The sequence below is a fragment of the Callospermophilus lateralis genome, chromosome 4, assembly GCF_048772815.1.
Source record: "Callospermophilus lateralis isolate mCalLat2 chromosome 4, mCalLat2.hap1, whole genome shotgun sequence".
Classification (NCBI taxonomy): domain Eukaryota; kingdom Metazoa; phylum Chordata; class Mammalia; order Rodentia; family Sciuridae; genus Callospermophilus; species Callospermophilus lateralis.
Window position 1 is genome coordinate 79,104,377 of NC_135308.1, and position 139,385 is coordinate 79,243,761.

The 139,385-nt window shown below is 35.2% G+C and overlaps 3 protein-coding genes and 5 pseudogenes across 3 annotated transcripts; 4 read left to right on the forward strand and 4 right to left on the reverse strand.

Annotated features, from left to right (window-relative positions):
• The first annotated feature begins 24,325 nt into the window (after positions 1-24,325).
• On the forward strand, positions 24,326-25,156 carry LOC143396713 (SS18-like protein 2 pseudogene; annotated as a pseudogene).
• Positions 25,157-45,017: 19,861 nt separating this feature from the next.
• Positions 45,018-46,295, forward strand: LOC143398369 (zinc finger and BTB domain-containing protein 14 pseudogene; annotated as a pseudogene).
• A 10,489-nt stretch (positions 46,296-56,784) lies between these two features.
• On the reverse strand, positions 56,785-57,723 carry LOC143398370 (taste receptor type 2 member 7-like). The gene has a single exon (XM_076855331.1). The coding sequence runs from the start codon at positions 57,721-57,723 to the stop codon at positions 56,785-56,787; it is 939 nt and encodes a 312-aa protein (XP_076711446.1).
• Positions 57,724-61,359: 3,636 nt separating this feature from the next.
• Tas2r8 (taste 2 receptor member 8) lies at positions 61,360-62,277 on the reverse strand. The gene has a single exon (XM_076852666.1). It carries the CDS (start codon positions 62,275-62,277, stop codon positions 61,360-61,362), a length of 918 nt encoding a protein of 305 aa, XP_076708781.1.
• Positions 62,278-64,083: 1,806 nt separating this feature from the next.
• On the reverse strand, positions 64,084-79,592 carry LOC143398371 (taste receptor type 2 member 9-like; annotated as a pseudogene).
• Positions 79,593-80,516: 924 nt separating this feature from the next.
• LOC143396715 (transmembrane protein 126A pseudogene) lies at positions 80,517-80,891 on the forward strand (annotated as a pseudogene).
• A 10,628-nt stretch (positions 80,892-91,519) lies between these two features.
• Tas2r10 (taste 2 receptor member 10) lies at positions 91,520-92,616 on the reverse strand. Its single transcript, XM_076855332.1, is given in 2 exon segments — positions 91,520-92,332; positions 92,335-92,616. Coding segments are annotated over 2 exon segments (1,095 nt in total).
• Positions 92,617-92,752: 136 nt separating this feature from the next.
• LOC143398374 (small ribosomal subunit protein uS5 pseudogene) lies at positions 92,753-104,897 on the forward strand (annotated as a pseudogene).
• Positions 104,898-139,385: the final 34,488 nt, after the last annotated feature.

Consider the following 139,385-nt stretch of genomic DNA (forward strand, 5'->3'; position numbering starts at 1 on the left):
TTTTATTGTTCTCTCTTCGAACTGTTTGTTATTTAGCCTTGTTTTGACTTTGGAGAGAGAGAGTTTTTCGTGTGTTGACTTTGGATTCTTCTTACTTTTGTTTTTGTTTCTCTTACTAATACTTCTTTCCATTCTTCTCTCTCTAATAGCCAAATTTTTTTGTTCCCTCTTCCTCTCTTTTATTTTATTACTTGTAGTTATTTTTGTTTCTTTTTTTTTATAGCAATCACCTGCTACCTCTCTCTTGATTCCCCTCTGGTCACTTTTTAAATATTTCAAACTGTTTCTTGTCTTCCTACCACATTTTCTCTTTACTTAAGAAACTACAATTTTTTTTTGGGGGGGTACAGGGGATTGAACTCAGGGGCACCATTCAGATTGTTATGGTTATAAATATGGTGAATGATGTAGTTGACACTTGCTATTTCATGCTAGATCTAGTTCACAGCTATTTATTACTGTTGCTGTTGTGAAATGTTCACCCACCTTTACTTTTTGTGTGGCAATTGGTGTTATAGATGTCATGGCAGGAACTGGACATTTATTTTAAGGCTATGTATTGGTTTGGCAGTTATAACTATGGCTTGCTTTCCCTTTTTCTAAGAGGGACTGTAAAGTGACACTTGGGACACTACAAGTTCACACTTACAACTGAGCTGGGCTACACTAACAAACTCAGCCAAGTGATAGCAAACTTCACCCCATATATAAACTAGTCCCACTCAAGCCCCAACAATACTTTAACTCATAAAATAGGACAGAGAAAACCTCCAAACCGACAACCAGGCCCTAAGTCGGAACAGCTAGCGGGGATCTCAGGTCCCACTCCTGGACATCTACTTATATAGCAAAAACTGAAGTCTCAAGAGGATACCTCAGAGGAACCCAATGTATTTCAGCATATCTTCAAGAGTGAATTTAATCTGTAGTTCTACAGCAGCACACTGAGCAGTATTAGAGGTTGAAATTAACACTTGGATTACACACAGCTTAGGTAGTAAAGGTAAAAGATACCAAAAACACAGGACTCACTAAAAAAAAGATAACTGTACACCAAAGAACATACACATAAAAGAGGAAGAGGAATCAATTTCAATAGGTGTGCAAGTCCAAGTCCTCTGAAAACATGAGGAAACAGGCAAATAAGTCTCCTGCCCAAATCTATAATCCCCCAGCAAATTAATTTATGGATATGGACATGGATAGAATTAAAGAGAAAGACTATAAAATTAATTATTAGAATGTCAGTGAGCTAAAATAAGGAATGAATTAGGAGGGCAAATACAGGAGGTGAAAGACCATTTCAATAAAGGAATATATGTTTTGAAAAGAAACCAATCAGAACTCCCAGAAATGAAAGACACAATGAATCAAATTAAAAAATCACTTGCAAGTACACCAGTGTGTTAGATTACATAGAAAATAGAATGTCAGGTCTCAAAGACAGAACTTCAGGTCTTGAAGACAGGGTACGTGAACTTAAACACTCAGGATGCAACAAAGGAAAAATAAATAAAGACCATGATTGAATATATAAGAACTCTGGGACAATACCAAGAGGCCAAATTTAAGATTAATTACATTTATTTAATTGAATTTATAATGAATTAAATATAGGGAATAAACAAAATTGGCAGGAATAGCAAACATCTGTTCATAATAACACTGAATGAAATGGTTTCAACTCTCCAATTAAAAGACATAAATTGACCAAATAGATACAAAAACAAGATCCAAGTGTATGTTGTTTGCAAGAGACTCCTAGGCAAAAACATTCACAGGCTGAAAATATAAGGATGGAAAAAGACACTCTGTGCAAATGGAGTTTGAAAATAAGCAGAAGTAGCTGTTCTCACATCTAACAAAGTAAATTTCAAGCAAAAATTAATCATAAAAGACAAAAAAGCTCAGTACATACTGGTAAAGGGAATAATCCAACAAGAAGATATAATGAAATAAATATTTATGTTCCAAAAGTCAGTGGACCAAATTACATAAAACAAATGCTTGTGACATTAAATCCCAGATAGACCCCAATATAGTACAAAAATTTTGGGTGATTTCAACATTTCCTTCTCACCAATAGACAGTTATTTTGGCCATACATTAATAAGGATACATCTGACCTGAATAGTAGTATTAACCAAATGGTCCTAATAGACATCTACAGAATACTTCACCCAAAATTAGCTGGATTCATTTTCTTCTTAGCAGTTCTTTTTCCAAAATATACCATATTATTGATCACAATGCAAGTCTTAGTGAATACAAAAAAAGATATATTCCTGTTTATTTTATCAGATCATAATGGAATGAAAGTAGAAATCATCAGCAAGAAAAATGATAGAAACCACATAAACACATGGAGATTGATTAATAGTCTTTTAAATGAGAAATGGATCAGAGAACAAATGAAAGAAGAAATATAAATATTTTTAGAAACAAATGAGAACAGAGATACAACATATCAAAATCTCTGGGACAGCATGAAAGCAGTTCTAAGAGGAAAGCACTGAGTGCCCACATAACAAAAACAAAACAAAACGGAAAGATCCTAAATAAATAACTAACGTCACATCTCCAAGCCTTGAAAAGGAAGAACAACTCATTCTAAATCAGTACAAAACAAGAAATAATTAAGATTAGAACTGACATTAGTAAAACTGATAAAAATAAACCATGTAAAGCATCAATGCAGCAAAGAGTTAGTTCTTTGTAAAGATAGACAAAGTATTTACCAAAAGAACTTAGTCAAAGAACTTACAAAAGAACTTACCAAAGAACTTAGTCAAACTTACCAAAAGAAAGAGAGAAGACCCGAATCAAAAAAATCAGAGATAAAAAGGGAGACATCACTACAGACACCTCTGAAGTCCAAAGGCACATTAGTAACTATTTTGAGAATTTATACTCCAATAAAATGGAAATTCTAGAAGACATGGACAAATTTCTGGACAGACACATATGACCACCCAAACTGAAAGATGAGAATATATATATATAAAAAATAAATGGACCAATATCAAGCCATGAGATTGAAGTAACAATTAAAAGTGATCCAATAAAGAAAAGTCCAGGACCAGAAGAATTCTCATTAGAGTTTTAACATACCTTTAAAGAAGTAGTAATGCCAATTCTCCTCAAATTATACTATGAAAGAGAAAGGAAGGGAACACTCACAAATTAATCTATGAAACCAATATAACACTGAAACCAAAACCAGACAAAAACACATCAAGGAAAGAAAACTACAAACTGACATCCCTGATTAACATAGGTGCAAACATCCTTAATATTAGCAAACCTATTTAAAAACACATAAAGAGGATGGTACACCATGATCAAGTGGGTTTCATCTCAGGGATGCAAGGTTGTTTCAACATATAAAAATTAAAAAAAATGTAATTCACCATGTAAAAAGAATTAAGAACAAGAATTACATACTCATCTCAATCAATGCTGGAAAAGCCTTTGACAAAATCTAGCACCCATTCATGTTAAAAATCCTGGAGTAGCTAGGTATGGTGGTGTATGCCTGTAATCCCAGGAGCTCTGGAGGCTGAGACAGGAGGATCTCGAGTTCAAAGCCAGCTGCAGCAGAAGTGAGGCACTAAGCAACTCAAGTAAGACCCTGTCTCTAATAAAATACAAAATAGGGCTGGGGATGTGGCTGGGGTTGAGTGCCCCTGAGTTCAATCCCTGGTACCCACCTCTTCAAAAAAAATTCTGGAATAACTAGGGATAGAAGGAACTTATCTCAACATTATAAAGACATATACAACAAACTCAAAGCCAATATAATACTAAACACAGGACAACTACTCTAAAATCATGAACAAGACAAGATTGTTCATTCTCACTACTTCTATTCAATATAGTTCTTGAAACTCTAGCCAGAGCAATCAGGCAAGAAAAGAAAATTAAAGGAATACAAATAGGAAAAGAAAAAGTAAAATCATCTCTGTTTGCTGATCCTATATCTAGAAAACCTGAAGAAGTCCACCTGAAGATTTCTAAAGCCGATAAACAAATTCAGCAAATTAACAGGATACACAATCAGCATTCAAGAATTATTAATTGTTCTATGCTCCAGAAATAAATCTGCTGAGAAAGAAATCAGAAAAAACTATTCTGTTCACAATAACCTAAAAAAAAAAAATACTTGAGAATAAAAGGATAAAATTACAACCAATATCCCTGATTAACACAGGTACAAACATCCTTAATAAAATATTAGCAAATCTATTAAAAAACCCATAAAGAAGATGGTACACCGTAATCAAGTGGGTTTCATCTGAGAGATGCAAGTTTTGTTTCAACATATAAAAATAGGGCTGGGGATGTGGCTCAAGCGGTAGCGCACTTGCCTGGCATATGTGCGGCCTGGGTTTGATCCTCAGCACCACATACAAACAAAGATGTTTTGTCCACCGAAAACTAAAATAAATAAATAAATAAATAAATAAATAAATATTAAACAAACAAACAAACAAAAAACACATAAAAATTAAAAAAAAATGTAATTCACCACATAAATAGAATTAAGGACAAGAATCACATGCTCATCTCAATCAGTGCAGGAAAAGCATTTGACAAAATATAGCACTCATTAATGTCAAAAACCTCTACTGATGGAAGTTTAAGAACACTGAAGAAATAAATTAAAGACTTAAAAGATGGAAAGACTTTCCACATTCTTGGATAAGCAGAATTAATACTGTCAAAATAGCCATAGTACCAAATGTATTATATGATTCAATGCAATTTTAATCAAAACACCAATGAAATTCTTCATAGGACTACACAAAAAATTATAAAATTCATTTGAAAAGCCCACTTGAATCAAATGTATGAACTATGTCAAGAGCTTTATAATGTTTTGAACAATAAAAAATCTAAAAAAAAATTTCAAAACAAAAATTCATTTGAAAAATTAAAGACCCAGAATAGCCAAAGCAATACTGAGCAAGAAGAGCAAAGCCAGAGGCATCACAACACCTGATTTCAAATTACACTGGAGCTTTGGTACCAAAAAAGGCATGGAATTGGCTTGAAAACAGACATGAAGACCATTGGAATAGAATAGAAGACACAGAGAAGAATCCACATAGATACAGTCCTCAGATACTCAACAAGGTGCCAAAAACATATTGGAGAAAAGAGAGCCTTTTAAATAAATGCCATTGGGAAAACTGGATTTCCATATGTAGAAGAATAAAACTTGATCCTTATCTCTTACCCTGCACAAAACTCAACCCAAAATGGATAAAAGAAATAAAAATTAGACAAGAAAAGTTGCAACTGCTAGAAGAAAATGTGGTTGAGTTATTATTATTATTATTATTATTATTATTATTTGGTGCTAAACTTTTTGAGTTCTTTCTATACCCTAGAGATTAGTGCTCTATCTGATGTGTGAGGGGTGAAAATTTGTTCCCAAGATGTAGGCTCTCTGTTCACTTCACAGATTGTTTCTTTTGCTGAGAAGAAACTTTTTAGTTTGAATCCATCCCATTTATTGATACTTGATTTTAATTCTTGCGCCAAAGAAGTCTGATTAAGGAAATTGGGGCCTAATCCCACACGATGGAGATTAGGGCTTACTTTTTCTTCTAATAGATGCAGAGCATCTGGTTTAATTCCTAGGTCCTTGATCCATTTTGAGTTGAGTTTTGTGCATGGTGAGATATAGGGGTCTAATTTCATTTTGTTGCATATGGATTTCCAGTTTTCCCAGCATCATTTGTTGAAGAGGCTATCTTTTCTCCAATGTGTGCTTTTGGCACCTTTGTCTAATATAAGATAATTGTAATTTTGTGGTTTAGTCTCTGTGTTCTCTGCTCTGTACCATTGGTCTACCAGTCTGTTTTGGTGCCAGTACTCCAAGGACCTGAACAGACACCTCTCAGAAGTTGATATACAATCAATCAACAAATATATGAAAAAAAAATGTTCATCATCGCTAGCAATTACAGAAATGCAAATCAAAACTCCTCTAAGATTTCATCTTACTTCAGTCAGAAATGGCAGCTATTATGAAGACAAACACAATAAGTGTTGACAGGGATGTGGGGGAAAAGGTACACTCATACACTCCTGGTGGGACTGAAAATTGGTATAGCCAATATGGAAAGCAGTATGGAGATTCCTTGGAAAACTGGGAATGCAACCACCATTTGACCCAGCTGTCCCTCTCCTCAGTCTATACCCAAAGGACTTAAAAACAGCATCCAACAGGGACACAGCCACATCAATGTTTATAGCAGCACAATTCACAATAGCTAAATACAATGTCCACCATCATTCATTAATTACTTGCAATATTTACTTGCATTTCAAAAGGTATCAATAACCTACATGACCTAATGGAGAGCTTGAGCACTGCTCCTGTTAGTTAGGGTGAAAGTTTGACCATGGCTTCTTGAATGGCAGTCAGCATGAACTGGTAAGACATATGGTGTGCAAAAACTTCTGAGAACAACCAGTTTATATAGATTTGTTCTTATAGGCCAGGGTTAAAGAATTGAGGCCTTTATGATTGCCAGGGATTTTTAGGCATTCCTTTAATTATCTTTATCTAATACACTACATATTTTACTAATTTATCTATTTTGTTCACTCCAGGAAAAGACTTTTTGTTTTGTTCTATTTGCCTCTGCATTTCCAATGCTGACAATTCAATAAATATTTGTAAGAAATTAAAGGACGAATTAAATGTACCTAAATCTTGATTATACACAATTTAAATTTCCTATAGTATATTTCAATTAAGCCTATATTTAAACACTTTTGGTGATAGAAAAATATATATGCATACAGAAATATTTTATTAATCTTATGTAGAACTATAATAGGAGTCTATTAAAGTACATAAACCTGAGTTGAAACACTTTTCATTATCTGAATAATTTTCCCCCAGCTTATTTCAAATGTATGTAGCATAAATATACAACATTGTTGAATTTATAATATTCATTATATATATCCAAATTTGTATATAAACATTCAAGATTTATATATTTTAAATATATATGTGCCATACATATAATTCCATATACATGTGTGTTTCATATATATAATTCCATATATATATATATCACAGTAGCCAGATTGAGCCTGGTCTAACAGCAGGCTTATAAATATACCTTAGAATATACTTAGTCATATTTTATAGTGCTTTAAAGACATGATTTAAGGAAAGAAATCTACTAGCAGAAAAGCATAATTAAGGAGAAAATGGACACATCTTTGAAAGGAATTATGCTCCTTATAGAGTTAGAGAAAAGGTTAAAAGTCTAACAGTTCCCTTTTCTCTTATAGATGAGGGAAGGCAGAGTATATGTCCTGCATTTATAAACAATTTTGAGTAAAAGCAACACTGTGGCAGTCAAGGCTTAAGCCAAACCAATTTTAGACTGTCCTGGAAAACAGGCTCAATATGGCAAATAAGCAAAAAACTAAGTTTTCCATACATTGTTTTAAGGATCCTTGCAAAAAAATTGATTTGACTGCAAAATTGCTATGAAATACTACAGGTGTGGTCTAAGTTTACACATCTTCTTTGGGTTGGCCTTGCCATTTTTAAACTATTACCACAAGCCAGGATAAGTAAACTGCAGGCAAGATGACCCCTTCTCCATTATCCCAGTGCCAGGCACTGAGAGATGGGTAGAACAGAAAAACACCACTTTACCCATGCATTTGACAGTATCTAAGGGAACTGGAAATAACTAGAATTGCAAAGCACCTGGTCTCTGTTGTCCTCATGGGATACCAGTAAGGGATTCACAGAGTTTCTTTTAAATATGGAACCTACTGGATTCTGAGGCATCTCTATGTGAAATTCAATTTGATCACCTAGGTGCCTGCAAGATAATTCTTGAAGTTCACATGCTGTACAGTATTTTTTTTTGTCTTGTGATATAATTGGTGTTATTTTAATATTTCATTTTATGTTTGTCTAATCTTTTAGTATTTATTTTGGGGAAATATATGGAAGAAACCTGAGCCACTGACATTTACTAATGGGCCTAAGCCAAAGCACTTGAGATTAGTAGATGCACAGGAGCTGTTCTTTGTCATGTCAACCTCAGTGTGATGAATTTTTCCATTTGGGTAATTTGAAATTCATTAATTTAGGAAATATTTAATGAAGCCTACCTTTGGTACAGACAGGCTACATAATATGGTATGAAAAATATGAATCATATAGATAGTAACTTGAATAAATCCGAAGAACTAAGAGATGGCTGGTGTAAGCTATTGCTGACTATTGTGGAAAATGTTCCAATTTGTTCTTATGATGGGGAAGAAGGAACTCCGGAGAAATTTCACTTAAAAATCTATTCGTGTGTTTTTCTTACACTTTATCAAATAAATCTTAGAATTTTAAAATAATTCTCCATGGTATAAGATATGCATAGCCACATTTTCCAGAAGAGAAAGCAGGAAGCGGGGTGGGAGGGGAAGGAAGAAGAAAATTGTGTTTACTAAAAGTTGGTCACCAAATTTTACCTATAACTCAGCATTGTACTATGTTGCTCAAGACCTGAATTCAGTGTACTTTTCTACACAATTGCAATTCTGATTTTATTCACCATGTCCATTTGGAAAGGGATCATTTTCTTCCTCTAACATTGACATAAAAGTGAGTTTAGAGCTGGGGTGAGGAGATCTTGCTAATTGTAGTTTTGCATTAAGTTAAACTACTTTTTATCAATTTGAGTTATGTAATTTAGTTATCAACTTTTAAAAATTCATAGTTATTTATATTTTTGTGGTGCTGGGGTTCAAACCTAGGGCCTTGTATATGCTGGACACTGAGAGATGACTCAACCCAGCCCTTATTTAATTTTTTTTTTTTTTAAGGTACTAAGGTTTGGAAGCCCCAATCATCTTTATTTGAGACAGGATATCACTACGTTGCCAAGGCTAACCTAAAACTAATTTTTTTTTAAATTGTAGCCTCAAATTTTTGATCCTCCCATCTCAGCCTCTCAGGTATCTGGGATTACCAGTGTGCACCATAAAATCTGGCTATTTTAAACTTAACAAAAAGTATATATCTTCATTTTTAATATAAACATATTTTTGAAAACCATAAATGAAGGAAATATCTCTCCTGAATTACCTGGAACTAAGCACTAAGATCTGTTCAGTTTATTATCAAAATAGGTCCTTTTATATGTACATTCAGTTTCTTATCAAAATAGGTCCTTTTATATGTATATCCATAAACATATTCCATTGTTTTGTAGACTTACTGTGTGTTTCATAGTATCTCTATTGTTTTCCAGCTTCAGTTTCTTACTTAACAATATGTCTTGGAGCTAATACCATGTTAATTATAAGAAATTGCTTAATTACTTTTAACTGCTATTTAAGATTTCATACCATAGACATATTATAATTAATTCAAGCATTCTTCTACCAAAGAAATTGCTATAATTTCTTTGCTATTATAAATAATTTTTAGTGAATAATCTTGCATATACCTATTTTAACTTTTTTACCCCCTGAAGTGCTGGGGATGGAACCCAGACACACATGCATGCTAGACAAACACTCTAGGACCGAGCCACATTCCCTTCCTGTACACCTGCTTTAATATAGACATTATTATTATTATTATTATCTTGGTATCAGGGATTGAACCCAGGGGAGTTTAGATACTGAATCACATTCCTAGACCTTTATATTTTTTATTTTGAGATGGGGTTTGCTAAGTTGCTTAGGGCCTTGCTAAATTGGTGAGACTGGCTTTGAACTCAGGATCCTCTTACCTCAGCCTCCTGAGTTGCTGTGATTATAGGCATGCACCACCCCACTTGGCTTAATATAAGTTTTATTAATTATTTAAGGTAAGGCCAACAGATCAGAAGAAGACAGACACCGTAATGACAAGCTTGTTACTTATGATCCCCAGAGAATGGGGCATACTGTGTCATGCCATAGGGGGCCATACCTGGAAGTATTGGTGACAGGAGGCAGAGAGAGAAGGGGAGGACTGTGGGTGAGAATTCTTAGTGTTTTTGTAGGAATGAAGTGTTGGTGCAGGGTAAACTGGTTAAGGATTGGCTTGCTTGTTTCAATGGGCTCTGAGGTACAGACAATCCCTCCTTGTCTAACACCTGACTAGCAACTGATGTAGGCAGTCAGTAGACTAGAATGTGAGAGCCTGATAAAGGAGCTGGTTGTCTCCACTGTCATGTGTATTTAAAAAGAACAAGGAAAAAAAATCTGATTGAGGATTCTGGGGCCTTGGTTAATTGATTAATTGGTTTGCATTTGAAAATGTGCTCAATGAATGAGCTAAGTTATTTACTATCTCTAGGGAGTTTGCTAATCCTGAAAGAGATAGAAAAACCCCAGATGTTAAATCATCATAACACAGAAAATGAAAGACATTTGCTATTTAACTATCCTTTCATTTTTATCTCTCCATGCAGCTTCTAGTGGGATTATACAATAAGACACAAGTCAAAGCTATTCTATGGTAATCATATTAAACAAATACCTAATAATGATTTTGAAATTTTTAGATATAGGATTAGTTTACCAAAGGAATTGTGTGATCTCCATATTTCAAAATGTTTGAAAATAGGATGCATCTAAAGAATGAATAAAATGGGACTTTGTCCCCAGAGCAAAGGGACTAAATGTGATTTCTCAAAGTGCTGCTAAAAGTTTAGTGTCTCTCTGATTCTTACCAATAAAACAGAAAAGAGTGTCTTGCAGAAAGCAAGTCTGTAGAGGCAATGTGGAAGATTAATTTTGGCCAAATAAGTAACAGAATCAGATATTTTCAGACACATGATTCAAGAAAAATATGGCTTGAAATTGTAAATCATTCACTGAATCAGTTGGAATGACTTTAAAATGTACTTTTTCTCTGCAGTACTGGTGGTTTCAATAGAGGCTGGGGAAGGCCTGCGGCTCAGGTGGAACCATTTTCACAGGTTTTCCACAGTAGTTAACTGCTTAGCTAATTCCCCTATTTTCAGACCTCATTTTCTTCCCTTCTCTGCACATCTGCTTACTTTTGTTAATTGTTTGAGAAGAGTAGCTTCTATATCCTCCAAGACAGCATCCCATTCAACTTATTTATTTATTTACCCATTTATTTTTTTATTTATTTTTATGCCTTTATACATGTACTTTTTTTTGCATTACAATTCTTAATACACATATATACCACAACTTTTGTATCTCTATTTGTATATAAAGTATGTTGACACCCAATTCAAGTCTTCACACATGTAGTTTGTATGATATCCATCACATTCCACCCTCCTTGCTAATCCTCTGCTTCTGATTTTCCTCCCACCCTTCTTCCCTATCTAGAATTCATCTATTCCTCCCATGCTCCCCCTTCCTACCCTGCTATGAGTCAGCCTCCTTATATCAGAGAAAACATCCAGCATTTATTTTTTTGGGATTGGCTAACTTCACTTAGCATTATCTTCTCCAATCCCATCCATTTACCGCCAAGTGTCATGATTTTGTTCTTTTTTATTGCTGAGTAAAATTCCATTGTGTATATATGCCACTTTTTTTTTTTTAATACATTCATCCACTGAAGGACATCTAGGTTGGCTCCACAGTTTAGCTATTATGAATTGTGCTGCTATAAACATTGATGTGGTTGTGTCCCTGTAATATGCTGTTTTTAAATCCTTTGGGTATAGTCCAAGGAGAGGAATAGCTGGGTCAAATGGTGGTTCCATTTCCATTTTTCCAAGGAATCTCCATACTGCATTCCATATTGGCTGCACCACTTTGCAGTCCCACCAGCAATGTATGAGTGTGCCTTTTCCCCATATCCTCACCAACATTTTTTTTTTCACCTACAGTTTCTTATGGCTATTTCAGGAGTTAACCTATCACTACTCACTCAATAGCTTTTGGACATATTGTTCTTTTATCAATCTATCAGTGGACATTTGGACTGCTTTCACTTCTTGGCTATTGTGAAATTTGCTGCAATGAATGTGAACTGCAGATACTTTTCCAAGATTCTTATTTTAATTCTTTTGGATATATTCCCAGAAGTGGGATTGTGGGATCATATGGTAGATTTATTTTTAATTTTTTTTTTGGGGGGGAACCTCCATACTGGTTTTCATGGTTGCTACACCAATTTATATTTCCACAGCAGGACACAAACTACATCAAACTAAAAAGCTTCTGCAAAGCAAGAAACAACAAAAAGAGAAGGAAGCCTCCTGAATGGAAGAAAATATTTTCAAATCATGTATCTGTTAAAGGGTTAGTATCCTAAATATGTAAGGTGCTCTTATAACTCAATATAATAAATAACCCAATTTAAAATGTACAAAGAAGCTAGATAAACATTTCTCAAAAGAAGACATAGGAATGGCAAATAGGCATATGAAAATGTGCTCAAAATAATTGATTACCAGGAAAATGCAAATCAAACCAACATAAGACATCATCTCATATCTGTTAGGCTATTATCAAAAAGACAAAACCACAAGTGCTGAACAGCATTCAGAAATAAAGAAACCCTTTGTACTGTTAGGGGATAGACAATGAGGATCGTGGGACCATGAGGTTAAGAGAATAATTCTATAAAATGGGCCCACTGTGCTGTCCTCCATATGCTTTCTTTTCTAAAACACAATTTACTTGTAGGCCTGCCTGGCTTCAGTGTTCAGGATATGTCACATTCCTTAGCAAACAACCTGTTCACTGCAGGAAAAATGTAGGCTTCAAATAATGTTGATAAGAGGAACCCAAATTACCCTGAAGCAGGAGACTTCTGGACCAGATTCTGAAACTCTGGAGATAAGGATAGTTCCTCTTAGTCATAAAATCTGTAAGAATTTATGATTAAGAATTCAGTTAGAACCGGTCAGCATGGGACAAAGTGACCTAGAGTTGCTATGACAGTGGAGTCCTGAAAGTCTGAAGTCATCCTGATGTCAGTCAAAAGTCAGGAGGTGGAACTGAGCAAGAGTCTCTGGAAGCATCTCTGGGGTCTCCAGTAAAACGGGAGTGCAGGAGAGGCACATTGTTCCTCTCCTCTCTGAGAGGACCCACTCTCTTCCTTGAGAGTGTTCCCTTCAATAAACTCATTCCTGTTACTCTGAGCAACGTGCCTGAAATCTTTATGACTTGATCTCAAAGAATCAGGGTTTGAGTCAGGGGTCTTCACAGCTGCCTCAGTTTCTTGGAAGGCCCTAACTCCATAACAGTACAATGGCAGACTTTTTAACTTTTGCCAATCTGGTGGTTATTTGGGAACTAGAATTTCCCTGATTATTAATTAGGTTGAACACCTTCTCATGTTTATCTGCCAGCTGAATACCTCTTTTGTGAAATTCCTGTAATATATTTTCTCTTTTTAATTTTTTTTTAGTTGTAGATGAACAATATATCTTTTATTTATTTATTTATTTATTTATTTATTTATTTATTTTTTATGTGGTGCTGAGGATCAAACCCAGTGCCTCATGTGTGGGAGACAAGCGCTCAGTCACTGAGTCACAACCTCAGTCCTCCTGCAATATATTTTCTACCCATTTTTTCATTGGGTTGCTTTCCTTTTCTTTATTGATTTGTGGGAGTTAATAAACAAATTCAGAATGCTAAATGTTAAATATATGTTGCCAATATTACTACCACTTTGTGTCTTCTTTTTTTCACTGTCTTTGTGGTATCTTGGTGAATCCAAATCTTCTTTTTTCCCCAAGCTTTATTGAGGCCTAATTGAAAAAAAATTACATATTAAGATATATAACTTAAAGCTTTGTTAAACAAATAAATACTGAAAGCACTACTACAATCAAGCTAATTAGCTTTAGCTTTATTTTTAATTTTATTAAAATTTTATTAAAATTAAAAATATCTGTCACCTCACAGAGTTGCTCAGATGGTTTGTTTTTATGGGACGAACACTTGCAATTTAATTTCTCAGCACATTTCAAGTATACATGCAGTGTTATTATCTATCCCATTAGATCTCCAGAACTTATTTGTATAACTGAAAATTTTCTCCTTGGACCATCATTTCCCCATTTCTTTTCCTATTTGCACTCTACAATTTTTGAGTTCAATTTTTTCAGATCTACACATAAGTGAGATCATGCAGCATTTGTCTTTTGGTATCTGACATATTTCACTTATCATAATGTCCTTCAGAATTATCACTGCTGTTTCAAACAACATTTTTTAAAAAATTCATTTACAGTTGATTTTTATATATGGTGTGAGATAAATGTCCAATTTTATTTTTCAACATGTGGTTCTCCAGTTTTCCCAACACAACTGTTTAAGGAGATATTCTTTTCCCCTTTGTGTGTTCTTAGAAAAGTTGTCAAAGATGCAAAGATCTATTGAATATAAATGCATGGATTTATTTTTTCCAGGCTTTTTTTTTTTTTTTTTTTTTTGTATCAGGGATTGAACCCAGAGGTGCTTAGCCATTGAGCCATATTTCCAGCCCTTTTTTTTTAAAAAAAAAAAATTAAGACAGGATCTCGCTAAGTTGCTTAGGGCCTGGCTAAATTGTTGAGGCTGGCCTTGTTCTTGCTTTAGCCTTCTGAGTCTCTGGGATTACAGGTATGGTCCACCATGCCTGGCTTTAGGCTCTCTATTCTATTTCCATTGGTCTATATACCTGTTATGATGATGCTTTGGTGAGATATTTTGTCATATGCTTTGAAATTAGAAGGTGTGATGTTTTCAGCTTTGTTCTTGTTTTGGCCATTTGAATTCTTTTGTGGTGGCTAAGGAATTTTAAGATTTTTTTAAAAATTAAAACATTTTTAACTGACACTTTTTTTGAGGAGAGGTACAGGGGATTGAACCCAGAGAAGCTTAACTACTGTGCCACATCCCCAGCCCTTTTTCGTATTTTATTTAGAAACAGGGTCTCCCTGAGTCACTCAGGTCCTTGCTAAGTTGTGAGGCTGTCTTTGAACTTGTGATCCTCCTGCCTCAGTCTCCTGAGCCGCTGGGATTACAGGCATGCACCACCACACCCGGCCTTAACTGACTCTTAACATAAAAACTGTGTGTTTTGGGGGTACTAAGTGATATTTTGAAATATGTACACATTGTACAAAGGGTAAATGCCCATTTTCTTTTAACATTTTGTCATTTCTTTATTGTGAAATGTTCAAAATCCTTTTTTTTTTTCTAAAGTTTTGAAATATATAGTACTCTATTTCTGAGAAAAATGCCTTTGGAATTTTGATAGGGAATGCACTGAATCTGTAGATGGCTTTGGGAACTACTGATTTTTAAAAATATATATTTTCCTCTATTAAGTATGAAAACATTTTCTCAAATGTGAAAATACAATTCTGAAAGGCTCCTGCTAGTGGCCACTGCCATTGTATAAACACATCTTATTGTTATGTAAACACAATGGTTGTGAAGTGTCCCCCTCTGGGTTCTGGAGGATTCCAACCTTATCAGCCTCCTTTCCTCCACTTAAGCCCTCTCAGTCATCCCCTGCAGACAGGAAGCTGAGACAGGGCGTTCTTATTTGAAAACAGGAGGAAAAGTCTCCAACCGATTAGAACACTGAATGTGCTCATTGTGAGACTCCCTCTGCTTGGCCCTGCCTGAGGGCCATGGCCTGTTCCAGCTGCCCTGGTTTTTCAACTTTCTGGCTCCAGGTTCAAGCCAGGTAGCTGCTAGAAGTGCAGGAATTCTATTTTTTTTTTTAAACATTATTATTATGACTTTAGTGAATTTATTGATAACCAGTATATAAAAAACAAAGTTTTTTTTCCTAAAATCAAATATAGCTTTAAATAACATACAAATTCAAATACAAATATAGCTTTAAATAAAATTTTATTGTAGTTTTTAAAATGACTTCTGTTTTTCTCTTTTTTTAAGCATCATTTCTTTTTTAAAATTATTTATTTATTCTAATTTGTTATACATGATGGCAGAAGGCAATTCATTTCATATTACACATATAGAGCACAAGAATGATATTTGTAAAGGAGCCTTGTTTCTTTGTTCTCAGGCAATATCTAAGGTGGGGTCATGATCCCTTTGAGAGACCTCAGGCTTAGACATCAGCCCGGAACTCTAGGAAGAGGTTGGCTCTGGCTGTAGTAGAGGTAGGGGGCATCCTCTAGAGGCATGGCTGAGCCTTCCAGGCACAGGTGAAAATGCTAGTTTGAGTTGCAAGTCTAACACCTGGAGGACAGTGGTTCCTTCTTCTCACCCCCCAAAAAACATCCAGGCCCTGGGCAGTTGTAGGAATAGCAGCCTTCAAATCCAAACCTGAGAAGTGTAGCACAGACTCTTCTATCAGTGTCTTGACATAATTAAAAATAAGGCTACAGCAAAAAGGTGAGCTACAATGAAGGCCACTCAGAAACCCAGTCACACAGCACCAGAGACTTGCAAAGAGATACACAGTGGGCTCTTGGCATGTGTGGCTCAGGTGAGGGCACAGAATTGGTTATAGGATTCTCCAATAAATGGATGCAAAGCAGCTCTTGAATGCAAACTGTGAAGTGTTTCTACATAAGGGTTATTTTATGTTTTCTCTTTTGGCACATGAAAAAAAAATATGTCCTTTTTACTTATGATTTTGACTTAAGGATCAAATGAGATAAATTTTTTGAATTGTGTTTGGTTTAAAGATGTAAAGGAATTTGAATTCTATTCTATAATAAAGGTCACTGGCATAAATCCAACAGCTGATTGGGTAAAGGAAGCAGAACAAAAGAGCAAGTGTCATGTCCCATCTTCTCTACCATAGATGCTTAAGGCTTTTCCTGGGACCTGAGATGGGCACCTGGGAAGGCAGGCTGCTAGTATTGTTGCAACAAGTGGAAGAATGGTTGGTGTTTTCCTGGTGGTGGTTCCTATACCAAATGGGAAGGCACCTCCATTTTGGAGGTCTGGGCAGGTGACAGGGTGAGGTTGGGGGGAGATGTGTAGAAATTTTAACAATACTAATTTTTCCAATCCATAACCATGAGATATTTTTGCAATCATTTGCACATTCTTTTTTTTTTCATTTTAGTTTTCAATGTGTAGATCTTTCAGCTTGATTAATTTTATTCCTAAGTATTTATTGTTTTTGATGTTCTTATAAATAGGATTATTTTCTGGAGTTCTTTTTTGAATAGTTAATTGTTAGGGCATGAAAATGAAACTGATATTGGTATGTTGTTCCTGTAAATGCATTGGATTTGTGTTTTTAGTTCTCATATGTGTTTGTGTGTGTGTGTGCACGCATGATCATAGTTCTCTACATAGCATGTTAAACAGAGGCATTTTAACTTTTTGCCTCCAGATTAGATGGCTTTTATTTCTTTTTCTTGTCTAATTGCTCTTTCTAGTGCTATGCTCACTGGAAGTAACAAAGACTACCCTTTGAAGGGGAAGCAAGGAATAAAAAATGGGTGAAAAGTGAAAGACAGAGACTAGGCAGAGATACACAGGAGAGTTTATTTGTCAGAGCTGACAAATAAAAGGCATCTCTTTATAGTGGAGAGGGAGCAAAACAAGCTTGGGTTCCAGGACTTTTATAGGGTGGGCTCAGGAATCAGAGCTAGGTGGGTCCTAATGCAAGCCATTAGAGGTGGTATTGGTATGAGGGAGTGGTTAACCTTTCTCAGAAACACCCTCGCCTTCTACCAAAAAGCAAACTTTTTCCTTAAAATGGTGGCTGTCACTTAAGATGGCTGTCCAGATGCTAAGCAAGGACCTTCTACCCTTGCCTTGCCCCTCGTCTTAGAAGAAAAGCTTCAGTTTTTCACTATTGAGTATGATGTTAAATGTGGGCTTGTCACATATGGTTTTCATTATGTGGAGGTACATTCTCTTGTTTATTGTAATTATAAAAAAATGTTGAATTTTGTCAAATGCTTTTTTTTGTGTCTACTGAGATAATAATTTTTTTTCTTTATTTTGTTTGAAAGCAAAAATAACCGAAACAGGGACAGACCTTGATGGATCCGTGATGCCTTTTATTAAGGGACAGAGTTAAGCATTGGAGGGGCACATTTTTGGAAGAGAAAATAGTAACTAGTTACAATAGGGGTCTGATTTTTATAGGGTTTAAGTGAGACTTGAGTCATAGCAGAATGCTTGTCTTGGGCAGTCAGGGGGAACTGAATTCAAAGTTCATTGTTGTTGGAAAATGGCAAAAATCCAGAGACCATAGTTTGCTTTCCCTCTCCTGGGGCCCATCGTCTTCTTTCTCCCTGGGAGTATTTATTTCCTTTTTTCTTGGGTATTGGTGTTTTCCATATTCTTCACTGTTAACCTGTTATATTACATTAATAGATTCGTATATGTTGCAGTGTTCTTTTATCCCAGGGATAAATTCCACATGGTTATATTGCATGATTCTTTAAGGTGTAGCTGAGTTCAGTTTACTAGTATTTGTTGAAGATTTTTGAGTATGTGTTCATCAGGGATATTTGCTTATAATTTTCTTGTGTCTTTGATTGTATCAGAGTAATGCTGGCTTTAAATGAGTTTGGAAGCTCTTAAATTCTTGAAAAAGTTTGAGAAAGATTGATATTATTTATTTTAAAAATTTTTTAGTAGAAGTCAGCAGTGAAGCCATCTATTTCTGGACTTTTCTTTGTTGAGAGATTTTTGATTATGAATTTGATCTCCCTACCATTATAGATTAGTACTGATCTCTATTTTGTCATGATTCAGTCTTGGTAGATGGTATTGAGAAACTGATGTGACTCCATTTTTGAAAACAGCTTCTACCTCAAAGCCTGTCCAAGGAAGGGAGCATGACCCTTGTCATTGGAAAAACCCACAGAGCACTCCTAGGCACATACCCATCCTGCTGAGTTGTTTGTCTGCAAATAACAGGAGAGATCTGCAGCGCCAGGTGTCCCTGACTCAGTTAGGCTAGGTGAAGACTCATAGCAACCCCCTAACAACCACCAATTAACAGGAGACAGGGAAAATACCTGGGATGCCAGATGACCCCCCCAGTAGTTTATGGTGGTTGATAACATGTTGGGAAATCATGTAGTTTAGCACATACATCCCTCATGGCTTAAACCAATCAGTTCAAAGGAATCCCCCTCTTGTACTAACCAATCACCCCTATCCAACTTGTTCCCGCCAGTGAATGTGCTAATCAATGTTAAGAGTTGTTGATTGATTTTCCCACGGTATGGAATGATTTGCTGTGTGATGTTGTGTGCATAGAGTATCCCCCCAAAACCTATAAAATCTCATTGGACAAAGGACTGGGACTCCCTGGGACCACTGTGTTGGAAACGGTTGCAAGCTAGATCTTGCAATAAAGACTCTTATGTGATTGCATCGGATTCAACTCCTGGAGGTCTATTGGGGTCCCACGAATCTGGCATTACAGTATGTTTCTAGGAATTTTAAAATTTCTTCTAGGTTAACCCCAGTTTGTTGGTGTATAATTGGTGTATAATTTGTTGGCATATAATTCATAATAGTCTCTTTCTATACATTGGTTTCATTTTTGTTACTGAAAGCTCAATTCTGGTCCCAATGCCAAATTAATAAGGAGGACATGGTTTCCAGAAAAAGGATAAAGAAGCTTTATTGTTTTCCTAGCAAAGGAGAAGCATAGGGGAGTCCTGTTCAAAGGTTGTGATTCTGCCCATCAGGGAGAACAGAGAACTTTTAAAGAAGTTCTTTAAAGGTTCCATTCCTGATGTGCCCTGATGGGAGTGTGCCCTGACCTTGTGTTGAAATTCACTTGTGAATTTGGGAGATGTTACTCCCTAGATTTTCAGGTGACACCTTCTTCCTGTGGTGGGAGAGTCTTCAAGGACAGATAACTCAAACTTGGAAAAGGTAATATTGTTTCTGTCTCCAGGTTAGGGAGGAAAAGAGGGAGAAGAAGAAAAGAAAAACAAGTCCCTTTAAAAATATGCCTCTGGAGATGGGCCCACACAAGCCTGTGTGGGACCCAGGCTCAAGTTGGCCAGGGTCCATCCCTCCATCGACATAACTTCCATCTTGGGGCACCTCAGCTATTATCTGGAGTTACCTCAGCTATTGCCACCACCCCCCTTAGTAGCAGTAGTATACATTGGAGGGACACCAGCAGGGTCTGGAAGTCCAACATCAAAGTGAGGTACAGACAATCTGCATGGGTACTGCAAGAGTATAGGGTAGAAACTGTTAATATCTCAGATCCACACTACAAGAAAGGAAGACACGTAGACAACAAGAAAAAACAAGGAAGAAAAGTGCCCCAAACAAACCAGGACACTATAATAACAGAACCTATGGACAGCAAAGTTGATGAAATGTTAGAGAAGGAGTTCAGAAGTTTTATAATTAAAATAATCTGTGAATTAAAGAATTGCCTAAATTAGCAAATACAGGCAAAAATTGATCAGTCCAACTAAGAGATAAGAGAACAAATACAGGTAGCAAAAGATTACTTCAAAAAACAGAGACTACGGAAAAAAAAAACAACAACCAGAAATCCTTGAAATGAAGGATACAATAAACCAAATAAAAAACTCATTTGAAAGCATAACCAACAGACTAGATTATTTGAAATAAAGAACATCAGATAATGAAGACAAAGTATACAATCTGGAAAATAAAGCTTGTCACATAGTGACAATAGTAAGAAACCATGAACAAAACATCCAAGAATTATGGGACAACATCAAAAGACCAAATCTAAGAGTTATTGGGATAGAGGAAAGCACAGTTTCAAATGAAAGAAATGCACAATCTCTTCAATGAGATAATATCAGAAAACTTCCCAAGCATGAAGAACAAATTGGAAAACCAAACACAAGAGGCTTACAGGACACCAAATGTACAAAATTACAACAGATCTACACCAAGGCACATTATAATGAAATTGCCTATCATACAGAATAGGATAGAATCTTAAAAGCCACAAGAAAGAGGAATCAGATCACACATAGGGGGAGACTAATTTGTTTCTCAGCACATTTTTTAACCCAGACCCTCAAAGTCAGGAGATCATGGAACAACATATACCAAGCTCTGAAAGAAAATGGATGCTAACCAAGAATCTTATATCCAGCAAAATTAAGCTTTAGATTTAATGATGAAATAAAAGCTTTCCATGATAAAGAAAAGTTAAAAGAATTTATAAATAGAAAGCCCGCACTATAGAACTTCCTCAGCAAAATATTCCATGAAGAGGAAATAAAAAACAATGATGAAAATCAGCAGAGGGAGGTATTACACTAAAGGAAAAAATCTAATCATAGGAGAAACCAAATCATGTTAAATACAAAAAAATAAACAAAATGGCTGGGAATACAAATCATGTCTCAATAATAACTCTGAATGTTAATGGCCTAAACTCACCAATCAAAAGACATAGACTAGGAGATTGGATTAAAAAAAAAGATCCAATAATATGCTGCCTCCAAGAGACTCATAGGAAAAGACATCCACAGACTGAAGAAGAAGGGTTGGGAAAAATCATACCACTAAGATGGACTGTGGAAGCAAGCAGGGGTTTCCATCCTCATATCAAATAAAGTAGACTTTAAGCTAAAGTCAATCAAAGGGATAAAGAAGGACACTACATACTGCTCAAGGGAACCATACACCAAAAAGACTTAACAATTATAAATATATATGCCCCCCAAATGGAGCATCTACTTTCATCAAACAAACTCTTCTCAAGTTCAAGAGTCAAATAGACCACAACACAATAATTTTGGTTGATTTTAACACAACTCTTTTGCCACTGTATAGATCTTCAAACAAAAGCCAAACAAAGAAACTGTAGTACTCTATAACATAATCAATAACTTAGACTTAAATGACATATATAAAATATTTCATTCTTAAACAAGCAAATAAACTTTCTTGTCAGCAGCACATGGATCCTTCTCTAAAATAGACCATATACTAGGCCACAAATCAACTCTTAGCAAATATAAAAAAGTAGAGATACTACACTGCATTCTATCAGATCACAATGGAATGAAATTAGAAATCAATGATAAAATTAGAAATAAAAGCTAATCCAAATAATATGCTACTTAATGAACAATGGATTACAGAAGGCATCAAGGAGGAGACTAAAAAAATTTTTAGAGGTGAATGAGAACACAAATACAACATATTGGAATCTCTTGGAACACTATGAAAACAATTATAAGAAAAAGTTCATTGCATGGAGTTCATTCCTTCAAAGAAGAAAAAGTTAACAAATAAATGACTTAACATTACATCTCAAAGCCCTAGAAAAATAACAAATCAACACCAAAAGCAGTAGAATACAATAAATAATTAAAATCAGAGCTGAAATCAATGAAATTGAAACAAAAGAAATGATTGAAAAATTGATAGAACAAAAAATTGGTTTTTTGAAAAAATAAATAAAATTGACAGGCCCTTAGCTATACTAACAAGGAGAAGGAGAGAGAAAACTCAAATTACTAACATATGTGATAAAAAAGGAAATATCATGACAGACACTACAGAAATACAGAAGATAATTATAAATTATTTTGAAAATTGTACTCCAATAAAATAGAAAACATTGAAGGCATTGATAAATTTCTAGAGTTATAAAATTTGCCAAAATTGAATCAGAATGATGTACACAATTTATACAGATCAATTTCAAGTGACGAAGTAGAAAACGCCATCAGAAGTCTACCAATTAAGAAAAGCCCAGGACTGGATAGATACACAGTCGAGTTCTATAAGACCTTTAAAGAAGAACTAATACCAACACTCTTCAATTTATTTCAAGAAATAGAAAAAGAGGCAGCACTTCCAAACTCATTCTATGAGGCCAATAGCACCCTGATTCCAAAACCAGGCAAAGCCACATCAAAAAAAAGAAAACTTCAGACCAATATCTCTAATGAACAAAAATTCTTAATAAAATTCTGGCAAATCAAATACAAAAATATATCAAAAAGATCATGTGCCCCAATCAAGTGGGATTCATCCCAGGGATGCAAGTTTGGTTCAATATACAAAAATCAGTAAATGTAATTCATCACATCAATAGACTTAAAGATAAGAATCATATGATCAGAAAAAGGATTTGACAAAATACAGCACCCCTTCATGTTCAAAACACTAGAAAAAATTAGGGATAACAGGAACATACTTCAACATCATAAAGATTATCTATGCTAAGCCCCAGACTAACATCATTTTAAATGGAGAAAAATTGAAGGCATTCTCTCTAAAAAATTGGAAAAAGACAGGGATGCCCTCTTTCATCACTTCTATTTAACATAGTTCTTGAAACATTGGCCAGAGCAATTAGACAGAAAAAAGAAATTAAAGGGATACAGATAGGAAAAGAAAAACTCAAATTGGCACTACTTGCTGATGATATGATTCTATACCTAGAAGACCCTAAAAGTTCCACCAGAAAACTTCTAGAATTTGTAAATGAATTCAGCAAACTAGCAGGATATAAAATCAACACATATAAATCAAATGCATTTCTGTATATCAGTGACAAATTCTCAGAAAGGGAAATGTGGAAATCTACCCCATTTACATTAGCCTCATAAAAAATAAAATACTTGGGAATTATCTTAATAAAAAAGCTGAAAGATCTATATAATGAAAATTACAGAACCTTAAGGAAAGAAATCAAAGAAAACCTTAGAAGATGGAAAGATCTAACTTGCTCTTGGATAGGCAGAATTAATATTATCAAAATGACCATACTACCAAAAGCACTATACAGAGTTAATGAAATTCATTCAAAATCCCAATGGCATTCCTCACAGCAATAGAAAAAGCATTCATGAAATTCATCTAGAAAAATAAGAGACCCAGAATAGCTAAAGCAATCCTTAACAGGAAGAGTGAAGCAGGTGGCATTGCTATACCAGACTTTAAACTATACTACAGAGCAATAGTAACAAAAACAGCATGGTATTGGCACCAAAACAGACTGGTAGATCAATGTTACATAATAGAGGACACAGAGACTAACCCACAAAATTACAATTATCTTATATTAGACAAAGGTGCTAAAAACATGCACTGGAGAAAAGATAGCATCTTCAACAAATGTGCTGTGAAAACTGGAAATTCATATGTAACAAAATGAAATTAAACCCAGATCTCTCACCTTGCACAAAACCCAACTCAAAATGGATCAAGGACTTAGGAATACAACTAGAGACTCTGTATCTAATAGAAGAAAAAGTAGGCCCTAATCTTCATCATGTGGGATTAGACCCCCACTTCCTTAATAAGACTCTTTTGATGCAAGAATTAAAACCAAGAATCAATAAATGGCACTTCTGCGCCGAGATAGCATCTATCTGGCCGCACGGTGGGCGTCTTTTTCTGAGGTGGGGTGCCGACCCGGCCCCCAGCGATGTCGGTGGCCTTTGTACCTGACTGGATGAGGGGCAAGGCTTCTAGAGGAGAATGACCAGCTGATCCACTGTATGGTGGAGTATCAGAACAAGGGTCGAGCGAATGAGTGTGTCCAGTACCAGCATGTGTTACATAGAAATCTCATTTATTTAGCTACCATCGCAGATGCCAGCCCATCCAGTACTTCAAAAGCAATGGAATGATCTTTCAGTTGTAAGGAGTAATTGAATGTAATCCATCTCCTATAAAATGGAGACAGGATCTTTACCAATCAACTGCTTAAAACATGAAACCTCTAGTTCTTTTTAAAATGTGAAAATGTGAAGGAAGCTACTAGTTTAACTATATTCTCAATGTAAATATTTATTTTTAATAATTAATCAGATCCCCCAGAAAGTAGACCCCAGGTGTCCTCTTTCCTGAAATGGGAGTGTGTTTGGATAACAAAGACATCATGGGCATCTTCAAGACTACTCTTTAGTTTCAGCCTGAAGAGGAAACTGAGTAGGTGTTGGAGGATCAGCAGGAATTGCTGAGACTTCTGACTGAGCCTTTGCCAAATGGATACAGTATCTGTGTGCTCCCATCCAGTTTGTAAATGTGTTCCCCCTGACCCCTCTTCTCTTCTTGGGTTACTTTGAAATAAAGCTTGCTTTTCCACAAAAGAACGATATGAAGGTATAGATATTTCCATGTAGAGTGTTGTATTTGGTTCCCTCAAAAATTGTAAGGATTTAATAACCATAAGGTATGTAACAGTACTACTGTTATATTACTACTGTTATGTGTTGCCAACAAAATTAATAGTGATTCTTTAGTATTATCTAGTATCATCTGATAATAAAAAAATAATAATAAAAAATAATTTTCTTTATCTCAAAATGTCTTCACATTCATTTGTCTGAATTGGGATCCAGTAAGATTCACACTTTGCACTTTGTTGATGTCACTTTAAACATACTTAATAGTGGGGCTGGGACTGTAGCTCAGTGGTAAAGTGCTTGCCTCGAATGTGTGAGGCACTGGGTTCAATCCTCAGCAACACATAAAAATAAATAAATAAAGATACTGTATGTTCATCTACAACTAAATAAATATTAAAAAAAAGAATCAATAAATGGGATGGAATTAAACTAAAAAGTTCTTCTCAGCAAAAGAAACAATCTGTGAGGTGAATAGAGAGCCCACATCCTGGGAGCAAATTTTTGCCCCTCACACATCAGCTAGAACACTAATCTCTAGGGTATATAAAGAACTCAAAAAGCTAAGCACCAATAGAACAAATAATCCAATCAACAAATGGGCCAAGGACCTGAACAGACACTTCTCAGAAGAGGATATACAATCAATCAACAAATATATGAAAAAACGCTCATCATCCCTAGCAATCAGAGAAATGTAAATCAAAACTACTCTAAGAATCATTTCATTTCAGTCAGAATGGAAGCTATTATGAAGACAAACACAAATAAGTGTTGGGGAGGATGTGGGGGAAAAGGCACACTCATACATTGCTGGTGGGACTGAAAATTGGTGCAGCCAATATCGAAAGCAGTATGGAGATTCCTTGGAAATCTGGGAATGGAACCACCATTTGACCCAACTATCTCTCTCCTCAGTCTATACCCAAAGAACTTAAAAACAGCATATTACAGGGTCACAGCCACATCAATGTTTATAGCAGCACAATTCACAATAGTTAAACTGTGGAACCAACCTAGATGCCCTTCAATAGATGAAGGGATAAAAAAAATTTGGCATATATACACAATGGAAAATTACTCAGCAATAAAAGAGAATAAAATCATGGCATTTGCAGGCAAATGGATGGAGTTAGAGAAGATAATGCTAAGTGAAGTTAACCAGTTCCCCAATACCAAATGCCCAATGTTTTCTCTGATATAAGGAGGCTGATTCATAGTGGGGTAGGGAGGGGGATCATGAAAGGAATATATAAACTCTAGACAGGATAGAGAGAGGGGTGGGAGGGGAAGGGAGGGGGCATGGGGTAATAAATGATAGTGTAATGTGATGATCTTTATTATACAAAGTACATGTATGAAGACATGAATTGGTGTGAATATACTTTATAAGCAACCAGAGATATGAAATAAATTGTGCTCTATATGTGTTGTAATAAGAATTTTAATGCATTATGCTGTCATATATAAGTAAAATAATAATAATAATAATAATAAAATAAGATATTCAAATTGTTTAAAAAAAATAAGCCTCTGAGCAGCAAAGGCTATATTCAAAAACTGAAGTGGACCACTGTTAACTGTGGCATCAATTATAATTTCTCCTTGATCTTTTCTGTTTTTTTCTTAGCCTAGCAAGAATTTTCATTTTTATTTACTTGTTTTTTAAACTGTTTTATTAACTTTTATTGTGTTTTCATTCTCTATCTTTTAAATCTTTTGCATTTTTATTACTTTCTTCCTTTTGTAATTTTGTGCTTATTTTGTCCTTTTTTTTCTAGTTTCTTGAGATGTAAAGTTAGGTTGCTTATTTGAACCTTTTTTCTTTTTAGATATAGGTGTTTATCACTTAATATTTCTTCTTAGTACTGCTTTTGCTGTGTCAAGATATTTTCTAAGATTTTTTTTACCTATTCATTGTTCAAATGTGTGTTAATTTCTACATATCTGTAAATCTCCCCAATTTTCCTAGTGACTATATTTATCCTAGTATAGTTGAAAAAAAATCTGATCTGATATCAGTCTTCTCAGATTTGCTAAGACTTTTTTCTGATCTAAGATGTGATTATTGTCTAATAAGTTCTAAAGATAAGACTTGATTTAGGTTTATTTAACCCAATCAATTCAGGTTTATTTAATCCAATCAACAAATGGGCCAAAGACCTGAACAGACACTTCTCAGAAGAGGATATACAATCAATCAACATGCCTTTAACCACTACATTATACTATATAATATTCCTCTTTGATATCTTATTTTTTCTGCCTCATTTTAATTTGTGTTATATTCCTTACTTGCTCATACAATTTCTCAAATGGACTAGCAATATTTGGTCAGTCTGTGTATGCTTGAGAAGAATGTGTATTCTACTGGCACAGAGCAGAATGTTCTGCATGTATCTGTTAAGGCAACTTTGCCTGAGTGTTCAAGTCCTCTCTTTCTTTGCTAATTTTCTGTCTGGTTGATCTGTCCATTAGTATTATTGTATTTCTCTCATATTCTCCTTCAGTTCTGCCAATGTTTTCTTTGTACATTTAGGTTCTCAGCTGTTGGGTACATACATATTTATAGTTGTTATGTCTTCATGTTGAATGACTGTTTTATCACTATGTAATGTCATTCTAGGTGTCTTGTGACAGTTTTGAACTTAAAGTCTATTTTATCTGATATTAGTCTAGCCACACATGTCTCTTTTGACTAAAATTTGAAAAAAAAAACACAGCTTTTTCCATTCCTTCTCTTTCAATATGTGTGTTGTGAAGTTTTTTTTTTTTCAAAAAAAGAAAAAAATATATATAAAATCTATTCGGCCATACAATATCTTTTTCTCTGTGTATTTCTGATGAGAAACATTTATTCTTTTTTATTTATTTTTTTTAGATAGATATATATGACACTAGAGTGCATTTTGATATATTATACATTCATACAGTATAACTTCTTTTAATTAGAATCTCATTTTTGTGGTTGTATATGGTGTAAAATTATACTAATGGTGTACTTGTATGTGAACATAGGGAAGTTATATCTGATTCATACCTACTGTCTTTCCTATTCCCATCCCCCTTTCCTTCCCTTCACTCCCGTCTAGTCCAATGAATTTTTATTCTTCACAACCCTACCCCTTATTGTGTGTTAGCATCTGCATATCATAGAGAAATCCAGCCTTTGGTTTTGGTGATCCTGCAATCTGAAGAAGCTTTTTTAATGGGGAGTCTGATAGATTCACATTGAAAATGTGGATTGGGGAGGTTTTACGAGTGCTATTTTGTTCATTGTTTTCTGTTTGTCTTGTAGATCTTTTGTCCCTCTTCTTTTGCTGTCTTCCTTCATGTTGATTTTTTTACCGTAATATGTTTTTGACTATTTTCCTTTTGTGAAACTTACATGGTATTGCTTTTGTGGTTATAATAGGATTAACATAAACTATTGTATAGATATAATCGTGCTTTTTAAGTTGATAATAACAGACATTATTTACTTCTCTTACACTTCATGTTATTCCTGATGTTTGTTTCTATTTGTGTTTTATATTTATTAATGTATTTTTATTTATTTTTTATATATTTGTGGTACTGGGGATTGAGCCTAGAAGTATTTTACCAGTGAGCCACATCTCTAACCCTCCCCCCCCCTTTTTTTTTATCATTTTGAGACAGGATCTTGCTAAATAACCCAGGCTTTCCTAGAACTTCCTTCTGCTTCAGCCTCCTTAGTAGATGGAATTACAGTTGTGCATCACTGTACCTGCTGAAACTAATATATTTTTAGTTAAAGTTATTTTAATACATTTTCTTTCAAACTTATTTACTCACCAAGTATTCAAACTTATTTTCACACCATCTTTACAATAGTGCAAAACAGGATTGTGCCACCGTGCCCAGAAGGTCAGATGTTCTTTAGTATGTAGGAAGAAAAAGAAAAAACAATATAGAAGATACTAAAGAAGAAAATAAATTTGTAGACATTTTGGATATACCCAAGAAAATTGGAAATTCTCTGGAGATAAATTATTAAGTATTCTAGTGCTCTCTCTTTTCTTCTTTCCTTCTTATTATCTCTCTCATAATGATCACAGATGACCAATATGGAAAAATGTTATCACTATGAAATTTTTGATCAAAATAGTGAATAGGAATGGGTAGACCCTTGAAAAGAAAGATATATCAATAATATGTGTAGATATTTTGCAATAATTAGAATTCTACAGGAGCTGGTGATTCAACCTATACCTTCCCTTTGAGATCCAGGCCTTTTGCCTTTATTGTTAGCATGCATTGACTCTGATTTCTACTCCTCCAGATTTTCTACCAAGATCTGATATTTGATTTATGAGGCCTTATCATAATGTTTGATCTGACTGTAAGAGTATCTGTAAGCAAATGTTGATTGGATTTTTTTTTTTTTGGAGAGAGAGAGAGAGAATTTTAATATTTTTCAGTTTTTCAGCGGACACAACATCTTTGTTTGTATGTGGTGCTGAGGATCGAACCCGGGCTGCACGCATGCCAGGCGAGCGCGCTACCGCTTGAGCCACATCCCAGCCCCTGATTGGATTTGTAATATATATTTTTTAAAATCAAGCATAAAAGCTAAAAGGAAGTTAGGACCCCCAAATAAAGAATAAATTCAAGAAAAATGTCCCTTGACTTGTATGATCTGTTCCAATAAGACTGATCAAATATTGCTAGTCCATTTGAGAAATTGTATGAGCTAGTAAGGAATATAACACAAATTAAAATGAGGCAGAAGAAATAAGATATTAAAGAGGAATAGTATATAGCATAATGTAGTGGTTAAAGGCATGCATTCTGCCGGAGTTAAATAAACCTAAATCAAGTCTTTAGAACTTATTAGACAATTATGATCTACACCCCTATTTATTTATAACATCGGAATGTGAATAGCACCTATTTTTCAAGGTTGTTAGAATAAGATTAAATAACAGAATGCCTAAAGGCACTTACCCAATACTTTGGGCATATAATCAATCTGGGATAACTAAGAGTTAATCATAAAATATTAATGATCGGTTTCAAGGTTGCGCATAAAGAACTTGGAAACCAAGGTCATGGTTTCTATTAATTGTAAAGGGCAGGTGGTGAAACACGATTACATTTGGAAGGAAGCTCTGTAATTTAGGAGTTATAGTAAAGGTCAGTTACTACGTGAAAGCAAGTAAATGTTATAGCTTTGCAGGGCCAAGTAGAGTTAAGAAGTGAAGCAAGTTAATTACTGGATGATGGAAAGGAATGTGCCATTCCTGGAGCAAATACCCGACTTAAGGTTATGGTTAAAGGCCAAGATCTGAACCTGGCAGAAACAATGAGGAAGCAGGAAGTTGAGGCTAAAGGCAAATTGCAGGGTGGTCCTCTAGTTCCGTCAGACTACAGCTTGATGATGAGGCACTTCATTTTTATTAGTATATTTAAATATTAAAAAGTCATCATTATCAAAAGCTTAAACAATATAGAAGGATTACAAAGTCAAACTCAGCTCCACAATTTTATTTCTAGAAAAAAAATCACCAATATAATTTTTGTCTACAACTTCAAGGTATTTTCTGAACACTAATCTCTTTCTCCATCTCTATAAAATGAACATACTACATTCATAACCATATTGATAGACTTTTTTAATATACAAATGGGAGAATACTGTTTATATTGAACAATAGCATTTTGATACTTTCTATATTCATAACATTTATGTCTACTGATTTTTTTTTAAAGTGCTGGGGATTGAACCCAGAGGCTCAATTATGTCAGGCAAGTGCTATACCACTGAGTCACATCTTCAGTCCTGAATTCTTTTTAATGACTGAATTATATTCTGTGGAATTGGTGCCCCATAGATTATTTAAACAATCAGTTTTTATGGAAGCTGTATCTCCTAGGATCATTTCCAAGAGAATGTGAAGAATGCAAAATAAATACCTACATTCTTGACCTTAGCCATGATAGCTCTTTGAGGGATTTTGTTGAGAGACAGAGTCTATACCAGATTTGTTCCACAAATTTCAAAGTAGCTGCTCATAACCAAACACAGATCCAAAACTGAAGTGTGTCTTCCAGTATGTTCTCTGCAAACTCACATCTTGAAAACCACTCTATTGACACTTCCTGTTATAGACTTAGGGAAGTGACTACTTTCTCCTTCCCTTTCTAAACTCATTGGCCCCACAGTCTTTCCCACTGGGCCACAGAGGCAGATGCCTCATTTTCTGTGGCAAGACTCCCCAGCGGCAAATCTCAGAGAGAGGATATCTTACATTCTTTCCTTACAGAAGGATTCCTCAGCTCCTAGCACACATCATTTTGAAATCATATCCCCAGAATTTTGAAAAACGAGTGTATGCTAGTTTGTGAGGGATTGTTCAACTCCTTCTGTAATAACTGATTAATGATTATCTCGTGCTTACCTAATTGAGAAAGGCCTTCCTAATTTCAAAAGGTCATTCTAGTGACTAGTCCTATAAAATAAAAGGTCATGCCTCCAGTTCTTATTTCTTCAACATCTAATCAGCTAAGCAGTTGGCATAAATGTTTATGTTCTACTCCAACAATCAGCTCATTTCATAAGTGATCGCATCGCTATAGATGTGACAGTTGAAATGATGGAAATGATTGACATTGACAAGGTCAAAGTTACAAGTTTAACAGATTAGTTAGAAATGAATTCATTCTGCTGCATTTCTAATTATTAGCAATTTAACCAATTTTTGTTCTAATTACAGGTATATCCCGAGACCAGTGCTTTTCTTTTTCTTTTCTTTTTTTTTAACCTTCTTTTTTTGTGGGTACTGAGGATTGAACCCAAAGGCACTTCACCATTGAGCTATATCCCCAGTCCTTTTTATTTCATCTTTCTTTAAAAATATTTTTTAATTGTCAATGGGCCTTTATTTTATTTATTTATATGTGGTGCTGAGAATCGAACCCAGTGCCTTACACATGCTAGGCAAGTGCTCTACCACTGGGCCAAATCCAAGCCCCTCTTTTTATTTTATCTTGACACAGGGTCTCACTAAGTTGCTAAGTGTCCTGCTAAATGAGGCTGGCCTCAAGCTTGGGATCCTCCTGCCTCGGCTTTCTAAGTTGCTGGGATTACAAATATATGCCACCATGCCCAGCTTCTACCTTCATTTCTACCATACTAACCCTGTAGATATTTATCCTCGTGTTGTGGTCTCATATTGCAAGATGGCTCTTATGGTGTGAGCATTGCATTTGCCTTTCAGGCAATAAAAAGCTGAAGTAAAAATTGTCAATGGCAAAATATTATGCCTTATGTTTCTGCTCTTCTTTTCCTTACCCCGCCTGTGAAGTCTTCTCAGAAACACTACACAGTAGACTTGAAATAACCTATTTATCTGAAGTTATGCTCTTGGCCATCCTCAGTAACAAGAGCTGCTGAAAATGCATGTTTTAAGCCAGCCACATTGCTACCCTAATTAGCATTGTGTCTCTGAAAGGAAAATAATAAAAATGGACATTGGGCAAGTAGTTAGTGGTCTTCCCTTTTAGATAGTCACATGACATGAATAAATGAAGCAGATAAAAAATAAAAAGGATCCATAACAAATCAAGAGATTTCAGTGTCAGAGTCAAAAGAAATAAGATTTAAGAGGGAAGGAATACATAGTAATGTATCAAATTTTGAAGGAGGTGAGGACAAAAAGACTAAGGCAATATTACTAGGCTTGATGGTCAGAAATAAACTGAGATCTGTAGAGGTAATGATCTCAGGATGTTTTTATTTTATTTTTTAAAGTTTTTTTTCTTATTATATAGACTTTATTTTTAGAGCCACTTTAGATTCACATTAAACTGATTGGCAGGAGAACAGCTCCTACTCACCGTTTCCAGTCCAAGGCTCCTTTATTAACAGTGCATGAATCTGTATCATCAGGATGGTTTTAAAGTGAGTGAGAGTTGCAATAAGAACATCAAATGGAACCTGATAGGTTAGAAAAGTTTATGGAATATTCCTTTTTTAGGCTAAGGAAGACTTTAGAATTTTTTGACTTTGGGTAGGGGAGTTAGTGAAGACTGTATATGCAAAGAAGTAGAAAAAAATTATAAAGACAAAATGCGGGAGAATGCAGGGGAGAATATCGAAACCACAATTGACTAGTTTAGCTTACATCAGGAGAGGATATATATCTTTTTTAAAATGATTTTAAAAATATCTTTATATATATATATTTTTAAGGTAGTGCTGGGGAATGAACCCAGGACCTCATGTGTGCGAGACAAGCATTCTACCACTGAGCTATAACTCCAGCCGGATATATATATTTTTCAGGTGAGAAAAGGAGAAAAGATAATTATAAAGTGTTCACAATCAATTTTTTGGGGGGGAATTGAACCCAGGGTGCTTAACCACTGAGTCATATCCGCAGCCCTTTTTATATTTTTATCTTGAGATAGGGTCTTGCTAAGTTGCTTAGGGCCTTGCTAAGTTGCTGATGTTGGCTTTGAACTTTCGATTCTCCTGCCTCAACCGCCCAAGCCACTGGGATTACAGGCATGTGCCAACATACCCGACAATGTTCATAATATTTAAAATTGGACAGTTTAATTCAGCAATTATCTTTTGAGTACTTCTCAGGTACCAGGTGCGTGTGGAGTGCTGGAGATAACAAGATGAAGGAGACAAATTTCCTACTGTGAAAGACACTGAAATACAGCATCCATAAACACATATAGTGAAGTCTAACTGTACTGAGATGTATGTGACAATATCAATACCTTGCAAAATTCTTAATTAAAATCTTCCTGATGGGGATCAGGGAAGACTTCTCAGAAAAGTATGATGATGTTTAAGAATACCTTTGGCTTACTTCTCCAGGAAGAAAAAGAAAGGCATGCTTGCAGAGTTTCAAGAGAAAGGGCATGAAGATAAGATAACATATGTCATTTTTCAGGGAATGATGAGGAGGTTATTTTGTTATTATGTGTGATTACTGTTGGACAGGGTAGTTGGCATATGAAGCTATGAGTTCAAATAAGGCCATATTGCTAAGTGGTTTATATATCATGTTCAGATCCAATTACACCTAGTAATGTTAGAGACTGAATTACTCTCTTAGAAAAGTTAAAATAATAACTTTGATGGAAGCACACAGATTGGAGTTACGGGTGGCAGAGGGAAGTTGAAAGTTGTACTAATCCAAAAAAGGAGGTGATGAAATTCTGAATGGTATTGTAACAATTGTAACAGTAAGTGGGGCCATAGAATTAATAGGGACAAAGTTGGCAAGTAGGAGAAGGAAGAGAATGAAAGAGTTGAGAATAGATTCTAGATTTCTTATTTAGTCATTTGAAAGAAGCATCCACTTTAATAAAAATCAGAAATATAGGGACTGGAGTTGTAGCTCAATGGTAGAGCGCTTGTCTAGCACATGAGGCCCTGGGTTTGATCCTCAGCATGACATAAAAATAAATAAATAAAACAAAGGTATTGTGTTCATTTACAACTAAGAAAAAAATTTTTTTAAAAAAGATCAGAAATACAGAAGGCAGAGAATAAGAGCAATATGCATACAGAGTGCAATTACATTTGTGTTTATCATGTTTAATGAGTCTTAAGATCTTGGTGGACATCAGTCAGTGATATTTATTAAAAAGGTACGGCTCAAAGTTCAGGAAACAAATTAGGGTGGTGAATTTAGATACAGGATTATTGTCCCATAAACCATTATTGAAGCTGTCTCAGAATAAACAGTTGAGTAAAGAATTAAAGATGAAACCTGGGAGAATAGGAGGCTTTTTAAAATTTTTAGTGGTATTTTAATTTGGACATATATTGTTAGAAAAGTTAGATTAATAACTTCATAAAATTGCATTTCAAGTTACATTTTATGTTCTATGAAGACAATAACAGTGTTTATTAATACCCAGTATCTAACATTGACAGAAGCCTAAGTAAGTACCCATTAAATATTAGTGAATGTGTGAATGATTCAGTGGAAGAAGAAGCCAGTAAATAAATCTTAAGAGGAGAATATTAAAATAGGAAAAGAACCTATTGCAAAAAAAAATTTTTTTTGGTAGAAATCATCAAAGGAAACAAAATCAGAACGTATGTGTCACTGAAAAGTGCTGTTAGTCAGCTTCCCATCACTGTAATGAATGCCTGAGATATCCAACTTATCAGGAAAAAAAGGTTTATTTTGGGTCCCAGTTTTGGAGGTGCTCATTCACGATCAGTTGGTCCTCTAGCCGTGGGGGCTGTGGCAAGACAGCACATCATGGTAAGAGCACACAATGGAGCAAAACCGTTCACCTCATGGCCAGGGAACTAAAGAATGGGAGGTGCTGGGTCCCACAGTACCTTTAAGGGCATGTCCCAGTGACCTCCACTAGACTCACCTCTTAAAACTTTCATCATCTCTCAATAACTTCTCCTTGGAAACCAAATCTCCAATACATGGGCCTTTTAGGGACATTTAAGACTGAACTAGTGCAAATGTTAACAAAATCAACTACTGCAAATGTCAATAGAATCTGTATTTTATTATTAAGATATTGATAGATTTTATAGAGACGTACTGGAAGACTGGAAGGGGTGAAAACTAAATTTCAAAAAGTAAATGTAAATGAGGATCAAGTGTCTTTATAAATAAAATTAAATAACACATAAAGATACTACATAAGTTAAATATTTCATGATCTTGGGAATTGAACCCAGGACTTTGCATATGCTAGAAAAGCACTGAGCTATATCCCTAGCCCTTTTAAAAAATTTATATAGATAGAGTTCAGCTAAGTTGCTCCAGCTGGCCTCAAACTTACGATTATCCTGCCTCAGTCCCTGGAATAGCTGGGGTTACAGGTGTGTGCCACTCTTCATGGCTAGCATATTATATATATTTTAATACCAGGGATTGAAACCAGGGTTATTAACCATGGAGCCACACTTCAACTCTTTAATTTTTTTTTTTTGTTGTTGTTTTGAGACAGGGTCTTGCTAAGTTGCTGAGGCTGGATTTGAACTTGCAATCCCCCTGCCTCAAAATTAAAGTCATGTTAATATTAAATGAATTGATGCATGTTGAAAACTTAGAATAATGTCTGGCACATATTAGTGCAATAAACACATTACAATTTATCTGATCTGTGTATCTATCTACCCATCCATCCATCCATCCACATCAATCCATTCATCTACTCATCTATGCTTCTATCTCTATTGTGTATTTCATGAATGAAAAAAGCAGGGATAAAAGAACCAAGAGTGTACTATTTTTTTCCTTTTTATTGGTTCTTTTAGTTACATGTAACATTGGGAATCATTTTGAAATAAGAATAAAAGGCGCAGAGCTGGGCTCGGTGGTGCATGCCTTTAATTCCTGTGACTGGAGAGGCTGAGGCAAGAAGATTGGAAGTTTGAAGCCAGCCTCAGCAAGTTAGTGAGGCCCTGAGCAACTTAGTGAGACCAGATCTTTAAATAAAAAATAAAATTAAGAAAAGGCTTTGGATGTAAATTAGTGTTTGCACCTATAAAAACAAAGACAGAAATAATAATAAAGGCATGGAATATAATTTGCTTTAAATCAGTGCTAGTATTTCTCTTTTACCTTCTCTTTATTCTACAGATCTTTGTGCTATTTACTTTTTTTAAAAATTAGTGTCTTGTAGATATACATAATGGTGAGATTCACAGTGGTATATTCATATATGTAGGTAAGTTAGGCTAGATTAATTCCACTCTTCTTTCCTTATCCCATCCCATCTCCCTCCCTTGAGTCCCCTTCCTCTAATCCATTGATCTTTCTTCTATTTTGATGGAATTTCCCTTTCTCTTTTTTTCTCTCTCCCTTCTTCCTTTTATTTTGTTTTCTTCCTTTATTTTAGTTTCTACATATCAGAAAACATTTAACCTATGACTTTCTGAGTCTGGTTTATTTTACTTAGCATGATACTCTCCAGTTTCATTTATTTACCAGCAAATGCCATAATTTTATTCTTCTTTATGACTGAGTAATGCTCCATTGTGCATATCTATGTATATCTATCTATCTATCTATCTATATATCGCATTTTCTTTGTCCATTCATCTGTTGGTTACCTAGCTTGGCTATTGTGAATTTTGCTGCTGTCAACATTGAGGTGGCTGTATTCCTATAATATGTCTTTTTTAGATGTTTTGGATGTATACTGAAGAATGGGATAGCTGAGTCATATGGTGGTTTCATTCCTAGTTTTTGAGGAATCTCCATATTGATTTCCATAGTAGTTGTATTAATTTGAAGTCCCACCAATAATGTATGAATGTACCTTTTCCCTGACATTCTTGCCAACATTTATTATTATTTATGTTCTTGAAAATTGCTATTCTGACTGAAGTAAAATGAAATCTCAATGTAGTTTTGATTTGCATTTCCTTAATTGCTAGAGATGTTGAACATTATTTTATATATTTGTTGGCTATTTGTATATATATATATATATATATATATATATATATATATATATATATTTCAAGAATACTGTTTTGTTCTTTTGGCAATTTATTATTTAAAAAATTTTTTTGGTGCTAAGCATTTATGAGTTCTTTATATATTCTGGACAAAATTGTCCTCAAATATGAGCTTTTAAAATTAAGTTTGACAATTCAATGAAAGAAAAAATAAGAAATATCTTGAAAGTTAGTCAATCCCAAAAAACCAAATACCAAATGTTTTCTCTGATATAAGGAGGCTGATTCATAGTGGGGTAGGGAGAGGGAGCATGGGAGGAATAGATGAACTCTAGATAGGGCAGAGGGGTGGGAGGGGAAGGGAGGGAGCATGGAGGTAGAAAAGATGGTGGAATGAGGTGAACATCAATACCCTAAGTACATGTATGAAGACACGAATTGAATTGGTGTGAATATACTTTGTCTACAACCAGAGATATGAAAAATTGTGCTTTATATGTGTAATAAGAATTATAATGCATTCCACTGTCATATAAAAATTAAAAAATGTAAAAAATCTTGAACAATAAGCAAAATTAAAATAATATATTTGAAGTCATGTGGACAAAACTTGACATCTCTTTGGAAGAAAGAGCCAGAGGAGAAAGCATATTTTCTTGGAATATGAATAGATGAGTAAAGGATAAATAAAACTTGAATCAGGAGCTAAGGCCTACAGAAGGTAAAAAAGAGTAATCTTGGAAGGTACTCTTGTGGAATTATAAAAGGCCTACAGAAGGCCTTAGATGGGTGGAAAAATAACTGTGACTTTAACTGAATATCAAACCTATGATCATTACATGGAATTGAATACTTTAATGTATTGAATTGACAGTATTTTGTGATAAACTGATTCTTCATTTTTTTATCATTTAAGAGTGATCAGAGGGGCCGGGCATGATGGCCCATGCCTGTAAGTAATCTCAGAAGCTTGGGAGGCTGAGGTAGGAGGATTGCAGGTTAAAAGTTAGCCTTAGCAACTTCAAGAGGCCCTAAGAAACTTAGTGAGACACTGTCTCTAAATAAAACATTTAAAAGGATGTGCCTCCGTGGTTAAGCACCTCTGGGTTCAATCCCATATACTGAAGAAAAAAAAAGTAATCAGAGAAGTCATGCAACACTTTGGATTTTCATCTAGAGAAAATGGAAGACTTCCATGGATAGCATTTTAGAGAGAGCTGATCACAAACGATTCTACTTCCATTAGTCTCAATTTTTACATGCTAGTTATAGATTCCTTAGTGCCTGAGCACATTCAGGAATAAGTAGTTAATTTTCCCTGGAGAATTCAATCTATTATTTCAAATTTTAATATTAAAAAATTAGTTGTAGATGAACACAATATCTTTATTTTATTTATTTATTTTTATGTGGTGTTGAGGATTGAACCCAGTACCTCACATGTGCTAGGAGAGTTCTACTACTGAGCTACAACCCCAGCCCCAAATTTTAATAATTCTAAGAAATTCATTTCCATATGATTATAAGAAAACTTAAGACAATTTAAAATTAAATAAAATCATCTAAGACAATTTAAATACTTCTAAGAAATTATTTTATATATAGTTATCTATTTTGTATATAATTTTCTTTCCCCTCCCTCTCTCCCTCCCTCCCTTCCTTCCTTCCTTCCTTTCTTCCTCCTTCCTTCCTTCCTTCCCTTCTTTCCTTCTCTTTCTTCTTTCCTCCTCCTCCTCCTTCTCTTCCTCCTCCTCCTTCTTTTTTTTTTTTTTGGTACTGGAGTTTGAACCCAGGGGTACTTCATCCCTGAGGCACACCCCTAGTCCTTTTTATTTTTTATTCTGAGACAGGGTATGGCTAAATTGCTAAGGGCCTTGCTAAGTTGCTGAGGCTGGCCTCGAACTTTCCATGTTCGCTGCCTCCCAAGTCACCCAGATGTCTTTCTTTTATAAATCAATAACTCCTTTGGCATTTTCCAGGGCTATACAAATGAGATTTCTCTGCATTTTGTGCAACTTCAGAACAATATTCTTATTCATACTCTTCTCTTTCTCAGCTGAACACCTTTAATTAACTCAGTGAGTCTTACAGGATATTATTTTCCAACTCACTCATTATTCTGACAATTTTTTGTTATAAAATTTCTTGGTCTATTCAATTTATGAATTCAAGCATATTCTGAACAATTATAGTCTTCAGAGTCTGAAGTTGGGTTCAGTCTCTTATTGGCAACTGCTTTCATTTTTTTCCAGCCATGCAAGATAACTTAACCTAGACTTTCTTTACCCTTTGTTGTTTTTTCATCTTGTGATTATATTTCTGTTATTTTAGCCTTTCATTTAATGAGGATTCTGTTAGCTCATTCTATAGGAAAGGGGCCTGAAGGAATTGGCATATGGACAGCTTGAACAATGTTAGATCTAGTAACAGAACATGAAATCATGGTCCTGGATGGAATATTAAAATATGGAAGACAACTATTAATACTTGTAATTAGAACTAATTGTTGGGGAGAATGACCAATTGTTTGTTTTAAATTACCCAAGGAAATTGATGGTTTTCTCTTGAGAAACCTGTTTAGCCCTTTAACTCAACTCTGCAAGTCTGGAAATTTAGATATGGGTGAGAAGTGTCCAATACACAAGCTTCAAAAGTGACATTGTTCTTCTGGGTCTTATAAAGAAGTTTCTCCAGTATCAAGGGAGAGAGACGCCATGGCTACCATCAGGATGCTGCTGGTCCTGCTCTCAATGGCCCTGCTGGTCCTGAGCTCAGCTCACAGGGCAAATGATGGTAAGAAGAAGTAGGAGTCTTACAACAGAAAAGGGGGTAAAAATGTGTGGAGAAGAGTTGAGTTTAATTGACTCTTTTCAGAAATTCAGTAGTTTATATTCAGAGAGTAGGTTACTAAAAGTGGAGGCAACATTAGTTTCTATATTATTTTTCACTGATAGCACGTATCTCTCTGAAAATCTTTGCCTATGCCTACATCTTAAAACAGCATCTTAATGGTATAGATTTTATGATCATAACATATGGATCTTCAGATATTCACTTGTGTATAACAGGGCCTCTATATTGAGTAAAATTTCTATAATTCATTTAGAAATCTTGTTTCTTTGACATCAACCACTTGAAAACCTGTATTGGAAATTTTGATTAAATTTTTATTTATTTAATCAAAATTTTAATGTTATACAGGAATTATTAAACTTTTCATTTATATCACTAATCCTTTTAACACACAAATCTAGTCATGCAACTCTCAGATAAGAATTCAGAGTAAACATATGGATTTCTAGAAATGGGTCATTTTAGGTAATAATGAAAGAATTTATATATAATAAAAGTAAAGGCTAATTACGAATCTGTGACTCTTTCACATACAGAAGATGGATGGCATCAAATATGAAGATGGATGGTATCAAATATGCAGATGCAGATAAAAAATTCACATTATTTTTTAAATGATTGACAATATCCAAATACCAAACCCCTTATAAGATAAACAATGAAAAGCTAGAATCATATTTTTTTCTTATCAAATGTTGTCACATTATAAAGAAACAGCCTGAGTTAAGAAAATGGTCATATTAAAAATATTAACTTATTTACTGCTCACAATATTAAACAATGAATGTAATTATAATAGGCTATTTGAGTTTTAAATCGGTTGCCATATTCTGAGACAAATTTGTTGCTTATGGAAAAAGATTTCCAAATCAGATATCTTTCAAAGTCTATATTAACATGCTCTGAGCCTCAACTTCTGTTGTGATAGTTTGGGTATTAGATGGCAAGCAACAATAAAATTCTGAGGAAAGATATTTCAAAAGAAGTATGTGCTATGAATTGTTGTGTTTTTTTTTTAACATAGAGTATGTCATTAATTATTCACTGTAACCATTTGAGATAGATATTATTATCTAAATTTTACATTTGTTCCCTAACTTTTTAAGTACTTTTCAGAGCTTATGTAACTAGCATGTGGCATATCTATATTATAGACACAACTCTAGTGGTTTTCAAAGCCATGATCTTTTTTTCACTCTGTGACCACTATTTTAGCTTTCACTTTATTTGAAATGACTTGGCTTTGTCCTAAGTACAGTGAATATTTTCAAGTTAATCTCCCTATCCAACACAGAAATTCCTTTGTTCCTATCTCTTTTTGGTGATGAATTATTTCTTACCTTTCTTCCCAAAGTCACCCATGTCCCCAAGACATTTCACAGTGCAATATAGTGCAGGGTTGTGTCTAAGTATCTCTTTGAACAATTGGTTTGCCAAAATGTAAGGAACCTTCAAACGAAAGTGTAGCTTAAAAGGTGATCAAATGTTCGATACCTCAAAATACCACCAAAACAACATTTTGATGAGCAAAAGGAAGTTTATTCTTAACAAGATGAGGGAGAGTGCTACTTTGCCTTAATAGTGTCTTGGAGGGGAAGAACAAAGATGGAATATTTAAAAATGAAAGTTTGAGTTTGGTTTCATGAAGACTTTGTTTGGAGTGGATGAAATTTATAAGATTCTGAGACAAGGGTCCTGAGGTTATATGAAGAGTCTGGGAGAATAAGCAATCAATGGCATGGAAGAGTTGAACAGACTTATGCTTGTTTAAATGAGTTTTGGGCAAGTTCTTGAAGTAATCAATAATTATTTGAACAGTTTGTCTGCTGGGTAAGAGTGTTCTGCATAGCAAAGTAATGTGAATGTAGACAGTGAGCTGTATGGCTATAGATGGCTCTGATTCTCAAATTTTCTCTGTTCAGCATCTTTATTTTGTCTACAAGTATTGTGGCTCCCCTTCCATTACTTCTAATGCAAATTCGTCAAATATTTGACTTTCTCTTCATCTCTTGTTCAGAATCAATGTTCAGGATTAGGGCTCTACTTGGCAAGGGTTTATTCATTGTATCCAAATCGTTTATAGTTTTTTTCATAGAGTTCTCTTAGGCATTTTCTTAACTTTTATGTAAATCTACTTGTCTTTTTACAAATGCATAGCTGGATTCCATTAAATCATATTTTAAATTTGTCTTATTTATTTTTCTCTTTCTAAAATCCTAGATACACTTCGTGAATCTCTTCAAAAAACAGGTAAATTCTTATTTAAGCATGTCTTTCTTTTCTTTTCTTTTCTTTTTTTGGTACTGGGGATTGAGCCCAAGGGCATGTAAGCACTGAGCCACATCCTCAGCCCTTTTTATTTTTTATTTTGAGACAGGGTCTGGCTAGGTTACTTACAGCCTTGTTAACTTGTTGAGGGTAGCTTTAAACCTTCTATCTTCCTGCCTCAGCTTCCCGAGTCCCTGGGATTACACATGTGTGCCACCATGCCCAGCATGTTTCTTTTTTCTTCAGAACCTATCATACTTTTTTTCTTAATCTGTTGTTTCTTAAAAGTTTCTAAATATTGGAGCTGGGAGTGGTGACATATACCTGTGATCCCAGAGACTCAGGAGGCTGAGGCAGGAGGATCACGAGTTCAAAGCTAGACTCATAAATTTAGAGAGGCCCTGAGCAACCCTATCTCTGAATAAAATATAAAAAGGGCTGCAAATGTGGCTCAGTGATTAAGTGACCCTAGGTTCAATTACAAGTACAAAACAAAAATTGGTTTAGGGAATCCTAAAGGGCAAAAGGAATAACAAGACTATATGCTTCAGTAGTCCTCAGTGATGTGTTAAATATTCACCATCTCCTTTCTTTTCACACTGGGACCCCTTGTATCCTCTGATACAAACAGTGTATTCAAACAGTGTCTGGACATGAGCAGAGCATAGGCATGAATTTCTCCAAATCCTTCTGCAAACAACAGCTAGCAACTGAGTAAAGTAAGCCCTTTACATTTGCAAAGATTTCATCTCTATTGACATATAACTGAACTAACTAAAAGCATAAAGATATCCCATAATTTACCTAAGTAGTATAGTTTTTTCATGAGTGCATTTACCATTGCACTTTGTTATTCCACTCTGAACTTATAGCACTAATGACTCATTTTTTAATTCAAAAGCCCTGATATCTGCTTACATGCTGATTTTTCTGAATATATGAATTTTAAGGCCATTATTAATCATGCACACTTCAATTGAGGAATTTGAAGTCAGTTTAAATGATATGGGTGAAGGAGTGGGTGTAGTAGAAAGATATAAAATAAGAACCAGAGTACATGAGCAATAGCAGAATTGAATAAAAATGAATTAACAAACAATTTGATTGCTTAACAAAAGTCTTTATGCTTAGTGATTTTTTTCTAGTTCCTGACTTGTCAGTGATGCTTCCATTCAGTTTCTAACATCATTTCAAATTTCATCCTTCCTTTATTCTTTCTTTTCAGGAGCTGCTCAAAAGGAAGAAGAGCCCCAGCTGCCATGTGAGCTATTTTGAATTCAACTAAGTTATTGAGAATTTTTCTAAATGTAGTCTAGGAACCTCTGGGTTACTGAAATAATTTAAAATTCCTGTAATTCTTTTTTTTTTTTTCTTTTTCTTTTTTGGTACACGGAATGGAACCCAGGGATGCTTAACCACTGAGCCACATCCTAAGCCCTTTTTTATATTTTGTTTTGAGACAGGGTTTCTCTGAGTTGCTTAGGGCCTTGCTGAGTTGCTTAGGGCCTTGCTAAGTGGCTTTGAACTTGAGATCCTTCTACCTCACCCTCCCCAGTTGCTGGGATTATAGGCATGTGCCACCACACCTGGCTAAATTCCCATAGTTTTAAAGAATAAAAACATTATATTTAACCTTTAAAACTTACTTTCTCAATCAGTCTGCCATACAGTTTTAGTTCTACATCATAGAAGGAATATAAAATCTAAAACCAGAAACCAAGAAAATAGACCCAAACCAAAAACAAGAGAGGGAGAGAGGGAGGAAGGGAGGGAGAGAGAGATATTTGCTTTGGATTTAAGAGTGTTCTGAGGTTCAGTACGGGGTTGCTTGTTCTGAATTTTTTTCTTTTTAAGTTCCTGTCCTTGGCTTTCTTTGTGATGGCATGCCTATTTGGGAATTCCTGAAAGGTTTTATCTGCATTCTTCCACCACTAATTCAGTAAAATTTAATATTTAGCAATCACCTTGGCAGGGATCTTTGCTCAGCACTGGGAATGCAAAGGTGAATGAAGTATTGTTATTGGTCTTGAAGAACTCAAAATCTTTTGGAAGATGATGCTTGAATATCTTGTCAGAAAAAGGGGCAAAAGTGTTCACAGTTGGGAAGGCAGGTTGTGCACCTGCAGGAGAAAGGCTGCTACCATCACGGATGTGGACCCTTTGCACCTCAGCTCCTCCCCAAACTAAAAAAAAAAACAAAACATAAAGAAAAAAGCCAAAACACTGCCACCCAAGTGCTCCTGCACTGTGTGTCCATTCCAATCCAGCCTGCATGCTAGTAAATGCAGGGAGCGTGTGTGTGTGTGTGTGTGTGTGTGTGTGTGTGTGTGTGCAGTGTCCTTGACTGTGCCTGGCTACAAGTCTGGTGTGCCCATGATCAGACTTATTCTGATTTGAATATTTTGGTGCTTAAGGTATTAAAATAGTCAATTGAGTTGTTCATGGAGTTTTTCATCAGTATGTCTGAAACCACCCAACCAAATAACAACACTTCTAAAACTCTGTTCCTGAAAACACCAAACAATGCCTCGAAGAAGAATTTTGTGATATTATAATTGTGGTTGAAGATGTGAAATTCAGAGCATACAGATGTGTTCTCCCAGCCTGCAGCACTTATGTTAAAAAGCTTTTAAAAAAATGGGAGGTAAATAGCTCTTAGGAAACAGATAGTAAATTTTCTTTGTTCTGGTGTATTTGAAGAAGTCAAATCTGCATGTGTACAGCAAAGATTTCTCTGAAAAAGAGGGATGTTAATGATGTACTTGAGTCATATTCTTGGCATCTGATTTTTGGATAAACTCTGTTCTCAGAAGTGAGATGCATCTAATCCTAATAAAAATACCAGTCAGTCAAGGAGAAGTATTGTCTCAACATAAATTGCCCCACTGGAGAGACTGCTGCACTCAGGATGATGATGTGGAAGAAATTGGAGATCAGGATGACAGTCCTTCTGATGGCAAGTCAGGAGGACGGTAAGTGACCTACAACTTCAGTCAGGGTTCAGGAAGTGATTTTGAAAGAACAGGGGATCAAGGAAGTTGCAAAAGTCAATTGCTATGACCAGGAAGTAGAATCCATGAAAAACCCAGAGTCCAAAGATTAAGGGTTCCAGAACCCTCAGGCCTTAACATTTAAGGATGAAACACGTGACATGAAAGATGTACAGGTGCCAGGCTGGACAACAGCCGCCAGGGGCATGAAGTTTGAGTATTTCCTGTATGGTCACCACTGGGAACTGACTGTCTGCCAAGCAAGTTTTAAGATGTTTTCTGATGAAAGCAGATTGAGGAAGCAGGAAAAACTCCACACAATGGACAGGATGTTTGTTTGTGAAATATGTACAGAAGAAGGTCCACCTGGAAGAACACCTAAAAATCCACATGGAATTATAGGGCCTGTAGTTGTGAGTTGTGTGGAAAATCATTTATTTTGAAGAAACACTAGAGAGTTCACAGAAACAAAGGACAGTCATTCTGTCACAAGTGTGACAAAGCCTTCAAACGCAAGTCCCACCTCAAGGACCATGAAAAGAGACAGTCCTTTGTGTTGGTTCCTGCACCAAAACATTTGCCAAGGCATTTGATCTGAAGGGGCACCAGAACAATATGCACAGAGAGAGGTCACTGGTCATCCTTGGCGCCATCTAGAACAAGACCAAACAGGTGCAGGGACCTTTCTGGCTGCTGAGTGCAGCGGCAGTCCAAAGAGCCTGCAGCTAGAGGTGCAGGGCCGGAAGTCCTCCTGTGCTTAGGAAGCCAAGACTGAGACTGCATCCATCATAATCAGAGAACGCCAGCAATTATGCTTTTGTGGAAACGAACAGAACATTGTACATATTGTGCATAAGGCAGTGGTTGGTTTTAAAAACTTTTCAAGGAAACTGATATTCTTAAGTTCTAGTCAGTTTTTCTGTCCTCTCTGGTGTTTATTAGTGGTGTTGCCAATAAACTCCTTTCTCCCCTTGTTTTTATGATCTTAATTTGAGAACCCCTATGTCCAGTTTAGCAGTGAGAGACTGTTCCATTTTTGATTCCTCTACACTTACTATACTGGTGAGTGCACTGCACAGAGTAATAATTGAATACATTGATTTCTTCATCATCATAATTACATGTGAATTATTACTAATAATCAATATATTTCATATAAATGCAGACAGTGCTATTAGGTGCTTGATCAGGAACCCTATGCAAGTATGGACCCAAGTTCTGGAAATGCTGAATGGAATCAGGTTTATATTTGGTTTGTTAATTTTTTATATCACTGTTTTTAACTGTTTTTTGTAACAAGTAGTAGTTGTCTTGCTCAAGTGTTTCTTGATCCATTTTGATTGCTCTTTATCTACCCTAAAAACTGCAGCCACACATACCAGAGGCTGAGCAAGCTCACCAGGATGCTGGTGGTCTTGGGGCTGAGTTCCTACGTTCCTCTTTTTTGGAGCTTTGCTACCTTGCACCAGCAGGGATTTGTGGAGTAGATCAGTGCCAAGAGGAGATAAAGTTTTCACCTGTGCAACATTTCCAAGATTTGCTAGATCAAAACAGTTTTTTATTTTTATTATTTGTTTTTGTTTTCAGTGGTGGAAATTCTAGGCCTCACAAATGCCAGGCAAATATTCTACCACTGAGCTGCATCACCATTCCCACCTTTCTCTCTCCCTCCTCCCTCCCTCCCCCCCATCCTCCTTGTCTTCCTCCTTCTCTTTCATGCTAGAGATTGAACCGAGGGTGCTCTACTCATGAGCTACACACTCAGACCTTATTTTTAATTTTGAGGTAGGGTCTTAGAAAGTTACCCAAACTGGCCTGGAACTTGCTTTTCAGCCTCCTGAGTCACTAGGATTACAGGAGAGCACCACCATGCCCAGCTTCAAAACAATTCTTTTTTTTTTTTTTTTGGTACCAGGGATTGAACCTAGGGACACTTAACCACTGAGCCACATCCTCAGCTCCTTCTTCCCTTTTTTAAAATTTATATTTGAGGCAGGGTCTGCTAATTTGCTCTGTCTGGCTAAGTTAGTGAGGCTGGCCTTTAACTTGCAATACTCTTGCTTCAGCCTCTGGAGTCACTGGAATTACAGGTCTGTGCTACCAGACCAGATGCAAAACAATTAAAAAAAAAATCTTTGTTTATTTTTATGTGGTGCTGAGGATGGAACCCAGTGCTCACATATGCAAGGCAAGTGCTCTGCCACTGAGCCACAACCCCAGCCCACAAAACAATTTTTAATTTTAAAATTAGATTTGTATTTAGGATCAAAATTAGGACAAGAAACCAACTTGCACTTTCAGATACATTTGTGGAACTTAACAGAATGTCATCAAGCTTTTGTGTGCTGTACAGCACCTTATTTACCCATAAAGGATTTGCAGTGAGTTTACTTAATAAATTTAAAATCCTCAAAGTGTGTAATTGGTAATGTTGGTTTTATGTATTTTAAGGAAAAGCTGACAGTGGCACTTTTTTTTTTTTTTTTTTTTTTTTTTTGCACATTGGACTAAAGTAACTTCCAGGAGTAACAAATAGCAGAATGTTTTTAACTAATATTAAAGACTATCAGACCAAATGTTTATTTTTGAAGTATATTTCATAATTGGTTATAGTTTTAAATAGAAGTCAATTGCTTTTTCATAGCTGTGAGTCAGAATTGTAAACTTTGTTTCAGATATGATATACTAAATGTCCTTTAAACCATTGCCTTGGGAATATATGGAAATGGCAACAATAGTTTGAAGTATGCTCTGTAAAATAGGATTAGTCATTTATTTTAGAATATGTTTAATTATAGAAAATGCCAACTTTTAAAATTTATGTTTGGTTACTAGGATTTAAAAAAAATATTAAAGTAATTTCATTTGAGAACTCGTTTCATTAACACCTGTGATGATGATTTTGGGAAAATTTTGAAATTTTAAATTGGTATATATGTTATGCCCAAGATTATAGGATGAAGTGGTTACCTTTAATAAACAAACAAACGAAAAAACAAGCTATTTATTGGTAAAATGTTTGATTTAGTTTACAATTAGTTTCTTTTCTTGAAACTTGTTTATTCAGAAAGAAAAAATGGTGTTTACATGCTATGAGAAGGGGAATTGACTGCTGTCCTAAGACTGTTTCAACCAAAGCAAAGGAAAAATAATTTAACATCTTGTTGATAGCTACTTCAACAAACTGTATTTTGGGCCTTCATTTTTTTTTTCATATAAAAGAAAATATGCTTCTATGGAAAAAGAAAAGGGGCAAAAGAAGATATTATGAGATTTCAGAACAGGGGAAGAAAGGGAAGGCCTCATACAGGAAGTGGCGTGGGCGGTGGACCTTGGACAGTGGGAGGTGGCTAAAGCAGAAGAAACACACGGCTTAACCTGGGCATGTATTGCGGTGTTTTCAATCTTCTTGGAACTTTGAGTGTTGTAATAAGGGTGAAATAAACATAGAAGATAAGGTTGAAAAAATATGGGTCATGAAAGATGTTGTGACGAGCAAATTGATTTTGTTATTTATTATATAGGCAACAAAGAGTTTTTTTGTGTGTATATCTCTCTCTTCTAAAATTTTTATTTGTTCTTTTTAGTTATACATAAGAATAGAGTGTATCTTGACATATTATACATACGTTTTATAACTTATTCTGATTAGGATCCCATTCTTGTGGTTGTACATGATGTGGACCTTCACTGGTTGTGTATTCACATATGAATATAGGAAAGTTATGTTCAATTCATTCTACTGTCTGTCCCATTCCCATCCCCCTTCCCATACCTGCACCCCGTCCAATCCTGTCCCTCCACCCCTACCTATTGCAAGTCAGCATCCACATGTTGAGAGAGAGCATTTGGTTTTTGGGGATTGGCCTGTTTCACTTAGCACAATAATCTCTAGTTCCATCCATTTACTGGCAAATGCCATAATCTCATTATTCCTTATGGCTCAGTAATACTCCATCGTATACATGAACCAAGACAAAGAGATTTTTTTGATATATTTTTATTTGTTCTAATTAGTTTTGCTTGACAGTAGAATCCATTTTGACACATCATACATAAATGGAGTATAACTCTTCATTCATCTGGTTGTACATGATGTAGAGTTACACAGGTCATGTAATCATATATGCATGTAGGGTAATAATGACGATTCATTCTACTATCATTCCTACTCCCGTCCCTTCCCACTCCCTTCCCTTTACTCTCCTCTGTCTAGTCCAAAATACCTCTATTCTTCCCCCCTAACTAATTGTGAATTAAAATCCACATATCAGCAAAATGATTCAGTCTAAGAGATTTTTGAACAAGAGAGTGATAACGGGAATTTCTTTGGTTGATCTGACAACAATGAAAAAACAGTAGCTTGAGGGCACAGATTTTGTCTTTCAAGCTTTGAATTTTAGTGTGTGACATGTATAGAGCATGCAATTAAATATATGTTGAATCCACCAAAGGATGAATTGTAAGTAAGAGTGGTGGCCATAAGATCATAAAGAAATGATTGAAAGTTGATGCAAGAGATGATGAGGGCTGGAATGTAATTACAGAAACCAGAAATTTGCAAAAGGAGACAATGTAGGGTGTGGCCTATGGATGGTTTTCTTGTATATCATGCCAGGTTCAGAATGGACAGCAATATAGAATAGTAAAAGATACACCAAATGTGAGGGGAGAGTAATTGTGATGGACCAAACAAAAGGTGCTGAAGTACGTGCACTCTGGTCAGGATGTCTCTGCCCCTTTTCTAGCCCCTGGGCCCTGGTCAGTACCTAATACCATTTTAAAACAGCCAAATATCTTCTCACTAAGTATAGGCTATGGTGAATTCCATACTTGCCTTCATTAAGCTTACGGTTATTCTTTTTTTTTTTTCTTTTTTTATTCTTTTTCTTTTCGCATTTTTTTTCTGTATCTGGTTGCTCCTTCTAAGCAGATGATGAATTAACTGAAGAAACACCAGAGAAATCGCAAGTCAGACATCAAAGAGAACTCACAGGTCAGCGTGTCAAGAAGGGCAAAAGTGGGAAGAAAGGACAAGATCGTCAGCATGGCCCAGGAGGTCAAACTGTCCATGGAGGACAGGAGAGCTCAAATGGAAAGCAACATAGGGGAGATAGCCGAAGAGACCAGGGTCACCAGGGTAGGCAGAAAGGTCAGTCGGAAAGAAGTGGCCAGAAAGGTCAGCCTGGAAGAGGTGGCCAGGGTGGTCTTCATAGAAGAGGTGGCCAGGGTGGTCATCATGGAAGAAGTGACCACAATGATCAGAGCAATAGCTCTCCTGTCAGTGAATGATGTGGAAAACCAACTAAAGATGGTCTCCAGTGACGTCTCAGGTACTGACTGTATTTCATTCAGTAATTTAATTAATTTCTTTTTAAATTCTCCAATTCTCTCATTTCTACTCATGTCTCCCATTTTTAAATCTTGACTTTATTCTTTCTCAAACTCTTTCCCAGATGTGTCCATAACAATGTTGCTCTCTGACCAACCTTACACATGAACACACCCTCTGCTTTCACAAGAGCAAGTGTTCCTTCTACCTTGTCGGAGTTTCTGACTCTCTTCTTCTTCTGTTGGTTGGCAGGCTCTCCAAGCTCTCCCTTCCTCTTCTCTCCTTTTTTCTTTAATATCTTCCTTTCTTGTTCTATTCTCCCTGCCTTTTCCTCTGGCCCCCTCTCTTTCTTCCCCTCTTTCTCCTCCTTTTTCTCTTAATGTAAGGTATTTTAGTGAGACTACTTAATGGAAGAGATATCAGGTCATGCACAAGCCAATTTATTACTTTTACCTAAAATTCTTCTTTTTGTTTCAGAAATTGATGGAGATCAACAGGCAACTATAAACTTTTCAGGAGTGTAAACTTTGTGGCCTTTCTTTCTCTAACTTCAGAAAACCAATAAGCTGGGCAAAGTGGCACACATCTGTAATTCCAGTGACTCAGGAGGCTGAGGCAGAAGGATCTCAAGTTCAAAGTTAGCCTCAGCAACTTAGCAAGGCTCTGAGCAACTTAGACCCTGTCTCAAAATAAAAAATAAAATAAAATAAAAGGGACTGAGGATGTGGCTCAGTGGTTAAGTGCCCCTGGGTTCAATTCCTGGTACCCTAAAAACCAAAAACAAACAAAAAACAAAAAAATGAAAAATACCTACAAAAACTCCAATAAAGTCATCAGCATTAATGCCTTGGCTCTTGTTTTCTTTCTAGGGTGATAGAGCTCCATCAAGGAATAAGAATATGCAGGGAGATACAGGGTCTTGATTGAACTCCAACTCATTTGTATATTGGAGGTTTATGGAAAGCTCAGATTTTAATAATTAGACAAGGACTTAAGCACCACCAGTGTATTAAAGCAAAGGACTTTATTCTTGAAACCAGTAACCAGATTACCAATATACACACCTTTTTCTCAGTTCAAACAGAAATTTATCTTGTGTATTTCCTTGACCTCAGTCAGTATTTCAAAGCATATGTGCCATTTAGTTATATTTCTGTTTAGCTGGGATTTGAGAAAGCTTTGAAGAATACCAGAAGCTAGGGTAGAGGCAGAACAGATTGTTCCTCACAGCACTCAGGAAGAACCAGCTCTGCTCACCCCTGTCTTTAAACTTCCATCATCCAGAACCATAAGAAAAAAGGTTCTGAGAAAAAAAAGGTTCTGTTGATTAAGCTCCCACACCCTATCCCCCTAGTTTGTGGTGTTTTGTTATAGAAGCCCCCGGGTGTGTGTGTGGGGGGAGTGAGACAATTCACTTATGAGATTATTTTGGGTGTGCGAAGCATAGACAAATTATAACATTTATTCCATTGTATCTTCCAAGCTTCTGAGTGGAGATCAATAGAAAAAGACATCACAGGCATGCATCTCTCAGTTGCTGGCCTCAGTTCCTAGTCAAGCTAGGAATTCTGCTTAACCTAGAATTTCTCTTGTTTTACTAAGTGTTAAAATACCATTTTATCTATGGGTAATATACACATGTGAATGCAGGTAGTATAAGAAGATTGATATAAAATCAGATGAGGGTAAAAATGATGGCTTTAATGGCCAATTCCATCAAGGGTATGAGTAGTTTTCTTTTTGTACTAGTATTAATGAAGACATTACAGTTTAAGGTAACATACAGAGAAATTAAACATGTTTAATTCTATTTAATTGTATATTCACTATTATGTATTCTGAATCATATTTAGAACTAGCTTTTGTCTCAGAAGAGGAATTAATTTATTGTTTTTTTGTTTTTCTCTATGCCCTGATGGACTTTCTTTTTTTTTTTTTTAATTTTAATTAGTTACACACGACAGTACAATGACCTTGACATATTATACATTTGAATCAGATGGGATATAATTTCTCATTTCTATCCAGCTTCTGAAATAATATGACCACACTGTGGGTAGACCTGAGTAACAATCACAATGCAAAATATACGAAGATATATAAACCTAAGGGTAGAAATGTCTGAAAACTTATCATAGGTAAGGATGAAAGTGAAAGAAACTTTCTGTTTTTATCTTCATTTAAATCTTACGGTATTACTCAGTGTTCCTAAACCACTGAAAATACTGTGATAATGCATAGAGTTAGTCATGGTTTCATTATACCTTCCTCCACTCTCCAATGTCGATGGTCAAGATCCTATGTCATGCTGGGCATGGAGGCGCACACTTGTAATTTCAACAACTCAGGAGACTGAGGCTGGAGGATCACAAGTTCAAAGCCAACCTCAGCAACTTAGCAAGGCCCCAAGCAACTTATTGAGAAGCTGACTCAAAATTTAAAAATTTAAAAAAAAAAAAAGGGATGGGTAGGGATGTGGCTCAGTGGTTAAGTGTCCCTGGGTTCAATCTCTGGTATTAAACAAACAAACAAACAAACAAATCTCTTGTGACTTCCTTTATGAGAACTTTCCTTTCCTTCCCTGCTATGGGCTTTCAGAATATCTTCTTTTGCCCCCCTTCTGATAGTGACTATGGTTATGTCCAAGCATCATCAACCATTAGATTCTGAGCTCCTAAGGATGGTAAAAATGCTACATTCACCTTTGTATCTCCATTGCTGAGAATAGGGTCCTGCCAGAGGGATTATTTAAAAAGTGTACATTTCCCCAAAGAAAACAATTAGGAATCTATAGAATGCAAGAAGAATGCAGGACCTTCAGAATGCAAGAAACTCTTTGCTAGCTACTCTTTTTGACAGAGGATTAATGTCCAGAATATATAAAGAACTTAAAAAACTTTATATCAAAAACCAAAATAACTCAATTAAGAAATGGGCAAATGAATTAAACAGACAACTCTCAAATGAAAAAAAATACAAATGGGCAACAAATTTATAAAAAAATGTTCAACATCTTCAGCAATTAAGGAAATGCAAGTCAAAACTACACTGAAATTTTATCTCACACTAGTCAGAACAGCAGTCATCAAGAATACAAATAATGATAAATTCTGGAGAGGATATGGAGGAAAAGGAACACTTTTACACTATTGGTGGGACTGTAAATTAATTCAACCACTGTGGAAATCAGTATGGAAGTTCCTCAAAACACTAGGCATGGAACCACCATATGACCCTGCATGGGCTCTGTCTAGTCCAGCGAGGAGGTCCATGGAACAGGATAGATGAGAGTGTGGCTGCCCAGTCGCTAATCAAACCTCCAGGGACTAAGCAGGAAGCAGGTCTGATTTTATTGCACAGTTACCATGTATGCATACTCAGACAGTAGCTAAGCAGATTACAGGCAGCCACCAATACAATTTCTAGCCAACTGTTCCTGCAGCAACCAATCCAGGAGGGGGCCATGGAGCAAGCACAGGGACTATAACACATGCCAAGGCTGTGCCTACAGGGTGAGCAGTTTGCTGTTCACATGCCTAGCCCCGGGGAGTGGTTTGCCACTCAGATGCCCTTAAAGTATGCCATGTATGCAGTACTCCATGCACTTGTCTTCACATGACCCAGCTGTACCATTCCTTGGTATTTATCCTAAAGAATTAAAGTCATCATGCTACAGTGATACATGCATACACATATTTATTGCAGCACAATTCACAAAAGCCAAACTATGGAACCAAACTAGGTGTCCATCAATGGGTGAATGGATAAAGAAGATATGGTATACATACACAATGAAGTTTTATTCAGCTATAAAAAGATGAAACTAAGTCATTTGCAGACAAATGAATGAAACTTTGGAATATTGTATTAAATGGAAAAAGCCAGTCGGAAGGTCAAGGGTTGAATGTTTTCCCTTTATATGGGAACTAGATAAGAAAAAGGCAAAGACAGGTATATAGGGGGTATTTCATGAAAATCAAAGAGAGATCAGTAGAGGAAAGAGATGGGGGTGGGGGTGGGGTGAGAGGTAGAGAGGAAGTGGGGAAGTGCTGGGGAATGACATTGGCCAGATTACATTGCTGTATTATGTGCAATGTGTGGATATGTAACAAGAAGTCCCATTATTATGTACAACTATAATGCAACAGTCAAAACATGTGGAAAGTGGGGGAGTGTGCATTCCATGAATGTTACATTTTATCTGTGTGACACTCAGACATTCAATGTGTGAACAGGTATCTATTAAGCACAGGACAAAAACACAAAGAAAGGAAACAAGTTGCATTGTCTGTAGCTCCTTTACTACATTCTCATGGAGAAGACCTGAAAACTCTACCCCAAATATTAGGAGTAAGAGAAGCAGTATAAATACTTCTTTTAACTTTTCACTTTTGCATGATTTCTCAGAACTAACATAATCTCAGAAGAGAAACCATGAACCCTGGCTATGTTACTTTCATACAAGTAAGGAAAATTACATATTTAAACATACACGGGTCTCACTTTAGTTCCTCTTGACTGACACTGTTCACAGAGAAATAGAATAATGAGTTGCTGCATTCACGGCATAGGTGGCTGGTCACATTTCCAGGGCTCACAATATAAGAACATCAAAGCTGAAGCTTTCCACATTTTCATTAGCCCTCAGAGTTCTTTTGTTTTTGTGTATGTAAATCCATATAAACTAGGCCTTAGCTGTGTCGGGAGCAGGGACTGGTATTCTTTTAGGCATTATTTAAAGAAATACAAATTATAGGCTATGCATCTAACTTTCTATTTCTTTAACTTACAAGACACTCAATAAACCTTAAGAAATTTGTCAATTTAATTGAGCTATATCCTTTCTATTATACTCTATCCTTTCTGTTACATTTTCAGAAAAGATAAATGAATACCTGAATATAGTATAAAATTCATTTTGATTTTAAACAAATATATTGATGAGACTATTTAATGTCTTTATTTGTAAATATTTTCTTTTATGTACACAAAGCTCATGACTACTTTAGGCTGGCTATTAACAGAGTTGATCTCTCCACAATATCTTTGCCATATACAAATAATATGTTTTTGATGGACTGTCCCAAACAGATCTTATAAATGTATACAGTCCAGGTATATGGAGATGACTTGAATTGAATCAATGTTTTGTTGACAGTTTTAACATCTTGATATTTAAGGTTTTGATTGAAGCTTTCATCTTATCATGATATCTTGATAAAAGCAAACTTACACATGTCTTTTGTGGAGAAATTCTATTCAATAAGGAAACAATAGGCTCTTTGTTTTGCAGAGAATTTCTACACAAACTTTCTCTTGCTTCTACAATATCTTTTATTAATTAGTCTATGATCCTAAAATAATGCTATCAATAATACTGATTCTAATCAGTATTAATTACTACTATATTCATACAATTCCACAGAATTTATTAAAAATAGTTACTTGATTGAGTCTTTTCCAAAGGTGAAGCTTAATTCGATAATCTGAGAAGAATCATGACATTGGCTGCTTTTCATAAGGATGCAAACACAGCAAGATGCTATTACAGTTGTTTTGAATTGGTTATATATTTGCATCTGGAGAAATGATTTAGAACAAGCAATGAAAATGCCCTCCCCTTTCATGGTTTATGTTAGGATATTAATTATAATTTGCTTTAAAACATAGTTTAAAGAATCAACTATGAAAAGAGGAAGAGAGAGAAAGATATAGAGACAAAGTCAGTTTACATGAGATTTCCTAAGTTACAATTATAAATGTGCTAAATAAATTTTGAATACTTAACCACATGAAACTAAAATTAATACAAGAACTGAAGATAATTAAGAAACCTCTTCTAATTCTTTGTCCTGGAGAATTATAGCTTCTTCTCAGATCTGTTTGTTAAATTTTTCTTCTTTTTAGAATATACTTTACTTTCCAAAACACCCTTAAAAATGCTTGTCTTAATTTATTGTTGCCCAGGATCAGGATAAATGAATGGCCTGAGGGATAGATTAGAGCAATCAACTCACCAAAAATGACAGCTAATTCAGTCTCTGGCATAAAATAGCTGGAGGTGGCTATAAGAAAGGCCAAATAGTAGATGATGAAGAGGAGGAGGAAAGAGATGACTGCTTTCATGGCTCCCACGTGGGCTTCTGAGCTGGGATCTCTGTGCCCTGACGCATTGAGCTTCATCTGCCTGGTGTGTCTCCACAGGGAGAGGATCAAGAGGAGAAATGAGATCAAGGACACAAAAAAGGGAAATAGTGTTACCAGGTTGAGATATATCTTGGTAGAGGCATACGTGGTTTTCTTTATTCTGCATTTCAAAGTTAAGTTTCTTCTCCACTTTGCCTTCACACAGTGTCTGAAATCATCATTCAAATTCTTAGTGACTGGAAGACTAATAAACACAGAGAAGGCCAAGCACCCCAGTAGAGTCTTGAGAACCATCCTGTCAATTCTCCACTTCATCCAGAGGAAAAGGGGGTGGAAAAAGTTTGCTATCTTGAAGAAATAGAAAATGCTGAGGCAGGTGGCAAACCAGACACTTAAGTGGTTGGTTAGGGTCCAGAAGAAGTCAATGATTCTCATTTGTTTACCAGTGGCATAGATATCTGGATACAGCACCAATATAGAACAATCTAATAATATTATATACAATAGACAAATTCTGGATATGGCCAGACTTGTGAGGATTAAATCAATGGAAGCAATCTTCCTATTCTTGACCCAGTTCATGAAGTTTATCAAGGTGATGAAAGCATTCCCCAACAGCCCCACTGAAAACTCTCCAGCTGCTATGAGCAACAAAATTCTCTCCTTCATATACAGCATGCTTAGATAAATACCCAGTTACTTTCTAGTGGACCTGAAGCAGTTTGGTATCTACACCTGGTTCTTGGATTTTGCTGTAATCGTTACCTCTTTTATTGTGGTCTTGCCTTGAAGACTGGAACAAGACATGAAGACTGTAGCTATCTTCATTAAATCCTAATTAGTGCTGATGAACGTTGTGTGTGGCCATCTTTAGCCTAGATGCTGTATGTCCATTTACCTTCTCAGTAGCTATTGTTTTCCACATATAGTTAATTTAGGCTGAGCTAGTGTTTGCTAAGATGCAAATTGAGCCAGTACCCTTTCATAGTCCTGCACTGTCTTTCTGAGGCTAAGTTATATGAATTTTGGTTTCATTAATCCTTGATGCACACTAGTGCTCTCAAGAGGGTTGCCAGATTTAGCAAATAAAAATAGACGATTCCCATGGAGATTTGAGTTTTAGGTAATAAATGATGAAAAATTTTTTGGTGTATGTTACAAGTTGCATAAGATCAGAACTTTCAGGAAGTCCTGAAGTTAAATAAAATTTCTGTATATTATATTTTATCTGGCAAACCTAAACCTCAGATTTCGAAAATTAGAAAATTGACAAAAACGTAGATTTGTGGAAGTATCTCTGCCTTGTTGAATGAGCATGCTGATTATTAATAAAGAATCCCAAATTTGGGCACACAATGAGAATTATATATTTTCAGAAAATATAAAAGATGAACACTAAATATAGATTACTTGGACCTTCCAAATTTTAAGTTTATTTTCTTGGTTGTTCAGGTGAACAATTATATGGTACAGTGTCTTAATAATAATGTGTCATCTTAATTGATTAAGTGGCCTTTATTGGTCAAAATTTATGATGCTAGATATAATAAGGTACAGGAGCCATGATAAACATGACTATGATTGTATTTAGATTTTCCTTTTGATTTAAAATGTTTTCAAGGTAATGTTAGCAGATGTTGATTATGTCCATTATCTTGATTGTGGTGGTGGTGTTATGGTATTAGCATATGTCCAAATTCATCACATTGTATACACTAAAGATATGCAGTTTTTCAGTTGTACCTCAATAAAACTGTTAAAAAAAAATAAAGTGTGTTCAAAGGTCCTTGAGAAAGATGAGCAGTAAATCCTGCATTTTATCTTCTTCTCTACTCTCTCCACATCAAATTGCTTCTAAGTTTCCAGACCCTTATCCTTTCTAGCATAAGGATGAATATTAAATAAACCACTTCTCTATAGACTAACTCCTGTTTTAAAATAGTTTCTCTAATTTAGATTTACTGAAAAATTATAACTCTTGTGGAATTGTATGACTTCTCTCATCTTTCCTTAAAGGAGAAAACTTCATTCCTTAAATGCCACCTTGATTTGGGGGTAAATTGCAGATAATGTAGCCATGTTCATAGGCGAATGCTTTCTTTTATCTTGTGCCTGTTCCAGGCACATAATTTCTACTCCATAGTTATCCTGGTAAATAAGTGCTTTATTTAGTCAAATAATTTTTTTAATTACTCAAATAATTTTTTTTCTTTTTCATTAATTTTATTGATATAACTATACATAACTGTCAACCAAATAATTTTCAGAAAATTTCAATATTTGATTTTGTTTTTGCACATAAGTGTAGATTTTGTGCATGCCAGTTTCATACAGCATGAAAGTTAGGTTATGTTACAGTTAAGAGGAAAAAGAGAAAAAAAATTCCACAGGTGAGCATTTTGTCACATGCCTTCAAACCCCAATCATTGAGTCATTGGAGAAACTTGAAAACAGAGAGACAGAAAACAAAACATGGAAGAAGAAACTTCAGACTAATGAGATAAAACTTTCCCAGAAGCACTACTCCTATAAAACATTTATTTTATCTAAACCTACAGAAAAATATAATGTTCAAACCAGCATAGACTTCAAAGGTTTGTTCTAGAATATATTAATATATTGCAACAAAAACATGAATCTTCTTTTTAATTAATGTATATTTTTATTTATTCTAATTAGTTATACATGACAGTATAATGCATTTTGACACATCATACATATATGGACTATAACTTCTCATTTGTCTGGTTGCAAATGAATTACACAGGTTGTGTAATCATATATGTACATAGATAATAACGTCTAATTCATTCTACTATCACAATCACCCCTGATATTTTTATTTATTTATTTTTATGTAGTGCTAAGGATCGAACCCAGGGCCTCATGCGTATGAGGCAAGTGCTCTACCACTAAGCCACAACCCCAAACCCTACCCCCGATAAATCTTCTTGTCTTGTACAATAAAAGGCAATATAAGTGACTAACATATTATAAATACAATCAATAAAATGTATATACTATTAACAGCTATAATTAAGAGCATTTTACAAAGTGAATTTTACACAATCATAAGCAAAGCGATTAAAATTTAGCTAATTCATATTTTTAGCTATAATACAAGGAAATGGAGTAGACCAGGATTAGACAGAAAATGGTGGGAGTAAGCACAAAAATGAACAGCCAGATCAGAACAGAGCTGACTTCTCAAACATCCTAGTGAGGAAGGATTTCATCCTCACAGCAAAACCACGATTAGTAATCTCATTTTCCTACTTTTTTTTTTTTTTTGTAACTTGCCCTATATGTGTCATAGACAGATATTGATGAGAGAGAGAGAGAGTGAGTGAGAGAGAGAAAGAGAGAGAGAGAGAGAGAGAAAGAGAATGTATATGTATATTCCATGCTATATGTTAAATTTTTTACATTTTTTTCCTTAAGTCATAAGTGAAACTCCTTGCTTATCTTTTTTTTTTAAAAGGAACTTGAACAGAATAACATGACTGATATTAGTTATGCTCATTCTTTTATCCAGATTGTAAAGAGTACTTAGGAAACAGCTTTTGCATAGATTCTCTTCCTAAACAGGTGTTGTCTGAGAAGCAGATTCTTTGTGAAGAAACTTGATTTTAAGGGCAATGAATAGCAAGAGCTAGAATAAAGTCAACCAGAAATTACTGACACAGAGATGACCTAGAGCATCACTCAGGAAACTAAACCATAGACCAGGCAGGGGAGTTTTGAATTACTAGTTAATCAGTCAAATGGAAGTGGTGCAGCAGAGATGTGAATGGAGCACAATTAAGGGCCAGACTGAAAATGTATGACAGAAAGAAAGGGGAATCTGAAAAGTGTAGCCCAGATGCAGTTTATCATAGGCCAAAGTAAAATCTTAGAGAAGTTAACAAGGCAACACAGACCTAACATTTGTCTTCAGAGGATAAGAAGAGATGCATGAGCCCTGACATTCTTAGAGGAAAGGGAATGCAAAGATGAGAAACTCTGAACTATACATAGCAAAGGAAATCCTTTAGGATTAGGTCCTGGAGTGCCTAAAGATATGCATCCAAAATAAATGGCATAACTGGAAAAACAATAAGAATAGGCCCATTTTTTGTTTGTTTCCTTGTTGATTTTTGACACAGGGTCTCACTTGGTTGCCCAGGCTGTCTTCAAACTCCTGCGCTCAAATGATCCTCCTCAGCCTCCCAAGAAAAAAATTCTAATTCTTTTTAAATCAGAAAAGAAGGTTTGCTTTTTTTTTTATTGAGAAAATAAGATTTGCTTTTAAAGTCTATTTATAAATCCAATATTTCACATCATGCAGGCTATTTTTCTACATGTCAGCATCCTGACAGATGGCTGCCTCAGTTTGTTATTTCCAAAAATTAAAATAATTGAGTGTCCTGATGGATAGAGAATTGCTACAGCCTCTCCAACCATTATAGCTAACATTTGTTCTGTTATAAGATAGCTAAAGGTCACTAAAAGAGAAAACACACAGTAGATAAAAAAGAAGAAGAAGAATGAAGTTATAATTATCATGGCTTTCACATGAGCCTGTGTGTTGGGGTCTCTACAACTTTTAGAATTCATTTTCATTTGGTTAATATGTCTTCTTAGGGATATTATTAAAAGAAAAAATGAGATCAGTGAAAAAATGAATGGTACCAGAGCAAACAGGTTAAATAAAGTTATTGGCTCAAAGTATTGAATTTTACTCATTTCAGTGATGTTTCCTGTATCTTTTATAAGGTAATGAAGCTTATAACCATAAGTCACTGTTGGTGATACTATAATGCCAACCGAAAAGGAGATGGTGAAGCATCCCAGCAGGACCCAGTGAACCATTCTATCAGTTTTCCACTTCAGCCAGAGAAAAAATGGGTGGGAGAAATTGGCTATCTTGAGGCAATAGAAGACATTCAGACAGGTTGTAAACCACATACTTAAGTAGTTAAAGAATATCCAGAGGCTGTCAATAACTACACGTACTTTCTGATTTTCATACAAATCTAGGTATAGTGTTACCAAAATAGCATGTAGTACTATAATTGCAATCAAACACATTCTTGAGATAGCTAAATTGGCCAGGACATAGTCAATTGATGAGATCTTTCTCTTTTTAATCCAGTCAATCCAGTTGACTAGTCCAATGTATCCATTGCCTAACATTCCTATTATGAATTCCACAGTGATCACAATTGTAAAGATATGTTTAGTACTGAACATGTTTGTAGAGAGAATATTCTAATCTCCAATATCACTGCAAATGGTTTAGTTTACAGATGATGAGTTAAAACATGATTAATACATTCTTTAAAGCATGACATAATGTTTTCATCTGTCGTTATTTTGACATTGATCCCCTTCCTGGAGCACCAAGATCTCATCTGAGATAGGATCATTTTTACATTCATAAAGACTAAACCAACAGTTTGATCCGAACAAATGTCTTGTCTTTTTTCTTTCTTTCTTTTTTAGACTGGAAAGATTATAATTATTACCTTTAGTGAGTGATAACTGAAGCATTCGGTTGAAAGTGCTCTCGTGCAAATTCAGATAATTTATTTCATGAATTTGAAATAGGCTTCTTGAAGTAGGTTCTTTTAACTTGGATCTGTGAAGTTGAATTTTGAATTAGGAGTCATTAAAAAGCACAAAACCCATAAGTGTTAACTAAAAATAAAAATGTGTAAATGAAGCTTCATTTTCATCATCATAGTTAAAATTAGCCACAAGTCATGTCTACTCTGGAAACAGGATTTTGTTTCAGAAAATATTAGTACAATTAGATCATACAGAAATAATAGTCAGAGGATAATAAATTTTGTCTTCATTAGATGATCAATTAGGGAAGGTTATGATACAAGTCTCATTATAAATAACAAATTGTTACTAGTCAGACAGGCACCTGGCAATAGTTACTAAGAATTTGTTCTGTGCAGTTGTTTATTAGAAGTAAAACTGCCTGACAAAGATTTGTTGTCTATAGTTTTATTTAATGTTAGAAGTGCTCACAAAGATGGTTCACAACTTAAAACATTCTCTTTTGGATATTAAGCATTGTCCTCTAAAATTAAGGAAATTTACATTTTATTCTAGTTCCAATACATTTCTTTTGATAAGACTTACCATCTCATAGCACTCATTATAGTCATGTCTCTAGATAGGGCAATCAAATAAAAATATATATTTTTAAAATGAAGTAGTATTTTCAGGGAGTAGGACTAAATCTACCATTAAATTAGATTGATTCTCCTTTTTGGGAAACATGACTTATCCCACAAAATGTTTGAATGTGGGTAACACAAATCATAATAATCCAGGGTGCTTGGAAGATCAGGATTGTGAGATTGTCCTTAAGTTTTGTTTGTTTGTTTGTTTGTTTTTCAGGAGTGGAATGGGGATTGGGGATCGAGCTACATCTCCAGCCCTTTTTATTTGGGACAGGATCTGGCTGAGTTGCTTAGAGCCTGGCTAAATTGCTGAGGCTGGCCTTGAACTTGCAATCCTTCTGCTTCAGCCTTCTGATTTGCTGGGATTACAGGCATACACCACTGCACCCATCCTGTCTTTCAGCTTTAAGTGGGCAGGTTTTCACCAGCAGACTTTATAAGAAGGATTGATGAGCTCTAAAATCTTCCTCACAGCCTGTTTGACTGAAATTCTTCTACTTACTGAGTTTAAGGCCTTTGCCAGCATCTGGCAGAAAGAAGTAGAATTTTTTTTTTTTTTTTTTTATTTAGTCAGTGAGAGGACACGTTATTGTGGGATTTATGTTCATTTTCCTGTGAAGACAAAGAAAATGTGATTCAATGACAGCATCAGATTCAAAATGAAATGAGAAAAAAAATACAAAGGAAGACAAAAAGAAGCTTTAGAATAATGTTAGGTGTTAACAATTTCCAATAGCATGTAAGAAGAAATGAATGAAAACACTTAGGAGGTGGGAGAAAGTCTTTGGTTGATCTCTTTTTTTTTCTCTTGAATTAAATTCTCTAGGGCTCTCTAGGGAACAGAGGACTCTTTTCCTTTCTAGAAACCATCCAGGAACCTTAACACCTTTAGAAAGGCTTCCCTCAGTTCGTTTCCCATTTCCAGGAGGAATGAATGGTGTGATGGGAAATAACAGTGTGATTGAATCAGCACTGATTCTCCCCTGAGGAATCAGAGAGCCAGAGGTTGTTACCAGAGACCCCCACGACGCACAGTGAGGCGGAGTGTTGAGATGATTGCTGCCTTCATAGCCCTCGTGTGCACCATTTGCTGGGGTCTCTGGACCCTGTGGCATGAAGTGTCATCTGCTTGGTGTGTCTAAATAGGGAGAAGAGTACCAAGAAAAATGAATTCAGGCAAAGAATACATGGAATTATAGCACACAGGTTCACAGAACCCTGTAAGGATTCTGTGTTTGGGATTGAGGTCTTTGATAGCTTCATGACTGTGGCATGCTTGGTGACTAGGAAGTTTCTGTAAAAAGACACAGAATGCCTGGCTGTTAGGAAGTTTCTGTGCAAAGACACAGAATGCCTGACTGCTGGGAAATATCTGTGCAAAGACACAGGCTGCCTGGCTGCTGTAGCAATGTCCTTCATGAGGAGGCTGTATGTTAGAGTCTTATCAGCCTGGACTTTGATCTCAGGCACACAACATCTTGGAAAATAGGGACTCGGTAGTTAGAAAACCACAATGTTTCACTGACCCTAAAGCTGTTCACATAACAGTAACTTTATACAATGGACTTTCTTGAGAGCCACACAAAGCTCCTAACACTGCATATTGCAACTTATTCTGTAACTGAGGAATAAGCTGCATAATGTTGCTAAGTCTGTAACCTGCCTAACAATACAATGAACAATATGTACTAATGATGCCAATGACCTAAAGTCACTGTTGATATAAATAAAGTTTGGAAGCTTGGCCTCTCTGCCATTCTGCCATCTTTCCTGCCTCTGCATCTTATCAGTGTGTCTCGTTTTTATTTTCCTTACAGAAATCTGTTTCAAAGCATTTAGGATTTTACTCACTTTGAATTCACAAGTTATGTTTTTTTCAAGATTGACCTTGATGAAGTGACACCCTATGTCATCATGAGAAAGAATGCCTGAATCCCAAGGATGACACAGTTGATTTTAGCTTGATCCAGAGGAAAAATGGGTGAGATGTATAGGCCACCTTGAGTCAATAGAAGTTGCTGGGACCAAAAATAAACGAGGCACTTTTAATTATCCAGGAGGCTCGCTAGCTTATCTCTGACCTCCATGTCTGGAGACAGCAGCATAACAAAACCATTCAGAGGCATTAAACATAAGAAGCATATTCTAGAGAAGGCCAAGCGGATTGAGAAGATGTCATCCCAGGAGATAGCTCTCTTGAGCCAACCAATGCAGTTCACTAGGTTGGTGAATCCATTTCCTCAAATCCCTTTAGACAGTTCACCAGCAATCAGTCATAAATACTGTCTCTATGGCACTTGATATGTCAGCAGAGAGTTCTGATTTGGAATTCACTGATGATGAATTGTATGTGGTTGCTGCTCATGTCATGCTGCAGTTGTCTTTATTTGTCCCTGTTGTCAGCTGTGATTCAGGTCAAGTAGATAGCCAGCTCTGCTGTGGGCTAGGACTGCCTGAAGAGTTTCCTTACTGAGGCCAGTAACTTCCTATTTAAATAGTGGTGATTGCAAGGCTCTAAGATGCAAATGAGAATGGATCTGATTTCTTGGATTTGCACAGTCTTTCTCATTTTAAGCTCTTTACATCTTGTTTCTTGTTTTTAAATTATAGTTCTTTGTTTTTTCTAATTGACAGAAAGAATTGTATATATTTACTATATATATTTATTGCAACATGAAGTTTTGAATTCTATATACATTTTGGAAGGATGAACTCATTTAACATGAATTACTTCACATAGTTATTGCTTTTGTGGTGAGAATACTTAGCATCCACTCTTAACATTTTCAAGGTTATGATATATTATCATTACCTGAACTTATGTTGTCTGATAGATGTCTTGAATTATTCCTATTATCGAACTGTAATTTTTGTATTAATTGACCAAGAACTCCCTGATCAACTTCCTCTACTTCGTAACCACTCTTCTGTTCTTTACTTTATGAGATCAACCTTTTTATATATCACATTAAGTAAGATCATGCAATATTTGTCTTTCTGTGCCTAACTTAATTCACTTAACATCAATGTTCTCCTGTATGCCTTTCTTTTTATGAAGTAATACTATTCCAATTTGTATATATACCACATCTTGGGTATAGCACATAATGATGCTATAAACATGGGTGTGCAGATCTATTTTCAACATAGTGATTCCTTGTCTTTTAGATATATCCCAGCTGTATGGAAAGTTGAATAATATTTATTTTTCCTATTCATGAACACAGGATATCTTTCCACTTATTTGTGTCTTCTCCAGTTTCCTCCATTAATGTTTTACTGTTTTCAGTGTAAGGATCTTTCACCTCCCTGTATTTATTCTTACATATATTGTGTTGTATTATAAATGGCATTTTTTGATATTGCTGAATTATGTGATAGTTCTATTTTTTTATTTTTTTGGTATATTTACTGGCCACTTCTATGTCTTCTTTTGAAAACTGTTTACTCACGTCTTTTGCCTGTTTTTTTTTTTAGCTTGGTTATTTGTTTTCATGCTACTGAGTTTCTTATGTGTAGGGTATTAATTCCTTATCAGATGGATAGTTTGCACATACTTTCTCCCAATATGTAGTCTGTCTCTTCATCTTGTTAATTGTTTCCTTTGCTGAACAGATGTTTTTAATATGATGAAATTCCTTTCATCTACTTTTGCTTTCATTGCCTATATTGTCAAGGTCATATAAAAAAATATCATTGTCTAGACCAATGTTGTGGGGCTTCCCCTCTGTTTCTTTCTAATGATTTCATAGTTTTAGTCTTACATTAAAGCTTAATTTATTGTGAGTTCATTTTTGTATATGGTATGAGATAGAACCTAATTTCATTCTTCTGCATTAGGATATCCAATTTTCCCAGCACCACTAATTGGTGAGACTGTCACTTCCCCTTTGTGTGTTCTTGGTTCCCTTCCACTTATTTGCATCTTACTCTGTTTCTTCCATGTTTTATAGTTTTCATGTAAAGATATTTCACTTCCCTGGGTTTTTTCTTACATATTTTATGTAGTATTATAAATGGGATTTTTATATCTTTTTTTAACAGCTTATTCTTTGTGTATAGAAATCTTATTGATTTTTGTGTTAATTTTGTATGCTACAACTTCATTGAATTTGTTTATTGGTTATAACAGTTCTGGGTAAAATCTTAGGGTTTTCTAAATGTAAGATCATATAATCTGTAAACAGTGACAATTTAACTTTTTTCTTCAATCTACATGCCATTTATTTTATTCTTTTATCTAATTGCTCTGGCTAGGACTTCTAGCACTATGTTAAATAGAAGGGGTGAGAACAAGCATTCTTGGCTTATTCTAAATCTTAGAGGAAAAGCTTTCAGCTTTTTCCTTGGAGTGCAATATTGGTTGTGGTTTTGTGATTTATGGTACATTACTTCTGTGCTTAGTTTATTGAGAGTTTTCATTATGGAGGGATGTCAAATGTTGTCAATGCTTTTCCTGCATCTATTGAAATGGTCATATAGTCTTTATCCTTTATTCTGTTAATGTGAAATATCCCATTTATTGGTTTGCATATGTTGAGTTATCCGTATGTCCCTGGAATTAATCCCACTTCATCATCATTAATAATCTTTTGTATTGTTGAATTTTGTTTGTGAGTATTTCGTTATGAATTTTTGGCATCTATATCCATTGGAGTTATTGTACTATAATTTATTCTTCAAGATTCTGATTGGAAAATAGAGCTAAATTTAATTTAACAGTTTCAGTATCTTACCATTGCTAATAACTTGCACTGTCCCTCAAAAGTGTGGTCTACTTTGCTCAAATATAGACTTTGAAGCTTAAAAAGTGATTATGAATTTATAGTTTAAAAAGTTAACATTAATACTTCTGCCATCAAAGTAACCCATTGGCTTCATTAATTAGAAAATGCAGATACAGCAATAGTAGTTTTTCATTTTCTTGAAAAGACACCATTATTTGATGTCTAGCTCTTTCACTCTGTAATATGGGAAAAAATATTTTAGTTGTGGTAGTTATTCATATTTGCATTAAATTTATTATGGTTCATTAAAAAATGAGTATAATCTTTAGAAGCTTTTATAAGAATGGATACTCATTTCAAAAGAAAGACACATCTGATTAGATTTTTACTATTTGCATACTTTTTGTTTTTTATGATTAAGGCACACAGCATCTTAATCCTTAAAAAAAAAAACACCCAAATACAGCAAAATTATCTTGCATTGACTTCAATATTTTGCCAACTTAACATATAATTTGGAAACTTTCAGCCCTTATTATAATAGGAGACAATCTCTATCAGAGTGAAAGGACATTCAACAAATGCCCAGAATCATTTTGCATATTTATTTTGAGAATGTTGGTAGTAACCTAAACTATATATACAAATTGGAGACAAAGAACCCCACCCATCAGGTGGGGTGAGGACTCAAGTATCTTTTCATGAATTTATGAGCTATTAAAATTATCTTTTGTCAACTGTTTATATTCTGCTCATTTTAATCCTTTTTGTGGATTTCTAGGAGGTCTTTATACCTTTTTATGAATTAATAGGATGTTGATATATAGGCATGGAGGGAAATTAATTTTACTGTGGTAAAAATTTACAGTAATTTCTCAGTTTTTCATTTGTCTTTAGATTTTTCTTTTTCTTTTTAAATTAAGCAGAAGTTTACAAATTTTAAAAAGATATGTTTGCCAGTGATTTTCCTATGACTTTTGAATTTGGAATTATAACTTTTCCATTGAAATTTTCATGTCTCTCTGTGTGTATGTTTTTGTGTGTCTTAATGTCTTAGTTTTCTTTTGCTATCATAAATGCCTGATGCTGTGGATAGTTTTTAGAGAAAAAGGTTTATTTAGCTCAATGTCTTGGAGATTGAAAGTTCAAGATTAAATTGTCTATTTATTTGGCCTCTGGAGAAAGTTTCATGGCAGATGAAATTTCAATGGCAGGAGTACATGTAGAAGAAATCTCATAGTGAGGTAGGAAGCCAAAGAACAGGGATAGGGGTCAGGTTTGTTCTTTTATAATAACTTACTCCTGTTGGAACTAATTGGAACCCCACAAACACTACTTTATTTTTTTTTCTAAGGGCCATGCCCTCAATAAGCTAATCACTTCCCATCAGATCCCACTTTTTAAAAGATTCCATCAACTTAATGGTAGCACACTAACAACCAACAACCAAGTCTTCAAGTCATGAACCACTGGGGAACAAGAAGAATAAATGAGAGGAAGAGAGAGTTCCAATAATTCTGACTTAACAATTCACCTTCTCCCTTGCTTTAAGGTGCCAACATTGCTTAAATAATTTGCCTTTTAAATTTGTAGACCAAGTACTAGTAATATGACTGGTTATAATTATATAAGAGAACTTAAGAGCATTGAAGGTTTTAAATTTTTAACTGATGAAGATCATAAATTTTCTATCATCACCCTGAAAAATCCTCTTATACCATTAGTCAGACCTAATGGTTTATTGTGTATACAATAGAGTTACTACATGAGATGTATTCACAGATACACTAAGTCTCACAAATAAAATTTGGGTCAATAAGTGGGAAAGAATAGGATCTCAGAATGAAGATAAATAAAAAAATAATAAAACTTAGAAAGAGTGTATCTGTGTGGACTTGGATAGATAAAGGTAGGAATCCAGAACTCTCATTCTAGTTGAAGTAATCTTTCTTCCCTTGTTGGAAAGGATTACTCTCACTTTACTCCAATATTGAACAGTAGTCTTTCCTAGGAATGTTGCTGTGCAAAGGGATGCCTATCTTTCTTGAGATGCACATCAATCACCATTAATCAACTCTAAATCTGTAATCAATGTTATATTTTAGTATGCCTTCAGGTAATATGGGGAGGGAGACCACAATTTGGAGAATGATCACAATTTCTCACCAAAGATGAAAACACTTTACTCCAAAAGTGGACTAGAAACTTGAACAATACATAAGAAAATGGATTTTATAGTTTTTAGCTCAAGAAGAAAATATATCACTGGCTCCTGGGTGATGTAATTACCCCATCACAGACATAGGATTGAAAATGTTAGTTCATGTAACCAGTTTACTTGTTTGGTTGACCAAAGCTTGAAATAAGTTGTTACTTACATTAAATGAGATTTTAATGCCAAAACTGATAGAATGTACAAGAAAGAATTCTAAAGATGTAGGAAGATAGGTACATTAGTTTAATTTATTTTATGTTGCCTTTATCCTTACCCCATTATTATATCACTTGAGAGAGCCTGAAGGACACTCTTTTTACTTAAACATTGAGAAATAAATTATTGAATGAATTACCAGTATTCTTGAAAAACTCTGCAATGCTATCTCAATAGAAAGTGTTATGGTGATAGATACTTGATATGGCTTTCCTAATTTCATAGGAATGATGCGATCCTGAAGAGTCAGATCTTAACAGAAGCAAGATGGGCACAAATACTATACTTAACAGCAAGAACTTAGTGGTGATCAGAATGCTTTGATCCTCAGTTATATTCAATAGTATCTAATTGATCGTAATGTTTACAGAATGAAAGAGATGGGAAGCTGACCAAAATCCTACTAGTCTTTACAGCAGTAGCCATTTTACACTGGCACCAGAAAGCTGGCTTGAATTGCCAAAAACAGACATGGATTTCACTTGGTTTTCAATCATAAGTCACTGTACAAATTCAATGCTGTTTAACTGCAGATGAGGCCAGATTCTCCAGAGGAAAGGCCTTTAGCTCCCCTACAAGTATATGCCATCTGTCTGTCTATCTTCCTCTAACACATCCTCTGCTGCATTTATTGGGATGACTACACAATACTCAGAGCTTTGATTGAGTAGTGGACATGATTTCTAAGTTGACATTTATTCATGAGGACCCCAAACAACACTATAGTTAACTGATAAAAATAGAGAATTATATTTGTGGGTATGAAATTATACTGGGACCTAGAACTCATGCGCTGGTTTGTGGTTATTTTTACATTACTTAAATGTGTATTTGAAACAGGCATACCTAAAAACCAAGGAAAGGAGAGATCCAAGATGGTGGAACAGAGGAGATTGTGTTCCTGGCTGCTCCATGGCGTGAAACTAAGAAAGCAGACAGGCAGCTTCTTCACAAGATGGGTGAAAAAAAATAAAAAAAAAAGAGAGAGGGGGTACTTTACTGGAACCTAAAACAAGGCAGTCAAAGCATATTGGGACATAGGGGGTTGCATAGAATAAAATAAGAAAAAAATCCCCAGCTGCATGGCTGCTTCCACAGTTGGGCTGGGAGCTTCAGCCAGAGAAGTCCCTCTATGAGTGTAGTAGAGGGATAAAGAAATCCAAGAAACCCACATTTTTGGGAGGTCAGAAGTGTGACTGGGTACAGAGCCATTTAGAGACCAAAGACATTGCCCAACAGACCTGAAGAACTCCCTGCATAATATCCAAGTGTGGGGAAAGAACCCTCCATCACTCCAGGTGACGTGTGAAGGACAAAGGAAGGAACAATTTTGCAGCTGTGGCATGGGAGCTGGCAACTGAGGAAGGCTATTCCTGGCAAACCCATGTTTGGCTTGAAATACAGGCCCAATAAACACAATGCACAACATAGAGTGTGCTTAACTGACCAGAAGAAAATCAAATGTGGAGAGAGGTTTACATAGGGGACAACTGGTCACGGAAACCCACCTGGCTCTACCCCTACCCCTCCAATCTGATTGCTTGTAGGACCAGCTGGGAGAGATGCATCTGGTTGGGAACTTGGAAGGGCTGAGGTGGGAGATATTGTTTAGAGACTTAACCCGAGATCAGGAAAAGTAGGGTCTGTAGGTGACATAAGGGACTGAGAATTGGCTCCCTTACCAGAAGAATGGTACCCAGGGAAGCCCTGGGGTAAAGTCTTCCAGGGTGGACCAGAAAATGTTGGTCCCTGGAGGTGCACTGATATCAAATCTCCAGACCAATTAGCATTTAGGGAAGAGCCTGGAGCCAACCTAATCCTAAACTCTGCCTACAGGAATTCTGCCTATGGGATTACCTCCCTCACTCTAGCATCCAGAGGGTGGAGCATCACTCTCCAGAAGACCCCACCTAAAATTGCTGAGAAGAGAAGCTGAGACTATTTTGAACTCCAACAGAAATAATTCTTAAACTTTTTATCAAGATTTTAAAAATTATTTTTCACTGCTTAATTGTGACCTAATGGCACATGGACATTTATTCAGTTTCCTATTTTTTTCTTCTTCTCATCTCTAGCGTCTTTGAAGCCAGTTATTTCACATGGATTAGTTTTTTTGTGAACTAAGTTGTTATTTACATTAAATGAGATTTTAATGCCAAAACTGATAGAATGTACAAGAAAGAATTCTAAAGATGTAGGAAGATAGGTACATTAGTTGAATTCATTTTATGTTGCCTTAGTATATTTTATTTTATGCTGCCTTAGTATATTTTATTTTATTATTTATTTTATGTTTGATTAGTACATTTTAAGTTTTTAAATATTCTTTTGTTTTTATTTTTTATTTAAATTTTTGCTTTATATATTTTCCCCTACATGTTTCCCTTGATTCTCTCTTTTCTTCTGCTAATAGCAAATCTCTATTGTTCTTTCTCACTCTTCCTTTAATCTTTTATTTTTCTTTTCTCTCCTGTTTTGTGATCTTTCATCCTATATCACTTCTGTTCTCTCCATGTCCACCATTTGAAAATGTAAACCCTCTGCAAACTTGCTATTTTTATTATAGGCATAACTGATCATATCATTTATGTTTGCATTGGTTGTTGTTATTTGTCTCCCTCTAAACAGTGAGATGCTAGAAACTGGAAACCTTCAGGGACATGATAAGTCCACAAAGCAGAAACTCTACTGCCTCATATTCGTACAGTTAGATGGGTAGACACACAACATGAAAAAGCAAAGAAACAAATTGCCCCAAGAAAACCAAGATATTTCAATAACAGAATCCATTAATACCACAGTGGAAGAAATGTCAAAGAAGGAGTTTAGAATGTACATAGTTAAACTGATCTTTGAAGTAAAGGATGCTGCAGATACATGTAGCAAAAGATTACTTCAAAAAAGAGATGGAAGTTCTGAAAACAAAACAAAAACACAAAAATCCTCAAAATAAAGGAAACAATAAACCAAATTAAAAATTCAATACAAAACATTACCAAGAGACTAGACCACTTGAAAGACAGAACCTCAGGCAATCAAGACAAAATATATAATCTTGAAAATAGAGTTGGCTATGGAGAGAAGATGTTTAGAAACTATGAACAGAACTTCTAAGAATTATGAGATAATATGAAAAAAATCAAATTTAAGATTTATTGGAATTGATGAAGGCACAGATGCTAATCAAAGGAATTCACATTTTTTTCAATGAAATAATATCAGAAATTTCCCAGTTTTAAAGAATGAAGTGGAAAGTTAACTACAAGAGACTTACAGGACCCCAAATGTGCAAAATTACAACAGACCCACATCAAGTCACATTATAATGAAAATGCCTAGCATACAGAATAAGGATAAAAATTTAAAGGCTGCAAGAGGATAATATCAGATTACATATGAGGGGAAACCAACTCAGATCTCAGCTGATTTCTCAACCCAGACCTTCAAAGCTAGAGGGTCCTGGAATAACATATACCAAGCTCTGAAAGAAAATGGATGCCAACCAAGGATCCCATATCCATAAAAATTAAGCTTCAGACTTGCAGATTAAATAAAAACCTTCCATGATAAACAAAAACTAAAAGAATTTGCAACCACAAAGGCTGCACTTCAGAATATTTTCAACAAAATATTCCATAAAGATGAAATGAAAAAAAAAATGTGAAAACCAGTGAAGGGCTACTACACAAAAGGAATAAGTTATTCAAAGGAGAAACTAATTCAAATTAAAAACTAGAAATGAACCAAAATGACCAGGAACACAAATCATATCTCAATAATAACCTTGAACATTAATGGCATAAACTCATCAATCAAAAGACATAGACTGGCAGATGATTGAAAAACGATACCCAACAATATGCTGTCTGTAAGAGACTCACCTCATAGGCAAAGATATCCACAGACTAAAGACAAAAGGATGGGAAAAAAACACATAACAAGCAGGGATTTTTATCCTCTAAAAAAAACAAGTTGTATAAGCTATATAATTGTGATTATGCAATTATAATATTACCTTAATACATTTTTAGCATTTTTAAAGTTGTTTTGTTGGCTCCCTTTCCACTGCTGTTAATTTTTTTCTTGATTAGACTTGTTAGATTTTTATCAGCTTTTAGCTGTATTATTTCTTCTCTATATCACATATTTCTGCTCCTATTCTTATTTTTTTCTTTCTACTACCTAATTTGAAAATAATTTGATTGTTATAATTTAGCTTCTTTCTGATAATTACTTTAAGTTTTAAGTGTTCATCTGAGTACTATTTTGTTTCAGAGATTCTGATATTTTAATCTTTTATTATCACTTAGCTCAAAGCACTTATTATTTACTTTTCTTGTGCTTTCTTCTTTGATCTATGAGATATTAATAAGTGTGCTGTTTAATTTTGAAGTAGTTGAGACATGGGGATGGGGTTCTAGATATCTTAAGGTGATTGATTTCTAATGTAATAAATCACACAGGAAACACAGTCTGCATGATTTCAAATTTTTAAAATTTCTCAAAGCTTATTTTATGACAGAATATAGTCTTTTTTTAATTTTTATTTTTTATTAGTTGTTCAAAACATTACATAACTCTTGATATATCATATTTCATACATTTGATTCAAGTGGGTTATGAACTCCCATTTTTCCCCCCATATACAGATTGCAGAATCACATCGGTTACACATCCACGTTTTTACATACTAGTGTCTGTTGTATTCTGCTGACTTTCCTATCCTCTACTATCCCCCTCCCCTCTACTCCCCTCCCATCTTCTCTCTCTACCCCATCTACTGTACTTCATTTCTCTCCCTTGTTTTTTTTCCCCTTTCCTTTCAGCTCCTCTTATATGTAATTTTGTAAAATGAGGAAGGTCTCCTTCCATTTCCATGCAATTTCCCTTCTCTCTCCCTTTCCCTCCCACCTCTCATCCCTGTTTAATGTTAATCTTCTTCTCATGCTCTTCCTCCCTGCTCTGTTCTTAGTTGCTCTCCTTATATCAAAGATGACATTTGGCATTTATTTTTTAGGGATTGGCTAGCTTCACTTAGCATAATCTGCTCTAGTGCCATCCATTTCCCTGCAAATGCCATGAAATACCTGTTTATGTGTTTTGTTAATTTTTAACTGCATTATTTGCTGATTGTTGAGTTTTCCAGTCTTTTTGTATTGTGAAAGCAAGTATGTGTATTGCAAATGTTTTCTCATAATTAAAAAAACCGAAAACCAAAAACAACAACAAAGTCAGGCACAGAAGGACATATGCCACACATTCTGACTTATATGTGGGTGCTAATGGTGATCTTATAGGAGGAGAGAGCAGAAAGTGGTGACCAGAGCTTCAGAAGATATGGGATAAAGGGGAGGGTTAACAGGTACAGAGGTACAGTGGTATAGGATAAATGACTTCTAATGTTCTATAGCAACATATAATAACTATGGTTGACAACACTTGATAGTGTTTCAAAATGAGAAGATTCTGAATATTCCCATTGAAAAAAATTGGTAAATATTTGAAAACAAAATATTTGAGATGGTTGATATACGAATTGACCTGATCTGATTATGCATTGTATACATGTACTAACACACTGAAGCTCATAAAAATATGTAATTGCTATTTTACAAGAAAAATTATATGTAAATAATTATTTTATATTAATTAAAAAATAAAAATTAAAAATTAAAATACCCCCCAAAAGAAAAATCCCATGTTGGCTCTTATAATCATGGAGTGAGAGTTAATATAGTTAAAGTTCCATGAAGAACCATTCCCACAGAGAGAGCAAAGCTAAATTTTGTATTTGGCAGAATTGCCAACATTTGTTTTATTATTGAAGACTTGAAATATGCAGGAATGGTGAAATTTTATGATATGTCCATTAATAATGTATTAATTATCTATAAATTCTAGATAAAATTAATTTATTAGATATTGCTCTCAATAATGAGTGTTGCAATTATGAAATATCTTTTCTAAGTTTATGGGAATGATAAACTTAGAGGTCCCCTTTGGACCTCTATAACTATAGTTAATTATTTAGATAAATTTTCTAATATTAATTTATTTTTATATTCATAATGTAAATTCTACTTGGTCTTAGGGTACTATTATAAGAAAACTCTGCTATTTTTGCTTGTCAATGTTTATAACTTTATTTTGATATTCCCAAAATTAAAAAAAAAAAACAAAAACAAAACTAAGATTAGGTTGTAGTTTTTTTTTTTTTTTTTTTTTTTTTTTTAACTCACTCTGGGCAGGTTCTGATACCAACGGAATATTTCAGAAACAAATTTAGTTTTTCTTTTGTTACATGGTTAATGTTAGTCATCACTTCAGTGCTGTGACCTATATACCTGATTAGAACAACTGAGAGAAGGAAAAGTTTTTTTCAGACTCACAGTTTCAGAGCTTCAGTTCATCACTGGTTGATTCTATTGAATTAGGCCAGAGGTGAGGCAGCACATTGTCGTGAAGGAAAGCTTCTTAGGTCATGGCAGCCAGGAGAGAGAGAGAGAGAGAGAGAGAGAGAGAGAGAGAGAGAGAGAGAGAGAGAGAGAGAGAGAGAGAGAGCACACAAGAGCAAGGAATCTAATCCCCAAGGGCACTTTCTTAGTGACATATTTCCTCCAATCATGGTATACCTGCCTAAAGTTATCACCCAGTAATCCATTCAAATTGTTAATGCATCAAATGGATTAATGAAGTGATGTGATTACAGGTCTCATCATTGCCTAAAAGCCTCACATCTGCATCTACCTGAATTGGGGACCATGCTTCCAAAACATGAGCTTTTAGGGGGCCATTTCCAGATACAAATCATAACACTTGAACAGCTTAAATAATGTTAGAATAATCTGTTCTTTTAAAGTGCTGGTAATTTCCTCCTGAGAGCTCGGAGTTGTCATTTTTTTTGGTTGTAATTCCTTAACAAAATTCTCATATTTTTTTAAGAAAATCAAGATGTTTATGTTTAATATTTCTCCTAAAGTTTGGTTAAAGCTATGACACATTGTCCCATTTATTCCACAGAAGTTTAAAAATTTATTTTCAAAGAATTAGTTTGCATACTTGCACTTTGTCTCTTCCCACTATTTTTCTTGATTACACTATTTGCTAACTAGTATTAATTTTTTCATCTCAAAATAGTGTGCTAACTCACATATTTCAGCATTTAATTTTACCTTCATTCATTTTTCTTCTTATTATTAGAGTTTTATAGTTATACATACAGTAGTTGGCTTCATCCCGACACACTTCACTCATTTGTGCACAGAATTTGATTTCAGTTCATGATACCCTCTTATCCTTCCTGTTCTCCCTCCCCTGCCCTGTTCTTCTTCTACTCTAAGAGATGTCCTTTCATTTATTCATTTATATTTATTTGATTTCTTCTTTTTACTTATGCATAAAAGTGAATTTCCCTGTGATATATTTATATTTGTGCATAACATGATTTTTAAAGAATTCATTCTGCATTGCCTCCTCTTTTCCATCCCTCCCATCTGTCTTTGGATCTCCTTCTTCTAGATTACTGATCTCTAGTCATTCTTTCTGCTTTCTTATGGTATATTTTGTTTTTCTTTGTTTGATTTTCTGAGTTGGGTATTTTTTGGTATTTGCAATTAAATATGAGTTGTCCTGCAAGTGGTTTTAGATATAATCTGTGGCCTAAGACTGTTAGACTTAGAGAGTCCCACTTTTTAAATTGTTCCTTGGTTGGGATCTGGAAACTTAGATTTCTGGAGAGCTTCTTCCTTTCCCTGAAGAGAGTGGCTCATTATTCTTAAAACTCTGTGTATAAACAATGTGGATTTTGCTCAACACCTGGCTTTCTTCTTGGGAACCTGGAGTTTTAGTACATTCAAGATATACATGCATACACATATGCACACACATTATTGTATAAACAGCAAACTTATTCTAAGTATTTCTTTTCTTCTATCATACTCTTATAATTTTTTTCAATTGTATTATTATTACATTCTCTTGGCCCTTAAAATATAATTAATTTGTTTTAATGTTAGTTTTATAGTCAGATATTTTCAAGTGTTAATGCTAGTTCTTCCAATATAAATTGTTAATCATCTCTTGTTGAGATATAGCTCAAAATAATTTCCTTCAAAAAAGTTTTGAGTTCTTGCATTTCTTAAAAGATTGTGTGTGTGTGTGTGTGTGTGTGTGTGTGTGAGAGAGAGAGAGAGAGAGAGACAGAGAGAGAGAGAGAGAGAGAGAGAGAGAGACAGAGAACTTTGTGATGACAGTTTGGAGAAACAAAATTCTTGGGTTATGCTTTATTTTCTTGAACTTGTAAAAAAAATCTTAAAGTAGAATAATAATAAGCCATGCTTTTTACAATATATGTTTCTATAAAAAAATCTGAGTTTAGCCATATTTTTACTCCTTTATAAGATGACTCAACTTTTTATTCTGGCTTACCAATCAAAAATTGTTTAATTCATATGTCTAAATTTGGCTACTCAGGATCTGTTAAAACTGGTAATGTATGTGGTATCTTAAAACATATTCTGTTCAAGTTTTTATTACTTTAGGAATTATCTATTAAAGTATACATTTACATATGTATGATTTTCAATCATTTTTATTTTCTGCTTTTGGAATTCCATCTATCCATAACTTGTACCACTTTGACCTATTTTTGACATCCAATGTTTTTACCTGCATCTTTTGAACTTTTTTTTTCTTAATTTTGCTTCATTTCATTTGCTTGTTCTATTTAAAGCCTGTGCATGTTATTTGCTGTGTTTCCCATTGTATTTATGGACTCACTGAACAATAATTTTTTGTTTCTGAGATGTTTGTTTCTTTCCTTCCTGAGTTTTATTAGTTTAGGATGACTAATGGCTTTCTGATATTTCTTCATAGAGAGTATTGCTTTATTATTTAAAAAAAAGATCCACAGTAAATTTTGGTCATGATTTTCATCTACTCTGTGCTGGTATTTTTCTTGTATTTGACCCTTGTTAATTTTATAACTTTTATATTAATTTTCCTTCTTTTAATATTTATTTTTACTTATATGTTATGCCAGTGCAATAATTGAATGGGTTGGTTGCACGCTGTTGGAATAGCTATTTGCATCTTTTCTGTGTCGTTTTCATCATCTAGAGGCTCCCTTTTCCTCTGTTTCTTCAGGCACAGGCTGAGTCCTACTAATAGAATTGATTTAAATGATGTTTTGTATATCCTCACCTTCTCCATTACGCTTAACCAAACCAGGATTAGTAGAGTTTTTCTCATGAGCGCTACTTACATATTTCTTGCAGCTGGTGTTGCAAATAAGGGTTACAGGTTTTGCATTTCATTATGCATTCCTCACGCTCAGGATTCATATTTTGGCTGTTGCTTTCTGAGATTGCAGGCTTCTTATCAATCTCTGTGCTGGTTCTTTTCCTCTTTTTGTACTTGCTTTTTCACAAATTTTGTTCAATTGTAACTGCTTTTGGCAGCTCCCACATTTTATCTATTTATTTTATTTATTCACAGCACTGGGGATTGAACACCAGGACTTGTGCATGCTAGGCCAGCACTCTAACACTGAGTCAAATCCCCAGCCCTATAGTACCTTTACTTTAGAATCAATATATTATACATGCTTTCTGGTTTCATCCATAATTTTCTTTTCCTCTCTGACTTTCCCCGCTTTCTAGGATAAGAGGAAAAATAGTGATTTTTACTGTTACTGTAAATTGTACATATATTTACTTAACCTAAGAAACAAGGCAGAGGCAAGGGCTATTTTAGAACGTGGAAAAACAGCGATTTAGAATCCATTTTAGGGAGTCACATGTTAGCCTAAGACGGCTGCCTCTGGGTGCAGGAGTAAAAGTTGTAGCTTAAGTCCAGGCCTGTTAAAGGAAGAACTGGAGAGGCATGGGCTGTTGGGAGGAGAGCAACAGGGTCAAGATCGAAAACTATAAATCACATGATAGTATCAAGGAAAATTTAATTTTTGATATCATAAACAGAAAAATTGAACAACTACCAGAAGCAAAAAGGAATCTACTTGAACATGAATCCTCATATATTGGACTTAAGGCTGCTGTCTGTGGCCTAATAGCAAACAGTCTTTTTCCACACATTGTGCTTCTAACACAGGCCCCAATAGCTGCGGGCTTATCAAAAATGGCAGTGCTCCCATTTTTGACAGCAAATGAATCTTTCAAAGGTTTTGTAAGTTTACCTTTGAGTACCGGTGATTTGAATTGGGAAACCTGTACCATGACACAGAGTGGACTTGTTGGCTTTGTTTTAGGAGGTCTGTACCCTGTTTTCTTGGCTATTCTGTAAATAGTGGCCTAGCAGCCAGGTATCAGTCAGCCCTGTTACCAGAGAAAGGAAATAGTTAATTTACTGGATTAAAATTTCTTAAGCCTATCTTCAGAAAGATGTTCATTCCCATTTTTCTTCAGATTGTTTGTAGCATACCTTGCGTCTAGACAATAGAAAGTAATTGTAAAGGCTCTTCTGTTATCTGAACCTGGCTTCGAAATTCACTGATTTTAAGCAAATGTGTATACAAAAATACAATTGTGAAGATTAAAAAAAATTTAGAAAGCACATGTGAATGTAATTTTATTTTAGCAATGAGAAATTTTCATTAACATGTCACTAAAAAGAAATATGAGAGGAAGTAAATCTAAAAGAAAGTTTTAAAAGGCAAACATTGAATTGTAATGCTATTGGTAAAAAGCAATCAGAGATTTCTGGTTAGGATAGTAGAATTTCTTAGGGTGGTTTTGCTTTGTATCCTCATAGAGACATAGAGAGTATCCTCACTATGTAGAAAAAGCCCTCAAGTCTTAGTCTCTTTTAATTTAAGAGACAGGAAACAGATTTATCTGTGCTGTGGAGAAGAAAAAGGAAAGGTTAGAAAGTGATGTTTTGGAACTAACAAGCCTAAAAGACATGTAATTGTTCAATCTGAACTGAGTAATGAGAATACCTGCTTTGAATTTTCTTACCTATATATTTTGTAGACAGTGTGCTATCATATTAGTATGTAATTAAGGAAACAAACACATATTGTTTTATTGGGACATATTACAATATGTCATTGAACCAAATGGACAAATTGGAAATGATGGAAATAAATACACAGTGACAAAGTTTCCAAAATTTTAATTATTAATTTAACTTTTAAACTAATGCTAAATATTGCTATTACTAATAAATGAACTAAAATAATATCTGAAAATATGTAATGATATAATGTCTCATCTGCTCCACTGTTCATTGCAAATGACTGTGTTCTTCATACTTATACACCAATAACAACAGAATTCTGCCAGACTGATTCTATTTTATGATAACATATTTTGTATAGTTGCTGCCCTTATCACTCACTCCATTTCAAACTTTTCAGTGGATCCACTGAAACATTTTCTGTTTGAACTCAGGGGGACTTGAACTATTTTGAGCAAGACTATTTTGGCAGTTCAGTGCCTAGAAAGCTCTCCTTAGAATAATGTTTTCAACCACATAAAATAAATATCTAAGGACTTTCTAAGGACTCCAGACAGATTAAAACACACATTAATGTGATGCAGCAGTCTGTGTGCTTCTTAATTGACATCATAATAATATCTGTGAGAAAGAGCACTGATGACAGTAAATACCCGGTAACTGTGATAACAGTTATCTGTGGTTTCCAGAAGCAGGAAAATCACAGGTTCTGCGAATTTGAATGATTGTTACCTACATTCAAAATGGAAGGATTGCTAGATCTGTTAAAGATAGATTGCAAACAATGGGTAATTGGGTGCCCATGAACTTTTGTCGATCTCTGAATTCTCTCCATGCACCTCTTTGTTTTGATACCCTACAAAGACATCCTGCCTCTCTGAAGGTGCTACCTTCCCTAATTCCCTTTCATGCAGCAACTCTTTATTATCTTGCCCCCATACCACTAAGTCTAAAGCTGGGGACATTGTGTGCCTCCTTCTGGCTTTCAGATCACTCTTCCTACACTTCCTCATAGGGCACACAGGAACTTGGACTTTCCCATCATAAGTTTACACAAATTTTACACAAATATTACCTCTTTTTTGCCATCACTCACCAGCCCTCATCATTTATATGATTAAATACATTTTATTTCACCTTCATTATTTTTGCCCAAACTCTTGGAACCTCTATTGATTGGATGAAGTCTTTATTCTCTCTCTCCTACAGTGCTAGTGAATGCACTATTTCACAAGTTTTTACATATGAGAAACATTCCCTCACTGCCTGAATAGCTTTGATAGCTGAGACAGCATGTCTTAAGGAAAATGGTAGTGACTCACTTTTTGCACTGGCAGATTATTGATTTTTCTCTATTATTTTTTGTTAGGTATTATACTATTCTTATATATATGTATATATGTATATAGATAATATATGTATATATGTATATAGATAGATATGCATCTGAATAATCAGTTTTGGGTTGCAAAAGAGGACTTATTTATCTTTTGTCTTTCCATATTTTTTATTGGTGCATTTTCATTGCACATAAAACAATAGAGGATTTATCTTTTTGTACATGCTATAATTATTTTTCCATAAGCAAGTGATTTTCCCCCATTATTGCTATTGATCTTATTTACTTATTTTCCATACTTTTTATTAGTGCCTTATAGTCACACATGTACGATTTGTTTTATTTTCTATCAAAGTTAAAGCTGTAATGCAACACAAACATGTTTACTGTAACTGAAATTTCAAGTGTACAATGGACCCATTTTAAATTAGGTAACCATGTGGTCCAGAACAGGTGTCCAATCATATCTGGAGCCCTTTTCCGTGCCCTCCCCAATTTCAAATTAGCTAATCACATAGTCTGTACCATCAAAGTCTTTCTATCACAGTGAGGGGCATTGCATTGTTAAAAACTGGTGGACTGCCCACCCAGGTGTGTTATTCCCTGGATTCCCTTTAGGGGCGCATTCTTCTGCAGAAGTACAGATTTTGCCTTGCTGACCCACTTCTGAGGTTGATTTCTTGTGGCATCTCAGATGGGGTTTGGTGGGGTTTGTTTTTATATATTCAGATTTGGTCTTTTTGTCTATTGACTCAGAACCATTTTCTTTATATTTAGAGTCTTAGGTTATAACTAAGATCTGAGGTGACTTTTCTGAATCCAATTTTCTATGCACGCTATGTCATTCCATTATATAAAGTCAAGTAATTTATTTTAGAAAACCTTTTCTTTTTAGCATCCTTTTCAGTTTCAATACTTTGTTTTGTTCTTTTCAGAGATTTAGGTATTTCTTCATCTCAAATCTCCATATTTGTCTCTTTCTTTTTAGTATTATTATCCTTTTTTATTTTGAGCATTTTTTCTCTTGCTCATTTCTGTTCTTTATTGCTTTTATAGTATTTTATTGATCTTGTGTGTTCTTGTGCAAGTTAAAATTCTCTTTATTTCTAAGGTGATTATCTCTCTTTTTTCTTTTTTTTTATTTCTCTTTTTTTCTTGATTGCTATCTGCTTTTTGTTGTATCTGTCTGTGTATGAAGTAACTTTTATAATGTTCCTCACTTTTAACCCCTTTTAGTTCCCCAAAATACACCTGCTTTCTTCATGGTGAATTTTTAAATGTATGCAGATATTTTATTTTTGAAATTGTAATTCTTGGTGTGGTAGTTCTTCTTTAAATTTTATTGTTATTCCTATACCAACTACCAGCAAAAGGATCTGGTAGTTAAAGGGCTCTGGGTGTCTTTTTTGCTTATTTCTCAGTTCTTAGGGTCCTTTTGAATTGCTTCAGTCTTGCTGATTATGAGATGGTACTAATTTTTGGACTCACATCTTACTGTATTGTCTTCTCTCGTTTTCTTGATTTATATTGTTCCTTGAAGAAACAAAGCTTCAGCCCCCTGTGAAGCCTTTCTCCCCTTCTGAAAACTTGCTGCCTCCCTAAGTTTACTCACACTACAACCTATCTTTTCCTTAGGGTGTGAGTCTCGTGGATGGCATCTGGGGTCTTCCATTTCCAGAATCCCTGTAAAATTTCTGCTCCTGTGCATGGATCAGCTGGAATTTTCCTATCAGTATAAGCTCTGCTGCCAAATCTCCACCCATTTCAACATCAATTGTTATCCATAGGCCTTCCATGTGTTATGATTTTGCTGTGAATTTCAGTTGTGATTGTTATTTAATTTCTAAGAGGCTAGTCAACATCTTTCAATATGAAACAGCAATAAAGGTTTCAGAATGTATACAGAAACCCTTTCCCCAAAGTTTTGGATGATGTATCAGTAAAAGCTGAAATGAGGTTAGAATAAGCCTATATAACATATGGGGAATACAGTTTAGTAAAGAATTTTGCAAAGTTTATAGTGATTGATATTTTTGAAAAAAATCTTAAAAAAACATATCTGGATATCAGGTAAATAAAACTAAAATTTCAAGGTAGATCAACACACAAATATCTGTTGTTTTTCTACATACCAGTCATGAAAAATCTTTAAATTAAAAATATCCTATTTATAATAACATCCAAAAGAAGCAAATATTTCAATAAGGTAACAAAATATTAATGCCCTGAAAAATATAAAATATTGCTGAAAGAAATTTAAAAAGACACAAGTAAATGTTCATTAATAAGAAGATACTGTTGTTAAAATGTCAATATTACCCTATGTTAGCTACAGGTTAAGTGAAATACATTATTAAAATTCCCATAGGCATTTATGAGAACACATTAAATTGATTCTCAAATTCATGGAATTATAGACATCCTAAATTCCATTCCAAATTAAATATTAAAAAGAAAAAAGTTGGAGGACTCATACTTAATGATTTTAAGACTTACTACAAAGCTACAGTAATTAAGACTGTGGTACTGGCATAAGGACAGACATCGAGACCAAAGGTATAGAATTGAGTACTGAAATAAATTCTTAAATTGACTTATGGTCAATTGATTTTTGAAAAGGAAGCTAAAGAATTCATTAGGACACAATCTTTTTAACAAATGCTGCTGGGATAACTGGATATCTACACATGAGAATAAAGTTGGATCCTACGTTATACTATATACAGAACTGAACTCCATATGAGCCAATAGCATAAATAAGAGAGCCAAAGCGATAAAAATTAAAAGAGAAAAATCTATTGGTAAATCTTTATGAACCTGGGATTTGACAATGAATTATTAAATATGACATAAAAAGTATAAGCACAACAAAAAGTACATAAATTGGACTCAACTCAAAATGAAAACTTTTCTGCATCAAAAGCTGGTAAAATAAATTGAACAATTTACAGAATGGGAGAAAATATTTGCAGGTTTTATACCTGAAAAGGGTTTAATATTCAGAATGCATATAAAACTGCTACAACTCAGTTACAAAAAAGACAACCTACAGTGGTGGCACATGCTTGTAACTGCAGTGGCTTGGGAGGCCGAGGCAGGAGGATCCTGAATTCAAAGTCATCCTCAGCAAGAGCAAGGCGTTAAGCAACTCAGTGGGATCCTGTTGTAGTGCCACCCCCTTATTCACAGAAAATCTTAATTAAGCTTCTCCAGAGACCCTCAAAAATTCTGTTTAACATAATTGTACTTAGACTATCAGCAAGAATTTCTACAACAGAGTTTTCAGGCAGGAGATAATGTTTGCTGAAGCAGAGTGTAAAACTAATCCCAGGCCTTCACAGAGGCATTTACATTTTTAAAGGAGAGTGGAGAAATCCTTGAAAACCAGCTCTTCAAAGGAAAGAGGAGAACAACTCCCTTACCCAGACACTGATTTTCACAGAGAATGTCCTAGGCCTGAATTGGGTGCCCAGAACAGTGAAAAAACTACTTTTATGTGAATTTTCACAAATTGTGAGCCCCTGAGCCGCTCCCCTTACACACTGGGCATAAAGTTCTAAAACTTTCTAAACTCGGGATTCAAAGGGATGATTTGAAGGAGGTGAAAAGCCCCCCTTTTGAACATGGCTGCAGCCAATAAATCTGCTTCCTGCTATGCTTTGGTGTCCAACTTCAACTGTTCTACGTCACTGTCTCTAAATAAAATACAAAATAGGGCTGGGGATTGTGGCTCAGGGGTTGAGTGCCCTAAATTCAATCCCTGGTACTCCCGCAAAAAACAAAAACAAAAAACAACCAAACCTAATTTTGAAAAGAGAAATAAAAAAATAGACATTCCCTCTGAAGATTTACATGTCATTAGTCATTAGGGAATGCAAATCAAAATAGAAATACCACTTCAAATCAACTAGGAGAGTTACAAATAACAAAAACCTGGAAAAACAAGTGTGGCTCAGGATGTAGAGAATCTGGAACCCTTGTATCCTCGTTAGAAGGGAGGTAATATGGTTCAGTTACTGTGGAAAATACTTTGGTGTTTCCTCAAAACGCTAAACATTGGAGTTATGGTTTGGTCCAGTAATACCACTCAGTGTAGTGTTTTTATAGAATGGAATGCTATTCAGTCACACAAAAGAATGAGGATCTGATTAGTGAATCTTGAAAACAGTATGCTTAGTGAAATAATCCAGACACCAAATGACAAATTTTGTCTGATTCCACTTAAATGACATTTGTAGAATAGTCCAATTCATAAAACTAGAAAGTACACTACAGATTACTGGAAAAGGGTGGGGGAAGGGAAGATTATGGGTAATTATTGCTAATGTGCTCAAAATTTCTGTTTAGGATGATAAAAATGTATTGGAAATAGTGTAATGGCTGCACAACATTGTGAATATAATAAATGTCACATGATTATGCCCTTAAATGGTTAGAATGATAAATTTTGTTATACATATTTTATCACAGTTTTTTGAATAAATATATAAATAAAGATCATAAAACTCCAGACCATATTCACACACAAGATGAAGTATGAGATAAAACCAATTAAAATTCTTTACTTTATTTGGAGCGAAGAGAAAGTATTCATGTTTAACTCAGCATCTGAAATTCTGGTATCAGTAGAAACAGAAAAGAAGGAGAAAACAAAACAAGACAAAACAGAAAAAAAGCATAGAAAAGAAAAAACAGATGGGACAGTAGAAAGAAAAATAATATAATCACATTGCAATGAATACAAAAATAATTAGTCAATGATAATTAATTTTAACATCTTATTAAATAAAGTATCAAAACTCAAAATTTGTTTTCTACAAGAGACATTTTAAAAAAGAGAAATGTAGGGATGGAAGAAATGTTACCAAATACAAAGCAAGGTAACAAAATTAGCGAATATTAGCACAGATAAAATAAAACTTAAAGCAGAAGCATGCATAAGTTCTGGAGTATTGAAAGAAGGTTTTCAATATGAGTTAAAATAATTGTAAAAATGTAATGCTCATAACCAGGTTCTATAGAACATGCCTGTAATCCCACTGCTCAGGAGGCTGAGACATGAGGATCATGAGTTCAAAGAACCAGTCTCAGCAACTTAGTGAGACCCTGTATTAAAATAAAAAATAAAAAAGGATGGGATGTGACTCAGAGGTTAAGTGCCCATGGGTTCAATCTATGGTTAAAAAAAAAAAAAAAAAAGTAATGCCTCAAAATACAAATGCAATTATCAGTATTACTTCCAGTTCAAGGCCACTTTAATTGAAAAAAATAATGAACAAAAACAAACAAATCAATAATTAAAGTGTATGTTTACTAACTTTACTTTTCCAAGTTGGTATATATTATGTAAAGATAGAGGTAATATAAGTAATAGTGTTCACATAAATTTAACACTGGCACCATAAAACTCTTTTAAGAAAACTTGGTACATTCATAAAAGTAAATCTTTATTTGGCCAAATAAATATATCCTATGCCAAATATCATACAAACATGTTGTCTGACCCAACTTCAGTGAAATAGAAAATCATTACAAAAAAAGTTACCTAAAATAAATCTCATAGCTATAAAATTACTGTGTTAAATGACCTTGGCATTTAAAGGAAATTATAAAGAATATTTTTAAATTTTTGAATTATAATATAAAAACCATATGCCAACATTTGTAGAATGCATATGATATCCAAGCAGAAAACAGTTTTGAATACTTTTTAAAAATTTTTTAAATTTATTTTTAAAAAATAAATGACAATGGAATGCATTACAATTCTTATTACACATATACAGCACAATTTTTCATATCTCTGGTTGTATATAAAGTATGTTCACACCAATTTGTGTCTTCATACATGTACTTTGGATAAAGATGTCCATCACATTCCACCATCCTCAAAAAAAAAACAAAAAAAAAAACCCTCAAAGTTTTTAATACATTTATAAAAAAAGTAAAGATCGAAAAGGATAAAAGAAGGCCAATTTTTGCTTTTAAAAGTACAGTTAACCACATGTCTGCAGAAATGCTTTCAGTTCAGAAATATACAAATAAACTGAAAAACATATTTTCAGAAATATTTTAAGTGGGTGGTTCAACTGTCAGGAGTTAAGAAAAAAAATATTCACTGTATTTATATTTAAAAAAATGCACTGTAAAAATGGTGGGAAAGTGCAAATCCTGAAAAAGAGAGTTTTCCCTGGGGCATCACTAATTATCTTGAAACCAGAGTTTCAAGTTCCACAGACAATGTGCATGCAGGATAAGAAACCAGGCATGCATGGGCCTCTCCAAAGCTGGAAGTTAGACTGGACGCCATCAATGAGCCAGGATCTCTGGAAGGCAAGAAAGTAATGGGCAAACAACAATGGGCAAAAAAAACAAAAACAAAAACAAAACAACGACACCCAGCCAAAGATTAAAGCGGGGATGCTTACCTGTAAACAGAATGGAAGGGGAGGTAGTTCTGTTGTTTTGAGTTTCTACTGTAGCCTTGCATACATGTATATTTGGGACTATCATTTGCTCTAGAATTTGATTTGTCTAAAAATTTACAAAATGAAAATTCAGTTTAAAGAAGTCCAAAATTGATAGGGTTCTTAGTCAGTCTTTATGGACAAAGTCAAATCCTTCTTGGCAATATGCACTATGTCCATAAAGACACAAAATATGAAAAAACCAAGCTAACAAAATCAAAAGTCAGTGTAAACAACACAGTAAATTATCAGACCAACAAAGACAGCAGACATTTGAGTTGATACTTACATAGCTTATGGAAACACGGAGGAAGGCACTGCATTTATTTATTTATTTATATTTTTTTATATTGATTTTTTAGTTGTATTTGAACATAACAGCTTTATTTTATTTATTTATTTTTATGTGGTGCTGAGGATTGAATCCAGGGCCTTGCACATGCTAGGCAAGTGCTCTACCACTGAGCCACAACCCCAACCCTATTTATTTATTTATTTATTTTTATTTGTTTATTTATTTATTCATTCATTCACTCAATGAATTGAATATAGGGCCACTTAACCTCTGAGCCACAACCTCAGCCCTTTTTAAATTTTTTTTTATTTTCAGACAGGGTCTGACTAAATTGCTTAGGGCCTCACTAAGTTGGTGAGGCTGGCTTTCAACTTGCAATCCTCCTTTCTCAGCTTCCCAAACCACTGGGATTACATGCATGTGCCACTTTCCCATATGGCCTGGCTCTTTCTCTCATTTATTAAAGAACTTTAGCCAAGCAGACTTTTTTTTATGTCTTTTGTCTTTTATTTAACTATCTTTTCTGATTACATAAACTATTTCATAGAAAAGTGAGCAATTTATAAAGGATTAAGAAAATAAAAATAATCTATAATTCTACTACTCAGGCATAAGAAACCTATTTATTCAGTTTATATATATCAATTTATGAAACAGATTTCTAAGCAACAACCTATTATCTATCTACCTATCTTAAAATTTATTTAAAATATACTAATAATGGTTAAATATTGCAAACATGATTAATCAATTTCTCCTTCATGCTTTTCTGGGCTAATTATAGGTGCAATAAAATCATATTATTTTATAGTAAAAAATGGAACTATTGAAAAAGGGAAAATAATCTATAAAAGTAAATTAATATTGGCAAAAATAACACTAGAAGAAATCATGAATAAAACTTGTAAATTTTTATTTTATTTTTTTTCTAAATTACAAAGGCATTTCTATAAACACCACGAATTATTTGCTAAAGAGCTAATTAAGAGAAAAAAAATCCTAACATATAATAGTGCTAATGTATAATCACAAAATTGGTAAGAATAGCCAGAAGACTTGAAAAAATAAGAGAAAGTAATTCCTAAAATGTTTAAATCCTATAAAAATTTGTAAACACCCTAGTAATCAAATATATACAAATTCAAAAGTCTTTTTATAATCTAAGTAGCAACATTAAAAATAATAACCTTGAGTGATTTTGAGATTGGAATAAATGGACTTTTTTTTTTTTTTTTTTTTACTGTTAAAATATTGGTTCACTATTGCTGCAGAGTACTTACCAATTCTGCAAGGAATGTATCAAATTCATTTTCATTAGAATTTCTGTTAAAAATAATTTCAATATTCTCTATATGCTCTTCCAGTTCCTGGAACTGTGTGTGAATATGCCTATGCCCATGTGCCTGTGGAGCCCTGGGCCACAACGTTTTATTTTCCTGACCTTTTCCTTGGTCAGTCTTTTGTCCCTTGGTCAGAGATCATGTTGAGTCCTGTGGGTCTGTAGATGTGGCAGAATCCTTACTCAACTGATTGATTCATGACTTTTCATCTCAAATCACTTTACTGAGGAGTCTGAATTTCATCAGTATTTCATCAGTATTCTGATCCCCTCTCCCTCAGGCAGACTCTTTCTCTAACTAATTTTCACTTTCACCAATATGATTACTCGTACTTTAACAAACATACCCAAGTTTTTTTTTTTTTTTTTTTTTTAAAGCACATTAGGATTTTAATAGTGAATATAAAAGTAACTTTCTAAATTATTAAAATTGCACACACAAAAAAAGCATCCTTTTCTGTTCCTCAAGTCCATATCTTAACTGTCAAGATTGATCAAGATTTTCTGTCTTGGTTTCTTTTTCTGTAGATCTTCCTGAGGAATAAGATGGGGGTTGGTGCTTCAGGGCAGTTGGGCAAAGCACAATAAAGAGGCTTGTTTTAAATGTCTCTTCCCAACACAATAGTCTTTACCTAGAATAGTTCCAGGCTGACATTTTTCCTCTGGAAAGAGTATGAGAAGATGTTGAAGAGTCAGGAACTTGCACATGAGACTAAAATCTCATCAGAGAGAGATATTCTCTGAGACATAGTAGAACGTATCATGGAAAATTGAATGAAGTTCCATAACACAGTTATAGACCAATAAAGGAATTTGATGCAAAGGAAGGAGAAAGGTCTTTGAGGATTTTCTCAGTGGATTATTCTCCTGGAGCATACGTTTCTGTGCAAGCCTGTCTGAGGCTCTGAGATTTTTCCTTTCTGAGCACTTTAATTGCTGCAGTACCCTCCAGCAAGTTTGCTTTAGCTTGTTGTTTCCTAGAATTAGGATAAAGGAGTGACCCCAGGGATATATGGCTGTGGTTGTGAAACCAAAAGTAAATAGCAGTTTGTTTTCTGGTTTACTACCACATACTGCTTCTATGAGGATGCCTATCCCATGCAAGATAAAGAGGATGATAAAAGATATTAAAACTTCCATGGCTTTCACATGAGCTTCTGTATTGAGGTCTCCTGTGTTGTTCAGTTGCATATGACTTTTGTGTCTCCACAGGGAAACGATCAATAGGACACAGGTATTTAGGAATGCTGTAAAGAAGAGAGTGACTCCCAGATTGAGAAAAATCTGTTTAAGTAAGAAATCACTTCCCTGTAGGTGAAACAGCTATGATGTGTTTCTATGGTTCATTTTATCACCATTAATCACCTTCACAACTTGTAGAAAAGTAAGTAACCATGACACAAACAAGCATCCAATCAGAAAGGCAAAAACTTTATTGATTCTTCTCTTCAACCAGAGAAATATGTAGTGGGAAAAATTCACTGTCTTCAGGAAATAGAAGATGCTGAGGTTGGTAGCAAACCAGATATTCGAGTGATAGAGGAACTAAAACATTCAACTAAGTAACTAAAATATTCAGTTAGGTCAGTAGAAGTATGCATATCTGGAGAGAATGACTTTATGACTCCATCAAAACTTATGTACCATATTATAGAAACTCTGGAAATAGCCAAGCCTGTGAGAATAAAGCCAATAATAGAGAACTTCTTATTCTTGACACAGTCCATGCAGTTCACAAGTCCAATAAATTTATTCCCCAAAATCCCCAGTACTAACTGAGTAGTTGTGACAAAAAAGAGGATTTCTACCACGCTTGACATATCTTCAATATCCAAGGTCACTTCTGTTGCATCTGCTTTCAATTACCTGCTTCAAAAAGAAGCATATATTAGCGGCTTGATGGGAAGTGTGACTTTCTTCTCTTTCTTTAAATAAAGACTTTAAAGTGCCTCGGGAATGACTGGTGATCCTATCAGAAACGTCTTCACAGAAATTGATCCAGTTATTTCTATATAACTTAGCTAGTCTATGGAACATGTATCTAGACAGATGCCTACTTATAATTTGTTAATATGCAAATGAATGTTTCCATTTTATAGATTTTCCTTGTCCTTCTAAAACTCTTTTGCATTTAATAAACTGAATTATTGAGTAGAAGTGCCAAACTAGACCTACAGGATAAAAAACATATGAGAAACAAGCATTGGACTTCATCTTTTTCAATATTAAATCACCATCATTTTTATTGTCTATGATCACAGTTTAAATATATATAAAGGAAAAACTAGCATATAGAAGTAACAAATTAATGTAGTCATTGTAGATGCTTATCCTAAAAAATTAATTAAACTTTTAATTAAAATGTAAGTTCTAGCTAGGTATGGTGGTATATGCCTGTAATCCCAGCAGCTCAGGAGGCTGAGGCAGGAGGATCAAGTTCAAAGCCAGCCTCAGCAACTTAGTGAGGCCCTAAAAACTTAGTGAGACCCTGTCTCTAAATAAAACATAAAGAAAGAGCTGGAGATGTGGCTTAGTGGTTGAGCACCCCTGGGTTCAATTCCTGTTACAAAAAAAACGTTGTTTTGTTGGCATAGTAAGTTTCACAAATATTATCTCATAGAGTTGTTGCAATGATTTTTATGCAATACTCTTAGTTGTTGCATCCAGGAATTCAGAAGATAATGCTCACCACTTTTAACATGAAAGCATAGTTTCATTTGCTCACATCCATCCATCATTTATTCAATGTATATTTCCTGAGTGTCAAAGTATACTATGCTTGCTTCTGGTCACTGAGGGCAGATGGACTTTCAAAGGTTTTTTAACTCACGGATTTTGTGTTCTAATGTAAAAATCAGGAAACACTCAAGGAAACCATTATATTGATTTAAATGTTAAAAGTAAAATCTAATATTTAGCCCATATTATGTTCTTAGCGCTGTTAAATACTTCATTATTATTTTTTCATTTCAACTTCACAATAAGGCTTCAAGTCTTTAAGACAGGGACTATCTTTACCTTTGTCTTAAAAATGAATAAATGCAGCTTTAGTGAAGAGAAGAGCTTGTTGCCGTTAATACTGGCATGACTCCCAAGAGCGTAATCACAGAATGAGCTCACGATGAGGCTTGGGAATGTCCAGGAATGACATGTAGAAAAGAAAAAAGAAACAGACAAGCTTAATCTTCATATGGAGTACCCATATTAGAATTAACAAGAATTTGTGTGCTATATCAGCTATGAATGAAGTGTGTACAAATACAAGAGATGCAATTTCAGAAAGAAGCAGCAACAAGAGATACAGCAAAAGGTGCCATCTGGGAAGCGGATAATAGCCCTCACAACAACTCAGATTTGCTGATGCCTTGATTTTGGATTTCCCAGACTCTAGAACTATGAGGAAATAAATTTCTATTGTTTATTAATCACCCAATTTAAGGTGTTTTTTTATAGCACAAACAGACTAAGACACCCACTCATACTAATAGACGAAACAAATAGATAAAACACCAGTAAAGTTATAGAGAATTCCAAGAACGCTGTCAAGTAATTTTATTAAATCAACACTTACAGAGGATTACTTATAACTCCAGAATATACATTCTTTTCATACGCACATAGGATTCACCAAGATTAATTATACTTTGATTCATTTTTTTTTAATATTTATTTTTTAGTTTTCGGCAGATACAACATCTTTGTTTTTGTATGTGGTGCTGAGGATCGAACCCGGGCCGCACGCATGCCAGGCGAGTGTGCTACCGCTTGAGCCACATATCCAGCCCCTATACTTTGATTCATAAAACAATTTCCAATAAATGTCTAATGTTCAGAATGGATGTGGTGGTATTTTGTGAATTTCCACATTCAACTAGAAATGTAGTGAATCCATAGAAATTCTGCATTCATAAATTAAAGTGCTTTTCATCTTGAAAGAGAAAGACTAGGGGTGAGGAGGGAAAGAGGGAAGAAAACCAAAACAAGTACTTTGCAATTATTTCATCTTTATATTTGTTGATGTGCTGCAATCTTTTTTTTTTTTTTTTTTTGTAAATTTCCTAACTAAATCTATTTTAAATGGCATTTCAATAAAATTATAATAAAGAAAGATTTGGTATTACCATATACTTAATCTTAAATTCCCAATAGTATACTTATATATTTACTTGGGTCTTCTTAGGTATAACTCATACAGTGTTTCAAAATTTAAAGAATACAGTCTTTATTTACTACTTAAAAGATTTTTCTTGGCTCTTTATGCTTTTGATCACTTTCAGAAATGGGGAAAGATGTTTTCTAATGCATTTATGTTGAAATCCAAGAAATCTCTGTTATTTGAATATTTATCTTGCATGAGTATCTTTGTTAAATCATTCAACTAATATGGATACTTTTTCTTATTTCATTCTGTTTTAATGGACCGTATACCTCCTGCAAATTGGTCTTCTTCTCTTTTAAGACTGATGGTAAAAGCAGGAAGACTGTAGGCATCTCCAATTCTGGAGGTAACTAAACACTGAGGATGAAGTCAAACAAGATGTTCTTGGTTTTGATTTATTCAGTACAGATTACTAATCCAATGAATCCATTTCCCCAAATCCTTATTATGGATTCTAAACTTTCAATTATTATTAAAAACTTTTTGAAGGCACTTGACATATCAGAAGTACATTCTCATTATTTCTGTCAAAACTGAAAGATTGTTTTCCAGATGACTTTCGGAAAATGATACAACAGTTGAAAATACTCTTCTTTGGGCTTTTATTTTGGAGTCTGTTTCAGACCAAAAAAAAAAAAAAAAAAAAAAAAAAAATCTAACCCTGATGTGAGCAAACACTACTGGAAGCTCCATAAAAGTCATTCCAAAAACAAAATCCTTCTAAACAGCAATCCTTGTATCAGATAGATTATCAAAAATATCTTTTTGCCATTGTCTCAGGCTGCATTTCTCAGATTAGCTGAAGGCTGAACTCACATTTGCTAAAATGCAAATGAGAAGATTCTATGACATCATTTTGTTCTTTCTTCTAACAGGATAGTTTAAATTTACTCATCTAAAACTTTAAAGTAACAAGTTAGAACTAAATTTTATGTTTCCTTATAAATTCTGATTCTTGAGATTAAATATAGCCAGAATCCCCTACTGGTTACAGCTTTAATTTTGGGATTCTTAAGGGTTAGAAGTCCTGTGTTCAGCATTTGTAAATCTCTCTTTACCACACTGGCTCAGGCCCTCTGGGCTTTTCCATCTGGAGAAAGGTCCAACTAGGTCTGCACCACACACCTCCTCACTCCTGAACCACAACATCCCATTTGACTGAGATCTCATTTCTAAAATATACCAGAGGGAAAACAGAAGGAAAGTATTTGTCTCTCCAGGGTCTCCTCCTTTATTCTTGTCCTGTCTGGTCTCATTTGCATATCAAACTGACAAATGTCTCAGGACCCACCTGATTATAGTACCTGAGAAGAAAATAAATTTTAAGGAGGGATATTCTCCCTCCACTTACTCCCTCCATGCAGAGCTCCAGCTCTTATTAGGATAGAGTAGTTGGTGGAAGTATCTTTTCTTAGGATAAAAGTACTGGAGCTAAAACCTGGTACCTCTGAAGGAGACCTTATTTGGAAAAGGGGGCTTTGCAGATGTAATCATCTCAGACTTAGGGTCCTAAGTCCAAACTGACTACTGTTCTTTTTTTCTTTGGTTACCTAGATTTCCCCAGGGTCATTCCCTTCTTTTGTCTCCCTTTCATCCTCCAAAAGCAATTTTTATGAAACTGCACACTTTAAATTCCCTTTCGTGTGGTCCTTGTTATCATCTGCCAGGATTATTTTTTTTCAGAATTTTTGCATTTAAGATGGATGTTTTTCTTCTCAGGGAGAGATTAGTCAATTCTTAGATCCTCACTCCACTTTCGTGTCTTTCACAAATTTTCCAGGGACCTTCCATGCCATGACCATCACCACCAAACTCCACGGGGCTTACAACAGGGGGATAGAGAGATTTTGTGGGAATTTGGTGTGCAATTTTCTATTTAGAAATCACCCCAACATTTTATTACTTTCTATCTTCTATTTAAGCTGAGGGTGTGGAATTTTTGTGGCTTTAGTTTATCTAGTTAGCCTATGTAGTTTTTGGAGAATGTTTGATGAGTTTCCAACCTAAGTGGAAATTCCTCAGAATGAGTTTATTCTTATGCTAAGATTCAGTAATGTAAATCTGAGGAAGAACAATGGTTGGATAAGAAAAAGTTCCCTATGGCTGAAATCACAGGATAAAATAGACACAAGTTAATAGTGGTTTTTTCGTCCTCATTCTGTACTAAGAACAAGCAAGATAAAACTACATTTATGAGTCTTAGGGGAATATTTACTAACCACACAATGAATGCAAGTGGTTCAAAAACACAGTATATATCAAGCAGCATGATCCTCTTCCCTCTGAACCAGCAGAGCTATGAGTGAAAATGTAAAAAGTTTTTGTACAAGCCAGATATGGTGGTACCTATCTGTAATTCCAGCAACTTGGGAAGCTGAGGCAGGAAAATCAAAATTGAGATCAGGCTGGGCAACTTAGCAAGACCCTGTTTCAAAATAAAAATAAAAAGGGCCAGGGATGTAGCTAAGAGGCAGAGAACTCCTGGGTTCAATTCCCAGTAATGTTCAATCCCCAGTAATGCAAAAAAAAAAAAAAATATATATATATATATATATATATATATATATATATATATATATATATATATATTTTTTTTTTTTTTTTAATACAAGGACTGCCCCCTCCACACACATATTTTTTCCCCCATGGTTCCTGGTTTATAACTTTCTAAGACAGGTTATAGAAAAATCGAATCTTTCCTGGCTATAAAGAAATTCCCTGATCTACTTTTGTCTGATAATAGGTCCTCCCCATTCCAGTGTGGTCCTGCTTCATACCCTGGAGGAAAACATGCTGTTTGGGGAGCAAAAGAAGAATCTCAGCAGGCAGGCCTTGCTAGTTTTCTGTGCATAATCTGCTAGCAATCATACCTAAGTCATGGCATTTCCATTAAAAACCCAAAGGGACAAAGTTCAGAGTGCTTCAGGAAGCAGAAGATGTGGTGGAGGTTCTGCAGGGTGGTGCACCCAGAGACTGCACAACAATTTTGCACCTTTCCCATTCCTCACTATATGCATCTCTTTGTCTGTGTCCACTGTAATATCCTTTAAAGCTGACACACATACGGAAATATTTTCCGAGTTTTGTGGGCCACTCAAGCAAATTAATGGACCCTAAAGAGAGGATTGTGGGAACCTACATTGAGAGCTGGTGGGTTAGATAAAACTAACCTGGGGTTTGCAACTTGTATCTGAAGTGGGGAGCAATCTTTGGACTGAGCACTCACTGTGAGGGATGCAACTTGATCTCCAGTTAGACAGTGTTAGAGAGTGTTGATAGTGACAGAAGTGTCTGTCATTGGGGAACTCATTGCTCACTGGTAGGGAAATATTCCCATAGCTTTTTATTTTATTCTATTTTATTTTGTTTATTAGAGCTTTATAGTTATACAGAGTAGTTGGATTCATCCTAACAAAATCATATGTGCATAGAATTTGATTTCATTTCACAATCTCCACTCTTTCCTCCCTCTTTTTGCCTCCTGTCCTTTCTCCCCTCCCATGTTATCTTTACTGTGTTAGACTTTTTTTTCTCATCTATTTATTTACATTTGGTTGGTTCTTTTACTTATACATAAAGGTGAAATTCCCTGTGGCCTATCTATATTTGCACATAACATGATTTTTAAAGAATTCATTCTGCATTTCCTTTCCTTTCCCATCCCTTCACACTGCCTCTTGATTTCCTTATTCTACATTACTGATCTTCTCTTTATCTTTATAATATCCGATCCTTTGCTCCCCCTTGCGTTTATTTTATTCTAGCTTCCATATATGAGGGAAAATATTTGACCTTTGTCCTCATAACTTTTGAGAGTGCAGAAATCTTCTGTTTATTGTGGTGTGAAAGTAGAGGAGAAATAGGCATTTTGTTTTTCCAATAACACAATGTGCATTCTATATACGATAATTCCTCATTGCTTAGATTTTACAATATGCTATTATAATCAAATTTCAGGAAGTAGTACGTAGGCTGTCATGACAGCTGTTTAACAGTTTCCACAAAATCTGGACTATCTAATTTCTTTGGTTAGTTACATCAGTGTCAAAAATATTCATGAATAAAAAGTTATTGTAGAAGGTTAGCAAAATATGAAATAAAGGTTAAATCCATATTATTAGAGAGACAAGGTTGTTTCCTAAAGGAAATAAATTGTTGGAGATAATGGCACATTTGGCATAAACTATGACTTTCTGAACAATAGTTTACTTTGCAGATCCATATTGACTTCATAATTCCACAAAACACTGACTGATTCCACCATCCTAACTTTTAAGCAACTCAGTATTAATAATCAGTGACTTTCAATGTTCTGTGAATATGTTTTCTATTTATCTTTTTCTTGGTTAAGTTTCACTATCTCTTACTCATTCTACTTTGATGAACTTTAATTTCTGACAACATCCATCTTCTGTAGATTGATGTGAGTAAATACTTTAAAAAATATAAAAGGGGCTGGGGTTGTGCCTCAGCGGTAGAGTGCTCACCTATCACATATGGGGCCCTGGGTTCAAACCTCAGCACCACATAAAAATAAATAAAAATAAAAGTATTGTGTCCAACTACAATTAAAAAATAAAAATATTAAAAAAAATTTTTAAAAATAATATAAAAGTTCTAACTAAGCTCAAAGTCCTCTGATGTATTTCCTCTTTGCTTCTTTAGTTTGTTTGTTTTTATTAGATTAGAGTTTATCCAAGTCTAGGAATAACTTATATGATCCTCAGTGTCACAGTGCACATACAAAAGGAAGAATCCAATGAAGCCAGGTAGATTCTAAAAATTCTCTTGCAGGCCTATCTGTGTAGCTTAGAGTACCTGTCTTTTTAGGATAAGCTTCAGGCTTTTCTCATTTGGACATTTACAAAAATCACAACACACAAGTGAACTGAAAGATATCGAATTCCCATCAGAAAACCAAATATCACAACCAGTTTGTTCTGTAGCAAACAAAACAAAAATCCCCAAACTCTCAAATGTCATAAAAAGGATAAATTGATAACAGAGGAAAGGACAAAAGACACAGTAAGAAAAAAAGAGTAACTGCTTTGATGTGTGCCTCTATCGTGGGATCTCTGAAATGCCCGACCTTAAACTTAATATGCTTCATGCATTTCCACAAAAAAGGGAACAACATGCATTTCCATAAAAAAGGGAACAACAAAAAAGAGGAAATACAGGAGAGAGGGACAAAAAAAAAATAAAGATGATCATAGTCTAATTAAGTCTTAATATTTTGTTTCATATGGAAAAACCTGGCCTTATTTCTTTTATGTTTTTGGAAATGATACCAGAAGACATCAAAACTATGTGGCAAAGCAAAGCTCATGAACAGGAAAGGCACAGAAACCAGTAAACTCTGAAACCCACCTTGTTAATCCTCCATTTTAGCTAATGGAAAAAAAGAGAAATTGGCAATCTTCAGGAAATAAAATGCAGCAAGATAAGTAGCAAAGCAAGTGCTCAAGAGGTTGGCCAATATGCAGGTCCCAGTTAGCATGTATCAGGGATCCTGGGACAGAACTGAAAACACATTTACAATTGGTAGCAACAAATCAACAGATTCTGTTAAAGGCTAGACTAGTAAGAAAGAAGTCATCCAAAGAACTTCTGATTCTAATCCAGGCAATACAACTTATGAGTCCAGTGAGTTCATTCCCTAAAATTCCTGTCATAAATTTCCCATGTGTTGCAATCATGAAATTTTTCTCTAACATATTCAACATGGCTGTCAACAGAAAACTCACTCTAGTTTGTTGGTTGAGGAATTGTCAGATGACTTAGATCTTAAGGTTGATATAGATCTTAAGGTTGATTATGCAATTAGTATTCTTCTCCTTGTTTTTTTGTGTGGCTTCTGTCTTTAACTTTGAAGCCCACCGATTTGCAGTAGGACTGTGGAATTACTCTTCATTAAGTCATCAAACAGTTTCCAACCACTTTTGCTAAAAATTTCCAGTCTTGGTCCAGATGTCAATTACAAACTGTTTTTTCCTACATATAGATATGATAAAAGATCCAAACACTCATTTGCTAACACGCAAATAAAGACAGATTAATTTTCATTCCTTTGGATGAAAATCTTTTTTGCTCTCCCAAAGAACTACATCATTTGATTTACAAATCTGAAGTGTGAAATAGAAACCTTGAACACCTATTTTTACCATAATAAAGTTCTTCAACAAGTTAAAACCAGCAACACTCCCATTAGTGACTAGTTATAGAGCATTCACAGTGTAGGTTGCTGAGTTACAAAGTAAGATACAGAGCTTGAAATTTTCAGGAAACTTGGTAGGCAATATATGACTTAAACCTGAGGACTGTAATTCCCAAGGAAACGTTTTTTCTTCCTGCCATAAAGAAGCAGGCTTTTCAGGTCATATCAATATCATTTTAAATACTGTTTTAAAAATGATAAATCTTGGATGAAATATAAGCATGCAATATTTTAGTATTTATCTGTTTATTATTTTTTCTTTTTATTATGCATAGAAAGAATTACAGTTTTTATAATGCTGAGGTCTAGCTTTTAAATCAGCTTTAGAATTTAGGGACTTTTTTAAGTTTGTAAACTCTCAACAACAATAATATTAATAACTTTATAATGGTATATCAAGGACATATTTTACTCCTCAGGAGTTCTTCTTTTGGGGTATTATCTCTGTCTTCCTCTCTCCTTCTACTTCATTTTTCTATTAAACAAAATTATGTAATCAGTATTATAGTATGTAGAAATAATTCTCTATTTACTTAGATAAAACATCAATAAGTTGAATAATGAGTTTAAGTATACCAGTATTTTAAAGTTTTTTGATTGTCAATTCAAATTGCTATTGTAGATAATTTTTGTAAAGTAGTACTATTAATTAATTAAAATGTTAATATGAAAATTGGAACAGTATTTTTCATTATTCATCTTAAATTGTATATTTACAACCATAACTATTTATCTGAGGAAGTTTGGTGGTTTTCTGACAGATTTCCACCAATTCTTTTCATGTTGGAGTTATAACATATTACCTGTTTTTTTTTTTTTTTTTTTTTGCAGGAGAAAAGTTGTTAGTTGGCTTTCTACTTTTTACATATAGAAGTTGTTCATTTGTATTTTAAGAATGTATAAAACCAGATTATTAATCAGCATCTATACTCTTCTTCTTCCAAACAAAAAGTTTGTAGTGTCCTTTTCATATAAAATTTCAACCCCACAATTTCCATTGCTGCAGTAAATTAAAGTCTAGTTCCAGGTTATTGCTATTGTTCAAAAACCTTTCTTTACAACATCATCAGACTTCACAGGTATATTATCAAGTCTTCAAATCAAGTTTTCTTATTCCTTATCTCATATATAATAAAAAAATTAATTCAAAATTTGTCATGAAACTAAAATGGATTTAAGGATAGAATCCATAGAAAAAAATGAAAAATAGAGGAAAAAAAAGAAAACACTGAAACTTTTTTTTTTTTTTTTAATCTAGGAGAAGGCTTAAAATAATGAAGCTGGATAAAAATATACTACATACTCTGGAGAAAATATGCTATGTTTTAGAGAAATCTATAGCTTTACCACAATTCCAGTCAAAATCCCAATAATATATTTGATGAGATTTGAGAAATTGATTCCAAAAATCTGCTAGAGGAGTAAATGTTGCAGAATAGCTCAGAAAGAGAAAAGAAAAAATAAGTCCACACTGGCAGACTATGAGCAAAAGTTGACTAAAAAATAAATTTGAACACATTTTAAGGAACATGTACACAAATTTACGTCAATGAACTCTACTACAATGTCTTTACACATTTACATGCTTTCTTTGCACCTGCAGGCACTTAAGTTTGCAGACCTCCTTAAAGCTATATTAGTGTATTGGTGATTTATTTAAACTAATCAGGTTCCCCTCCTCACAAAATATACAAATTATGAATTTGATTACAGATCTACTTGTAAAACACAGAGATTGTAACAAAAACAAAATATAAAAATATTTAAATAATTTAATATGAAAGTCCTCCTAAGAATATAATTCAAAATCTTAGAACTATAAAAGAAATGTGACAGTTTAAGCTCACATAGTTATAAAACAGTTCTATGGGGAATAATATCACATAAACAAATAATAAATAATTTATTGAAAGATACTTGTAATATTTTTAATACTCATACTTCATAACAGGATCTGATGAATTCGTAAAAAAATGTTTGCATAGTTCTGTAGAAAAATGGACAAAGTTTATGACCAGACAAATAACCAGATTAAGAAAATATAGTGCAATAGCTCAGATTCTTCTGATATAACAAAGATGTCATGCTTCCAAAAAAAAAGCAGTTCATTCACCCTTGAGGAAATCTCTCAAGGTCCTTCTTTACACCCTGCACAGCACAATCACCAGAACTAGCACTCTCCCATCAGAAAGCTCCAGCTTTCAGACAACAGGAGATTTGATATGGTTCAAAGTGATGGCTTTTAGACACCCAATCTAACCAAGGCATACCCATAATTTAAAGTCATAAAAGTCAATATCTAAAAGGGTGGATTGGAACATGTGTCTGTATTATTTCTGCTGAATGACCGACCACTGGAAGTTGTAGAGATATGAAAATTAGAACATGGCCTATCTGAAGGCATTCGTAGTTGAAATTATAAAATACTATTTTAATCAAAACAATAACAACAGAAAACAAGAAAAACAGTAAAAACAGCATATTTAGTCTAAATCCTGTCCAATGATTACACTTGCATATATACATACTATAAAAAAAATTAAGGAAAATCATAACAGTAAAGGAAAATCTTAGCTGGAACTAACGAAAGAAGTAATCTTTAAGAAAGTTCAGTTAATGAAGGAGACATGAGAGAATATTAAAGAAATCAATATTCATTTAATTACTAAATTAATAGAATATTAAATAAATTATTAAGGCACAATTAATAATTTACAGGAACTTGGAAGTCTTCCTTAAATAAAAAGCTATTATATTTTTCAAAAAAAGGTAAACAGAATATTTGGGAATCTTAATCATGTCTGTAATTTTTTTTTTTTTTTTTTTGATGTGATAGTTAATGCTGGACTGGAGACCAGACTTCTAAATAGTGAATAGCGAATTGGAATTCCTAGCCCAACAACTTGCGCATTTCAGAAGCATTAAGAAGTGAAAATTCTGGCTTCTTTGGGAAAATAACAAATGGTGTAGTGGGAGGGTCCAGAGGCCCTGGGGGCCTGGAAATGGGAGGCTGCAGTCCAGGAAGGATTCTGCAGTGGCCTCTGAGATAAGGCTTAAGACATGGAGGGGATCCTGGTCACTAAGGTGGGCCACCTGGTCAAGAACATGAAGATCAAGTCCCTGGAGGAGACCTAGCTCTTTTCTCTGGCTATCAAGGAATCTGAGATCATTGATTTTTTTTCCTGGGGGCATCACTCAAGGAAGAGGCTTTGAAGATCATGTTTGTACAGAAGCTGACTCATGCTGACCAGCAGATGAGGTTCAAGGCATTTGTTACTATCGGGGAGGTAGCCACTGCTATGGAGGGGACATCATCCTGGCCAAGCTCTCTATTGTTTCTGTGTGGAGAAGCTACTGAGGGAACAAGATTGGCAAGCTCCACACTGTCCCTTGCAAGGTGACAAGATGCTATGATTCTGTGCTGTTGTGTCTCATTCCTGCCCTCAGAGGTACTGACATCGTCTCAGCCCCTGTGCCCAAGAAGCTGCCCCTGATGGCTGGTACTGATGACTGCTACACCTCTGCCAGGGGTTGTATTGCCACTTTGGGTAATTTTGCCAAAGCCACCTTTGATGCCATCTCCAAGACATACAGCTACCTGACCCTGATCTCTGGAAAGAGACTGTGTTCACCAAGTCTCTCTGTCAGAAATTCACCCACCATCTTGTGTGAAAACTCACACCAGAGTCTTTGTGCAAAGGATCCAGGCTGCAGCTGCAACATAGGGTTTTTATATAAGAAAAATAAAGTGAATGAAACCTCTTAAAAGAAATAAAAATTCTGATAGAATAAGAGACCTGAATAATAAGAATATCATGCAAATGTTTATCTATTGTTAATTTAAAACTAAATTGAAAGAAATAATCAAATAAATAAATAAATAAATAAAGTCTGAGCCGAATAACATTCTGGAATTGAAGGCTATTCTAAAGGCGGAACTGAGGACATGTTTGAGGTTTCAAGAGAAAAAGCACATTCACTTCTTATGGTAGTAAGTAATAAAAGTGATAAAACAAGTAAATAAACTGTACACATAGATACATAGAGAGATTTATACATTGGAGAAATTTATACATTGCAAAAATAAAGATAAATGCTTCAACATTTCAGAGATGGTCATACCCACAAAACACTGCTTGATTCATACAGCAGGAGAAACTTCAATTTTAATGAGCCAATTCTAAATTAAATTCTACAATGGAGAATCACGGTCTCCCACTCTGTTTGAAAACCTCAGCCAATTTACAGATGCCAGCAGATTTTTCTAAGTAAAGCCCTTGCTGCTCTCCTACAAGTCTATACAATATATCTTCCCACAGTATTCTCCAAAGAGAACTGTGCCTATATAATAGAATGTGCACTGCACAAAGGGGAATATCCAGGTTACTCTGAGAGATTGCAAGATACTGCCCTTGAATTTACACTAATTTCTGAGGATCCAAAGTAACCACCGTAGTCTACCAATTATAATAAGAGCTTATTTTGGTCACATAACGCGTGGAGTCTTGGCAAATATTCGAATGAATATTGGCCCATAGATCATTGACTCAACCCTAAATTATGTCCCTGAAAATACAACTGGAATAAACATATTTAGTAACTGGAAGAAGACTGACATCTAATATTTTGCCCTTAAAGAGAAATATCCAAGTAGCAGACTCTCCCCACCAAATTAAACCAGGAGTAATACTGCCTCCCTGTACGTTTCAGGGATCACTGACTGACCCTAAGTCTCCATATCCATGAGAATGGTGGTACCTGTCACATCCCCACTCAACCCAGCATGCTATCCTGATGGATTTTAGATAGGTGGATTTTGGAGAATGTCTTCAGTTACAGATGTTATTTCAGAAGTAGCATCTGTAGTAGAGCAAATTAACAATTTCTGGCATCTGAAATGCTGTTGTTGATCTTTTGGTGCTTTTTCTGCCATAGCAATTCATAAGAACCATTGGAAGCAATTTGCCTTTACTCTAGTGGTACAAATGGTACATGGTCACAGCTTTGTCTGAGGCTTTGTCAGCCTTCCTACTCCTCATCATAAGCATCACCTGGTCCATTGCATTGTTATCAGTTTGTGGATTCTGACAATCAAGAAGTAGCAAGTACTTCAAATGCCATAGTAAAATATATATTAATCAAAGCATGAGAGATAAGCTTCCCCCCTAAATTTAGGAGATTGCTACCTGAATGAGGTTTCTGATAATACAGGGATTTGAAGCATGTTGAGATGTCTCCTCCAGTATGAAAGACAATTTGCTGAATCCTATACCACCCATCACTAAAAATGGTATGGCATTTTAAAAAAATTATTTGTTCTTTTTAGTTATACAAGCCAATAGAATATATTTTGACATATTATACATATATGGAAGATTACTTTTCATTTTTTATTAGTTAATATATTAATTTTAAAAATTAATTTATTTATACCTCCCATTCTTGTGATTGTACCTGATGTAGTTACAGTGGTCGAAGGACACAGCATTTTATAGGCCTCTTGATTTCAGATTCAATAAAAATCTGACTGGGCTACTTTGTTCTCAAATTCTAGTCTGCTAGTTGAGTTCCTTTATTTAATCTTGAAAAACTTTGTTACTTGATGCTTTTTGTTGCAGGTACAAAAACAAGTCATGAATTGTATTAGGAAATAGCCACTGAGGACATAGATTTTTTTAACAACTCGAATTTGGGTTCACATTTTTAAAGAAATGTTTTATTAACTTCTCAATGTTACTTTGCATATTAATTCTTCTCATTTTGATGATCTTTACTAGATTTAATTGAAAACTTAAACTATTCTTTAGGAATTAAATCTATATGTATTTGTATGTATATGAATGTCTCTGTATTTTTAAAAATCCATGGCTATTCTAAATATGTTTGTATATATAAATATAAACACACATATATGCTTTATCATATTGATTTAATGAAAATTAAATTAGTTAAAATTAAAATGTCAATTATATTGCCTAACAAAAATGTGTTAACCATCTGATTTGACTATTAATATTATATGTTGCTACTTTAATTTTACTATTAAGTATTAATATTCTGATGGAAAGAGCAAAATTCTTTTAACTGATTTCAGGTAGATATTTTCTTCTTCCTTCCTTCCTTTTCTAAAACTTTCTTTCTTGGTACTGGGAATTGAAACCAGAAGCGCTTAATCACTGAGTCACATCCCTACTCCTTTTTAAAAATTTTTTGAGACAGTCTCACTAAATTTTTCAGGGCCTAAGTTCCTCAGGCTGGCCTTGAACATATGATTTCCTGCTGCAGTCTCCTGAGTTGCTGAGATTGCATGTACCCAGCTCATGCAGATATTTTCAAGGAGTTCAGTGACCTATCACAGAACATGATAAAAGATGTTGGGTTAAATGAAAGAGATGTTCATGAAGTCCTATTTGTCATCTTTATTCTTGAGAAACTCATGGATCACTTCAGGCATTTTTAGAAATACAGATTTCCTTACATTCAGGAAACCCTCTAGCTTCTTCAGGATGCAAAGAGAAGCCTATTTTAGTTTGCTGTTGAATAAGATCAGAATAAATGGATGGCTGGATAGATAAGAAAATATCAGTATATGAGCAGAAGTCCTTGCCATGTCCCTGTGTGGAATAGGATTGGTCCACTTTATCACAATATTGCTTCAAAAGTACATGATGAAGAGGTGTAGGAATAAAATCATTGATTTCAGATTTCCTGTGACCTCTGTGTTTAGGATCCCCAGAACCTGTGCCCTTCCTCTTCCTGGTGTGGTATCCTGAGGAGAGGATTAAAAGGAGAAAGGTTTTTGGTGACATTACAAAGGGGATGATGAAGATCATGTTGAGAAGCATGTGGGAAGTTAAGCTACATTTTCTCACTAAGATGTCCCATATTAAATTTTTGTCAATGTTTACATGCTTTTTGATCCAGCACTTAGTTGTAGTCTCTAAAAGAAAGAACAAGCAGAAAGAGAGGTTTTTCCTGGTACAATTTGAGAAACATCTTGGAAGTTTTCCATTCCATTGAATCCACTGGAAAATGAAACTGGGAAAGTTAGCTACAGTTACTTTTTTTTTTTTTTTTTTTGACTGAGGTGGATAGTACAGGCCATACAGAAATAATTGGATCCTGTCCTGAGGATGTCACAATTTATCATTGAATTATTTATATAAAATTTTCTCACAGTTTACATTGTAGTTCATGTATTCTGGAAATTGCTAAATAATTGAGAATGAAATAAATCACAAGGAACTTCCAGCTCCTGATCTAATCAATGCAGTTAACTAATACAATGAACCTGTCTCCCCAATGCCCATTATTTTAGTTAGCTTTTTCACTGTTGTGACCAAGAACAATTAGAGGTGGAGAAGTTTGTTTGGAGCTTACAGTTTCAGAGGTCTCAGTCCATAAATAGCTGGCTCTATTCCTCTGGGTTCAAGTTGAGTCAGAACATCATGACAGAGGAAAAGCACGTCAGGATATGGCCACCAAGAAGTAGAGAGAGAGACTCCCCTTACCACAGACAAAATATACACCCCCAAAGGCACTCCCCCCAATGACCCACCTCCTTCCAGTCGCACCTTACTGGCCTACAGTTGCCACTCAGTTAATCCGTATCAGTGGTTTAACTCACTGATTAGGTTAAGTCTCTCACAGCCCAAACCTTTCACCTTTAAACCTTGCATTGTCTCACACATAAACTTTTGGGAGACACCTAATATCTAAACCATAACACCCATCATGAAATCTATAACAGAAATGACTGCAGATACATTCTTCAATATGCTTGCCATGTGTGATGATCAGGAATCTGTCTTCAGCATAACACTGACTTGTAAATGAGGTATTATAGATTTGTGTATACAAAGTTTTACTATTCAATGTTTCTTTTTGCTATACAATTGGTGGCCATGGACAAAGAATGTAAGGCTTCCAGGGTTCTGCAAAAAGTCTTAGTTATCTTTTGGAAAATGATCATTTCTCTCTAAATCTCAATTTGTGATTTTCAAGACAGATACAATGTTACCTGCTGCTGTGACACTGCTTATAATTTCCCTGTGAAGCTATGCATTGGAATTTGAATTGTGGTTTATTAAAATGCAAAAGAGAATTAGATTTTTAAATATTTTTGTCTTCTTTTCCTTAAGATTTAAACATTATTGATTCATTCTTCTTAGTTAGAAGCTGCAAGTATTAAACCTGCCTATAAAAGGTAGTGTCTTAATGGATTTGCTGAGGAGGAAGCCATGTCTGAGTGAGAAAGGAAGCAGAAAAGAAAAAGATAATATTTACCTTATCACTTATTAATGTATTTAATTTCTCTTAACAATGTATTGCACACATTTTCAGGGCACAGATTTCAAACATCTGTTATTAATATTTTTGCCTAAATATTTGTATGCTACTGTAAATGGTATTTTCTTTAAATTTTATTTTCTGATTGTTCGTTTCCAGTATCTAGAACTATAGTTATTTTTATATATTGATTTATATACCACCACCTTGCCAAAAACTCATTAGTTTCAACAGGTTTTGCTTTAATATTTTTTTTCTTTTGAAGATTTCATGGAATTTTCTACCTATTCAAGATATCATCTGGGAATAAAAACAGTTTCATTTCTTCATGTTAAAAATAAATGCCTTTTTCTTGCCTAGTTTTACTGGCTACAACCTTTTTCATATTAATGGATTTTTTTTTGTTATGTAGTATACATATATATTCCACATGTATTTATTATGCTCTCTCACTGATAGAGACATTAAAAAAACATGCCCACCAGCCCATTAGAGTACTTATCAATATTAAATGGAAATTTTGATAGGAAACTTTCTTGCCTTGTTTCTGACAGTATTTACTATTTTTTCTAAATGTAATGTTACCACTGGCCTTTCCTAGGTGCCCTGCCTCAGAAGAATTTCTCTTTTAATCCTACTTTCTTGATAGTTTTATAATGAACAGATGATGAATTTTGTAAAATTTTTTTCCCAAATTCATTAAAATGATTGTGATTTTTATTCTTTAGTCCATAAATATAAAAAACATCAATTTTAAATATTAAATTAGCCTTACTTTTTTGACAAATCCTACTTGATACATTATATGTATATATTATACATATATATATATTTAAATATATATTTAAATATATATATGTACATCATGGTTTCCTATGGCAATGAAGACAAGAAGTTTACAACAACCCCCAAAGGCCAGTGCCAAATGGCTTGAATAAAAGTGGAGGAAAACATCACCCAGCTTCTCCTCATCAATCTGAGCTAAAGCCAAATCTGAACCCCACCCAGCCCTGCTCTTCTGATGAAATTTCAAATTCTGACCATGGGATTTCAAATGCAGAAGGAGGCAGAGGCACGGAGGTGGTGGAAGCCACCAGGATGAGGAGGAGGAGGCAATGCCTTGGGTGTTGGGATGGGGTCGGGTGTACCATTGTGCTTCCCGATAGCTATGGCCAAAGCCTATTCTTTATTGATTGGGAAAAAAAAAAGTTGAGTTCAAAGAAAACTCAGAACAAGTAAAATTGACATAAAATGTTATCATGACTCATAACAATGGGCCACATTCAGGACACTCGTAAAGAGAAATAGAAGACACTAGAAGATTATCTGGAATGCCATACAAGATATTTGTACAAGGATAACAACTTCCTGAGGCTCCTTTGAAGAATACCTGCAAGAGGGCAGCGATAGTGTTACAGGGATCAGGCCCTATCGTGTCCCCGTTGAACTCTCTGTTCCAGTCATGAGGTGTGCATTATCTATTGCACCTAGGCACATGATATTTACCAACCATGGATTTGACATCTAGGTGAGGACTTGGATTCACATTCTTCAAGGTCCTGGATGGTTTCCTGTGATATTCAGGGTTAATCATTATCAGATCTCTATAATTAGAACATCAGCTCCACCAAAGTACCCCAACAGGGAACTTCGGGCTGATCACAAATTGCATGTATGTTGAACAGGACAGAACAGCACTGATCTTTTTATAAAGTGAGGTAAGTCTTCAGTGTCTTGAATATTTTGCTCATGTTTTGGGATATCATTTTCATTTCAGACTAATAAAAAAAATTAGAAACCAAACCAAACCAAATAAAAACTTAGCTTTTATTTTTATTTTTTTTCTGAATGTTTATCTGTTTTATTTATTCCAATATTTATTTTCTTCCACATTTTTTATTGGTGTATTACAGTTGTTCATAATGATGGGATTTGTTGTTACATATTCATACACACACATAATATAACAATAAAATTTGGCCAATATCACCCCCAGTACTCTCCTCCTTCCTACCCTCCTCCCATCCCCTGGTCCTTTTTTTCTGTTCTACTCTGTCTGTTCCATTTTCATGAGATCCCTGACCTCCCACTTTTCTTTTCCTTTCTCTTCTTTAGCTTCCACATGTGAGAAAAAAAATACAAACTTTGACCTTCTGAGTTTGACCTATTTCACTTAACATGATGGTTTCTAGCTACATCTGTTTCATTGCAAATGACATAATTGACCAGGACTGAATAAAATTCCATTGTGTGTATATGCACCACGTTTTCTTTATCCATTCATCCATTGATGGACACCTAGTTGGATAGTTTGGCTATTGTGAATTGTGCTGAAGCCACATCCCCAGTCCTTTTTATATTTTATTTTGAGACAGGGTCTTGCTAAGTTGCTTAGGGCCTAGTTGTTGAGGCTGGCTTTGAACTCATGATTCACTTGCCTCAGCCTCTTGAGCTGCTGGGACTATAGGCCTATGCCACTGTGCCCAGCTCACTTTCATACTTGAAGGACATTTTTGCTGGATGTATACTTCTGAGTTAACAATTCTTTATTTTTAGTACTTTAAAGATGCTGTGCTTTCTCTTAAGATTTCCATATTTTCTGATGAGAAATCTGTTGTTTGAATTTTGTCTCTATGCAATGTTTCATTTTTCCTCTGGCTCATTGATTTTTTTCCTTTAAAACTGGATTTTAGCAGCTTGACTGTGATTTGTCCAGCCATTGTATTCTTTGAGTTTATTGCTTTTGAAATGTACTGAATCTCTTGAATCTATAAATGTATGGCTTTTACCCAATTTTGGAGTTTTCTCTCAAACATCTTTCCTGCAGTTAAATTTTTCCCATTTCTCTGGGATTTCTCTGGTATCAGAGTTGAACATATCTAATCTATGAGGTCAGAGGCTCTTCCACTCTGAATTTTCAGTCCCTAAGGGGGAAAACTGAATCTCTGGAAACTGATCCCTAAAGGAGACATGACTGTTGGCTGTTGGAATAAAATCAGCACCTTGCCTGGGGTGAAATGCCTAGTCGATGCTTCCAGGTTCTTTCAGGCTTTGGTCTGTTGGGGACAAGAATCAGGAAGGAACACATCCCTCTGCAAGGCATTCCCAGCTCAATATACTTTCTAGAGGCATCTCACTCTGGAGGAAGTGAATGAAAAGTCTTCTGAGTGTATTTAGTCCTGTCAGGAAACTTTCTCCAGTTTCTGCCAGGCCCCAACTGTTAATGTGAACATCAATTAATGTGAACAACAATCAAATTAAAGCCTCAGATTTTCCAGAGAGAAGGATGACAGCACTTTCACCACTATACTCTAATCAGACTGAATAATTGATAATTTGTTTTTATTCTAGTGTTTTCCTCTTAAGAAGGCCTTAAGTAAATAAGTTCAGATACTAGTGACCAGGAATCATCTAGATATTTATTTATGAATTTATATTAATATATAATATATACATATGATAAATAATAGCGTATGATATGTGCAAAACTATGCTAGATATGGGGTAAATGTGAGCACAAGATAGGAACAAATTTGACCCTTAATTTTTTTTTTTACTTTTTTAAGATGATAAAGAAATCTGAAAGTAAAATGATAATCAGTGTCTTTGACACCTGAAGAGTGAAAATGGACTGTGTGTGTGTGTGTGTGTGTGTGTGTGTGTGTGTGTGAAATTACATATACATATTCAGCCAATTGTTCCCATTCTTCCCCAAGAATAGAACTGGAATTGGTGGGCTAAAGTTACATTCAGTCACTGGAGGGAACAATTGTTTAAAGACAAACTGTTCTCAAGGCACTGAGTCTCCCACTGCTGGGGATGACAGAGGGGTGGACATGTTACATGAGGAAAAATGCTCTTCTAGTTAATATAAGACCCAGGATATCTGACTGAGTTGGATGCTTTTGAAGAAAACTTCAGACCTTGAGATGACATGATTCTATAACATTTTGGAGCACATATTAGAAGCCAAGAAAGTGAAAGTATTATATGAATATAATAATGGAGCCATAATCCCTTCTAATAAAATCCCTACAGTTATAACTTTACAATTTCCTTGGCTGTCACCTGGCAGAGGCTTGGCTTCTCTCTGGGATCCTCAGTGTCAATTACCCACAGATGCTTAGGGGCAGGAAAGCAGCACATTTCTGTCCCCAGGACTGGAAAGCAACATGTGCCCCATTGCAATACAGTGGTCATCAAATGGACACTCTTGCCCATGGTAGTAGAACCTGAGGGAGAACATGGCGCCATGATCTGTGGAAGGATGTTATAAGCAGGCTTCTTGATTGTAGGCTGTTGGGAGCAAGAAAAAGCTGCTGGAGGGGGGAGGTCACTTTGCCCTTTGGTTCCTTTTTAACTAGCATATGTGAAAGTTGATTATTGCACATTTTAATGGCAGGAAATATTTTCACCTTAAACCCAGTGCAGGGAAGATGTCCCCTTTTTTCACTAGCCTGTGACTCATTGCCTCACTATCTCCTTTGAGTCCTATTGTTTACTGATTTATTTACCTGCAATTTCTTCACAGGTTTCTTGCTTCCCAAGCTCCTTACTATTTCCTTGGTGAGGCCTTCTCATTCAGTCTCCAGAAAAACAAAGTGTTCTCCAGAGTGTGAGTGTATCTTCTCTTCATTAGGATGAAGTCTCTTGTAATGCTCCTTTTCACAGGAGAAAAATAGCAAGCAGAAGATCAGAGAGATCAATATGTCTGGGAGGTGTGGAAGCAAGTAGTAGAATGGTTGAGAATATAGGCTCTAACTTCAGACACAGGTGTGTTTGCTTCCTGACTTTGTAACATTTATTGTATAAATAATAAATTAACTAAATTAACTAATCTCTTTTCCTAAATTAACTAACCTCTCTGGACCATGATTTGCTTATCTATAGAAGGAGGATAATGAGATCACTTGAGGGTTGTCATTAGGATAAAGTGATATATACCTATAGCATATAAATATTTCATCAATATTAGCTCTTATTTTTATAATTTTTGAGAAGATTCAATGATAACACCAGCCTTGAGGTTTCTGAGAATCATTGATTAGTTGTGAACTTCTAAGTAAAGAAAAGTGAAACCTAAAGACCTCAGTGGGACTCTGTGATGGGAATCTTACATATCAGTTGAAGAGCTTCTTTTCAGGTACAGGTGGCGACTTTTAATTGAGCAATGAGGCTCACATACATTTGCTGGTCCCTTACTCTTCTTATGCCTATTTTCCATTTCTTCCATGGGTTAAAGTCTGTGCTACAACCAAGGATAGCCCTCAGCTTAGTATTGACCCAAGAGGACTGACAAATTCACTATAAGGGGCCAAAAAGTACTTCATATTTATGACACTACTGCAGAGAGTTAATATATTTGGTGAATACCGTGTCCTTCAGTCTCTCAGCTTTAAGTATCTACACAGAAAAATGGGGATGATAATTTCTACTGTATAGGCTCATGTTGAGAATCAAATGAGATAGTATCTTCTCTGAAATCCTATTTTGGATATTGCTATTAGTCTAGTAGTAATAATTATCATTCACCATGCTTTTTCAGGACCCTGCCAGGATTAGGATATTGTTGGTAAATGTTTGACTCTAATAGTCAAAGTAGGCAGCCGACTCAAAGAGTCTTTTGTGAAAACCAAAGGCTTGGTTATCCTGAACTAAAACTTCTCGACTCATCTGGATACTTGCTCTGAAACCTGATTCCACATTCTCAGCGAAGCAGACTTTTGGGAGCAAAAGTAAAGCAGTGTGTGGCTCCAGCTTGGCTGACACACTTGCACCCATGGGCCTGGAGAAGAGTCACCTGGCATCTGGTGGAACAGGAATTTCTCCTCAAAGAAGCAGATAAATCACAGAAAAGGTAAGAGGGACAACACAATCTATTTCACAAAGACCTTATCAGTGATTTCTCCAAACATCCTCCTTGTTTCTCTCTCCTACTTCTTTTCCTGCCTTCCCTCAGGGGCATTCTCCCGACTGGGTGAGGGGTCCTCCACTCCAATCACCTGAGGAACGCCTCCAGTAGAGGCCAGGGGCAACGAGGTCTATAAAAGTCCAGCGCAACTGTCCTGAGCCACTTGCCTTCCTGTGCGCTCTTGGCCAGACTTCTGCCCTCCGCGTGATACCAGCGCCATGCTCCGCAAGGTCCTGATCCTCCCGGTTCTGTGCGCCCTGGCTGTGGCGTTCCCTACACTGCCTCCCGGTACGTGCCCTGTAAGAGGTCTTTGGGGGAACCCGGCCAAATTCACTGTGTGATGGGGGTGTGGGGGATAGAAATCCCCCAATGAAGTTGTAAAGTGGAATTGGGCAAAATGTACAGGGACTCGGTCTGAGGGTCTTAGGTGGGGATGGATGGGCGGCTGAGCTCTGGGCCCTGGTAGTTGAGTGACTAAGTAATGATTTAGGCTGTGAATTCCAATTGACCGCAGGAAGGTAATGAGGCTGAGCCAGGTGGGGTGAGGTGGGTGAACAGAGGTGCCGAGGTTTCCTGGGTGCCTTTCCCTGCTGGGTGTTAGACGTTATTCTAGTTAATTCAGGCTGAAAGTCCTGTGGCAGGAACCTCATTTCATAGTGGAGTACAATCAATTTTGGCAAGATTTAGCAGCCAGCTGGGTCACAGACAGTGGAAATCAGTGGGTCTGGAAAGGAACATGTGAAGCATGTTGAGGAAGGAAAGAAATGGGTGTCTTCCTAAGCAGAGAGAAAGGGAATCTCTCACCTCAAAACTTTCTTGTCCATTTCTTCCTGCTTTCAGGCCCATTTCTCAGGAAGAGAAGTGTGTGCTTATTTGCATTAAAATGGTCACTCCCCTGGCCCTCTTCCTCTCAGCTTCTTCTCTGGTGGCTCTGTTTCTGGGAGGCTGGGTTTGGTTCTTCCTGCATTTGGCTGAGGGGTAAAGCAAGGTGAGGACAGTGGAGAACTAGTGATTTGGGCCTCTTGGGCAGCTGCCCACACCTGCCACAGTGACTGCGCATCTGTCTCCACTGCAGCCTCAGGAGACCAGCTTGTTGCCCAAAAAACCTACTGGACTATGATGCTTATATGGTTAACAAGCCCCATTCAGGACACTGAGCCCTAGACATAGTTCATTAATTAAATGAAAACACATTAGGAGTTGCCTAGTTTAGAGGCCATAACACTCTTGCTTGTACTTAGCAATAGCTATTTTCCTTATTTCCTCTCAGGGTTTTTAAAATTAATTAATTATTTTTTTTAAGCTTTAAGGTCCTGGGAAGGAAGATAGAGGGGGAGTCTTCTGTGTCTGACCAGTGCATTCAGAGAACAGTATCTGGGGCAATGATCAGCTCCTGGGCAGCAGCTGGCTCAGGAACTTTTTACCCTTGGCAGGAGGGAGACTTATGTGAGACCACCAAGGCTTCAGTAGCCGCCTTACATTCTACACTTTCCCCAGAGGAAAGGTCTGGCCAGCAACAGGCAGGCATGGAGGTGGCAGAGACATTCTAACAGGAAGGCTCTTGAATTGCTGTTTTCTTTTTGGCTCCTCTAGAATCAACCACTGACCTACCGGAGTTAACCACTGATGGAGAGGTAGCCAAGGTCCAAGATTCAATTGCTGACCTAGACCAGACTACAGACCTAGAGTCAACCACAGACTCGTACCTGGATGTCACACAGACTTCAGGTGAGAGTCTTGCTTTAATGAGGACTCAGGTGTTTCTGGACCCCTATCTTCTGCATTCATGAGAATGCCTGTTTTTTTTTTTTTTTCCATGTACTGGATGACCACACCTGTCTTTCATTTGGTTTTCCCAGAATTCTACACTCACCCTGAAACAGCCACTGTCACTCCTGTGGAAGAAGCCAGTGAGGCCCCAGGTAAGGATTCCTGCCTCTCAACATGTGAAATTTCTCCCTGAATCCCTTTTCTTATTTGTATTTCATTGCATAGGAATGTCCTGTGGTAACTTATGTTTGAAGTACCTTTGCTGCTTTGATCTCTGAAGTAAATAAAATTTGGTCAAAAGTTCTTTGAAATGTGAGGAAAATGTAAGCGTTTTCTTACCAGAGTAGTTGGAATTTGTCAACTATCAACATGGCTCCAGCCCTGTTGTCTGCCTCCACCTCTGAAATCAGCCTCTGGCTACTCTAAAGAGGAGCAGCTCCTTGGTGTCTCCATGGGGTTGACAGATGTGGTGACAGGATATGGTTAATCATGACCGTTTCTTTTCCAGATGATTATGATGTATTTCTGTACGACATCTTTGCGAATGAAAATTTTTGTAAGTATAAATGTCATTTTAGACTGAACAAGAGAGAGGGGGATCTAAAGTCTTCATGATTTGAGCAGTGGTCCTTTCTGCCCACTCCTTCTCCCCATCCACCTTCTTTTTTCCCCCTATTTGCCACTTAGTGAAGGCATCAGAGGATTTCAGTGCTTTCTGCCCCCACAAATAAACCCCAATAGTTTTGAGGGATAGCTGAATTTTTGCTAGAAAAGAGCCTTAGACTTTACCTATGAAAGAAGATTTCTAAGTAATTTTGCTTTTATGTCTACAAATAATACCTAACATTTACTGAGATCTGTATTTTAACATTGTACTAAAGGCATTCAGGGATTACTGGTATTAGTTGGAGGAATCTAGAAACTGTGTTTTAATAGATGCTGAAGAGCCTGTTAAAGGGGATGGTTGCCTGGCTTTAAATTCTTGCTCTAACACTGTCTTTTTCCTAAAATGGACCTCATTTGTGCAATAAAACAATATCTCAGCATTGTACTCTAACTACCAGAACCATGGTGGTTAGTTAATAAGTTAACAATGTCCAACAGCCCTTCTTACCTGAAAACCCACAGACACCAGGAAAATTTTCCTGTTTTACTACAAGGCAAGGAGGAGTGTCATGCCTGAGGGCATCTGGTCAATTTTGCTAGTATACTGAATCCCACCTGTTTCAATACCTGCCTTTCAAGAGACGGTTTCTGACTATGGCAATTACTCACAAACTAAGAAGCTTCTGTTTTTAATAGAAGGAGAAATTTCCTTGCAGATTTTATTTTTAAGAACAAGAAATATTATTGGTTATTTCTATCAAATGTTAATTCTGTTTAATATGGAGCGCCCATGATTAGAAGAGCAGGAAAGGCCAAAGATTGTTGCTTCTTTTCTGATTTCTTGCTCTTTGAGGGATTATTTATTTTATTATTTTTTTAAATCTTGACAGTCTTTCCAGGAAAGACTGGAGAAGTGGGACTCTGGCACTCTGTCCTGTTTTATAAACTTCTCACCTAGGTGCCATATTCAGTTAGTCCTATGCCCGAGGTCACAGTGGCTAATAAGCAAATATGGGGCAGATCTTTTGAGAAGTAATTCTTTTGTTTCTCTTTGTCTCTCCTGAGACTTATTTTCTTTCTTTCTTTTTTTCTTTTTTTTGTTTAGAAAATGAAGCATATTCTCCATGAGCTGGAGCCATGAACACTTTCTAAGAAGATTCTCAGCGTTTGAAGAAGCTTACCACTATAGTACAGAATATTGCCCAATTGTAGAAAACTAAAGAAACAAGGGAAGTACCCAGTTGGAGGGAAATAGTTGAGGCAGTGAACTGAGGGCTAAAGGGAGTGAACTGTGTACAGATGGGAGGGAGGTATTTCTTGACTATGTCCCGTTTACGTGAGCTCAATAAATGTTTACTGGAATTGCATTTTGAGAGTGGCTTTATTTCAGGAGGGAGGAGATTGCTTAATTGTCTAGTGTTAATATCCAAGTTAATATCATTCCTTTCTGATACTTGATAAACAGGACCACAGAAAATTTGAATATATAAAGAAGTATAAAGAAAATACCACTCATCCTCTGTAGTCTATTTGTCCAGGGATAACCACTATTGGCATTTTGTTTTGTCCTCTCGTTCTGTATACAATGTTTTATACAATAGTGACCCCACTGTGTGCACAGTGTTATTCATTTTCTTATTCACTATATCTAAGTATTTTGCTAGAAAACAAGAAGCTGGTGTTCTCTCTGTTATAAATGACAAAGTTCTCTTGAAATATTGGTCTGAAAAATGTAGAGTTTTTCTATATTTTTCAAGCAATTTGCCTAGGCAACAAAAATTTTGTGTTTTATATTACTTGTGCTTCCTGTGGTATTTCATTGAGTCCTTGCTTACTTAAGAAAAGTAAGATTTCTCGGTATTAAAACAGCAAATTTTTTCTTAAATCTCTGTAACTTGTTTCATTTGCCTTTAAAATATTTTGTTACTTTTGTATTTTTTCACAGTGCCATGTGATCCCATTTAACTTTGTGACATTTTAGATAACTTCGCCAAATCAAATTTTAAATTCAGTTGTTTTTCGTCACAGTAACTTTGGTAGATTCCACAGGGCTATTGAAATATACTCCCAAAGAATATATTCTCTCTCCTTATAAAAAGAAAGATTGTAAACTAATTAAGTTTATTTGATGTGTTAAATTCGCAGGAGCAACATTTTCAAATGAGAAATAATGTTTGACTTTCTTTGAGTTATATAAATATGTTTAGAAGTTGTTTGAAATTCTTAAAAATCTAATATGACCTGTTATAATATTATCACTCATATCAGTTACTATGTTAAACTGTTTTATACCACACAGATAACCAAATTTCCTTGTCAATTGCATTATGATGAGCTCCTTTCAGGTCCCTAACCAGGAACTTCTAAGTCTTGTTACTTGCAATTAATTGTTTTATTCTGATTCTTTCCTGAAAGCTTTTGCAAGCAATTATGATCTTAAAATGTTTCATCTTCAAGGTCATTTATAGGAAGAACTCCTGAAAGTATATGTTTCTGATAATTTTAAGACTATATATACAATTGGACTGGTTATGAATTTCTAATAAATTTCCTGTGAAGAAACTGAATGGTTTATAAAATTACTAACCCAACATCAAGCAGAGCAAGAATTAATTATGAGGGCTGAATAAACTGACAAAAGAGTGATGAATTCTTTATGACTTAAAAAAACTTCTTGTTCATTAATGTTTTATTTTCTGGATTTAAGAAAACTGTTTTTCTTAAATTTATCTATGTCTTACAGTAATTTGGTAACATACATTTTATGAACAAAACAGAAGCATTTACTTTTATTCCTTACCTGATCTCTATAAAATTTAGAAAGTATTAGTGGGTGTTCTCTTTCTTTTATGGTGATACAGTTATTTGTATGAGTGTCATAAAGACTTATTCTCTTTAAAATGGGACATATTTAAAGTGCTGCAGTTAAGTCTTAAGGTCTACCTGTCTTTCTTCTCAACTCTGGACCGTCAAAAAAGGAAAAATTGATTGTGTTACCAGAGCTTTGACTGCCTGGTATCTGGCTCTAAGAATTTGTTAATCTTATAGAAGAAAGACCCAGGAAAGTTAAAAGTATTTTGAGAATTAAAAAAAATAATTTACCCAAATCTATATGTATTGCTGGTAAAGTGTGATGGCAAATTCTTAATTTACCTGGCTTCCTAGCCTAGATAAGATTTTCTCTCATATTTTTTATTGGTGCATTATATTTATCAGTATGTAATGGCCCAGATAGGATTTTAAAAGCCTAATATGAAATTTCTTATTAAGAGTTCCATAAAGCAGACTTGAAAAGAGACCATCGGGTCAATCAATATTGTTTTTTCTATGTGAATAATTGGGTCACCTCAATGTTTTCTGGCTACCATGAAAGGTAGAATACAGCATCTAAATAAAAAGAAAGAAAGAAAGAAAGAAAGAAAGAAAGAAAGAAAGAAAGAAGAAACAGAAAAGTTAATTTACAATTGATTTTTGCACTTAAATTTTTTTAAAAAGGAAAACTATGTCAATTTCAAAAACGAAAATGGAAAATTTACTAGTGATGCATGGATTTTTAAAATAAATTAGATGATACTACATAATATTCTTACAAAAAATATAATTTTGGGGACAAGTGCATAGAGTATTGTACTTGTCCTATTCTAAAAGGTACAACCCATGATAGAATTGAAGTTCCATCTTTATTTGAGTTTCAGTCTGCTTGTTAAGACTATAAAACTGTCCTTTTTTCTCTCTGTCTCTATTAGATAGCACAAACATATGTATTTTGTCAATGACGTTCCTATACCCCAAAATAACAATGGACATTAACTCTGTTATAATAGTCTCAACTCTATCTTTTATGTACCTTGTTATGCTTATATCTCTGATGACATAGAAGTCATTTATTCTCAATAATGAAGTGGGGTTATAGTATTCCTAGGCATACAGAGTGAAAGAAGTTTGAGCCTCAGCTTCCTCAGGCTCAGAAAGCTTTACCAGGATCCTTTGGACATGGCTGTAATAAGGAGGTCCTTGGTGTTACAGAGCATTGGAGACTAATAACATTATGTTAATATTGATATCTATGGTGGCTTTTAAAGCAAAAGTGGCCACAAGCAGGCATGGCATGGGATTTTCATAGCATAGCAACACAAATACATGTTTCCTAGAATAAAACATGGTATTTCATATCTCTACTTCTTCCATTTTCCTCTCCTTTTTTGGAATATTCTAGAAGATTGGTTTGGGGCATTATTTTTTTCTAAGAAATATTGTTAATAAATCACACTAATAAGTCATTGGCTGTCACCATGCACTTGAATAAGGTAATCTGACCCTCATTTCAAAATCAGTTACATTGCAGTCCCATTCTGTCTTATTCTCAGTACTTACACTGTTTTCTTGGATAGGGATTTAAACATAGAACTTTCTCTGAAACATTCTGATACATCATTCCCCCTAACTCTCTTTCTCAAATTGATTTGTTGATATTTTATATTCTAAATCAATCCTCCCAATGTTTATTTATCTTCTTGTATCTGGCTCCCCCTGCCCTTGCATTTTGGGAGAATTCCTTTATTTAGTCTTCTAAATCAAGGTCTATTCTGTTCTTCACTAGCATCATCCTTTCCACCTTCTCTCTCTTTTATACCAGGAATTGAACCCAGTGCTTAACATGAGCCACATCCCCAGTCCTTTTTATTCATTTATTTATTTTTTGTAGTTGTAAACAGAATGCCATTATTTGTTTATTTTTATGTGGTGCTAAGGATTAAATCCAGTGCCTTACACATGCTAGGTAGGCTCTGTGCCACTGAGCTATAGCCCAACTCCCTTTTTAGTTTTTTATTTTGAGAAAGTCTCTCACTAAGTAGCTTTGGGCCTCAAGTTGCTGAGGTTTATCTCAAAATTGCAATCCTCCTTCTTCAGTATCCCAAGTCACTGAGATTACAACAATGTTTTTTGTTTGTTTGTTTTTTTGTTTTTTTTTTTATCTTAAAATTTGGTAACAAAGCATTGTGTTTCCACTGGGTCTTGTTCAGGTACCTACATTGCTTGCCCTCTTCTCATCTGCTATTTAGTCTGTCATACCTTTAGTTACTAGCTCACCCTATTCATGGAAGATCTAAATCAATCAGTATAACCAGATGTCATTTCATTCTCTTCCAAGTCTGTGTGACTGCTCAGTGTAGTGCTGGGATGGTGGCGATTTGAGGATACTTAGGAAGGAGTGAAATCAGGGAGGGCCATGATGGTAAAGATGATCCCCTTGTCCAGTGTGAACCATTGGGTCCTGTGTTTTGCACATGAGTATCTGTTCTGGCCCTTTCTCCAGGTGTGCAGAGAATTTTTGTAGGAAGTTCTCCTAAATAATGGCATTTGCTAGAGATAATGTCACCCTTGTAGGGTGACCAAGCTGGTGATTTTTAGTCCCTGGCACAATTACGAATGTATTTTGAAGGTGAATATAAATGCAGTGGACATTGCAAAAGATGAACAGTTCTGTGGGCTTTGTGAGAGACAGATTCATTGATTGGTCCTATAAGTTTCCTCTGTTTATTGCAATGACAGTTTATATATTTTTTTATTGTCTGATTTCTGCAGATACTACATGAGAAGGGAACCAAATAATCAGTGATCCTTACCAGGTGTCTGATGATTGACATTCAGGTAGGAAAGAAAGAGAGTAGAAGCAGAGACGAGTACAAGGTAGACATGCTCACCCTTTGTGGGCATTGTGGAAGTGGAGGTCCTGATGGCAGCAAGCCTTGTACTTGGCCTGGTGGGTGATGGCACAGCGCATGTGATTCTTCCACATGTCACTCAGCTGAGCCCTTTCTATAATTGTTATCAGTATCAATGACTGAAGGAGATAACTTTTCATAAAAGAGTAAATATCACCAGCGGACTCATCAGACACAACCAAACAGATGTTGCTGGAAATCTGAAAGAGATGACTGAGGTTTGGCAGCATGGGTTGAAGCACAGCACAAGATTGTATTGTGCAGTTAAGGCTCCATAAAGTGTTGAAGCCACAAGCAATCCACTTGCTTAATGTAGTGTATATTAATCTGGATTGTTCCCAGAAGAATCTTGATATCCACATCCTAGACCCTTTTTGCCCCCTGCCCAGCCCCACTCCCATGTTAGTTCAATAATGTTAAAAAAAAATCACAGACTGGGTGGCATACAGAGCATAAATGCATTTCTTACACACTGAGTGAGGGGTTAGAAGTCCAAGACTGAGTTGGCAGAAGTTTTGGTTTTTCTTAGACCTCTCTCTCAGGCTTCCAGAAGGGCACCTTCATGCTGTGTCCTCATGTGGGTTTTCCTCTGTACACATGCATCCCCACTGTCTCTCTGTGTACAAATGTCCTCTTTATACAAGGGCATCAGTCAGAGTAGATTAGAACAAATACAGCCTCATTTTAACTTAATTGCTTTTTTAAAGGTCCTGTCTCCAAATGTAGTCATAACCTGATTGAAGCAATTACCTGAAACCTATTTGGCCCGCAATTAAGTAAAGAAATGGTTTCCATTAATTTCCAGGAATATCAGTACAAAGATCTAGTATTAATAGGTCAAGTGGTCTGGTAATATAGGATTTCAATAAATGTCCCAAAAACTTTCCTTCTCCTAAGGCTCTGCCAGAGATGGAATTCCACAAATAGAAATGGAAAACAAAGACTCTTCATAACAATTTGGCTTTGTACAAAGAAGAGTAATTTCCCTGGAAGTTCTAATTCATATGTTCAAAACACACTTCCTTATTTGTAGTAATGTAACAGCTGTTTATTCTGATGTATACAGGAGTGGGCACAGGAAAGGCCTGAGTTCTTTTCATTCTCTCTTTAATGGTCATTATGTGATTTTTTTTCTTCAAAGCATAGCCATTCTGGAGGAGATTCAAGTTGGCAGGGTAGAGGAAAGCTGCATTCCTAGTTGCTCTGTGGCTCAGGATTCAAGTAGCAAGAGTACTGCTTCTCAGCAAGGTGATTAAAAGAGGAATTTCCCTAAAATCCAATATTAGGCAGAGAATCTTAGAGACACAGAAATTTGGACACATTAAACAAAGAAGAAAGAGTACATTGGAATCAAGCAGCAGTGCTGATTCACCACAGAGGAGGAGAACACAGAGAAAAATCTGATGGACAAAGTTGGTACAGAAAAATTTGTGATAAGGAAACAGGCTGCACTTAGCTGATTCAGAGGTTATACTGTGAACTCGTGCTTTAAAAGTGCTTTGTGTAAAGCTGTGTGTGGTGGTGCATGCCTGTAATCCCAGTGGTTTAGGAGGCTGAAGCAGGAGGATCACCCTCCCCCCCTCCCCAAAAAAAATGCTGAGGATGTGGGATGTGGCTCTTTTGGTTAAGTGGTTAAGTGCCCTGAGTTCAATCCCTAGTTTTTTTTTTGTTTTGTTTTGTTTTTTTTTTTTTAAGTGCTCTGTGTTTTTCAACTGGTCCCAGAGAGCTGAGGCAGGAGCCATTTTGAGGATGCCACACTGCAGCTGCTGCGGAACCAGGAGATCATAGCAAACACTGCCACACTGTCCATGTCACCTAGGGTACACCTATTAGAATGTAAGTTACATAGGCACAGAGAAGATTTTACCCAGGGGATTAAAGTAGTAAAAGTGAAGTGGGGGGGCACATTGCTTCTCCTTTGGGTCTGGTAGCTCATGTGACCAGTTGAAGGGGGTCACGAATCTGAACAGGTGGGGGTAAATACACCCAGGGACTAAGCCTGGGAAGGCTGTTTTTGTGGGCAGCAGAGTGTGTGAGGGCTGGCTCCCCTACCTCATAAGTAGAATTCTTGGGAGGCTCCTGAGATTCAGACTTCTGACAGAGAACAGCAAGTCCCAGGCCCTAGGGGTGTGTTGACCTAATCTCTCTAGAGCAGATGTCACTAAACAAAGTCCCTGAGGCCTGACTAGACCTAAGCTTCAGTGGCTAGAGCTTCTTGCATACATCTCTATGGAATCCTGGCTCTGGAAGTGCATTTATTAGGTCTGCCCAGACATAACTCCAGATGACAATACTTCCCTTTCCATCCTACCTTACTCTGGTGAGAGCCATTGCAAACTGCTTCAATCTTAGGCCACTCCAACTGGCAGCTCATTGAGCAACATAAAAAGAGGAAGGGGTCAACAACCTCCAGCCCTTGCTCTTGCACTCCCTCTCCCTCTCTCCTTCTCTCTGTCTGTCTCTCTCTTTCTCTCTCTGAGTACATAGCTCAAAAAGAAACAGTAAGAAAAGACATTTGGGCATAGACAATGAACATCCATTCTCATTGACTATTTGACCACCTCAGTGGAGATGATTCTGTTACTTTTTATTAAGAATCTTTCCCTTCTTTTATTTATTTATTTATTTATCTATCTATCTATTTATTTATTTATTTAGTGTGTGTTCTTGCTGTAATGATTGGTTCATATACACATATGTGTGTGTTTTTTTTAATTTTTAGCATTTAATTTTTTTTTATTTCTCCTTGTGTTGCCTTTTAAAGTTTAGCTTTTGGAGTTTTTATTTTTGTTTTGTTTTGTTTTGTGTTCATTTGTTTATTTCACTGTTTCTCTTTTCTCTTTACTTATCCTGCTAATAGCCAAATTCTCTTATTTTTTCCTGTGCCCAGCATTCATGCTAATTTCCAAGGTCACAGTGGCAAGTGAGAAAAAAATGTGGCTGATCTTTTCAGCATTAGTTCTCTTCTTTCCCCCTGGAAGCCCTCATTTCTCTCTGTCTTTGCTTTACTCCCCATATTTTTAAAATAAATGACACAAACGTTCCACCGGCTGAGTCCACTATCCTGTTTCTCACCACATGCTGAGAAGATCCTGAGCTACAGAACAAACCTGCCATTACAGTTAGGAGGACTTCATAACTGTAGAAAACTGAATGTACATAAGATAGCTGAGGAGAAACAGTTGGGTGAGTGGAGTTGTGCACAGATCAGGGAGGGGCAGGTATCCTCAATGTTCCCTTAGATTCCATTTTGAGATTTGTTTTTATTTTATGATAGAATGGATTGTTTTATTGTTTTGGATTACTGCTACAATAACTATTCTTCATCATTAGATTTTTTTATACCCTGGCTCCATATCTTGACAGGAGTTATGGAAAAGAATGGCTTGGACATATAGAAGTACATTTCTCTTATTACTAGTATAACATATGAATACAAATTGAGTTGCTTTAAATGACACAAATCAATTATCATGCAACTCTATTGTTCAGAAATAAAAAATGAACCTCCTTGGTGTCAAAGTAAGGTGCCTGTCAGCAGGCTGTGTTCCCTCCTAGAGCTTTAGGAGGTATCAGCCTGGAGTTCACTCACTCCTTGGCTTCTCCCATCCACCTTCAAGCACAGCAATGGTTGATCTTCTCACATTATTTCACTGGGTCCTGAAACTTCTTCCCTTTGACACATTAAAGCATGTTGTGGTCCTACTTGGGTAATGCATGATAATTTCTCTATTTGAAAGTCAGATGACCAGTAATCTGAATTTCCCCTTATCACGTCATTTAATATAATTACAAGTTCTAGGAATTGGAATATGAACATGTTTAGGCAGCTACAGTCAGGAAAGATCCTATGCCTTTTAACCATACTTGTTTCTATGTTGAATGGAGATAATTATTCACACATTGGTAATGTTTTTTTTAATTTAATTTTATTTTTTTTATTGGTTATTCAAAACATTACAAAGATTGCAGAATCACATTGGTTACACATCCACATTTTTACATAATGCCATAATAGTAACTGTTGTATTCTGCTACCTTTCCTATCCTCTACTATCCCCCCTCCCCTCCCCTCCCATCTTCTCTCTCTACCCCATCTACTGTAATTCATTTCTCTCCTTATTTTTTTCCCATTCCCCTCACAACCTCTTATATGTAATTTTGTATAACAATGAGGGTCTCCTTCCATTTCCATGCAATTTCCCTTTCCTCTCCCTTTCCCTCCAACCTCATGACTCTGTTTAATGTTAATCTTTTCCTCCTGTTCTTTCTCCCTGCTCTGTTCTTAGTTCTCTCATTATATCAAAGAAGACCTTTGGTATTTGTTTTTTAGGGATTGACTAGCTTCACTTAGCATAATCTGCTCTAATGCCATCCATTTCCCTGTAAATTCAATGATTTTGTCATTTCTTAGTGCTGCGTAGTACTCCATTGTGTATAAATGCCACATTTTTTTTATCCATTCATCTATTGAGGGGCATCGGGGTTGGTTCCAAAGTCTAGCTATTGTGAATTGTGCTGCTATGAACATCGATGTGGCAGTATCCCTGTAGTACGCTCTTTTAAGGTCTTCAGGAAATAGTCCAAGAAGGGCAATAGCTGGGTCAAATGATGGTTCCATTCCCAGCTTTCCCAGGAATCTCCATACTGCTTTCCATATTGGCCGCACCAATTTGCAGTCCTACCAGCAATGTACAAGAGTACCCTTTTCCCCACATCCTCGCCAGCACTTGTTGTTTTTGACTTCATAATGGCTGCCAATCTTACTGGAGTGAGATGATATCTTAGGGTGGTTTTGATTTGTATTTCTCTGACTGCTAGAGATGGTGAGCATTTTTTCATGTACTTGTTGATTGATTGTATGTCCTCCTCTGAGAAGTGTCTGTTCAGGTCTTTGGCCCATTTGTTGATTGGGTTATTTGTTTTCTTATTGTTTAATTTTTTGAGTTCTTTGTATATTCTGGATATTAGGGCTCTATCTGAAGTGTGAGGAGTAAAAATTTGTTCCCATGATGTAGGCTCCCTGTTTACCTCTCTTATTGTTTCTCTTGCTGAGAAAAAACTTTTTAGTTTAAGTAAGTCCCATTTGTTGATTCTAGTTATTAACTCTTGTGCTATGGGTGTCCTATTAAGAAATTTGGAGCCCGATCCCACAATATGTAGATCGGAGCCAACTTTTTCTTCTATCAGACGCAGAGTCTCTGATTTGATATCAAGGTCCTTGATTCATTTTGAGTTAACTTTTGTGCATGGTGAGAGGAGGGGATTCAGTTTCATTTTGTTGCATATGGATTTCCAGTTTTCCCAGCACCATTTGTTGAAGATGCTATCCTTCCTCCATTGCATGTTTTTAGCCCCTTTATTGAATATAAGATAATTTTAATTTTGTGGATTGGTTTCTGTGTCCTCTATTCCATACCATTGGTCCACCTGCCTGTTTTTGTATGAGTACCATGCTGTTTTTGTTACTATTGCTTTGTAGTACAGTTTGAAATCTGGTATCGCTACACCTCCTGATTCACACTTCCTGCTTAGAATTGCTTTTGCTATTCTGGGTCTTTTATTTTTCCATATGAATTTCATGATTGCTTTATCTATTTCCACAAGAAATGCCGTTGGGATTTTGATTGGCATTGCATTGAACCTATAGAGAACTTTTGGTAATATCGCCATTTTGATGATGTTAGTTCTGCCTATCCATGAACAGGGTATATTTTTCCATCTTCTAAGATCTTCTTCTATTTCTCTCTTTAGGGTTCTATAGTTTTCATTGTATAAATCTTTCACTTCTTTTGTTAGGTTGATTCCCAAGTATTTTATTTTTTTTGAGGATATTGTGAATGGAGTGGTTTTCCTCATTTCCAGTTCAGAAGATTTGTCGCTGATATACAGGAATGCCTTTGATTTATGCGTGTTGATTTTATATCCTGCCACTTTGCTGAATTCATTTATTAGCTCTAGTAGTTTCTTTGTAGACCCTTTTGTGTCTTCTAGGTATAGGATCATATCATCCGCAAATAGTGATAATTTAAGTTCTTCTTTTCCTATCTTAATGCCTTTAATTTCTTTTGTCTGTCTAATTGCTCTGGCCAGTATTTCGAGAACTATATTGAATACAAGTGGTGAGAGAGGGCATCCCTGTCTTGTTCCAGATTTTAGAGGGAATGCCTTCAGTTTTTTCCCATTTAGAATGATGCTGGCCTGAGGCTTTGCATATATAGCTTTTACAATTTTGAGGTAAGTTCCTGTTATCCCTATTTTTTCTAATGTTTTGAACATAAAGGGATGCTGTACTTTGTCGAATGCTTTTTCTGCATCTATTGAGATGATCATATGGTTCTTATCTTTAAGTCTATTGATGTGGTGAATAACGTTTATTGATTTCTGTATATTGAACCAGCCTTGCATCCCAGGGATGAATCCTACTTGATCGTGGTGCACGATCTTTTTGATATGTTTTTGTATACGATTTGCCAGAATTTTATTGAGGATTTTTACATCTAAATTCATTGGGGATATCGGTCTCTAGTTTTCTTTCTTTGAAGTGTCCTTATCTGGTTTGGGAATCGGTGATATTGGCCTCATAGAATGAATTTGGAAGTTCTCCCTCTTTTTCTATCTCCTGAAATAGATTGTGGAGTATTGGTATTAGTTCTTCTTTAAAGTTCTTGTAAAACTCTGCTGTATATCCATCCGGTCTTGGGCTTTTCTTGGTTGGTAGTCTTTTGATGGCTTCTTCTATTTCCTCACTTGATATTGGTCTGTTTAGGTTGTTTATATCTTCCTGACTCAATCTGGATAGTTCATATGTCTTAAGGAATTTATCGATGCCTTCACTATCTTCTATTTTATTAGAGTATAGGGTTTCAAAATAATTTCTAATTATCTTCTGTATATCTGAATTGTCTGTTGTGATGTTGCCTTTTTCATCCTGTATGTTGGTAATTTGGGTTCTCTCTCTTCTTCTCTTTGTTAGGGTGGCTAGTGGTCTATCAATCTTATTTATTTTTTCAAAGAACCAACTTTTAATTTTGTCAATTTTTTCTATTGTTTCTTTTATTTCGATTTCATTGATTTCAGCTCTAATTTTAATTATTTCTTGCCTTCTTCTGTATTTGCTGCTGATTTGTTCTTCTTTTTCTAAGGCTTCGAGGTGTAGTGTGAGGTCATTTATTTGTTGGCTTTTCTTTCTTTTAAGGAATGAACTCCATAAAATGAATTTTCCTCTTAGTACTGATTTCCTAGTGTCCCAGAGACTTCGATATGTTGTGTCTGAGTTTTCGTTTACCTCTAAGAATTTTTTAATTTCCCCTTTGATGTCTTCTGTAACCCTTTGTTCATTCAGTAGCATATTGTTTAATCTCCATGTGATGTAGGATTTTTCCTTTCGCATTTTATTATTGATTTCCAATTTCATTCCATTATGATCAGATAAAATGCATGGTAGTATCTCAACTCCTTTGTAATTGCTAAGATTTTCCCTGTGACATAATATATGGTCTATTTTTGAGAAGGATCCATGTGCTGCTGAGAAGAAAGTGTATCCACTTGATGTTGGGTGGTATATTCTGTATATATCAATTAAGTCTAAGTTATTAATTGTATTATTGAGCTCTATGGTTTCTTTATTCAACTTTTGTTTGGAAGATCTGTCCAGTGGTGAGAGAGGTGTGTTAAAATCTCCCATGATTATTGTGTTGTGGTCTATTAGACTCTTGAACTTGAGAAGAGTTTGTTTGATGAACGTAGCTGCACCATTGTTTGGGGCATATATATTAATGATCGTCAAGTCTTGTTGGTGTATGGTTCCCTTGAGCAGTATGTAGTGACCTTGTTTATCCCTTTTGATTAACTTTGGCTTGAAGTCTATTTTATTTGATACAAGTATGGACACCCCTGCTTGCTTCCGGGGGCCGTATGAGTGATATGATTTTTCCCAACCTTTCACCTTCAATCTGTGTATGTCTTTTCCTATCAGATGCGTCTCCTGTAGGCAGCATATTGTTGGATCTTTTTGTTTTAATCCATTCTACTAGCCTATGTCTTTTGATTGGTGCATTTAAGCCATTAACATTTAGGGTTACTATTGAGATATGGTTTGTATTTCCAGCCATATTTGGTTATGTACGATACTTAACATGATTTGTTTTTCCTCTATTGCTTAGTTTTTCCTTTACAGTACTACCTCCCGCTGTTGGTTTTCATTGTTATTTTTCATTTCCTCTTCCTGTAATGTTTTGCCAAGGATGTTTTGAAGAGCTGGTTTTCTAGCTGCAAATTCTTTTAACTTTTGTTTATCGTGGAAGATTTTTATTTCATCTTCAATCCTGAAGCTTAATTTCACTGGATACATGATTCTTGGTTGGAACCCTTTTTCTTTCAGCGTTTGAAATATGTTGTTCCAGGATCTTCTAGCTTTCAGAGTCTGTGTTGAAAGATCAGCAGTTATCCTGATTGGTTTACCCCTATATGTAATCTGCTTCCTCTCTCTTGTGACTTTTAAGATTCTCTCCTTATTCTGTATGTTTGGCATCTTCAGTATTATGTGTCTTGGTGTGGATCTCTTTTGATTTTGTATATTCGGTGTCCTGTAGACTTCTAGTATTTGGATTTCTTTTTCATTCTTTAAGTCTGGGAAGTTTTCTAGTATTATTTCATTGAATAGATTACTCATTCCCTTGGTTTGGACCTCTGTACCCTCTTGTATCCCAATAACTCTTAGGTTTGGTTTCTTGATGTTTTCCCATAATTCTTGGATGTTCTGCTCATGGTTTCTTAACATTCTCGCTGAGCTGTCTATGTTCTTTTCAAGTTGAAAAACTTTGTCTTTGTTGTCTGAAGTTCTATCTTCTAAGTGTTCTACTCTGCTGGTAATACTCTCATTTGAGCTTTTAATTTGGTTTATTGTTTCCTGCATTTCCAGGATTTCTGTTTGTTTTTTATAACCTCTATCTCCCTATAGAGTTGATCTTTTGCTTCTTGGATTTGTTTATGTAATTCATTGTCAAAGTGATTTTTCATTGTCTGAATTTGATGTATAATGTCTTCCTTGAGACTCCAGATCATCTGAAGCATGTATATCCTGAACTCTTTGTCTGACATTCCATCAGCTGCAGATATTACTTCATCTAATGTTTAATTGACCTGTATTGTTTGTGGTCCTTTCTTTCCTTGTCTTTTCATACTGCTCATGATTCTTTCTAGCTTTGTGAAACTGTTGTGCTAATGTTTTTCCCCTTATATATTTGTATTGTTCTTGTATAGCTCCAAAATCCCTCTTTTGCGGAGAAAGACAATGTTAACAGATCCCAATATCAACAGTACATTATCTAGGCACAAGTTTTCATTATTAATACATTTATAGTTAGATTCTAAGACTATAGATATTGGTTTTAATTATTACTTAAGAATATATTCATTAGTTTTATAAAAGGCATACCATATCTGGTGGCATATAGAAAACTTAATTTCAGACGAAGGATGTTATACTTAGCGTGAAAGGAGTGAGGGTATGAGGTTAAACTAACTTAGCACCTTTGGAGAACTCTAACCACTAGACTGGTAATTTATGGAAGGATGTATATATTCAACCTCCTATCTATTTAGATAGTTACCCTATGTATAGATAGCAAAAGTTAGGAGATTGAAAGTGGGATAGAGAGAATACGAATTAAAAAAAAAAGAAAAAATATAACAAGGAAGAAAAGAGAAACAAGAGAAGGGAAAGGGAAGTAAGATAGAAATAAAGAAAAAAAGGGGGGGTGGGGTATATGCAATTCCTCTATATTATATTACTTTGGTAATTCGGTTGTTCACGTACAGTTCTTGATTTCACATATGCTGAAGTTGTGGAAGAGAGAGAAGAAAAGAGAAAGAGAGCAAAAAAAAAAAAAAAAAAGTCTCTCAGAACACTGTTTTCCTTGCTTCCAGTAGGTGGCGTTGTCTATTCCTAGCTTGAGCCTCTGTATTCAGGGTGGTGGGTATAGCCAGTGTGAAAGGAAATGAGCTTCCACCTGTATCTTCCCTACTCTATTCTCTGAGGTAGAAACCAAGTGCCTGTACATTTGTTGTTTTGCATTGATAGCTACAATCCCCAAAAGCTTGTGGGAAATAATTTGAGTTATCGCAGCTAAGAGTGGGGGAGTTGGAAACCGGGTACCTGGATCAGCCACAGAACCGTGCTGGTAGCCACACCTCCTTTGATGGGTTTTAAGGGTTGATGGGCTTCCTCTGGACTAGCACTGGGGGGGGGGGGGCAGACTTCCTCCTCCGGTCTGGCTGTGCGCCTGGCGTCTTCCTCCTCCGGTCTCTTGGTAATGTTTAAATAGAAATTTTGCAAGAAGATTTTATGAATTTATATAAAATTTGTTATCATGGTATGCATTTGTATTTTGCAGTATATGCATGCCATGGTGTAAATGACAAACTGAAGTCTTACAATTATATGGTGATCTTGTTCCACATTTGCAGATTGGAGACATCCAGTCTTTGGACTGGCCCTGGTCTAAGTGGTACTTAAAATCATGAGTTTGACTAGGGTCCCTTAGAAATTGTGTAGATTCTAAGAGGAGTAAATCCCTTGAGTCAGCCCTGTGTTACAGGGAACAGCAAAGGACGAAGAATCCTGGGCAGCTACAGTGTTACTACTTTTGCAAAACTAATTGTTTTATATCAACATCTTATCATGTAAGATAATAAATTAAATATTAATTAATACAAATTTATCTAGCTTATGTACAATTATAAGTATTGTATAGAATTTGGTAATGGTGTAATCTTTAATATTTCTATAATCTAGAATCACCCTTACCCCCATTTCCAACTATTTTAGACAATTTTTAATGTAATTATTTGTATGTTTAGCTTGAACTCTGCCAATTTACTTCATGATTTATTCATTATTATTTCCTCTGTTTCCTTTCTGTGTGTTTTGTGTTTCTTGGACATATCTCATTGCTATCCATTTTGGCTTCTCTAGAGTTTTTTTTTCCAGTAGACACAACATCTTTAATTAATTAATTTATTTATTTAAAGAGAGAGAGAGAGAGAGAGAGAGAGAGAGAGAGAGAATTTTAATATTTTATTTTTTTTTTTTAATTTTCAGCAGACAAAACATCTTTTGTTTGTATGTGGTGCTGAGGATTGAACCCAGCGCCCGGCGCATGCCAGGTGAGCGCGTTACTGCTTGAGCCATATCCCCAGCCCTCTAGAGTATTTTTAAGTGTATCTTTTTACACAGATTTTTTTTTTAGTGGATGCTTTAGGTTTTACATTGCACATATATAACTAGTCAGTCTGATGGGGGTCAATATTTTAGCAGTTAAACTGAAATGTAGAAAGTTTTTCTCTCTGAATATCCCTTTACCCTGTGGAGTGATGTGCATATTTAGAAATGAGAAGCTGTGCATTCTTATTCTAGCTCTACTACTGACTGGGATAGTCTTGAGTAAACCTAGCTTTACCTTGTCAAATGAGATAGGTATCACAAATCTATCTGGAAGTTCCTTTTGGCTCCCATAATATTTATTTCAGGAACCATTACAGCAATGCTTGTATTTATTACTTACACACTTACTAGTTTATGTCAGAGGTAAGTGTTGCATGTTCATCCATTGTTCTTATACAACATGGAATACATTCCTCCCTGTCATAATAACCTCAAACCAGAGCACATCAGAGCTGGGATTCCTTATACTGTCTCTGTTAAGACTTTGTCTCAGGAGTTTTCCTCTAAGTAGAAAAATAGTTTTAAGGCCCCCATTGATCTTTTTTAACACGAAGAAAATTTTGTCTTTGCAATCAATATTTTTCTAATTTCCCTTCACTTTTTCTTCATTTCAAGGAAATATTATCCTGGTATTTTGTGAGGAAACTTGAGGATGACTTAAAAAAATAGAGCCAGGGTAAAGTGGGAATGGATTCCAAACAGTCACATCTGTGTATCTACCCAGAATGAAAAATGATTATTATTTCATATTCCAACAGATCAATTACTAGTGGATGCCCAGAAAATAATGAGTTGGGTTCAAACAGGGTATTTGTGGTGCATGTGCCAAGGAATGACTGGCCTGAAATAGGAGTATGGTCACTGGAAATCTTCCCAGGGCCTGTATGGTCATTACCCCATTGTCTCCATAAAGGGCATCGGCCTTGCTTCTCTCCACACAAATCTCTTTATTAAATATTTGCTTGGACATACTCCTGGTGTTCCCTGCCAAGCATGTTTTCTCATTCTTTCTTTCACTGCATGAGATTTTTCCAATTCTCAAAGTTTTGCTTCCTTTTGAATGATGAATTTCATCTTTAATCTGTTTATCTCTTCCCAAGTTTACTATAAGCAGTCGAGAAGAGCTAAGGCTCTACCCACAACACATTGGGTAGAAATTTCTACTGCCAAATACCCAAGTTAATATATCTTAAGTATTGATTTCCACAAAACAGTGGGGCAGGAACACAATTCAGCCTAGTATTTTAATAGTCACTTTTTAGCAAGAAAGGTCTTTACTATACCTTCCAATAATAAGTTCCTTATTACTGTCTTGGTTCTCATCAGAATGGCCTTTAATATCATTTCTACTGAACTTCTGATCACAGCCTCTTAAATAATCCCAATGTGTACTAAAGCTTCTCTATATGCTCTCCTTTCCTTCATAACCCTCACCTGAATCAGAATTAACGATTCTAGTAATGTCGGCTATTGACAGCATTTCCTTCCAAACTCTTCCAGTCACTTTTATGAAAATTTGGTTTCTGTTTTCCTAAATAAGCTAATATAACAAAACATAGCCATAACATATATATTTATCCACTTTTGGCTTTTTACTACCAAAAAATTAAAGACTTTTCTGTATGCTAATGAACCATTATGTGCTATGTTAAATAACTATACTATTACACAACACATGCTTTAGAAAATTAAAGTTACTAGGAGTTAAGAACTGTAATACATAAAAATTACAAAAGGTAAGAAAAACAACTCTGTTTGATGGCACCCCATTTATCAATTATTGATTTTACTTCTTAGGCTTTAGAGGTCTTATTAAGGTAGTCTTGTGCCAATACTTTGGAGTGTTGGGCCTACTTTTTCTTCTAGTATGTGCAGGGCTTCTTGTCTAATACCTAGGTCCTGGATCCACTTTGAGCTGAGTTTTGTGCAGCATTGAGAGATAGGAGTCAAATTTCATTCTACCACATATGGATTTCCAGTTTTCCCAACACCATTTGTTGAAAAAGTTATCTTTTCTCCAATGTATATTATTGGCAACTTTGTCTAGTATGAGGTAGCTGTATTTTTTAAATATTTATTTTTTAGTTTTAGGGGGACACAATATCTTTATTTTACAATTATATGATGCTGAGGATCGAACCTAGTGCCTCGTGCATGCTAGGTGAGCGTGCTACCACTGAGCCACCATCCCAGCCAAGGTAACTGTATTTTTGTGAGTTTTCTTCAATCATCTTCTTACCTCTTTTGGCGCCAATACCATGCTGTCTTTGTTACTCTAGATCAATAATATAATTTTAGGATCTTGTATTGTGATGCCTCTTGCTTGGAATGGAACCACCATTTGACCCAGTTTTCCCACCCCTCTGTATATATCCAAAGGAGTTCAAATCAGCATACTGGAGTGACACAGCCACATATAATGTTTATAGTAGCTCAATTCACAATAAATAAGCTATGAAACTAACATAGTTGCCATTTAATAGATGAATGGATAAAGAAAATATTGTATATATACACCTTGGAATATTACTCAGCCATATAGAAGAGTGACTTTATGACATTTATGAGAAAATGGATGGATCTGGAGACTATCGTAAGTGAATTAAGCCAGTTCCCAAAAAACAAAGGTCAAATGTTTTCTCTGATAGGTAGAAGCTAACTCACCATAAGGGTGGGGTGTTGAGGGAAAGAATAGAAGTGTAGTAGATTGGACAATGAGGAATGGAGGGAAGGGTTAGTTTAACCTTTGAATTATGTAGATATATCAGATTAATATTAGATATATGTTATTAATATGTGTTCCAGAAATTATATGAAATTCATAATATTCCTAATCCTGATATGTCCTGGTATAGCATTATTAGTCACAATTTTGGTTATTGTGTTAGCTTTCTGGGAGTCCAGAGCTGGCAAGAAAAAAATGCTGGAAAGAACCAAATTACTCATCTTTTGAAATCCATCATAGTATTTCTGTTATGAATCCAGCCAGGTTTTACTAAAGAATGGTGGTTACCTACTGGGGGAGGGTACTGTATATACACCAGTGAAGGAAAAAGAAGATAATGAATTTGAGGAAGAAGAAGGCTAGAAACACATCAGTTCCCAAGAAAGCAAGATGATTTGGAAATATTAAGGTTTCCTGTGTCTCTGAAATTTCTTCACTTTTGTCTCTATTCCTTTCCCCCTAAAATTATAAGAATATTAATAAATATTCTGAAAACAATTTTAGAAATTTCATTTGTCTCATAAAATCCTGGAAGGCAGGGAAAAAAATGGAACTCTTTCATGTGACAGGTGGTTTGTGAATAAGGAGAGAGTTGTTGAACACAACCATCAGAAGGGGTCCTGGATGTTCTGCTATTATGCCTAAGACTCTAAAATTTCAGGCTCACCCACATATAGAAAAGAGGTACAGAAACTAGAAATTGTATGCTGATTAGTTTATTGGGATATTAAAGATACAGTAATGATCACATTATTCCAATGACATAACTTCATTAGGGACATCAGCTTATCATTCACTTTCTGTAAAAGACAAAAAAACGAAACAAAGAAGGTTATAGGGAAGATGTGACATACAGGTTTTATTCTAAAGTCTCTCTGGCATCACTGAGGAGAAGCATTCGAGAGCCCACCTTCTGGTCCTCTTCCCCTTCTCATCCCAACCTTTGAACCCTAGATTTTTATATCCACTCTTACTAGGCATCTAAGCACATAATGTGCTCTAAATTGTTGCTTTTTAAGATAAAGAAATAAAATTTAGGTCTTGATTGTTTATCTTTTAGTTGTTATTGAAATGACCAAAGATATATTTACCGAGAGTATCCTTGCAAGTTACATCTAAGTTAGCAAAATTAAAACCAACTTAAATTCAAACAACAGGGTTAGGTTTCACAAACTGTGGCACAAACAATGGAATATTAAAAATTTGCAAAGTCACAAATAAAGAAGTTGACGACAAAGAAGAAGGTAAATGAGAAGAAGGAGAAGAATAAGGAGAGGGAAGGAGGAGGAAGTGAAATGGTAGACAAGAAGATATGGAGGAGAAGGAGAGAAAGGAACACATTTAGAAAGAAAGAAGTCTAAAATAAAGAGGGAATGAAACAAGGAAGAAAGAAGAGGGAGAAAAAAGAGAAAGTTGCTAGGAAGATCTGTATAACTCTACAAACTGATTTGAAAGCTTTCAAAGAAATGTGTTATTTGAAAGGAATAACAGATATGTCTACATATAATTTATGGTATGCCTCTCAGGAAAAAAGAAATAACATGCTTATGTATGTATAAGTGATTCCAAGAGGATGTCCAAAAGAAATAGTATTGTGACATTTGCTGAGGGGTATAGGTGGTAGAATGAGATATGCCATCAGATTTGGCTTCTTACCTTTCTGTTCAATTGTATTATCTTTTGGCATAAGGTTGGGTTGATTTGCTAGTAAACATTAAAAGACTACAAGATGTTTAGGATCATAAGCTTGAATGCCATTTAGCAAGAAAAATGGACCCAAAAGCCATGGTGTAAGATAGAAGTGAACCGAGAGTGGTCAGGTGGAAAAAGGAAATAGGAAGTCATTGAGTCCCAGCAAGAGGGTAAGAACTAAACCAAACCAGAAAAAAAAAAACCCAAAAAACAAAAATTAAAAAACTTGTATTTTGTAAATATTTTCTTTTCCTGCTTTGAGCTGTG

Coding starts and splice junctions, on each gene's coding strand:
- Tas2r8 (XM_076852666.1), bottom strand. CDS start 62,277: ATGTTCAGTACTAAACATATCTTTACAATTGTGATCACTGTGGAATTC.
- LOC143398370 (XM_076855331.1), bottom strand. CDS start 57,723: ATGCTGTATATGAAGGAGAGAATTTTGTTGCTCATAGCAGCTGGAGAG.